Source organism: Pongo pygmaeus, chromosome 17 (genome assembly GCF_028885625.2).
Source record: "Pongo pygmaeus isolate AG05252 chromosome 17, NHGRI_mPonPyg2-v2.0_pri, whole genome shotgun sequence".
In the NCBI taxonomy this organism is placed as follows: Eukaryota; Metazoa; Chordata; class Mammalia; order Primates; family Hominidae; genus Pongo; species Pongo pygmaeus.
In genome coordinates this window covers 84,986,242-85,130,420 of record NC_072390.2, presented here as the reverse complement: position 1 = coordinate 85,130,420, position 144,179 = coordinate 84,986,242, and the positions used below count along the sequence as shown (strand labels likewise).

The following is a 144,179-nucleotide window of genomic DNA, read 5'->3' as shown; positions in this document are numbered from 1 at the left end:
TAAAACAGTCTGATATTGGGGCAGGGATAAGCAAAACATATGGAAATTTAATATATGACTAAAATGGTATGCAATCAGTGGAGAAAGGAGAGACTACTTGATTAATAGGGTGAGAAAAAATATTATTCATACGAGGAAAGATGAAATTGGATTCCTTCTTTACAACATACGCAAAAATCAAAACGATTAAGGACATATATGTCAAAAACAAAATATTAACACTCTTAGTAGAAAACGTATTTTAGACCATGGGCTGGGAAAGATTTTTTCCAACTAGATTTTAAAAAATGCATTGACTATAATAGACAAGATTGACAAATTTCAATATATAAAAATTAGGAACGTTGTTAATTGGAAAACACCCATAAAGAAATTTAAAAAGGTTGAGTTATGAACTGGATGAAAATATCTGCAATATATATTACTGACAATTAGTTAATATCAACAACATATAAAGAACTTCTACAAATCAATAAGTGGAACATAACCCAATGGAAAAAATAGGAATCATGAGCAGGCATTTTCAAGAAAAGGAAACTCATTGACCAATAAGCATATAAAAAGGTCTTCAATGTAATTTTCATTTAGGAAAATAACAATTAAGAATTAAGACCACAGTGAGTTACTTTACACTCAAATGATGACAAAAAGTTAAAAGTCTGATGGTAAAAATGTTGGAGAGCATATAAATTCATGGGAGTTTTTATACATTCCTGGTGGAAATGGAAGTAGTTGCAACCACTTTGCAAAACAGTTTGACATTATTTCTAGAGTTCAACATTAACATACACTATGATGTAACAGTTTTAGTCCTTGGTATGCATCCCCAAAATATTCAAGAGAATATGAGCATCAAGAGTCATGTAAAAAAGTGTTAATAGCAGTATTCTTTACAGTAATGACCACCTGGAAACATCCCAAAAGCCCATCAATCGGATAGTTAATGAATAAGCAGTTTACATGATTCAGTTTACTCAATGGAACATTATGCAGCAGTCAAAATGAATGAACAATAACAATATCCAACAGTATGAATGGATTGTAGTAGTAGAATCTTTTATTGTGGTAAGTCATATAAGACCTTCCTTTTTAAATAATTAATTGTGCAGTGTGGTATTGTTAACTATAAGCATAATGTTCTACAGCAGATCTCTAGAATTTTATACCCATTGAATAGCAACTCCCCACTTCTCCCTCCCCCCAGACCCTAGCATCCAGCATTCTGCTTTTTGTTTCTATGTATTTAACTACTGTAGATACCTCATAAAAGTGTAATCATTCAGTATTTGTCCTTCTGTAACTGGTTTATTTAACTTAGCATGATATCCTCAAGGTTCATTCATGTTGTTATATACAGTAGAATTTCCTTCCTTTTTGAAGCCAAATAATACTCCATTATGGTCACCCAGCCTGGAGTGCAGTAGTGTGATCTCAGCTCACTGCAACCTCGGCCTTCTGGGCTCAGGCAATCCTCCCACCTCAGCCTCCCAAGTAGCTGTGCCAACATGTGTGGCTAATTTTTGTATTTTTTGTAGAGACAGAGCTTCGTCCTGTTGCCCAGGCTGGTCTCAAAATCCTAAGCTCAAGCAATCTGCCTGCCTCCGCCTCCCAAAGTGCTGGGATTACAGGCATGAGCCACCACATCTGGTCCACATTTTCTTTATCCATTCATTTGTAGATGGACATTTAGATTGTTTTCACATCTTAGGTATTTTAAATAATGTTGCACTGAACATAAGAGTGCAAATATCTTAGAGATCCTAATTTCAATTCTTCTGGATAAACACCAGAAGTAGGATTGCTGGATCATATGATAATTCTATTTTAGTATTTTTTTGAGACATCTCTGTACTGTTTTCTATAGTAGCTGCATCATTATATATTCCCTCTAACAGTGCACAAGTGTTTCAATTTTTCCACACTTTCACCAGCACTATTTTTTTATAATGGTTATCCTAATGGAATGGTAATATTGTTTGATTAGCATTTTCGTGTTGATTAATGCTTCTTGATCACCTATTTCTGTTGGCCATTTGTATGTCTTCTTTGAAGAAATGTCTATTCCAGTTTTTTGTCCATTTTTTAATTGGGTTTTTTGGTTCTTTCCTATTGCATTGTAGGAATTCCTTCTATATTTTGGATATTAACTCCTTAAAAGATACATGGTTTGCAAATATTTTCTTCCATTCTGTAGGTTACCTTTTCACTGTTAGTTGTTTTTCCTTGCCATTCAGAAGCTTATCAGCTTGATGTAATTCCACTTATTATTATTATTATTAGTTCTTTGCTTTTGTTGTCATATCTGAGAAATCATTACCTACACCAATGTCATGGAATTTTTCTCTTATGATTTTTTTCTAGAAGCATTACATTTTCATATCTTACCTTTAAGTATTTATTCCAATTTCATTCTTTTACATACGGATATCCAGTCTTTCACCACCATTTGTTGAAGGGACTAACGTTTCCCCATTGTGTGTTCTTGGCACCATTTTGAATATTGGTTGACCAGATATGTATGGGTTTATTTCTGGTCTCTTTATTCTGCTCCACTGGTCTATATGTCTGTCTTTATGGATTCTGTGACATTATAATACATCTATTTTGAAACCAGTAAGTTTAGTGCCTCCAGCTTTGTGCTTCTTTACCAAGGTTGCTTTGAATATTCAGGACCTTTGTGGGTTCCATATGAATTTTAGGATTTCTTTTTCTGTAAAAAAAATGCCATTGGAATATTGAGGGGGATAGCATTGAATCTGTAGATTGCTTTGGATAATATGGAAATTTTCACTAATTAAGTCTTCCAATTCATGAACACTGTATATTTTCCCATTTATTTCTATCTTCTTTAGTTTCTTTCATTAATGTTTTGTAGTTTTAGTATATAGATATTTTACCTCCTTGGTTAAGTTTATTTCTAAGTGTTTTATTATTTTTGGTGCTATTGTAAATGGGGTTGTGTCCTTGATTTCTTCTTTAGATGGTTTATTGCTAGTGTATAGAAACACTACTAATTTTCATGTGTTTGTTTTGTATCCTGCAACTGTATTAAACTCATTTATTCTAACGTTTTTGTGTGTGTAGAGTCTTTAGGATTCTCTACGTATAAGATTATGTAGTCTGCAGAGACAATTTTACTTCTTCCTTTCTAATTTGAGTGTCTTTTATTTCTTTTTCATACCTAATTTCTCTAGTCAGGACTTCAAGTACTATGTTGAACAGAAGTACTGAGAGTGGGCATTCTTCTTGTTTCTCATCTTAGAAAAAAAAGCTTTCAGGCCAGGCACAGTGGCTCATGCTTGTAATCCCAGCACTTTGGGAGGCTGAAGTGGGTGGATCACCTGAGGTCAGAAGTTTGAGACCAGCCTGGCCAACATGGCAAAACCCCGTCTCTACTAAAAATACAAAAATTAGCCAGGCATGGTGGCACATACCTGTAATCCCAGCTACTCAGGAGGCTGAGGCAGAAGAACTGCTTGAACCTGGGAGGTGGAGGTTGCAGTGAACCAAGATCATGCCATTGCACTCCAGCCTAGGCAACAGAGTGAAACTCCGTCTCAAAAAATAAAGAAAAAAAAAGCTTTCAGTTTTTCACTGTTGAGTATGATGTTAGCTGTGGGTTTGTCACGCATGACCTTTATTATGTAAAGGTAAGTTCCCTCTGTGCCTAGGTTGTTGAGAATGTTTTTATCAGAAATAGTGTTGAATTTATCCAGTCTTTTTTCTATGTCTATTGAGATATTTGTGTGATTTTCTTTATTCATTCTATTAATCACATTAATTGATTTACCTGCATTAAACCATCCTTACATCCCAGGGGTAAATCCCACTTTGTTGTGGTGTATGGTCCTTTTATTATGCTGTTGAACTTGGTTTGCAAGTTTTTTTTCTTTTTTTCTTTTTTGAGGATCTTTGCATCTATGCTTATCAGGGATATTGAACTATAGTTTTCTTTTCTTGTATATATATCTTTGTCTGGCTTTGGTATCAGGGTAATGCTGGCCCTAGAAAATAGGTTTGAAAATGTTCCCTCTTCCTTGACTTTGTTTTCTGGAAGCATTTATGAAAGATGGAAATTAATTCTTTAAATGTTTGGTAGAATTCACCAGTGAAGTCTTCTGGTCCTGAGCTTTCTCTGGAGGTTTTTGGTTGCTAGTTCAATTTCCCTCTTGGCTATAGATATGTTCAGATTTTCTGTTCCTTCATGACTCTGGTTATAATGTGTCTCTGTGGAGACTTCTTTGGGTCATCCTATTTGGAGACATTTGAACTCCTTGAATCTGGCTGTTTATTTCCTTCTTCAGATTTTGGAAGTTTTCAGTCATTATTTCTTTAAGTAAGCTTTCTGCCATTTTTCTCTCTGTCCTTATGAGGTGCCATTGCAATGTACCATGTATATTATAGCATGTACCATTGGTCCCCTTAAGTTTTTACTTTTTTTATTCTTTTTGTTTTTGCTCCTCTAACTGAATAATTTCAAATGACCCATTTTCAAGTGTGCTGACTCTTTTCCTCTGCTACATCAAGTCTGCTGTTGAGGGCCTCTGGTGATTTTTTTGGTTCATTTATTGTGTTCTTCAGTTCCAAAATTTTAGGATTTTTTTCTTCAATTTTCTATCTCGTTGAAATACTTATTTTGTTCATGCACCATTTTTCTAAGCTACTTGAGTATATATATATGATGATAATTATGAATTCTTTGTCAGGTAATCATATTAAGTGATTTACCTGTGTTAAACTATCCTTGCATCGCAGAGATAAATCTCACTTGTTCATGGTGTATGGTCCTTCATTTCTGTATTCACCTTCATTTCTGGAGATTTACTTTGTGCCTTTGTTTGGGCCATGATTTCCTGTTCCTTTGTGTTTCTTAACCCTTTATATTAGGGTCTGTGTGTTGGAAAAATCAGCTGCCTCTCCCAGTCTTTACAGCCTGGCTTTGTATAGGTGATGACCTTCACCAGTCAGCCTTGCTAGTGATGCTGTGGTCCTCTTAAATCTTTTCTTTGGGTATGACTTCCTTGGACTTTTGTATATAGATCATAACTAGAAGGATTTCCCAGTTTCTTTTTTTAGAAGTTCATAATCTCTTTTCTCTCTGCTGCCTGTCTGCTGTACTGCAGTCCTCTGAAACACTAGCATACTACCCAGCTCTTTTTTTTGTTGTTTATCTCAGAAGCCCTCAGATATCTAAAGTTTGCCAAGTCTCATCACTGCTCTGAGCCAGGATAAACAGAAGCTAGTCCCTCAAACAGCCTTCCAAAAAGTCTGAACATTGGAAGTATGTTTCAGTCTTCTCTTTCCATCCTAAGGGAGAAGCCAGGGGCTGTGTATTTCCATGATCTTGCCTTGCTGACTGCTATGGTTTCAATGTACGTGGCCCTCCGAAATTCATATGTTGAAGCCTCATCACCAAGGTGATGGATTTTGAAGAGGAAGCCTTTAGGAGGTTATTAGGTGACAAGAGCTCTGCCCTCATGGATGGGATTAATGCCCATATAAAAGAGGCTTCAGAGAGCATTTGTCCCTTTTTCCCCTTCTGCCATGTTAGGACACAGCAACAGGACACCATTTTTGAAGCAGAGAGAGCAGGCCCTCACCAGACACTGAATCTGCTGGCACCCAGTCTAAGGCATTTTGTTGTAACAGCCTGAATGAACTTAGAAATTGGTACTGAGAGGTAGGGTGTGGCTATAACAGACATCCAAAAATGTGGAGGCAATTTTGAAACTGGGTAACGGGTGGAAGCTGGAGCAGACTAGAAAAAGCCCATATTGCCATGAATGTACCATAGAGGGGGATTCTGGAGGGAATTAAGAAAAGGAGAGCTGTAGGAAGATTCTCAGTCTTCTTGGAGATTAAGTGGTTGTGATCAGAATATAGGTAAAAATATGAACAATAAAGGTGTTTGTTTATTTATTTATTTATTTGAGACAGGGTCTCACTCTGTCACCCAGGTTGGAGTGCATTGGTGAGATTACAGCTGGCTAATCTTGAATTCCTGGGCTCAAGTGATCCTCCTGCCTCAGCCTTCCAAGCAGCTGGGACTATATATGCCAATTTAAAATTAGCACTTACCTAATTTAAAAAAAATTTTGTAGAGATGAGGGCTCACCTTGTTGCCCAGGCTGGTCTGGAACTCCTGGCCTCAAGCAATTCTCCCGCCTTGGCCTCCCAAAGTGCTGGGATTACAAGCATGAGCCACCATACTCAGTCAAGTACAGGTGCTTCTGATGAGGTCTTAGACAGAAACGACGGATATGTTAATGGAAACTGGAGGGAAGGCCATCCTTGTTACAAAGTGGCAAAGAACTTGCCTGAATTGTTTCTGTGTCCCAGTACTTCGTGAAAGGCAGAACTGAAAAGCAATGAACTAGGATATCTGACCAAAGGAATCGCTAAAAAAAGTATTGAGGGTGTGGCATGGCTTTTTTGACTGTAGTAAAATGTAAGAAGACAGAAATGAATTAAAGATGGAATTTCTAATTAAAAAGGAAGCAGAACTTAAGAGTTGAAAAATTCTCAGCCTGGCCAACTTGTAAAGAAGAAAAAGACATGTTCTGTAGAGAATTGAGGTTCTTTCCAGGGGGTGTGGCCCAGTGACTGTCAGGAGATTAGGTTGGATAGAAAGGAGCTGGATGCTACTCATCAGGACAATGAAAGGATGACCCCAAAAGCATTCTGGAGATCATGGCCACTCCCATCACAGGCCAGAGTGCCATGACCTTGAGAGCAGAATGGTTTCAAGGGAAGTGCCCAGGTACCTTTGGGACCTCAGGGCTCACTGCCCAGAGTCACCTCAGGTCTCTGCTCCATGCATTCCAGCACAGAGCTCCTTAGCTCCCTGCTGGGGTCAAGTGGGCCCAGGTACAGCTTGGGCCACCACTCTGGAGGGTGTAAGTGATAAACCTTGGCAACATCCACATGGCGCTGACTCTGTAGGCACACAGAGTACACAAGGTGTGGAGACATGGCTTTCTAGCTCTCAAAAGTTACCTCAGAGAACCTCAGGGCACACAAGAAGAACTGCCACAGGCATGCACAGCCACAGAGATCCCCCTATTAGGGCAATGGCCAGCAGAGCCATGGGGTTGCGGCCGCCTCTGAGACTCCAGGACTGTAGCAGCACCAGCAGACAACTCCAGCCTGGGAGAGCTGTAGGCATGCAACTGCAATGTGTGGAAGCTGCCACATGGGCTGCACCTAGCAAAGCAGTGGGAGTGGGGCTGCCCAGGCCTGGGGGCCCAACCCTTGCCCCGGTATGTCTGGAAGGCAGAACGCTGAGTCAAAATTGTTCTGAAGCCTTAAGATTTCATGTTGGTTTGGCCCTGTTGGGCTTTGGACTTAATTTGCTACCGGTTACCCCTTTCTTCCTTTTTATTTCTTGCTTTTGGAATGAGAATATCTATCCTACATCTGTCCCACCATTGTATTTTGGAAACATGTAACTTGTTTAGTTCCACAGTCTTACGACTTCAGAGGAATTTGCCTCAGAATAAATTGTATGTTGGCTGGGCACGGTGGCTTACACCTATAATCCCAGCTACTCGGGAGGCTGAGGCAGTAGAATCGCTTGAACCCGGAGGCAGAGGTTGCAGTGAGCCGAGATCACGCCACTGCACTCCAGCCTGGTCAACAGAGCGAGACTCCATCTCAAAAAAAATAAATAAATAAATAAATAAATATATAAAATAAAAAAATAAATTGTACGTAGGGTGTCAACCATTATCTGATTTAGACAATATTTAGATGAGACTTTAGACTTCAAAGTAAGTGCTAGAACAAGTTAAGACTTTGGGGGCTTTTGTGATAAAATGAATGCATTTTTTTTTTGTCCTTTGTGAGAAGGACATGAATTTTGGGGAGCCAGAGGTGGAATGCTATCGGTTCAATATATGTGGCCTTCCAAAATTCATGTGTTGGAACCTAATGCTCAATGTGACAGTGTTAAGAAGTGAGGCCTTTTGAGAAGTGATGAAGGCGTTAGGGCTCGTTCTTATGAATGGATTCCTGCTCTTATAAATGAGGTTGAAGGGAGTGCCTGGTGCATTTTGCCCTCCTGGCTTCTGCCGTGTAAGGACCCAGCAACAAGGCAGAGAGTTCTCGGAAGCAACACACGAGCCTCACCAGACGCTGGATCTGCCACTTCCTTCATCTTGGACTTTGCAGCCTCCAGAAATGTGAGAAATAAATTTCTGGGTTTGTATAAATTCCACAATTTGGAACAATACAGATGATCAGAAACACTGAGCACAGGTGAGGGGCTCTGGCAATGAGTGTGTGCTAGTCCAGATGGTGACTTTGTTCTGAGCAGCCCCAGGCATCTAGAATATGCCAAACCTGTCCCTCGTCCAGGACAGGTGATGCAGAGCCAGTCCTCCAGGCAGCCCCGGAAAGTCCAGAATATCAGACACTTGCTGCAGCTCTGTCCCACCCCAGGGAGAACTCAGGATTTGGGGGTTCCCCCTCTTGTTCTGTGCTGGGCTGCTGAAAGTATAACTGGTGAAAGCATACTAGTGTCAACTGTGTCCTTTGTTCTCAGTGGCTCCTGACCTAGGGCTATTTCTGTCAACTCTCAGATTCAGGCAAGACAGAAATCAGTCCCTTGGGAAGCCCCCCAGAATGTCAGAACATGGGACATATGGTCAAGTCCCCTCCTTCCCTCCCCTGGGAGAAGTTATGACCTGGGGTTTCCTCCCAACCATGTGGGAGGTGCCAGAGAAAGGATTATGGAGCAAGGGTATCATCAATTTTTCTACTGGCTTCAATACCGCTGGTTTCATGCTTGCTCAGGGTCCAGGAGCCCCTCAACTAGACTCTGCAGCCCAGCACAGAACAAGACGGGGAACCCCCAAATCCTGAGTTCTCCCTGGGGTGGGACAGAGCTGCAGCAAGTGTTCGATGTTCTGGACTTTCCGGGGCTGCCTGGAGGACTGGCTCTGCATCACCTGTCCTGGAGGAGGGACAGGTTTGGCATATTCTAGATGCCTGGGGCTGCTCAGAACAAAGTCACCATCTGGACTAGCACACACTCACTGCCAGAGCCCCTCACCTGTGCTCAGTGTTTCTGTTCATCGGTATTGTTTCAACAAAGTACCTTAGACTGCGGAATTTATTCAAACCCAGAAATTTATTTCTTGCATTTCTGGAATTCTCAAAAGAAATTCATCCATGCATAGTTGTTGAATCTTGTGGGGGAGTGGGTAGGAAAAGAGGTCTGGGGCTTCCTATTCTGCCATCTCACTCCCATCACTGTTAGTAGTAGAATATTCAATGAAGAAAAATGTGTCTTAAATATTTATATACTCTTTTCATAGAGGTGAAAACAATAAGAACAACAACAACAACAAACAATTTCACCACACATACGCACACAAAAACTACATAAAAAGGCAAATCAAGAGGGCGATGGTGACTTTAGCAGGGGAAGAGCAGTGGGATGTTTTGACATTGGGAGAACACAAGTAAATGTAGGTTGCACCAAGATCCTGGTTTTTGTTTAGGGTGACGGGTTCATGGTACTTATTATACTACTTTCAATAATCAATTAAGTAATTAATTAAAAAAACAGACCGTGTATGAATCAGTGATGGAAATATGTCCTCACTTAAGACTTGTGAGTAAACCATATCTGTACACCTGAGGAACAGAGGAAAAAAAATACAACTCAGTAAAATTGCTGTTAGAAAATAATACCAATTTATATTCCAAAGTTTCTTCTAATTGCTGCCTAATTATGCCGTGCAGGGAGGTATTGAAATATGCATATGAGAATTAGAGGTAAATTTTGGTGAGCCATTGTTACGATGGACAGTAGAACTGCTATGTAGGTAGGGTGAATAGGAAGCCAGGGGGCGTGCAGATTTGTAGGAAGAACTTGCAATATGAGCCTTTCGAAAATTCCAGGCCAGTAAGACTGAATAGCATTTTAACCTCCAACAAGGTGTCTGCAGAATGCCTTTTGTTTTGATTGTCTCAGCACCCTTTTGTATAAACAATTCCTTCTCTCTCCTCCCATAGTAATTCCAGTGGCTACAGGGGTGGGCCTGTGACCCAAATGTGCTGATCATGGGCCCCATCCCCTTGTCTGCAGGAGCTGCTCAGTCTCTAGGTGAGAGTTGATATGTGTGTACTAACAGTGGACGTTTCTCTTTTCCTTTTGCATTGCGAACTATAAAAGTAGTTGCTTGTACTTTTTATTTCATTGATTTTGTAGAATCCCTTCAGTTTACCTTTTCAAGCTATATAATGGTGTAGTAATGGGTTTGAAAAAGTTCACCTGTCACAAATTCACAGAACAAATCTTGATAATATATACTGAAAGGGCCTGCAAGTCCCTTCAGTATACTGCTTGATTGAACACTGCCCAGTTTGTTATTCCAGTTACATATGAATAGCACAGGAATAAAGTACTGTTTAATGCAGAACACAGAAAGAAACTGAGAAATAATTTGGTTGAATATGTACACCAAACCACCATGACACGCAATTTATCTGTAGAACAACCTGTACACGTACACCAATCTCACTTCCTGAAACAACTGAATTATAAATCATTATTCTACAGCTGGATGAAAGTTAAAGGTCTGTCTCCTACCTACTTAGAGCTAAGGGCATAGATCAAGTCAATGCAAGTATTCAATTAAAAAGAAAATGACTGCAGATCTGTTTCTATTTAGTACTTACAGAATTGTAGGTTCTAAGTGCTCTGAAACAGCCACTAATTTCATTCCCTTGGCTTACCTATTCCCTTGGATATAGGTAAGACATTTCATATATTTGAATTTTGTGTGTGTGTGTGTGTGTGTGTGTGTGTGTGTGTCTGTCTGTCTGTCTGTCTTGTGGTGCTTTAATATTATTCTGGCATTTTAGAATGGATAAATTTCTATACTTTACTCTCCAGATCTTATTTAGTACACCTGGTTGATACCCTGTCTTATAGAAGAACAATATTATTATTTCTTGTTCATTGTAGAATGATAGCTAAATTGAAACATTTCTGACAAGGTGTGATGTTTCACTTTTACTTCTATTCAGCTATGAACTAGTTCTCGTTTCTGAGAACCTGAACCCACCGTAAAGCCTGTCTTCTGAACTTTCAAGGACTCCTTAGAAATTTGAGGTTTATGATCTGGTTTGTGTTATATTTGGTTTAGTTTTATTGTAAATTTCTTCAGTTCTTTTTCCTGTATGTGCTTTCCCCAGGAAGTCGCATTACCTCTTTTGACTTTAGTTATTACTTCTATTGGGAAGATCCCAGATTTACTTGGAAACGTTTGTCTAATTCCTCACTGCTTTTTCCCACTATCCATCTGCCTCCTCCATGACTGACTTCTCAAGCCCTTTTCGATCTAAATAGTCCCCTCCCCCCAGAAGGATTTCAGTTTCCTCCACATGCCATGCAATAACTTTCAGAATTTTCCAGGTGTTAGCATTTTCTTTTATCCCTGAAAGTACAGTTTGCTCAAATTGACACAGCAGCAACCACACAACCACAGTTCCTGACAAAGAGCCACAGCAGGACGTATAGGGACGGCAACAGATCACTCAATGAGATTTGAAGGAATTTTTGGATTTATTGTCACAGATATTTTAAAAGAGGTTATGGGAATTAAGGAACAATGAAGAGATAAATGATTGAGCTGGAAAAAAGAATAAAATATACCACTAGAAGTTCATGTTTCTCCCCTCTTCTGAAATGTTTCCAAATCTTAAATGGGCAACAGTTTTGCTCTCATATCTGCTGACCTTATGAAAATTATAGCATAATTGAATATGCCTGGCAATGCGTAGCTCCTAGGATACTGTCAATAATGGTTCCTTCTTCACTTTCAACCCCACTTCCTCTTCAAAGGTCTCAGATTAATTAGACTCAGAAAATGAATTCAACCTTATCCTATGGAAGTAAAAGGAGCCTCAATGCCCAATTACGTAATCAAATATAGGATGCTGTTAATATACTTGGAGCTCTCCAAAATGAAGATAAAATCTTATCTACATAACCCACATGGAAGTGGTGTTGGCTCTTATCTTTCACCTATTGATAATACAAGAGAGAAGAGTGACATTATATCTAATACCAAATGTACTTAAATAATGAGGCCAGATCATCTAAATCCAGCTTCTCCTCAATCAATCCACCAAACATAGATGGATGGATGAGAGAGAGATTTTTACCAGACTCTAGTCCAGGGTGCCTGAGACCACTTGGCAGAGACACCATTCATTGTATGCCATGTGCATCATAGGGAAGCCCATGATCGTTTGTCATCTGCAGGGAATCACACCCTTCCAGCTATGGTACAATACTACAAATCCAAGTTGAGATATTTTCAGGAGGGATCAAGAGCGTGGTGCATTGTGTGAGGACGCCATGGCCCAAACAAGAGGATTTTTGATGTTTGAGAAGAGAAGAGGTGGTGTTTGGCTAAAGAAATTGTTCAGGAAAGAAATGATCAGCATTTATATAGACATAATGATGTCAACACTGATGATCAGTATTTTAAAAATCACAGTTAACATGTATTGGGAAGATGGGGGGAGGAGGAAGTGAATGTAGATGTGTGTAAAAGGAAACACCTCACCTATTGTGAATTACCAATCAAATATTTTTTGAACAAAGTAAAACCTTCCCCAAGAGTATAAGATGAGGGTCAAACAGGTTTAGGAAAAAATGCCTTTTTTATTTCAAAACAATCAGGAAATCAGCATTTTGTCTTACTCTCAGTTTGCATAAATTTTTATTTGGTCTGTGAAAGAGAAATAATATACTGAAGGAAGGCAAGCAATAATGTATAAAATAGATAAGTCCAGAGGTAACAGAATGCACATATTATTTAGAAACATGACATAAGAAAAAACAGCCAAAAGATTTGATAGTTGTTGTTTCTAAGGAGCAGAAATGCAAGGCAAAGAGGTGCAAAGTGGAGTAAGGTTCTGAAATGCCATTCTGGCTGCATTATTCTAGGAGGTTCTAGGAATGAGTTTCAGCACAATTGTGGACAAAAAGCCTCTCAGCTCATATACATACAGAAGGCTTTACACCCTTCGATCAAGACCACAGGCACAACAAAGTTAGGCTTTTTGCTGCTTGTAGCAGCAATGGAGTGTGCGTGTGCGTGCGCGCACACACACACACGCACACACACACACACACACACACACACACACACACACACGATGGCAAAGCGTGGGGCAGCACCTGGCCTGGTTGTGAGGATTTAACTTGTGTTAGGAGATAGTGGGGTGCTGAGGAGGTGACGAGTTTGTTCTGGATCAGGTGCTGTGTGATAGGAGGTAGGAAAATAGAGTGACGCTAAAGCCACAGCTTGAGCAGAAGCAGCTGTCACTCAGGTTATCTGGGAGAGGGCCGTGTTTGGTGATGGCTGTAGCACAAGGCAAGTTTTTGTCTATGCCCACAAAGGATTACACTGTGGTCTTGTATTTCCCCATGCCAGATTGCAATCAGCAATTTCCCCAAGGAGCCCTGACTTGTTTAGTAGGAGATGGCATCTACCAACTAAGTTATGGTAAGTAGGTAGGTGTAGATGTTGCTACTGGGCTATGTTACTTCTAGACCCTTTTAGTGGAACTAGAGCCAGAACTAGAAATACATTTTTAAAATTCATATGTTTCCACCGATAACTTCAGTTTCAGTCCAGTAACTCAGAGTTCTTCTCCCTTCCCCATTCCATATTTGTATGTCTCTTACCCATAGTGAGAACCCTGGTTCCCTGTAATACCAGAGTCAAATGTATCTACTCATTTCCTCTGTCATATGCAATTTGGACAAAGTGCTTTCAGAATTACTACGTGAGTGCTGCTACCAAGGACAAGCAGATACAACTTTAGTTCTGTGATGGTTAATACTGAGTGTCAACTTGATTGGATTGAAGGATGCAAAGTAGCCACCCTGGGTGTGTCTGTGAGGGTGTTGCCAAAGGAGATCAACATTTGAGTCAGTGGCTGGGGAAGGCAGACACACCCTTAATCTGGTGGGCACAATCTAATCAGCTGCCAGCGAATATAAAGCAAGTAGAAAAATGTGAAAAGGAGAGACAGGCCTAGCATCCTAGCCTACATCTTTCCCCCGTGTTGGATGCTTCCTGCCCTTGAACATCGGACTTGAGACTCAGACTGGCTCTCCTTGCTCCTCAAGCTTGTGGATGGCCTACTGTGGGACCTTGTGATCATGTAAGTAAATACTTAATAAACTCCCATATATATATACACACACACACACATATATGCATTATATATATACACACACAGGCATTATATATACACCTATATACATTATATATAATAGGATATATATTATATAGGAATATATATTATATATTTTATATATTATATATATAAAATGCTAAGTACTCTACTTCTAATAGTATGGAAAACACTGATAGTCCTTGGTGTGAACTGTTTAGAGAGTTACGCAAAATAAATGCATTTGACATGACACTCCTGCTTCACTGCTCGTGAGAGGCAAGGACTTTAGTGACTCTATACGTAATACCTTTGACCATATGTGGAGAACCAAGGAACATAATGAAGCTGATTGGTTGCTCCTCAGTTCAGTGGACAAAGTGATGAAAGAAAATGATGAACTCAGGGATTCTGTCCCCTGGCTTCAGAAGCAGATACCGAGCTGCAAATCTGCTAAGATTGTCCTGAGCTGAAATTATGGTAAAACAGACACAAACTTTTATCATGCGAGTGGCTGACCTGCAACGAAAGGTGCATGCACAGCCTCCCCAGGTGTCTACTGTTAAAGTGAAGGCCTTGATTGGAAAAGAATGGGACCCTGCGACTTGGAATGGGACGTGTGGGAGAACCCTGAGTTTGTAAACTCTGATGAACCATTTTTGCCAGAAGGAACAGCTTCCCCATCCCCAGTAGTGGCAACACCTTCTCCCCTACCATGCTGCCATCAGCCTTTCCACCTTTGTCTGAGGAGATAAACCCTTCACTGCCCGAGGCAACAGTGATGGCCTCCCCTGAGGCAGTTACCAGGCAAAATAATGTTGATTCTCCTCAGGTGCCACCCCCAACACCCCTGTTTGCTTCTAGACCTATAACTAAACTAAACTCCTCGCAGGCCCCTAGAGGTGAGGTTGAGAGTGTAACCCATAAGGAGGTGTGCTACACTCGAGAAGAACTCCTTGAGATTTCTAATCTGTATAAACAGAAATCTGGAGAACAGGCATGGGAATGGATATTAAGGGTATGGGATAACGGTGGGAGGAACATGGAGTTGGATCAGGCTGAATTTATTGATTTGGGCCCGCTAAGTAGGGACTCTGCATTTAATGTTGCAGCTCTGGGAGTTTAAAAAGGTTCTAATAGTTTATTTGCTTGGTTAGCTGAAATATGGATTAAAAGATGGCCCACTGTGAGTAAGCTGGAAATGCCTGATCTCCCTTAATGTAGAGGAAGGGATCCAAAGGCTTAGGGAGATTGGGATGGTGGAGTGGATTAGTCACTTTAGTTTTACTCATCCCAGCTAGGTGGGTCCAGAAGATATACCCTTGACCAATGCCTTGCAAAATAGATTTGTGAGTGCAGCACCTTCATCTTTGAAGAGCCCTGAAATTGCTTTTCTCTGTATGTCAGATCTAACAGTGGGAACCACAGTCACTCAACTAGAAAATTTAAATACAATGGGAATAATTGGATCCTGAGGTGGCAGGGGCCAAGTGGCAGCACTCAACCATCAAAGGCAAGGCAGGCGTAGATACTGTAAGAGACAGCAGAGACAAAGCAGCAATCAGAATAGTCTGACTTGTGTAGAGCTCTAGCATTGGCTAATTAATCACAATGTTCCTAGAAGTAAAATGGGTAGGAAGCCTACTGCATTTCTACTTAACTTATATAGGAAGAAAACTTCTAGGTTGAGTGGACAAAAGACTAATTCGAATTATAAAAACAGAAAATCATGGCCCCTCAATCAATTTCCAGACTTGAGCCAGTTTACACACCCAGAACCCCTTGAATGAAGGGAAGGCTGGGTGCTCTTGAGGAAGGACCCCACTATATTACCAGCAATTTATGCAGTGACTCTTGCTCCCATCCTTCTCCAAGGATACTTCCAGCCTTTTACCAGGGTAACTGTGTACTGGGGAAAGGGAAATGATCAGACGTTTTGGGGACTACTGTACGCTGGCTCTGAGCTGATGTTGATTCCAGCACAGTGACCCAAAATGTCACTGTGGTCCTCTAGTTAAAATAGGGGCTTATGGAGGTCAGGTAATTAATGGAGTTTTAGCTCAGGTCTGACTTAACAGTGGGTCCAGTGGGCCCCCAGACTCATCCTGTGGTCATTTGCATAATTGGCATAGACATACTTAGCAGCTGGCAGAATCCCCGAATTGGCTCCCTGACTGGAAGCGGGAGGGCTACTATGGTGGGAAAGGCCCAATGGAAGCCATTTGGCTCCCTACCTAGAAAAACAGTAAATAAAAAACAAGATTGCATCCCTGGAGGGATTGTGGAGATTAGTGCCACCATCAAGGACTTGAAACATGCAGGGGTGGTGATTCCCACCACACGCCCATTCAACTCTTCCATTTGGCCTGTGCAGAAGAAAGATGGATCTTGGAGAATGACAGTGAATTATCGTAAGGTTAACCAAGTGGTGACTCCAGTTGCAGCTGCTGTGCCGGATGTGGTTTCATTGCTTGAGCAAATTAACACATCTCGTGGTACCTGGTATGCAGCCATTGACTTGGCAAATGCCTTTTTCTCCATTCCTGGCCACCAGAAGCAATTTGCCCTCAGCTGGCAAGGCCAGCAATATACCTTTACTGTCCTACCTCAGGGGTATGCCAACTCTCTGGCTTTGCGTCATAATCTCATTCGGAGAGACGTTGATCACTTTTTGCTTCCACAGGATATCACATTGGTCCATTACATTGACGACATTATGCTGACTGGGTCCAGTGAGCAAGAAGTAGCAAACACACTAGACTTATTGGTGAGACATTTGTGTGCCACAGGATGGGAAATAAATCTGACTAAAATTCAGGAATCTTCTACCTCAGTAAAATTTCTAGGGGTTCAGTGGTGTGGGGCCTGTCGAGATATTCCTTCTAAGGTGAAGGGTAAGTTGCTGCCTTTGGCCCCTCCTACAACCAAGAAGAAGCCACAATGCCTAGTGGGCCTATGTGGATTTTGGGGGCAACACATTCCTCATTTGGGTGTGTTACTCATGCCCATGTATCAAGTGACCCGAAAGGCTGCCAGTTTTAAGTAGGGTCCAGAACAGGAGAAGGCTCTGCAACAAGTCCAGGTTGCTATGCAAGCTGCTGTTCCATGTGGGCCATATGACCCAGCAGATCCAGTGGTGCTTGAAGTGGCAGTGGCAGATAAGGATACTGTTTGGAGCCTTTGGCAGGCCACCATAGGTGAATCACAGTGGAGGCCTCTAGGATTTTGGAGAAAGGCCCTGCCATCTTCTGCAGATAACTACTCTCCTTTTGAGAGACAGCTCTTGGCTTGTTACTGGGCTTTGGTGGAAACTGAATATTTGACTATGGGTCATCAGGTCACCATGTGACCTGGACCCCTATCATGAACTGGGTGCCTAGCCATAAAGTAGGTCTTGCACAGCAGCATTCCATCAACAAATGGAAGCGGTATATATGTGATCAGACTCGAGCAGGTCCTGAAGGCACAAGTAAGTTACATGAGGAAGTGGCTCAAATGCCCATGGTCTCCACTTCTGTCACCCTGCCTTCTCTTCCCCATCTTGCACCGATGGCCTCATAGGGAGTTCCATATGATCAATTGACAGATGAAGAGAATACTAGGGCCTGGTTCATAGATGGTTCTGCACGATATGCAGGCACCACCCAAAAGTGCACAGCTGCAGCACTACAGCCCCTTTCTAGGACATCCCTGAAGGACAGCGGTGAAGGAATATCTCTGCAGTGGGCAGAACTTTGAGCAGTGCACCTGGTTGTGCACTTTGCATGGAGGGAGAAATGGCCAGATGTGTAATTATATACTGATTCATGGGCTGTAGCCAATGGTTTGGCTGGATGGTCAGGGACTTGGAAGAAGCATGATTGGAAAATTGGTAACAAAGAAATTTGGGGAAGAGATATGTGGAAGGACCTCTCTGAATGGTCAAATACTGTGAAGATATTTGTATCCCATGTGAGTGCTCACCAATAGGTGATGACCTCATCAGAGGAGGATTTTAATAATCAAGTGGATAGGTTGACTCATTCTGTGGACACCACTCAGCCTCTTTCTCCAGCCACCCCTGTCATCGCCCAATAGACCCATGAACAAAGTGGCCATGGTGGCAGGGATGGAGATTACACATGGGATCAGCAACATAGACTTCCACTCACCAAGGTTGACCTGGCTATGGCCACTGCTGAGTGCCCAATTTGCCAGCAGCAGAGACCAACACCGAGCCCTTGATATGGCACAATTCCTTGGGGTGATCAGCCAGCTACCTGGTGGCAGATTGATTATATTGGACCTCTTCCATCATGGAAAGGCCAGAGGTTGGTCCTCACTGGAATAGACACTTACTCCACATATGGGTTTGTCTATCCTGCACACAATGCTTCTGTCAAGACTACCATCCATGTACTGACAGAATGCCTTATCCACTGTCATGGTATTCCACACAGCATTGTCTCTTGACCAAGGCACTCACTTTATGGCTAAAGAAGTGCAGCATGGGCTCATGTTCATGGAATTCACTGATCTTACCATGTTCCCCATAATCCTGAATCAGCTGGATTGATAGAATGGCAGAATGGCGTTTTGAAGTCACAATTACAATACCAACTAGGTGACAATGCTTTGCAGGGCTGGGGCAAAATTGTCCAGAAGGCCGTGTATGCTCGGAATCAGCATCCAATATATGGTACTGTGTCTCCTATAGCCAGGATTCATGGGTCCAGGAATCAAGGGGTGGAAGTGGAAGTGGCACCACTCACCATCACCCCTAGTGATCCACTAGCAAAATTTTTGCTTCCTGTTCCCACAACATTGCATTCTGTTGGCCTGGAAGTCTTAGTTCCAGAGGGAGACACAACAACAATTCCATTAAACTGGAAGTTAAGATTGCCACCTGAACACTTTGGGCTCCTCCTACCTTTAAGTCAACAGGCTAAGAAGGGAGTTACAGTGTTGGCCGGGGTGGCTGACCCGGACTATCAAGGTGAAATCAGTCTACTTCTCCTCAATGGAGGTAAGGAAGAATATGCATGGAATACAGCAGATCCATTAGGGCATCCCTTATTATTACCATGCCCTGTGATTAAGGTCAATGGGAAACTACAACAGCCCAATCCAGGCAGAGCTACAAATGGTCCAGACTCCTCAGGAATGAAGGTTTGGGTCACTTCACCAGGAAAAAAGCCATGACCTGCTGAGGCCCTTGCTGAAGGCAAAGGGAATACAGAATGGGTAGTAGAAGAAGGTAGTCATCAACACCAGCTACAACCACGTGACCAGCTGCAGAAACAAGGACTGTAACTGTCGTATTTCCTCCTTCTTTTGTTAAAAACATCTTTGTGCATGTATACACTTGTACTAAGAAAATATCTTCATTTTATGTCCTTTTCCTTTATCATGTGACATAAGATTTATTGACTTCATATCAGCATTTAAGTATTATTAACTTTATGTAGTAGTATTTAGGTTAGGGATTGGTGCGTTTCTGGTTGTACAAAGGATAGTTGTATTATGTTGGGCATAATTATGGCCTTATTATTGTCTTTATTTGAAGATTATGTGTGATCTCAGGAGACATGTATGGGTTCAAGTTGACAAGGGGTGGACTTGTGATGGTCAATACTGAGTGTCAACTTGATTGGATTGAAGGATGCAAAGTATTGGTCCTGGGTATGTCTGTGAGGGTATTGCCAAAGAAGATTAACATTTGAGTCAGTGGGCTGGGGAAGGCAGACCTACCCTTAATCTGGTGGGCACAATCTAATCAGCTTCCAGTGAATATAAAGCAGGTAGAAAAACGTGAAAAGAAGAGACAGGCCTAGCCTCCCATCCTACATCTTTCTCCCTTGCTGTATTATGTGGATGTACCATAGTTTATTCAACCAGTTTTCCAGGGATGGGTATTAAGTCATTCATAATATTTTGATATTATAAATAATGCCACAATTATAAATAAATTTGGGAAGAGCTGCTATCTTTACCATTTGAATCTTTCTATCCATGAACGTGACATGTCTCCATTTATTCAGGTCTTTGATTTATTTCATCAAATTGTTCTAATTTTCAGCATAAAGATACCACACACATTTTGTTAAATGTACATAATTTCTTATGGTTATAAATGATATTGTGTTATTTTTGGTTTCTCTATGTTCATGTTTATATATAGAAATGCAATTGATTTTGGGTGTTGATCTTGTATACTGCAAAGTTGCTGAACTCACTTATTAGTTTTACAAGTTTTTGTAGATTTCTTGGGGGTTCTACATAGACAATCATGTCACCTGCAAATAGCAACAATTTTCTTTTTTTCCAATCTGTATGGCTTTTATCTCTTTTTCTTGCCTTATTGCAATGGCCGTAACATCCAATACTATGTTGTATAGCAGTGGTAAGAAAGGACCTTTTAACCTTGCTTCCAGTCTCAGGGGGAAACTATTTAGTCTTTCTAGCTGTAGGGTGATTATAGGTTGTCTTTACCAAGTTGAGGTAATTCTCTTTTATTAGTAACTTGCTAAGAGTTTTCATTGGGAGTGTATGCTAGATTTTGTCAAATGCTTTTTCTTTGTCCGTTGATATAATCACATGATTTTTCTTCTTTAACTTGTGGATAGTTGAATTACGTTGATTGATTTTCAAATGAGAAGTGACATTGAAGAGGTAAAAAAGGGAGTAGACTTTATAGAACTTTGACAAGGAAATGGAGATGTTCAGATTCAATCTATCACCTAGCATGTTCCAAAATCTGTCCTGTGGTGTATGCTAATAAATGATATATAAAAATATAATTGCATGGTAAAATTATAGTCATGTGCTGCATAAGGACAGACTAAAACAGCAGACTACATATATGACAGTGGTTCCATAGTATTATATGGAACAACACTATACTGATGTAAGTTCCATAAGGTTATAATACCATATTTAAACTCTACCTTTTCTATGTTCAGATATGTTTAGAAATGCAAATACTTACATTATGTTACAATTACCTACAGTATTCCATACAGTAACATGCTATACATGTTTATAGCCTAGGAGCAACAGGCTGTAACATATAGCCTAGGTGTGTGGTAGGCTCCACCTTGTAGTTTTGTGTAAGTGCACTCTAGGATCTTCACACAATAAGGAGGTTGCCTAATGACAGATTTCTCAGAATGGATTCCTATTGTTCAGCGATGTGCGATTGTTCAGTAAGTTCTCACTTAGCATCATTGATAGGTTCTTGGAAACTGTGGCTTTAAGTAGAACAACATGTAACAAAACTAATTTTACCGTAGGCTAATTGATATAAATAAAAGCTAAGTTTTGATGGCATATTTCTGGTCACAAAAACATCACCAAACTTCTAAATAAAGACCCCAAACACTTATAATATTAAACATTGAAATAAATGTGAGCTATACATACTTTGAAGAAAGATGAATAAAGACAAGCAAGATAATTATTTACCCAATATTTAAGTTCAGGGTTTTGGGAGGCCAGATTCCATCCCAGCAGCTCAGGGTGCAAGGCAGGAACCAGCCCTGGACAGGACGCCGTTCCATCACAGGGCTCACTCACACACACCGACACTCACCCAGACTGGGACCATTTAGACATGCCAGTGAACCTAACCTGCACAGCTTTGGGATGTGGGAGGAAACTGGAATACGTGAAAACCCATGCAGACGTGGAGACAGCATGCTAACTCCACAAGGACAGTGGCCCCAGCCAGGCATCAATTTTTTTTTCTCATCAATATTACAATGAAATGTCATTGAATAAAATGACATTATTTGTGGACCGGTGTAGTTTGAGAAACAGTGGGTTAAACTAAGCTCGATAAACTTCTTTGCTGCTGAACTTACCAGAGCTTTTAATGTGCTGTGTTGAGTGATTTCTGTGTCTACAAAATGGGAATAAAGTGTGTAGAATTTCCTAATCCTGTTTATCCACATAATGAACATTTTCCAAGATGTCAGTGGCAATTGGAGGATGCACTTTGGGAATCATTGCGTTAGGGAGTCAGTTTGTTCATTTACATCTCGGACTCAAGGTGTATCATAAAAGGAATCACTGACCTACAGAACTGTAGCTGGCTTCCTAACTGCTGTGATGCTCATTTTATTATGTGTTGAGTGGGGGGAAAATGACTCCCATAGGTGGGCTATGGGGTGTTGAGGTTGAAAGTGTGGGTCTACAGTCAGATATCTGGGTTGAAATCCTCGCTTTGCTACCTAGAGGGTGAGGGAGGACATTGGGAAAATTACTTAACCACTCGGTGCCTCAGTTTCCTCAAATGTAGCATGAAAATAGTAGCAATTCCTGCTCTCTAATATTTTAAAAACAGTTAAATGAGTGAAACATATAAAGCATTAGAGGGTGTCAGACACATAGCAACCATCCAACGGTCACAACCTGGCGTGTGAATCGTCAGAGCATTAAGTGAGATGGTTTGTGAGGCATCTGTCTGTCAATACTGTTACTCTGAAAGCATTCATTTGGAATGTGGACCTGAGGGAAGGCTGTTGTAGGATGAGTTAGGAGAAGGTGAATCTCTGGCTCCACAGTGGATTCTTTGAGAGCTAGGAATAGTGAGAATGGAGGTGGAGAGGCAGAGGTCACTCTTACAAATATTTTCATGGAGACTCTTCAGGAGTTGGTGGTTGAATATGAAATGTAAAAAGGACAAGCCAAAGATGGCATCAAGATGGAGCCTCTGTGCTGGGGGAGTGGCTTCCATGAATGATGTGTATCCTGGATATCAATGTGTAAGACAAGATTTTAGTGTTCTAGTTAAAAATGATAGCTATTTCAGTTTCTGGTTTTAATAAATGCAGGAAAATTAAGAGTTTCAGTCCATTTGTGCACACACCTGAAACCTGATCAATGTTGGTGAAGGAACAATCTGATTACACAGTTGTACTACAAGGAAAATTATGCCCATGATGCAACTTTGAACTTTGAGGACATCGCAGCTTTGTATTGAGGGCACTGAAGTGGAGGAATGGCTCCTCTGAGAGGAAATTAAGCAAGAGAAAGGCATGCTGGTGCTCAGAATGAAGAAGAGAAACAATACAACAAGGAAGAATTGAAAAGGTCCCTAGAGAAATCAATATGCATAAATTAAAGAATGGGAGAAGAGCAGATGTGATTGCAATAGCAGAGAAAATTTAAGTAAATAGGATCTTGGTAAAATGACTTAAAATAAGCCAAAGGTGTAAAATATAACTCACTCTGCATATATAATCATGGACTTTAACTCAACTTTGTTTTCATCTTATTTTTCATTTTCTTGGATAGTGCTTGTGGATCCTAACATTTGGAAACCCAGAATACCATTATTAGAAAGGAAAAACTCAGGGGAGGAGCCAAGATGGCCGAATAGGAACAGCTCCGGTCTACAGCTCCCAGCGCGAGCGACGCAGAAGACGGGTGATTTCTGCATTTCCATCTGAGGTACCGTGTTCATCTCACTAGGGAGTGCCAGACAGTGGGCGCAGGTCAGTGGGTGAGCGCACTGTGCACCAGCCGAAGCAGGGGCGAGGCATTGCCTCACTCGGGAAGCGCAAGGGGTCAGGGAGTTCCCCTTCCAGGCGTGACAGACGGCACCTGGAAAATCGGGCCACTCCCACCCGAATACTGTGCTTTTCCGACGGGCTTAGGAACCGGTGCCCCAGGAGAGTATAGCCCGCACCTGGCTCAGAGGGTCCTACGCCCACGGAGTCTCGCTGATTGCTAGCACAGCAGTCTGAGATCAAACAGCAAGTTGGCAGCGAGGCTGGGGGAGGGGCGCCCGCCATTGCCCAGGCTCGCTTAGGTAAACAAAGCAGCCTGGAAGCTTGAACTGGGTGGAGCCCACCACAGCTCAAGGAGGCCTGCTGTAGGCTCCACCTCTGGGGGCAGGGCACAGACAAACAAAAAGACAGCAGTAACCTCTGCAGACTTAAATGTCCCTGTCTGACAGCTGTGAGGAGAGCAGTGGTTCTCCCAGCACGCAGCTGGAGATCTGAGAACCAGCTGACTGCCTCCTCAAGTGGGTTCCTGACCCCTGACCCCCGAGCAGCCTAACTGGGAGGCATCCCCCAGCAGGGGCAGACTGACACCTCACACGGCCGGCCAGGTACTCCAACAGACCTGCAGCTGAGGGTTCTGTCTGTTAGAAGGAAAACAGAAAGGACATCCACACCAAAAACCCATCTGTACATCACCATCATCAAAGACCAAAAGTAGATAAAACCACAAAGATGGGGAAAAAACAGAGCAGAAAAACTGGAAACTCTAAAAACCAGAGTACCTCTCCTCCTCCAAAGGAACGCAGTTCCTCACCAGCAACGGAACAAAGCTGGACGGAGAATGACTTTGACGAGCTGAGAGAAGAAGGCTTCAGACGATCAAATTACTCCGAGCTACGGGAGGATATTCAAACCAAAGGCAAAGAAGTTGAAAACTTTGAAAAAAATTTAGAAGAATGTATAACTAGAATAACCAATACAGAGAAGTGCTTAAAGGAGCTGATGGAGCTGAAAACCAAGGCTCGAGAACTACGTGAAGAATGCAGAAGCCTCAGGAGCCGATGCGATCAAATGGAAGAAAGGGTATCAGCCCTGGAAGATGAAATGAATGAAATGAAGTGAGAAGGGAAGTTTAGAGAAAAAAGAATAAAAAGAAACGAGCAAAGCCTCCAAGAAATGTGGGACTATGTGAAAAGACCAAATCTACGTCTGATTGGTGTACCTGAAAGTGACGGGGAGAATGGAACCAAGTTGGAAAACACTCTGCAGGATATTATCCAGGAGAACTTCCCCAATCTAGCAAGGCAGGCCAACATTCAGATTCAGGAAATACAGAGAACGCCACAAAGATACTCCTCGAGAAGAGCAACTCCAAGACACATAATTGTCAGATTCACCAAAGTTGAAATGAAGGAAAAAATGTTAAGGGCAGCCAGAGAGAAAGGTCGGGTTACCATCAAAGGGAAGCCCATCAGACTAACAGCGGATCTCTCGGCAGAAACCCTACAAGCCAGAAGAGAGTGGGGGCCAATATTCAACATTCTTAAAGAAAAGGATTTTCAACCCAGAATTTCATATCCTGCCAAACTAAGCTTCATAAGTGAAGGAGAAATAAAATACTTTACAGACAAGCAAATGCTGAGAGATTTTGTCACCACCAGGCCTGCCCTAAAAGAGCTCCTGAAGGAAGCACTAAACATGGAAAGGCACAACCGGTACCAGCCACTGCAAAATCATACCGAAATGTAAAGACCATCGAGACTAGGAAGAGACTGCATCAACTAACGAGAAAAATATCCAGCTAACATCATAATGACAGGATCAGATTCACACATAACAATATTAACTTTAAATGTAAATGGACTAAATGCTCCAATTAAAAGACACAGACTGGCAAATTGGATAAAGACTCAAGACCCATCAGTGTGCTGTATTCAGGAAACCCATCTCACGTGCAGAGACACACATAGGCTCAAAATAAAAGGATGGAGGAAGATCTACCAAGCAAATGGAAAACAAAAAAAGGCAGGGGTTGCAATCCTAGTCTCCGATAAAACAGACTTTAAACCAACAAAGATCAAAAGAGACAAAGAAGGCCATTACATAATGGTAAAGGGATTAATTCAACAAGAAGAGCTAACTATCCTAAATATATATGCACCCAATACAGGAGCACCCAGATTCATAAAGCAAGTCCTGAGTGACCTACAAAGAGACTTAGACTCCCACACATTAATAATGGGAGACTTTAACACCCCGCTGTCAACATTAGACAGATCAACGAGACAGAAAGTCAACAAGGATACCCAGGAATTGAACTCAGCTCTGCACCAAGCAGACCTAATAGACATCTACAGAACTCTCCACCCCAAATCAACAGAATATACATTTTTTTCAGCACCACACCACACCTATTCCAAAATTGACCATATACTTGGAAGTAAAGCTCTCCTCAATAAATGTAAAAGAACAGAAATTGTAACAAACTGTCTCTCAGATCACAGTGCAATCAAGCTAGAACTCAGGATTAAGAATCTCACTCAAAACTGCTCAACTACGTGGAAACTGAACAACCTGCTCCTGAATGACTACTGGGTACATAACGAAATGAAGGCAGAAATAAAGATGTTCTTTGAAACCAACGAGAACCAAGACACAACATACCAGAATCTCTGGGATGCATTCAAAGCAGTGTGTAGAGGGAAATTTATAGCACTAAATGCCCACAAGAGAAAGCAGGAAAAATCCAAAATTGACACCCTAACATCACAATTAAAAGAACTAGAAAAGCAAGAGCAAACACATTCAAAAGCTAGCAGAAGGCAAGAAATAACTAAAATCAGAGCAGAACTGAAGGAAATAGAGACACAAAAAACCCTTCAAAAAATCAATGAATCCAGGAGCTGGTTTTTTGAAAGGATCAACAAAATTGATAGACCACTAGCAAGATTAATAAAGAAAAAAAGAGAGAAGAATCAAATAGATGCAATAAAAAATGATAAAGGGGATATCACCACCGATCCCACAGAAATACAAACTACCATCAGAGAATATTACAAACACCTCTATGCAAATAAACTAGAAAATCTAGAAGAAATGGATAAATTCCTCAACACTTACACCCTCCCAAGACTAAACCCGGAAGAAGTTGAATCTCTGAATAGACCAATAACAGGAGCTGAAATTGTGGCAATAATCAATAGCTTACCAACCAAAAAAAGTCCAGGACCAGATGGGTTCACAGCCGAATTCTACCAGAGGTACAAGGAGGAACTGGTACCATTCCTTCTGAAACTATTCCAATCAATAGAAAAAGAGGGAATCCTCCCTAACTCATTTTATGAGGCCAGCATCATCCTGATACCAAAGCCTGGCAGAGACACAACAAAAAAAGAGAATTTTAGACCAATATCCTTGATGAACATTGATGCAAAAATCCTCAATAAGATACTGGCAAACAGAATCCAGCAGCACATCAAAAAGCTTATCCACCATGATCAAGTGGGCTTCATCCCTGGGATGCAAGGCTGGTTCAATATACGCAAATCAATAAATGTAATCCAGCATATAAACAGAATGAAAGACAAAAACCACATGATTATCTCAATAGATGCAGAAAAGGCCTTTGACAAAATTCAGCAACCCTTCATGCTAAAAACTCTCAATAAATTAGGAATTGATGGGACGTATCTCAAAATAATAAGAGCTATTTATGACAAACCCACAGCCAATATCGTACTGAATGGGCAAAAACTGGAAGCATTCCCTTTGAAAACTGGCACAAGACAGGGATGCCCTCTCTCACCACTTCTATTCAACATAGTGTTGGAAGTTCTGGCCAGGGCAATTAGGCAGGAGAAGGAAATAAAGGGTATTCAATTAGGAAAAGAGGAAGTCAAATTGTCCTTGTTTGCAGATGACATGATAGTATATCTAGAAAACCCCATTGTCTCAGCCCAAAATCTCCTTAAGCTGATAAGCAACTTCAGCAAAGTCTCAGGATACAAAATCAATGTGCAAAAATCACAAGCATTCTTATACATCAATAACAGACAAACAGAGAGCCAAATCATGAGTGAACTCCCATTCACAATTGCTTCAAAGAAAATAAAATACCTAGGAATCCAACTTACAAGGGATGTGAAAGACCTCTTCAAGGAGAACTACAAACCACTGCTCAAGGAAATAAAAGAGGATACAAACAAATGGAAGAACATTCCATGCTCATGGGTAGGAAGAATCAATATCATGAAAATGGCCATCCTTCCCAAGGTAATTTACAGATTCAATGCCATCCCCATCAAGCTACCAATGACTTTCTTCACAGAATTGGAAAAAACTACTTTAAAGTTCATATGGAACCAAAAAAGAGCCCGCATCGCCAAGTCAATCCTAAGCCAAAAGAACAAAGCTGGAGGCATCACACTACCTGACTTCAAACTATACTACAAGGCTACAGTAACCAAAACAGCATGGTACTGGTACCAAAACAGAGATATAGATCAATGGAACAGAACAGAGCCGTCAGAAATAATGCCACATATCTACAAGTATCTGATCTTTGACAAACCTGACAAAAACAAGAAATGGGGAAAGGATTCCCTATTTAATAAATGGTGCTGGGAAAACTGGCTAGCCATATGTAGAAAGCTGAAACTGGATCCCTTCCTTACACCTTATACAAAAATCAATTCAAGATGGATTAAAGACTTAAATGTTAGACCTAAAACCATAAAAACCCTAGAAGAAAACCTAGGCATTACCATTCAGGACATAGGCATGGGCAAGGACTTCATGTCTAAAACACCAAAAGCAATGGCAACAAAAGCCAAAATTGACAAATGGGATCTAATTAAACTCAAGAGCTTCTGCACAGCAAAGGAAACTACCATCAGAGTGAACAGGCAACCTACAAAATGGGAGAAAATTTTCGCAACCAACTCATCTGACAAAGGGCTAATATCCAGAATCTACAATGAACTCCAACAAATTTACAAGAAAAAAACAAACAACCCCATCAAAAAGTGGGCGAAGGACATGAACAGACACTTCTCAAAAGAAGACATTTATGCAGCCAAAAAACACATGAAAAAATGCTCACCATCACTGGCCATCAGAGAAATGCAAATCAAAACCACAATGAGATACCATCTCACACCAGTTAGAATGGCAATCATTAAAAAGTCAGGAAACAACAGGTGCTGGAGAGGATGTGGAGAAATAGGAACACTTTTACACTGTTGGTGGGACTGTAAACTAGTTCAACCCTTGTGGAAGTCAGTGTGGCGATTCCTCAGGGATCTAGAATTAGAAATTCCATTCGACCCAGCCATCCCATTACTGGGTATATACCCAAAGGACTATAAATCATGCTGCTATAAAGACACATGCACACGTATGTTTATTGCCGCATTATTCACAATAGCAAAGGCTTGGAACCAACCCAAATGTCCAACAATGATAGACTGGATTAAGAAAATGTGGCACATATACACCATGGAATACTATGCAGCCATAAAAAATGATGAGTTCACGTCCTTTGTAGGGACATGGATGAAACTGGAAATCATCATTCTCAGTAAACTATCGCAAGAACAAAAAACCAAACACCGCATATTCTCACTCATAGGTGGGAATTGAACAATGAGAACACATGGACACAGGAAGGGGAACATCACACTTCGGGGACTGTTGTGGGGTGGGGAGAGGGGGGAGGGATAGCATTGGGAGATATACCTAATGCTAGATGACAAGTTGGTGGGTGCAGCGCACCAGCATGGCACATGTATACATATGTAACTTACCTGCACATTGCGCACATGTACCATAAAACCTAAAGTATAATAATGATAATAATAATAATAATAATAAAAGAAAAAAAAAAACATTAAAATGCATTAAATCAAATACCAAGTTGAAAAAAAAAAAAAAAAAAGAAAGGAAAAAGTCTAAAAGCATTTGAACAACAAATATTTTAATGAATTGGTATCTTTAGTTGAAAACGTATTAAATGTGTGTGTATTGTTTAACTTCAGTTGAATATTTTTGTTTAACTTTAGTTGAATATTTTTTCTTCTGTCTTTATTTTTCATGATCTTTTCCTTCAAAGTGTCTTCCCAGCAGTCCTCAAACCAGAGCAGTGAACACCTGAATGAGTGGATTTTCCCAGATAATTCCGCTTATTTCTGCGCCTTAATTCTGAGTCAATGCTTTTGGGAAGAAGAAAGGAAATTAATTAGTATCTGGCTGGTGTGGTAGGCAGAATAATGACCCTCCCAAGGATATCCATATCCTAATCCCTGGAACCTGTAAATATATGACTTTTCATGACAAAAAGGACTTTGCACATGTGACTAAGGTTAAGGACCTTGAGGTGGAGAGATTAGTTTAGCCTGGATTATTCAAGTTTGCCTAGTGTAATCCCAGAGTCCTTAAGGTGGACGAGGGAGGCAGAGTGGAGTCAGCAGGAGATGTGAAGAGGGAAGGTTCAGGCCAGTGCCTTACTGCGGACTTAGAGATGGAGTGGGGCCACGAGCCAAGGAAAGCAGCTGCCTGCAGAAGCTGGCAGAGGCAGGGAGCAGGTTCCCTCTTGCCTGGAGCCTTCAGAAGGGCACACAGCCCTGCTGCTACTTCCGTTTGAGCTCTGTGAGACCCACACTGGATTCCTGACCTAACATTTTTTTTTAATTTAAACTACTACATTTGTGGTAATTTACAGTGGCATGTAGAGAATGAATACAACATCTCTTAATACCTACATTATGCCAGACAGAGAGAGAGAGAGGGAGAGAGAACACACAGAAAATAGGAGAGAGAAGAGAGAGAAACCCAGGAACTGCTAGATAAGACAGAGATAGAGAAAGAGATAGAACCAGTGCAGAACTGCCCAGATAGCTGCCCTGCAGAATTATGAACTGCTTTTGTTTATGCCAGGGGTCTCCAGCCCCCAGGCAGTTGACTGATACCGGTCTGTGGCCTGTTAGGAACCAGGCCACACAGCAGGATGTGAGCAGTGGATGAGCAAGTGAAGCTGCATCTGTATTTATAGCCACTCGCCATTGCTCACATTACCACCTGAGCTCCGCCTCCTGTCAGATCAGCAGCAGCATTAGATTCTTATAGGAGCACAAACCGTATCGTGAACTGTGTGAGTGAGGGATCTAGGCTGCAACCTCATTATGAGAATCTAATGCCTGATGATCGGTCACTGTCTCCCATCACCCACAGATGGGATTATCTAGTTGCAGGAAAACAAGCTCAGGGCTCCCACTGATTCTACATTATGGTGAGTTGTATAATTACTTCATTATATATTACAATGTAATAATAATAGAAATAAAGTGCACAATAAAGGTAATGTATTTGAATCATCCTGAAACCATCCCCCCTCCCTGGTCTGTGGAAAAATTGTCTTCCACAAAATTGGTCCCTGGTGCCAAAAGGGTTGGAGACCACTAGTAGGCCACTAAACTTTGGGGTAGTTTGTGATTTCATGATAGGTAAAATAGATATAGATGAGATCGGTTCTGGCCAAGGAAGCATGAAAGCGTCTGCAGTGTAAGGTTTTTCTTGCTGGTGAAGGAGCCTCACAGGAAGGAACGGATTGCGCTTTTCTGCCTCTGGACCTTTCCCTGAGGATGCTCTGTCAGAGTCGCAGCATGTCCTGAAGGGGCAGGGAAAGAGGATATGCTGTGCTGTGTGCCTGCAGTGGGCAGAGGAGCTGTGGGTGGGAACCCCAGGCAGTGGCCACATTCACCTCGGTTTCCCTTTCAACATGGCTGACTGACATTTCCCTCTCTAGCAATGTATTAGACCTGAGGTATCAGTTAAAGGCTAGTCAGGAAGAGGGAAAAAAATCTAGACATTTATGCAGAATAGCATTTAAAACAGAGGGTGAGGGAGCTGCGAATCTGAAGGCCTGCATGCACAGGCTTGAAGGAGTCTCCTGAGTTCAGATTGACTTGAAAGTTTCAACAAGTCAGAAGTTCCAGCACAGGAAGAATCCACTGGCTCATCTACAGCTGTCTCCAGCCCGGGTGCAGGGAGTTTCTGGGAAGATCCCAGAAAGGAGGCTGCTTCAAGTCTCCTCTATGGAAAGTCCTCACATCTCACCACAGCTAAAGAAGAACAACAAGCATACATTTCCACAAGTGGAATTGTGACAATTATGACTGTCAGTTCGACAGCAATGAAATCCTACTTCTTTTCTGATTTCCAGACCTCATGCAAGTGCCTTTGGTTGACAGAATCTCATTTGGAATCCCGCTGCCAGGGTTTCTGGCAGGTGCAGCATCCAGTCTTGCAGCCCCTAGATACAGGGCTCTTAGGGTGGCCGTAGAGTTTGCCATCCAAATCAAGACACTTTTGAAAATGAAATGTAAGCTTGGTAATAAATACAACAAGGTGAATATTGGACTGGTTTCAGGGAGCCCAAGCGATGTAATGCAGAAAGCATAGACAGAGAAGATGCTGCTGCTTGGCAGGAGGCAAGCGGGTGCATCTGGTCAACCATGGCATTATATCTCCTTCTGGGATGCAGTGAAGGCCCAGCAGGAGAAAGCCTTAAGCTCTCCCTTTGAGCCAGCACTTGTATTTATTAAGATCCTATTGGACATTTTGGCACTTCCTTCCCGTTCTTTATTTATTATTATTATTATTATTTTTTTTTTTTCATATCTAATTTTTTTTTTTTTGTCTTTTATTATTATTATTATCATTATTATACTTTAGGTTTTATGGTACATGTGCACAATGTGCAGGTAAGTTACATATGTATACATGTGCCATGCTGGTGCGCTGCACCCACCAACTTGTGCATGTGTCTTTATAGCAGCATGATTTATAGTCCTTTGGGTATATACCCAGTAATGGGATGGCTGGGTCGAATGGAATTTCTAGTTCTAGATCCCTGAGGAATCGCCACACTGACTTCCACAAGGGTTGAACTAGTTTACAGTCCCACCAACAGTGTAAAAGTGTTCCTATTTCTCCACATCCTCTCCAGCACCTGTTGTTTCCTGACTTTTTAGTGATTGCCATTCTAACTGGTGTGAGATGGTATCTCATTGTGGTTTTGATTTGCATTTCTCTGATAGCCAGTGATGGTGAGCATTTTTTCATGTGTTTTTTGGCTGCATCAATGTCTTCTTTTGAGAAGTGTCTGTTCATGTCCTTTGCCCACTTTTTGATGGGGTTGTTTGTTTTTTTCTTGTAAATTTGTTGGAGTTCATTGTAGATTCTGGATATTAGCCCTTTGTCAGATGAGTAGGTTGCGAAAATTTTCTCCCATTTTGTAGGTTGCCTGTTCACTCTGATGGTAGTTTCTTTTGCTGTGCAGAAGCTCTTGAGTTTAATTAGATCCCATTTGTCAATTTTGGCTTTTGTTGCCATTGCTTTTGGTGTTTTAGACATGAAGTCCTTGCCCATGCCTATGTCCTGAATGGTAATGCCTAGGTTTTCTTCTAGGGTTTTTATGGTTTTAGGTCTAACATTTAAGTCTTTAATCCATCTTGAATTGATTTTTGTATAAGGTGTAAGGAAGGGATCCAGTTTCAGCTTTCTACGTATGGCTAGCCAGTTTTCCCAGCACCATTTATTAAATAGGGAATCCTTTCCCCATTTCTTGTTTTTGTCAGGTTTGTCAAAGATCAGATACTTGTAGATATGTGGCATTATTTCTGACGGCTCTGTTCTGTTCCATTGATCTATATCTCTGTTTTGGTACCAGTACCATGCTGTTTTGGTTACTGTAGCCTTGTAGTATAGTTTGAAGTCAGGTAGTGTGATGCCTCCAGCTTTGTTCTTTTGGCTTAGGATTGACTTGGCGATGCGGGCTCTTTTTTGGTTCCATATGAACTTTAAAGTAGTTTTTTCCAATTCTGTGAAGAAAGTCATTGGTAGTTTGATGGGGATGGCATTGAATCTGTAAATTACCTTGGGAAGGATGGCCATTTTCATGATATTGATTCTTCCTACCCATGAGCATGGAATGTTCTTCCATTTGTTTGTATCCTCTTTTATTTCCTTGAGCAGTGGTTTGTAGTTCTCCTTGAAGAGGTCTTTCACATCCCTTGTAAGTTGGATTCCTAAGTATTTTATTCTCTTTGAAGCAATTGTGAATGGGAGTTCACTCATGATTTGGCTCTCTGTTTGTCTGTTATTGATGTATAAGAATGCTTGTGATTTTTGCACATTGATTTTGTATCCTGAGACTTTGCTGAAGTTGCTTATCAGCTTAAGGAGATTTTGGGCTGAGACAATGGGGTTTTCTAGATATACTATCATGTCATCTGCAAACAGGGACAATTTGACTTCCTCTTTTCCTAATTGAATACCCTTGATTTCCTTCTCCTGCCTAATTGCCCTGGCCAGAACTTCCAACACTATGTTGAATAGAAGTGGTGAGAGAGGGCATCCCTGTCTTGTGCCAGTTTTCAAAGGGAATGCTTCCAGTTTTTGCCCATTCAGTACGATATTGGCTGTGGGTTTGTCATAAATAGCTCTTATTATTTTGAGATACGTCCCATCAATTCCTAATTTATTGAGAGTTTTTAGCATGAAGGGTTGTTGAATTTTGTCAAAGGCCTTTTCTGCATCTATTGAGATAATCATGTGGTTTTTGTCTTTGGTTCTGTTTATATGCTGGATTACATTTATTGATTTGCGTATATTGAACCAGCCTTGCATCCCAGGGATGAAGCCCACTTGATCATGGTGGATAAGCTTTTTGATGTGCTGCTGGATTCGATTTGCCAGTATTTTATTGAGGATTTTTGCATCAATGTTCATCAAGGATATTGGTCTAAAATTCTCTTTTTTTGTTGTGTCTCTGCCAGGCTTTGGTATCAGGATGATGCTGGCCTCATAAAATGAGTTAGGGAGGATTCCCTCTTTTTCTATTGATTGGAATAGTTTCAGAAGGAATGGTACCAGCTCCTCCTTGTACCTCTGGTAGAATTCGGCTGTGAATCCATCTGGACCTGGACTTTTTTTGGTCGGTAAGCTATTGATTATTGCCACAATTTCAGCTCCTGTTATTGGTCTATTCAGAGATTCAACTTCTTCCTGGTTTAGTCTTGGGAGGGTGTATGTGTTGAGGAATTTATCCATTTCTTCTAGATTTTCTAGTTTATTTGCATAGAGGTGTTTGTAATATTCTCTGATGGTAGTTTGTATTTCTGTGGGATCGGTGGTGATATCCCCTTTATCATTTTTTATTGCATCTATTTGATTCTTCTCTCTTTTTTTCTTTATTAATCTTGCTAGCGGTCTATCAATTTTGTTGATCCTTTCAAAAAACCAGCTCCTGGATTCATTGATTTTTTGAAGGGTTTTTTGTGTCTCTATTTCCTTCAGTTCTGCTCTGATTTTAGTTATTTCTTGCCTTCTGCTAGCTTTTGAATGTGTTTGCTCTTGCTTTTCTAGTTCTTTTAATTGTGATGTTAGGGTGTCAATTTTGGATCTTTCCTGCTTTCTCTTGTGGGCATTTAGTGCTATAAATTTCCCTCTACACACTGCTTTGAATGCATCCCAGAGATTCTGGTATGTTGTGTCTTGGTTCTCGTTGGTTTCAAAGAACATCTTTATTTCTGCCTTCATTTCGTTATGTACCCAGTAGTCATTCAGGAGCAGGTTGTTCAGTTTCCACGTAGTTGAGCGGTTTTGAGTGAGATTCTTAATCCTGAATTCTAGCTTGATTGCACTGTGATCTGAGAGACAGTTTGTTACAATTTCTGTTCTTTTACATTTATTGAGGAGAGCTTTACTTCCAAGTATATGGTCAATTTTGGAATAGGTGTGGTGTGGTGCTGAAAAAAATGTATATTCTGTTGATTTGGGGTGGAGAGTTCTGTAGATGTCTATTAGGTCTGCTTGGTGCAGAGCTGAGTTCAATTCCTGGGTATCCTTGTTGACTTTCTGTCTCGTTGATCTGTCTAATGTTGATAGTGGGGTGTTAAAGTCTCCCATTATTAATGTGTGGGAGTCTAAGTCTCTTTGTAGGTCACTCAGGACTTGCTTTATGAATCTGGGTGCTCCTGTATTGGGTGCATATATATTTAGGATAGTTAGCTCTTCTTGTTGAATTAATCCCTTTACCATTATGTAATGGCCTTCTTTGTCTCTTTTGATCTTTGTTGGTTTAAAGTCTGTTTTATCAGAGACTAGGATTGCAACCCCTGCCTTTTTTTGTTTTCCATTTGCTTGGTAGATCTTCCTCCATCCTTTTATTTTGAGCCTATGTGTGTCTCTGCACGTGAGATGGGTTTCCTGAATACAGCACACTGATGGGTCTTGAGTCTTTATCCAGTTTGCCAGTCTGTGTCTTTTAATTGGAGCATTTAGTCCATTTACATTTAAAGTTAATATTGTTATGTGTGAATTTGATCCTGTCATTATGATGTTAGCTGGATATTTTTCTCGTTAGTTGATGCAGTCTCTTCCTAGTCTCGATGTTCTTTACATTTCGGTATGATTTTGCAGTGGCTGGTACCGGTTGTGCCTTTCCATGTTTAGCGCTTCCTTCAGGAGCTCTTTTAGGGCAGGCCTGGTGGTGACAAAATCTCTCAGCATTTGCTTGTCTGTAAAGTATTTTATTTCTCCTTCACTTATGAAGCTTAGTTTGGCAGGATATGAAATTCTGGGTTGAAAATCCTTTTCTTTAAGAATGTTGAATATTGGCCCCCACTCTCTTCTGGCTTGTAGGGTTTCTGCCGAGAGATCCGCTGTTAGTCTGATGGGCTTCCCTTTGATGGTAACCCGACCTTTCTCTCTGGCTGCCCTTAACATTTTTTCCTTCATTTCAACTTTGGTGAATCTGACAATTATGTGTCTTGGAGTTGCTCTTCTCGAGGAGTATCTTTGTGGCGTTCTCTGTATTTCCTGAATCTGAATGTTGGCCTGCCTTGCTAGATTGGGGAAGTTCTCCTGGATAATATCCTGCAGAGTGTTTTCCAACTTGGTTCCATTCTCCCCATCACTTTCAGGTACACCAATCAGACGTAGATTTGGTCTTTTCACATAGTCCCACATTTCTTGGAGGCTTTGCTCGTTTCTTTTTATTCTTTTTTCTCTAAACTTCCCTTCTCGCTTCATTTCATTCATTTCATCTTCCAGGGCTGATACCCTTTCTTCCATTTGATCGCATCGGCTCCTGAGGCTTCTGCATTCTTCACGTAGTTCTCGAGCCTTGGTTTTCAGCTCCATCAGCTCCTTTAAGCACTTCTCTGTATTGGTTATTCTAGTTATACATTCTTCTAAATTTTTTTCAAAGTTTTCAACTTCTTTGCCTTTGGTTTGAATATCCTCCCGTAGCTCGGAGTAATTTGATCGTCTGAAGCCTTCTTCTCTCAGCTCGTCAAAGTCATTCTCCGTCCAGCTTTGTTCCGTTGCTGGTGAGGAACTGCGTTCCTTTGGAGGAGGAGAGGTACTCTGGTTTTTAGAGTTTCCAGTTTTTCTGCTCTGTTTTTTCCCCATCTTTGTGGTTTTATCTACTTTTGGTCTTTGATGTTGGTGATGTACAGATGGGTTTTTGGTGTGGATGTCCTTTCTGTTAGTTTTCCTTCTAACAGACAGAACCCTCAGCTGCAGGTCTGTTGGAGTACCTGGCCGGCCGTGTGAGGTGTCAGTCTGCCCCTGCTGGGGGGTGCCTCCCAGTTAGGCTGCTCGGGGGTCAGGGGTCAGGGACCCACTTGAGGAGGCAGTCAGCCCGTTCTCAGATCTTCAGCTGCGTGCTGGGAGAACCACTGCTCTCCTCACAGCTGTCAGACAGGGACATTTAAGTCTGCAGAAGTTACTGCTGTCTTTTTGTTTGTCTGTGCCCTGCCCCCAGAGGTGGAGCCTACAGAGGCAGGCAGGCCTCCTTGAGCTGTGGTGGGCTCCACCCAGTTCAAGCTTCCAGGCTGCTTTGTTTACCTAAGCGAGCCTGGGCAATGGCGGGCGCCCCTCCCCCAGCCTCACTGCCAACTTGCTGTTTGATCTCAGACTGCTGTGCTAGCAATCAGCGAGACTCCGTGGGCGTAGGACCCTCTGAGCCAGGTGCGGGCTATACTCTCCTGGGGCACCGTTTCCTAAGCCCGTCGGAAAAGCACAGTATTCAGGTGGGAGTGGCCCGATTTTCCAGGTGCCGTCTGTCACGCCTGGAAGGGGAACTCCCTGACCCCTTGCACTTCCCGAGTGAGGCAATGCCTCGCCCCTGCTTCGGCTGGCGCACGGTGCACTCACCCACTGACCTGCGCCCACTGTCTGGCACTCCCTAGTGAGATGAACACGGTACCTCAGATGGAAATGCAGAAATCACCCGTCTTCTGCGTCGCTCGCGCTGGGAGCTGTAGACCGGAGCTGTTCCTATTCGGCCATCTTGGCTCCTCCCCTATTTATTATTTATTTTTTATTATACTTTAAGTTCTAGGGTACATGTGCACAACATGAAGGTTTGTTACATATGTATATATGTGCCAAGTTGGTGTGCTGCACCCATTAACTCATCATTTACATTGGATATATCTCCTAATGCTTTCCCTCCCTCCTCCCCCAACCCCACAACAGGCCCCGGTGTGTAATGTTCCCCTTCCTGTGTCCAAGTGTTCTCATTGTTCAATTCCCACCTATGAGTGAGAACATGCAGTGTTTGGTTTTTTGTTCTTGCGATAGTTTGCTGAGAATGATGGTTTCCAGCTTCATCCATGTCCCTACAAAGGACATGAACTCATCCTTTTTTATGGCTGCATAGTATTCCATGGTGTATATGTGCCACATTTTCTTCATCCAGTCTATCATTGATGGACATCTGGGTTAGTTCCAAGTCTTTGCTATTGTGAATAGTGCCACAATAAACATATGTGTGCACGTGCCTTTATAGCAGCATGATTTATAATCCTTTGGGTATATACCCACTAATGGGGATTGCTGGGTCAAATGGTATTTCTAGTTCTAGATCCTTGAGGACATTGCCACACTGTCTTCCACAATGGTTGAACTAGTTTACCATCCCACCAACAGTATAAAAGTGTTCCTATTTCTCCACATCCTCTCCAGCACCTGTTGTTTCCTGACTTTTTAATGATTGCCATTCTAACTGGTGTGAGATGGTATTTCACTGTGGTTTTGATTTGCATTTCTCTGATGGCCAGTGATGATGAGCATTTTTTCATGTGTCTTTTGGCTGCATAAATGTCTTCTTTTGAGAAGTGTCTGTTCATATCCTTTGCCCACTTTTTGATGGGGTTTTTGTTTTTTTCTTGTAAATTTGTTTGAGTTCATTGTAGATTCTGGATATGAGCCCATTGTCAGATGAGTAGGTTGCAAAATTTTTCTCCCATTCTGTAGGTTGCCTGTTCAGTCTGATGGTGGTTTCTTTTGCTGTGCAGAAGCTCTTGAGTTTAATTAGATCCCATTTGTCAATTTTGGCTTTTGTTGCCATTGCTTTTGGTGTTTTAGACATGAAGTCTTTGCCCATGCCTATGTCCTGAATGGTATTACCTAGGTTTTCTTCTAGGGTTTTTCTGGTTTTAGGTCTAACATGTAAGTCTTTAATCCATCTTGAATTAATTTTTGTATAAGGTGTAAGGAAGGGATCCAGTTTCAGCTTTCTACATATGGCTAGCCAGTTTTCCCAGCACCATTTATTAAATAGGGAATCCTTTCCTCATTTCTTGTTTTTGTCAGGTTTGTCAAAGATCAGATGGTTGTAGATGTGTGTTATTATTTCTGAGGACTCTGTTCTGTTCCATTGGTCTATACCTCTGTTTTGGTACCAGTACCATGCTGTTTTGGTTACTGTAGCCTTGTAGTATAGTTTGAAGTCAGGTAGTGTGATGCCTCCAGCTTTGTTCCTTTGGCTTAGGATTGACTTGGCAATGCAAGCTCTTTTTTGGTTCCATATGAACTTTAAAGTAGTTTTTTCCAATTCTGTGAAGAACGTCATTGGTAGCTTGATGGGGATGGCATTGAATCGATAAATTACCTTGGTCAGTATGGCCATTTTCACCATATTGATTCTTCCATCCGTGAGTATGGAATGTTCTTCCATTTGTTTGTATCCTCTTTTATTTTGTTGTGCAGTGGTTTGTAGTTCTCCTTGAAGAGGTCCTTCACATCCCTTGTAATTTGGATTCCTAGGTATTTTATTCTCTTTGAAGCAATTGTGAATGGGAGTTCACTCATGATTTGGCTCTCTGTTTGTCTGTTATTGTTGTATAAGAATGCTTGTGATTTTTGCACATTGATTTTGTATCCTGAGACTTTGCTGAAGTTGCTTATCAGCTTAAGGAGATTTTGGGCTGAGACAATGGGGTTTTCTAAATATGCAATCATGTCATCTGCAAACAGGTACAATTTGACTTCCACTTTTCCTAATTGAATACCCTTTATTTCTTTCTCCTGCCTGATTGCCCTGGCCAGAACTTCCAACATTATGTTGAATAGGAGTGGTGAGAGAGGGTGTCTCTGTCTTGTGCCAGTTTTCAAAGGGAATGCTTCTAGTTTTTGCCCATTCAGTATGATATTGGCTGTGGGTTTGTCATAAATAGCTCTTATTATTTTGAGATATGTCCCATCAATACCTAATTTATTGTGAGTTTTTAGCATGAAGGGCTGTTGAATTTTGTCAAAGGCCTTTTCTGCATCTATTGAGATAATCATATGGTTTTTGTCTTTGGTTCTGTTTATATGCTGGATTACATTTATTGATTTGTGTATATTGAACCAGCCTTGCATCCCAGGGATGAAGTCCACTTGATCATGGTGGATAAGCTTTTTGATGTGCTGCTGGATTTGGTTTGCCAACGTTTTATTGAGGATTTTTGCATCGATGTTCATCAGGGATATTGGTCTAAAATTCTCTTTTTTTGTGTGTGTGTCTCTGCCAGGCTTTGGTATCAGGATGATGCTGGCCTCATCAAATGAGTTAGGGAGGATTCCCTCTTTTTCCATTGATTGGAATAGTTTCAGAAGCAATGGTACCAGCTTCCCCTTGTACCTCTGGTAGAATTCGGCTGTGAATCCGTCTGGTCCTGGACTTTTTTTTTGGTTGGTAGGCTATTAATTATTGCCTCAATTTCAGAGCCTGTTATTGGTCTATTCAGGGATTCAACTTCTTCCTGGTTTAGTCTTGGGAGAGTGTGTGTGTCCAGGAATTCATCCATTTCTTCTAGATTTTCTAGTTTATTTGCATAGAGGTGTTTATAGTATTCTCTGATGGTAGTTTGTATTTCTGTAAGATGGGTGGTGATATCCCCTTTATCATTTTTTATTGCGTCTATTTGATTCTTCTCTCTTTTCTTCTTTATTAATCTTGCTAGCGGTCTATCAATTTTGTTGATCTTTTCAAAAAACCAGCTCCTGGATTCATTGATTTTTTGAAGGGTTTTTTTGTGTCTCTATCTCCTTCAGTTCTTCTCTCCGCTCTTTAAATTCTAAGAACAAAACTGCAAAATAAGAGTTAAGATCATAGCCAGGCAGCAATTGTTTTGTGAACTCTTACTATATGCTGGGCACTGCTCTTGGCACTGGGGATACAGCTAGGGTGATCAGCTGTCTGGGTTTGCCTGGGGCTGTCCTGGAGTCAGCACTTCAAAGTCCTGAGTCCTGGGAAACTACCTGGCACCAGGAAAACACAGACAGTTGGTCGGTTTGCTACAGCAGTGAACAAGGCAGTCTTCACATCAAGGAACACATGTTCAAGTTGGAGGGTCCAGAGACGAACACAAAATACAAACATAAGACAACTTTACATGGAGTGTGCCAGCAGGTTAGAATGAATTTAAAGTATTTATTTGTATATTGGTTCATCTGTTTATTTTATAAAATGAGCTGTCTTCTTCTCTTTCCAGTGGATGAAAGAGCTGGTTCCCTCAGCACACTGTTTGGTTTTTGGAACCACTGTTGACCGCCTCAAGCAGGTGCAGGTAAGGGTGAATAAATGCCCTTGCCTGGGGTAAGGCTATGGAAGGACCTTTTCTGGCTGATGCAGCATGCCCTTCCTGAATCTGTATAGTCTTTGGGGCCAAGGAGCCAACTTTTCAAATAGGCCACATGTCCTAGGAATAGGAGGGTGAGACTCTGGCCCTGCTCCCTTTGAGAGCCAGAATTGTTAGATGCTTTCTGATGGCTGAGGGCAATCCTTACTGAGGCATGGGTAGAAGACATACCCCAGCCCTTTAAGTGAGCTAGCTATGAGGGAAGGTGGGCTGGACCCAGGGGTACCTGGTCCCTGCTATATCAAGGATGACCCACTGTCCTGGTTTTCCTGGATCTGAGGGGTTTTCTTCAAACCCACTGACCCCTTGGTGGCTCTTAGGGTGACCATAAAGTTTGTCACCCAAATTAAGACATTTTGGAAAGTGAAATGCAAGGTTGTTAATAAATACAACAAGGTGTATATTGGACTGGATTCAGGGAGCCCGAGAGATGTGATCTTAACCACGTTAGGTAACATTGTACCAGATTCAGATTCCAGGGAGGTGCAGCCAATGTATGGCTGAGGCTGGAGACCCTCCCTCATTTAGGCACGCTGCTAAGGTGGTGGGTTTTGGGGACAGTGACTGTTCTGTAGATGCTAACTAAGCAGTTCAGATATAAGCGACATTGTCTAATTGCAGATGAAAATGTTCTCAGTAAAATATTCTAGAAAGAATATATCTTAATTTAAGCAATATGAGGTTTCTGCCATTTTGGAAAATGAAATTTTCTTTAAATAATCTGAGATACAGCGGTATTGAGAGTTCAGGAGTCAAAACAACCTTTTTGACACTGAAAGTGTTAAAAGACCCTCAGTGGATCCCGACAAGAGTGGAGCCCATTGGGCCACGGGTGACATGAGGTGGGGGCTGCCTTCCTGGACGATCAGCCGTGGCCTAGCTGGGATCTGCGCTGCCATCAATGCGCTGAGGACTGGAGGTCCCACAGCTAGCCAGGCATGGAACAGGATTTGAACCCAAGTCTCTCTGCAAAGCTCACACTCTTACTTACAGGATGGCAACTCTCGCCCACTTTACTAAGTAGCCATAATGCAGTGTGCAATGTTATCAAATAGTTGCAGCAGAAAGGGATGTGGAATGCAGAGGAGAAAGGCATGAGCTTTGTCAGGGGACTGGGACTGGGGGAAAGAGATAGTGGGTATCTGCAAGTCCCTGTTTGTCCATATAGCTGTACTGCTGGCTGCTGCTTCCTGGTGTCATTTAGAAAAATTCCCAGAGAAGAACTTAGCACTTACCCGGGCCTGTTACTTGAGGTCTGGAGTCCTTAAGATGTGTGTGTAAGTACTTGTTTCCCTGAAACCTTGAGACCCTCAAGAGAGGGGGACTAAAAACAGTGGAGGAAGAAAAGAACAGTGGCCAAGGGAGTCGTGGGTGAAGTTTGCTGGGCCCTTGGCAATGCTAAAACCAGGTAAGAACCAGGGTGTGGATTTCTGCTCCAGGGAGCACTTTTCACAGCAGTTCATCCATTGCTTACTTTTATGGGGATATGTGTGTTGTAAAAGGTCTTCAATGATTGATTGTGCAAACATATAACATTTCCACAATATACTAGGTGAAGACCTTTTAGCAGAGTGCCGTCAATAAGTGCCTCATGAATAGCCATTCATAGCCTGACCTGCTTAATAATGTAAAAGAGTATAAAATTCCAGGTTACTAAAAAAAATATTTTTGATGCATTCTCAAAATTGGGTCTTGCCATAGAGGAGCATAGGACATACCTTCATTTATTCAAGACTTCTTTTATTTCCTTTGATAAATTAGCAAATTTCTTTGTTTAAATCCTACAAATTCTTGAGATACATTCATATATATTCACACGGGCACACATTTATACCTACATATACATACGCATGTGTAAATTTTGCTGTTCTTTTGGGTAGGATATACAATAAAGCTACTGAGTCTTATAAAATTATTTTGCTAGGTAGCTTATTAAATTCTTTTCTGTTTTATTTGACCATGTTCTCTAGGCGGATCACCTACAAATCCTACATTTTAAATAATTTTCAAGGTTTACAGCTCCTATTCCTTTTTAAAATCTATTACATTTAGTTAAAACCTCCAGAATATGTTAAATATTGACAGTGATTGTGGCCATCCTTGTCTTATTTCAAAATTGAATTGAGATTTTTCTATTGTCTCACTATCAAGGTTGCTGTTAGTTTCTCATAAATTTTCTTTGTCATGCTGATGAAATTGTAAAATTGCTATGAGTCTTTCCCAGGAAAGGATATTTAAAATTATCAAGTATCTGGCCAGGCACAGTGGCTCATGCCTGTAATTCCAGCGCTTTGGGAGGCCGAGGCAGGCGGATCACCTGAGGTCAGGAATTCAAGACCAGCCTGGCCAACAAGGCAAAACCCTGTTTCTACTAAAATTACAAAAATTAGCCATGCGTGTTGGTGCATGCCTGTAATCCCAACTACTTCGGAGGCTGAGGCAGGAGAATCACTTGAACCCAGGTAGTGGAGGTTGCAGTGAGCCAAGATCGTGTCACTGCACTCCAGCCTGGGCAGTAGAGCAAGACTCCATCTCAACAACAACAACGAAAATTGTCAAGTATCTTTTTGGCATTTACTGGTTGTGTTCATCATCATTGCCTTTTGTTGCTGGGGGAAATTGAGATATTTGTTCTGCAGTAGCTCCTGCTTTCTACGTTCAGTTCGTTGCTTCCTTGTGGTCTCGTAGTGTCCTTTAACTCAGTCTTTTATTGCCTGTATTTTCTTTCTTTTCTTTTTTAAGATGGAGTCTCGCTCTGTCACCCAGATTGGAGTGCAGTGGTGCAATCTTGGCTCACTACAACCACTGCCTCCCAGGTTCAAGTGATTCCCGTGCCTCAGCCTCCGAAGTAGCTGGGATTACAGACGTGCACCACCACAACCGGCTAATTTTTGTATTTTTAGTAGAGACGGGGTTTCACCATATTGGCTAGGCTGGTCTTGAACTTCAGGTGATCCGCCTGCCTCGGCTTCCCAAAGTGCTGGGATTACAGGTGTGAACCACCGTGCCCAGCCATTGCCTGTATTTTCTATGCACTGCTGGTTACTTCTAGAGGCTTGGCTGCATTCAGGCTCAGCTACTCGGGGAAGAGGACTTTCCAGGTGGCGCGGCTTTCTTCCTGCTGCATCTTGTCGGGAGCCCCCTCATGCCTGGCTGTGCCATATTTAGTGAGATTACGGCTGATCCGAGGGCTCAGGTATTGTCAATCAGCAGCACCTTTCATTATAAGGTTCCCCATTAACCTTCCACCTCATGGTTTTAGCATCTATTAACAATTGTCTCCATCTATTATTTTAATAGGGGTTGCAAAATGGTGACTTAAAAAATAACTATGATTGTTTTTTCCACTTAGTAGCTGAATTTTCCTATAAAGAGAAACTCAGGTCACCTTGAATTATAATTTGTACAGGAAAGGCAGGGTAAATGCTTGATTCTTTCTTTCCTTACCCTTTGTTAGTACCTTGGTGACCTTAGAAAAAAAGAGGAAGGAGGTAGCTGATGTGATGCTGCAACTGGGGATGTGATGACTTTTGCTGTTTCCTGCTTCTGTCAGCAACTGGTTAAAGAGTATCTTTGCTTTAAATTGTTCAAAAAGCCGTTTGTAAGGGTCATGAAAAAGTGTTGGAGAAAGGGCTCTTATTGATCTCTGAGTGGTAATCTTCATTCTCTCTCACTACTTTCCCTCTTTACATCCATTTGTTCTGCTGGTTAGAACATTTGGGACATCTGTTTTCTGGAGGGATAGGGCAATTTAATTTGTCTCAGGTTATTTTTATTGTTTGTTTTGTAATTTATTATCGATCGTGTGATATTTCAACATTTCCCCTGTTTGCTGAGTAAAATTCTGTAGTTCCATGTTGGGGGAACAATGTTGCATCCTTGGGGCCAAGATCTTGGGATGCCTGTGTTTCCTTGGAAATGATTCAAAGCTAAGTCTTGGGTTCATTGTATTTATTACAAGATTTCGAGAGCCTCCAAGAGGAAGCTAAATAAACCAGAGAGGATAGACCTCTACAGAGAAACAACAAAAGATATCTCCATTGTGCCTCCCTTAAAAATAGCAATAGCTAAATAATTAAAAAAAAAATAGCAATAGCTTTATTATGGGATGTGGGTGATAAGAAGGAGAAGGATATGTGTGTGTGTGTGTGTGTGTGTGTGTGTGTGTGTGTGTATTTGCCTGTGAACACTGAATTAGGGAGTGACCATGAAAAAGTAATTTGGGAAAACCCCCCAGCCTGTATCAATCTGGATTTTGTGAGTCAGGGAGTAAGCAAAAGATACTTTCAAGCCAGGTCCCTGTAGGTATGAGCATCAGCTACTGTCATGATAGATAGGATTTGCATTCACCCTATTGTGAACCACGTGGGTAGACGGTGACTGTTTCAGCCGATGTATGAGGTTCACTTCAGGGCCCACTGAATAATTTCGAGGAAGAGTTTTGACTCAAAAGAAAACTTGTCTTTGAGTCTGTCCTGCAAAAATCAGTGGGTGTTTTGGGTCAAGGCTGTTTTTGTCTTTTTCCTTGAGAAAATAGAAAGTTGAGGCAAAAAAGCAGCCCCAATGATGGCAGATTGGAAACAAGATGGAATTGGGATTGTGATCACAATATGGAGACCTTACAGATGGAAGTCATTGCATGGCTTCGTCCTCATTCTACAAGTGCTGACTGAGCACCTGGCATGGGCAAGGGCCCTGTGCAAGGATCTGATAGAGCAGGGATAAGAGACTTTACCTGGGCCTGGAAGTGCCTATCAGGCTCTAGTAAAAAATGCAGTGAGTGAATAGGCATAATAGGATGTGGCAAGTATTTCAGTGAGGACATATTTGGGGTTCTCAGGAAACTCACAGGACAGATGTGGGCCCCAAGGAGAGTATAAGATACATTTGAGCTGAGACCTGCTGGATGGGAGAGGGATAAGAGGTGAGGAAACTCCACGTGCAAAGGCCCTGCCCCATCAGAGCATTGTCCTCAAATTACACAATGTAAGTTGGATGAGCAATAAAGGCTAGGAGTGAGCAGAAGACTTATAAGACATAACACTGGGAAAATGGCAGTGATCAATGACACAGGCCTTGCAAGTCAGTAAGACATTTGGATATTCTCTTGAGGACAGTGAGGCATTGAAGGGAGTGACGAGAGTCAGGCAGGTGTTTGAGAAGCCTACTCTACCTCTGGCCCACAATAAGGCTCAGTAAACACTGTCATGAGAGGCAGTATTGTACTTTCTTCTCCCTTGCTTTCTTATATGCAGTGGTCCAGCAGAAGAGACCAGTCCTGTACCTGCGATGCATAATTAAATGTGCAGGGTAGGGCAGCCCCATGAGTGCCTTCTCACCTGTCAAACGTGGTCCTTCCTTCCTAGTCTTTCTATGAATTTTACACACTAAAGCCTCAGCGACAATCCTTCATGGTGGTTTAACCAGCAGGGAACCTCCATACCCTAGTAAATCAAAGGAATCAATAAAACTAACTTTGCCATGGCCTGGTGCAGCAAAAAAACCTAGTGTTTCTAAGAGACAAAAGCTGCTAAACATGCAGGGTTAGTGCTCAGGAAACACCGACTTGTGTACTTTTTCTGTCGGAGAATGGGAGGCAAAGAAAAAAAAAGAGAGTATCTAGAAAGTAAGACCGAAAGATACTTAGATATGGGCAGAGATAAGGAAGCTTCTTGACTTAAAGAGACGGCTGAATCTAATATGCTTTGATTGGCAGGAAAAAAAAAAACGGGGAAGAAAAGGCAAAGAAACAAACTGATTTCGGCAGGGAGTGTAGTTTCTGTTTAGAGCTAGAACAAAGGAGAAGTGCGTCCTTTCAAATTGTAGATTCTTTGGGGGAAAAGAGAGACAGAACTTTATCTGAGTTTGGAATGAGTCTGAGTAGCTGCAATAGTAAAGTTGCTTCCAGAAGCAGGTAAACTTGACTTCAAAAAACCCTGCTTCATGAAATATTAGTGCTTCACTTCAGTTGCTATCTGAAGAAGTTCTGGTAGAGAGAAGAGCTCAAGAGCACTGACAGAGTCAGCTCCCCTCAGCTCCTGCAGTGCTAATTAAGGGAGGGAGCAGCGGGGAGCTTGCAGTGACCAAGAGGGGGTTGAGGCTAAGAGGCCGCGATAAACAGGATACGATAAAAGCCCTTAACCAAGACACAGATGGGAAGAAGCGTTAGAGCGAGCAGCACTCACATCTCAAGGTTAGTAACCTTCTCAGAAAAAAAGACTGGATGTGTCTGAGCTCAACTTTTTAAATTAATCGTGTGCGAAAGGGTGGGGGCTGCAAACCATGGCAAGTTGATGCAGCAGGAAAAGAGAGTTGCCGGAAAAAGCTGGAGTAAGTTAAATGCTCGGTGTTCTGTGAACTGTTTAATGAGGGGTGCAGTTTGTAGTAAAAGGGTGCCAGTTAAGTACTTTTTCTCAGTCTGTCTCTAGAAATGTATTTATAATAGATCCGATCGTAAAGTTCTTGAGAATAAGAAAACTGAGCTAATTTTACTGGCATCTGGTCTGTCAAGCTAAATCTTCCTTTTCTCCAGCAAGACTGAACAAGGATGAACTTAAATAATAAATGTCCATGATCCAAAGATTTATTGTCCTACTCAAGGGTTGGGAAACTTTTTCTGTAAAGGGCCAGATAGTTAGTATTTACAGCTTTGTGGGCCATGTGGTGTCTGTCAGTTGTGACCTAACACCTCTTGTTTCCAGCATTGCAGCACAAAAACAGTGGCGGGTGGTATGTAACCAAATGAACATGGCTGTCTCCAACCAAACTGTTTATGGAAATCAGATAGTGGGCTGCATTCAGTCCTCAGGCCATAGTTTCAGAACCCTGTCTTAGAGGATCCCTGCTAAACCCCAACTGGAGTCTCTGTGTTGACTGGAAGTGGGGTTCTACTGGTCACTCAGCGGTAGCCTCACTCCTGGGGACATGTGTGACTTGCCAAGGTTCTAAGGGTATCATGGTCTAGAGGAGACCACGTGGCCCACATTGGAAAGATTCTCTTAATGAGATTATTTGAGGAAGGGAGCAGAAACCCAGACTATTGTGTTCCTGTGGAAATCTTTTTTTTTTTTTTGAGACGGAGTCTCGCTCCTTCGCCCAGGCTGGAGTGCAGTGGCGCGATCTCGGCTCACTGCAAGCTTCTGCCTCCCGGGTTCATGCCATTCTCCTGCCTCAGCCTCCCGAGTAGCTGGGACTACAGGTGCCTGCTACCACACCCGGCTAATTTTTTGTATTTTTAGTAGAGATGGGGGGTTTCACCGTGTTAGCCAGGATGGTCTCGATCTCCTGACCTCATGATCCGCCCGCCTCGGCCTCCCAAAGTGCTGGGATTACAGGCGTGAGCCACCGCGCCCAGCCTCCTGTGGAAATCTTACTGGAAGCATGAGCCTCTTAACAGCTGGGGTATCCCAGCAGAAGGCAGGCAAACCCTCACATCTGAGAAAGAGCGGAGGGAGCAAATGACCTCTCACACTATAATCTTCCCAGCCCCAGTCACTTGTTCTGAGTTTAGCTAGATTTTCTGTTCGCGGTCCTCTGCCTTCCAGCATGTGAATAGTTTTCCAAGCAGGTGTCGAAAGGTATCAGAGCAGATTCTCCATCACACACATCAGGTGTTTTTGCATAAACTGGGGAAGGTGGGGTCATTGACTAGACACTAGGAGACTCCTCCCAATGCTCAGAAACCGTAGAGACATCTGGGGAAGCAGGACATATTGTAGGTAGCAGAAACAACGAAACTGAGGTGACAGGGAAGGTTCTGGCTGCGTGGACAGCCTACAGGAAGAAGAACAGTGTGGCTGAAGAGTGTTCCCCGTCCCCACCCCCACAGGCCACCTAGGAGTCTGCATTCAGAGGCAAGCTTGTGAGATGAATTCATGCTCATGTGGTTAGCTGAGACATTTTTAATAGTAGAGAAATCCAGTAATATTTTGATTAATGACTTCCTTGAGGACAAAGCTCTTTTATACAGACAGCTCTATTAGAAAAAAAACCTCAAGCCAAAATCCCTTCATAAATCATGCAAAAAATGGCTGCTGACACAACAAAAATAGCTCAAGCACCATCTCTATTTGTCTTTGGTTAGATGTTGATAAATAGGGCTCATCTCTAGCAAAGTCGTAACAGCTGGACTTTGTCTTCAGCTGCAAGTCTTTCTGCCCCTTTCATTCGAATCCGTGACCTCTAGAACCCTTGATTCCAGGGTGCAAATACACAAGTTCTCTTCATCTCTTTACTAGTTGGCTCTGGATGCCTTGGGAATAAGGAGTTCTTACAAGTTATTACCAGTTAGTACCCCTTCTCCAATCCTCCTCACATGCACCTCATTTCTTCATCCTGGGTGAGGAAGTTCACTTTGGGCCTGATCATAGAAGCCACTGAGAGTGGATGGTGCTACCTTTGATCTCATTTCCTTTAGGATTTGAGGCAGCACAGTGTTGCAGATGCCTGCTTGGCCCTCGGCCCTTCTACCTCTCTACCTGCACCTCTACCCCACTTTACCCAACCCTGACCCCTCCCTCAGAAAATATATATGTTTTGGCATTTGTTTAATAAGCACATAATGATTTTTTAAAATATCTTAGATCATTTATCTGACAACCTCGACTATCATGATCTTTTGCATTACTGATTTCCAGCTGTTATCACAAAGTTGTGACACAGTGTGTGTCCGTGGACTCTATGCTTAGACTTCACTATGCTAATGTACTGTATTCTTAGAATGTACTTGGCATCTTTGGACCGGGGCGGTTGGGGGATCAACTGAAATCAATTAATACCTGGCCAACAGCAAGATGGGGTGGCCTCATTCATTGGTAAGACCTGGGGTGAATGTGGACTCATACTATTCACTAGTAATAGTTTTTAAAAATTGAGGTGAAATTCACATAACATTGTTCACCTAAGATTTACTCAACATAATATTAAACTTTTTTTTTTTTTTTGAAATGGAATCTTGCTCTGTTGACCTGGCTGGAGTGCAGTGGCACAATCTCAGCTCACTGCAACCTCCACCTCCTGGGTTGAAGCGATTCTCCTGTCTTAGCCTCCCAAGTAGCTGGGATTACAGTTGCGCACCACCATGCACAGCTAATTTTTGTATTTTTAGTAGAGTCGGGGTTTCACCATGTTGGCCAGGCTGGTTTTGAACTCCTGACCTCAAGCAATCCACCTGCCTTGGCCTCCCAAAGTACTGGGATTACAGGTGTGAGCCACCACACCGGGTCAAGATTAAACATTTTAAAGTATACAGTTCAGTGGTATTTAGTACATCCACAGTGTTCTGTGATGACTGCTTTTATCAGATTCCAAAACATTTTCATCATTTTAAAGAAAACCCCATACCTTAAACAGTCACTCCCTATTCCCTCCTTCCAACAGTCAATCAATTGGCAAATCACCAATCTGCTTTCCATCTCCATGGATTTAACTATCTGGATATTTCATATAAATGGATTCTTACAAAATGTGGCCTTTTGTTTCTGCATTCTTTGACTTAGCATAATGTTGTCAAGGCTTATTCATGTTGTAGCATGCATTAGTCCTTCATTCCTTTTTATGGCTGAGTAATATTCCATTGTATGGATTTGATCACAATTTGTTCATTCATTCATTCACCTACCTGTTGGCAGACGTTGGGATCATTACCACCTTCTGGCTTTTGTGAATAATGCTGCTATAAACATTGGTCTACAAGTATTGGTTTGAGTATATTCTTTTGAGTATATACCTAGGAGTAAAACTTCTGGGTCATATAGTAATCCTGTTGAACGTTTTGAAGAATCTCTAAACTGTTTTTCACAGCAGCTGCATCATTTTACAATTCTTTACAACACTTGTGCAACAGTACACAAGGGTTCCAATTTCTCCACATTTTCCCTAACATATTTATTTTTCTCTTTTTGGTTATAGCCATCCTAGTAGATATAAAGTGAGTTCTCATTGTGGTTCTTATTTGTGTTTCCTTATTGACTGATAATGTTGAGCATCTTTTGGAGAAAAATGTCTATTCAAGTACTTTGCCCATTTGAAAATTGGGTTGTTTCTTTTATGTTAAAGTGTGAGAGTTCCTTATATATTATGGATATTAGACCATAATCAGATAGATTATTTGCAAATATTTGCTTGCATTCTGTAGGGTGACTTTTCACTTTCTTGAAAATGTTCGTTGATGCACAAAAGTTTTTAATTTTAGTAAGTCCAATTTATTTTTTTCTTCTGTTTCCCATAGGTTTGGTGTCATATCTAAGAATCCGTTGCCAGCTTCGAGGTCTTAAAAATTTACCCCTGTGCTTATTCTAAGATTTCTACAGTCTGAGGTCTTATATTTAGGTCAACCCATTTTGAGTTAGTTTTTATGTTTCATGGGTGGTAGGGATCCAATTTCATGCTTTTTGCATGTGGCTATCCAGTTGTCCCAGGACCATGTATTGAAGAAGCTATTCTTTCCCCATTCAGTGGGGTTGGCACCTTGTTGAATATCAATTGTTCATAGATGTATGGGCTTATTATTGTTTTTATTTGTGTAAATTCAAGGGGGTACAAGGGCAGTTTTATTATGTAGTGGTGAAGTCTGGACTTTTAATATAACCATCACCTGAATAATATATGTTGTACACATTAAGTAATTTCTATCCCTCACCCCTTTCTACTCTCCCATTCTTCCAAGTCTCCAATGTCCATTATTGCATACTATATGTCCATGGGTACACATTATTTTGCTCCCATTTATAAGTGAGAACATGTGGTATTTGAGTTTCTGTGTCTGAGTTGTTTCATTTAATATAATGGCTTCCCGGTCTATCTATGTTGCTGCAAAAGACATGATTTCATTCTTTTTATGGCTGTGTAGTATTCCATTGTGTATATGTACCACAGTTTCTTTATCTAATCCTTCATTGATGGGCACTTAGGTTGATTCCATATCTTGGTTACTGTGAATAGTGCTGCAATAAACATATAAGGGCAGGTATATTTGTAATATAATGATTTCTTTTCCTTTGGGTAGATACCCTGTAGTGAGACTGCTGGATCTAATGGTAATTCTATTTTTAGTTCTTTGAGGAATCGCCGTACTATTTTCCATAGACGTTGTACTAATTTACATTCCCATGAACAGTGTATAAATGTTCTCTTTTTGCCACATCCTACCTAACATCTGTTTTGATCATCATTTCAATTTCCTTGGTCTATTTGTCTATGTATATGCCAATACCCACACTGTTTTGATTACTGTAGCTGTGTGCTACGGTTTTGAAATGGGAAATGTTAGTCTTTCAGCTTTTTCTTCTTTTTCAATACCATTTTGGCTATTCAGGACCCCTTGCAATTCTATGTAATATGTTCAGACTTCAGAGTTGGTGGATTCAGTAGCTCAGTAATGCCATCTGAGCCCCACATTTCTGTCTCTCTCTACCACCCTGTTTGTCCTCAGGCTGATTTCCTTCAATATGGCTGCCTGTGGTAACCAGGACAGCATTCTTGTTCATGCATAATGAGAGGAGATAAAGATAGAAACAGGGATGGAGAGAAGAGAAATTGTTCACATTCCATGCTGTTTTTCTGGCATGGAATGTGAATAACTTCCTTCACTCTGATGGGCCAACTCAGGCCATAGTTGGCTTCTCTGACCCCTCAAATCAATCATAGTTTTCAGGCTGGGCATGGTGGATCACGCCTGTACTCCCAACACTTTAGGAGGCCAACATGTACAAGTGCAGAATTACATGAGTCCAGAAGCTCCAAGCAAGCCTTGGCAATGTAGCAAGACCCTGTCTCCGCAAAAAATAATTTTTAAAAATTAGCTGAGCGTGGTGACTCACGCCTATAGTCCCAGCTACCCAGGAGGCTGAAGTGGGAGGGTCACTTGAGACCAGGAGTTTGAGATCAGCCTGGGCAACATAGCAAGTCCCCACCTCTATACACACACACACACACACACACACACACAAAATCATAGTTTTCAGTAGAATATAGCTTTGATTTGTCATAATATCTCTGTGGCAAGTGGAAAGGGGTGGATACTCAAACTCAGGCACGATACTGCTAGGAGTGAGGAAAGTGAAATGGGTGATGGTCAGTTATCTTTCTAATAATTTAAATCTGATCATATTATTCTGGTGCTTAACAATCTCCAATTGCTCTTAGAATTGTACCAGGAAGTATATAAGGCAAATGTACTCCCACCCCACTCATTTCTACGTCTTTCTGTTTCCATCTCCCCTCAATGGGTCCAGCTACAATGATTGAAAAACTTCCACAAAGTCTCTGACTTTGTGCACCTGCTCTCCTATCCACCTGGACTGCTCGTCCTCACACCTGGCCACACCCTGCATGTGGCCACAGCCTTCTGCTTCTGCAGATTCCAGAACACACTTCACTGCCCAAGAGCCTTTCCCGACCACCAACCTGACACAGCCTCTGCTTGGCTGCAGCCCCAGCCATTCTCTCCCATGCCTGTGTGTGTTGCTTCCTTTTCATAATGTGACATGCACCTCATAACTGTGCATTTATTTGTATGTTCATCTGATGTCTGTCTTTCCAACTAGACTGGGAGCATGAAAAAGTTTTTCTGTAAAAGAGTAGGTGGTATGTTAGACTTTGGCCATACACTCTCTGTTTTGAGATCACGCCAGATGGAGTATGTGTGTGTGAGAGAGAGGGAGAGACACAGAGTGTGTGAGAGTGTGCAAATGTGTGTGTGAGCATGTGTAAATGCATGCATGTGTGCGTGAGTGTATGCATGTACGAGTGTGTTCGAGAGTATATGTGCAGATGCATGTGATTGTGTGAGATTGTGCATATGTGAGCATGTGTGAGAACATGTATAAGTGCATGTGTGTGTGTGTGCATGTGTGTGAGTGCATGTATATGTGAGTGTGTTTGAGAGTATGTGTGCACCTGCATGTGATTGTGTGAGATTGTGAGTGTGTGAGAAAGTGTGAATGTGTGCATATGTGAGTGTGAGAGCATGTGTAAGTGCATGCGTGTGTGTGTGGATGTGTGAGAGTATGTGTGTACATGCATGGGATTGTGTGAGATTATGAGCGTGTGAGACTGCATATGTGAGTGTGATAACATGTAAGTGCATGAGTGTGAGTGTGCATGGATGTGAGAGTATGTGTGCACATGCATGTGATTGTGTGTCTGAGACAGTGTGAGCGTGTATGTGGGTGCATGTGTATGTGCGTGCATGTTGTGTGTGTGAATGTGTGTTAGAGCATGTGTGAGTGCATGTGTGAGTGAGACTGCAAGTGTGTGTGAGTGCATCCATGTTTGGGAGACAGCATGTGTGGGTTCATGCATTTGAGTGTGTGAGTGTGTGTGTCAGTGTGTGCATGTATCCATGTGTGTGTTTGTGTGTGAAGGGACACAGGTCTGAGGCAGAAGATAGGAGTGAAGGAGGGGTACTTAGGGGGATCCTGTCCTCAGGACCTTAGGAATTCTCTGGGCTTGGTTTAGCCCGGGATTTGTAGTTTCATTTTTGCTGGTGCCTGTCAGGAGAAAATCTTGTCATTAGGACATAATAGATGAAATTAATTTTTCCAATTCTGATGGAAGTCTTCCATGTCCTTGCCACTCCAGTTTGTTCTGTACAGTGACCAAGATTATCTTTCCAAAATGCGAAGCTCTGTGCACCGCTTCCTCCATCAGCTCCTCGGCGGCTCCATGTTCCTCTCAGGGATGTGTTAACGTCACAGGTGTTACTGAGAGCCTGCTTTGCCTGAGGAATTGTGCTGGGTGCTGGAGTTACAGAAGTTAGCATGACGCCACGGTTTCTGATTGCTATGTTTCAGTTCCTTTATGTGTGTCACTCAGGTCACTTTTCAATCCAGACTCGTTTTCGGTCACTTCCCCACCCACTAGACTGTAGTCATACCATTTCCTGAAACACCCGCATTGTCACGCCTCTGTCTTTCCCCTACTTTTTCTATAAAACCTTTTCCACAGTCTATTAGGATGATTTGTTCTCTCTCTGGCTTTCATAAAACTTAGCAAATGACTTGTATAGAGATGATCATGTTTTGCTATAATAAATTGCTTGTAAAATTGATATGACCCGCTATATTATGCATAACCTGAGAGCAGAGATGTGTCCTCTTTATGATTGTATTTCCAAGGGACTAAGCAGAGGACCCGGCATAACTCAGTAAAATTTGGAGGAATTGTTGGATTGACTTATTTACAAAACAGAGATAACAGATACCTCTTTTGACTACATCACAAAACAACTAGAGGCACAAATAATATAGATGTGAAAGCTTTTAGAAAACATAATGCCATATAAACACAAGGTGACACCATGCTTGATCATATGTACACATTACAATTTTGTTCTGATTATCATTACATTGTTGATTTTATGTTCCCTGAGAAAGTTCCCACATTAGATACTCATGCTGAGTAGTCAACACTTGCTGATACACTTTGAGACTGAGTCACAAACAAAGTTCAGGGTCGGCATTAGATAAAATTGCCTTCAGTGGTTTCTGCTCCTATTTTTCCCAATTTTTACTCATCTTCTGTTTTGACAGTCTTACCAGGGTCAAATGCATTTATACAATTCCTCTTTTTGTAGGGGTATACTTTTTATACTGACATGCTGATACGTTCCTAACAAGTTCTTAAGAATTGGAACTTGTATTTTATAAGAGAAAGAAGAGAGCAATGGTGAACCTGAAAAATGAATCCTGTTTTGATATTGTACTATAATTATGTAAGATATGACCCCTGGCAGAACCTGGGGGCAGGGACCTCTCTGTACTCTCTTTGTGACTTCTTGTGACTCTATAATTATTTCAAAATCAAAAGTTAAATCTCTCATAATGGTAGATTTGCATATGCCTTGGGCCACCATACTTTTGTATCTGATGGGCTTTTGATCTGTTTTTTGGTCTTCATCAAAGCAAATGCCTGAGATCAGCAAGGAGGAAGAGGTGAGAGGAAGGCTACAGGATGGGCTGTCAGCACTGGGCGTAGGCTCCCTCCACCCACTTCAGCCTCTGCCTCATCTTATGCTCTCAGTGAGGACTTCTCTGCTCCATGCGTGTACCACCTTTCACTTATTATTTATATTTTTACATCTTTATTTTAGTTTCTGCCTCCTCCGCATAGAATGTAAGTTCTATCATGGCAATATATATATATATATATATATTTTTGTGTTATTGTATCCTCATTGCCTACAGCAGAGTTAGGCACAGAGAATGCGTGCAGCACATGTTTGTTGAATGAATGACTCCCTGTAGAAAATGAAAGCCCGAAAATAAGCCGACTGGTTCTCCGAGAGAGAAGTAACTCAAATCTGCCCATCCTTATAAAGGAGCAAACCTGACTTTTCAGCTAAGGCCTTTTCCTGTGTTCATACTTTAGAAAAAGAAGACACGACTGATAACATCTGAGAGGAAGGAAACTGCATTGTGCCGGGGATCTGCATGTCACATTATAAAAAGCAATTTTTTTTTTAATAGACCAGCCTTTCAAACAGTTTCCAGAGATGGATTATCCTACTTTACTTTTGGCTCTTCTTCATGTATACAGAGGTAAAGATGATCTTTATATCTTCATTTAACATTTTTGCTCCTGTTTTTGTTCATATAGTGTGGCATATTCAGAATTTACAATGCTCTTTAGTTGGCTAGGATAATTTCTCACTTGTTCAGAAAAACTAAAAGTTACATTTTCCAATTATCAGCAGGACACCTTTTTAGACGAAGGCAGAAACTGTCAGCTTTTACCGTGATCTCAGTGCACTAGGTCTTCAAAAGCTTAAGATACTGATTTGGTGTTTCCATCATCAAGGCTAACAGAATTAATGTGATGTTGTGTGTTTCAGCTCTATGTGAAGAGGTGCTTTGGCATACATCAGTTCCCTTTGCCGAGAACATGTCTCTAGAATGTGTGTATCCATCAATGGGCATCTTAACACAGGTGGAGTGGTTCAAGATCGGGACCGAGAAGGATTCCATAGCCATTTTCAGCCCTACTCATGGCATGGTCATAAGGAAGCCCTATGCTGAGAAGGTTTACTTTTTGAATTCAACGATGGCTTCCAATAACATGACTCTTTTCTTTCGAAATGCCTCTGAAGATGATGTTGGCTACTATTCCTGCTCTCTTTACACTTACCCACAGGGAACTTGGCAGAAGGTGATACAGGTGGTTCAGTCAGGTAAGGGCAAGTTTGTTTTTTTTTTAATCCCTTTTTATCCACCTACAACATTTGTTTCTATAAAGCCCAAATAGAAGCTATAGAATGTCTTCTCGTATTTCTGTGGCATTCTCCAATTCCATTTCTAGATGTTTTGATGTTACTGCTTTGAAGGAGTAATCTTGGGAGTCTGTTTCATTTTTCTGACTGTGCTGTTTTGTCCGAGTAGAAGTGCCTTTCAAATTTGAATGTAGCTGAAGAAAGCACAGGTTTTATGTTGTCTTAATGATAACCTGAGCCTTGATTAAACTGATGTTGGCAACACATGGGTTCAGGATCCTTTCAGGGCTTTATCACAGTGACATAGCACCATTCCCTTCTGCTGGACACTCAGCAACCACATCAACCCCTGGGTGTTCAAGGTTCTTCCTACAGTACCAAATCTAAGTTTGTTTTCTTTCTTTCTTTTCTTTCCTTTCTTTCCTTTCCTCTTTCTTTCTTTTCTTTTTTCTCCTTCCTTCTTTTTTTTTTTTTTTTTTTTTGACATAGTCTCACTTTGTCACCCAGGCTGGAGTACAGTAGCATGATCTGGATTCACTGCAACCTCCAGCTCCTGGGCTCAAGTGATTCTGCTACCTCAGCCCTGCAAGTAGCTGGGACTACAGGTGTGCACCACCACTTGATATGGTTTGGCTGTGTCCCCACCCAAATCTCATCTTGAATTCCCATGTGTTGTGGGAGGGACCTGGTGGGAGGTAATTGAATCGTGGGGGCAAGTCTTTCCCATGCTGTCCTCATGATAGTGCCTAAGTCTCATGAGATCTGATGGTTTAAAAAAGAGGAGTTCCCCTGCACAAGCTCTCTCTGTTTGCCTGCTGCCATCCGTGTAAGACATGACTTGCTCCTCCTTGCCTTCCACCTTGATTGTGAGGCTTCCCTAGACATGTGGTACTGTAAGTCCAATTAAACCTCTTTCTTTTGTAAATTGCCCAGTCTTGGTTATATCTTCATCACCAGCGTGAAAACAGACTAATACACCATGCCAGGTTAATTGTTGTATTTTTTTGTAGATATGAGGTTTCAACATGTTGCCCAGGCTGGTCTTGGACTCCTGAGCTCAAGTGATCCAACTGCCTCGGCCTCCCAAAATGCCAGGATTACTGGCATGAACCACCAAGCTTGGCCCTGGCTCTATCTTTCACCTCATCCAGGTTTAGCTAGAGAGGACACTTTCTTCATAAATTGTGAGCTGTGGTGTCAGAAAGAACCCAATGATCCCTTGGAGTGTTTTTTGCTTTATCTACCAGAGATTGTGGTTTTGTCTTTCTAGTGATGACTACATGAACTGGTTTGTAGTATATTGGAAACACTTGGGTTTATAGTCATCACTTTCCATCAACCTTGTGTTAGTTGCTTGATCCCTCTGAATCTCAGGTTCCTGAAGAAGAAATGGGGTTGGTAGTACCATTCTACTTGTTGAATGGCTGACAGACAATATATTTAAAGAACTTGGCCCATGGTAGTCAGAGAATGATACATCTTATTATTATTTCCTATGCTTGTGATCCAAAAGGGCTAATAATGAAATTTTCAGATATTAGTGACAATCTAAAGAAGGGAATATTTTTGGAGCTGTGTGTTTCTTGTGCGGTGTCCCTCAAATTATACTCATGGCTGTACAGAGAGAACATTTTGTGACATCTGACATAATAGTGCTTTATTTTTAAGGGATCTATGCTCTAAAAGAACAATTACAGAATTATATGAGGGATATCAAATGGTTAGGAGATAAGAAACATCTTCATATATTTAGTTTTCCCTTTCTCTTTAGGTGTAGCTAGGGTGAAGACTAATTTTGTGTATATAGCTGAGGCTTATAGAGTGTGAATTTGCAATGTTTCCTTAGTTAAATGTTTATTTATTAAAGACTCCATTTCACCATACAAGTCCTCATTTGCTGTTGTATGTAGACACCTGTTAAATCCTGCTTGGAAGTTTTTACTGTGTAGTTCACTATAAATCAGTCAGGCCAGCGAAGTAGAAGATTGGCAAAGCTTTTAACATAGAGTGAGCCATTGGAAACAAGGCCTGAGCCACCAAAGCTAGAACAGGATGCACTCCCCACTGCTGCCTTGTGTGGTGTGCCTTTAAAGTTTGGGTTCCAAATTAGCTGTTTTGGTTTCTGTCACAGGACAACCAATTGAAAACAGCTCGACCTTTCAAGATAGAGGATGGAGCTAACCTGTAGAGAACTAAATGATTGTTGTTACGCAAAGGTAGGATTTTTAACATCACATATGAATAGTCTTAGGAATATTTCCTGTTGTTTTCATCCAGATTTGTTGTTACTGCTAGTTTTTGAGGTTAGGAAAAGAGAGCTCTCCCCTTCATGGGGCTTAAAAAAATACAATGTGGAGATTTTCAGTCAGTTATCAGTCAGAGGAAGGAATACCAGCTGTCCATCTAGTTTGAATTCTTCATGATGGTATCCTTAGCCATGATCCATTGCTCTTGTTTTGATCATTTATATTTTAAAGAGCAGATTGATGCAATGGGCTAGTGAGGGCATTCTACCCTATTTTGAGAGTTTGAGAGCTTCACTTTTTAAAACTAAGAATGATAGTGAGTTTAAAAAATATTAGTTGTATTTCAAAATTAACCTTAGGTGTGCTTAAAATTTTCTTATGTACTTTAGTAACAACATACTGGGATTGTAAATATTGTACTTTTGTATACTGTAAAGGGGGAGTTGAAAATACATTAAATAGTAAAAAAAAAAAAAAAATCAGAGGGTTGAATCTAGAAATCCTAGTTTGTATAATAGATTGTCAGAACTTCAGAAGGATGAAGGAGTTGGGCCCTATGCTCTGTAAATATGTTGATTTTTGCTATTTATTGATAGCTTACTATGTGTGGAATTTTACGTAGTCTGGATCCTCATAGACTTCCTCCTTGAATCTCCTGTGTGCACTTGAACGTTTGTATTGCCTGATTTTACAGGTGATGACATCGAAGTGCAGTGAGGGCTAGTGGTCTTTCCAAGGCCCTAAGTTTCACATATGTTGCAGCAGATAAAGTTGCAAATTGGTGTAACTGTCAGCCTGGGGGACATGGGAACCCACAACGGCCCTCAAAGAAGTAGACCTGGGCCGTTGTACCTCCTATCAAAGCTACCCTCCTCCAGCTTTCAGCCTAGAGTTTAAGAGCAAACAGGACATCTTATTCTAAATAAATGGTACTACTAATACAAAGTTATTTGAAAATATGTGTTCTTTCCAGAACAGGCATTTCTTCATTAGCAATTGATTTAGAGACTCTGATGGTAAGAATAAATGGATTTGTTTTTACCTAGTTTGTGAGAAAATAAGCAGAGATGACTTGGGGGACAACATTTTCAAGGTAGCCCTTTCTAGCAGAGTTTGTGAGGTCATGGAGAAAATTACTGTCACCTATGTGTCTCTGGCTTTATTAGTCAGTTAAAGCAAATATAGTTGCATTTACAGAAATACCCCCAAAATGAGTGACCCACTCAGAATGCTCTGCCACCTAGTGTTTACAGGGTGCCTGCTCTGTAGGCTGCAACTGAGTGTCATTTCATTTAATCCTTATGAAGCACCATGGGGAGGCAATGTGTTCCCATGATACAACAGAAGACACTGAGGTTCAGGGTGGTAGACTCACTTGTCCAAGGTTATCAAGCTGCCAAGTGACAGCACCAGAGTGACCCCAGTTGATTTTTCTGAAGAGCCAGAGACCTTAACTCCAGCAGAATGAACCAGGGAGGGCCATGGTAGAGAAAAGTCGTGCTGGACCCTGAAGAATTGGAAGGAATATTTTAATTAGAGAAGCCGGGGTCTGGGGAAGAGAGAAAACAGAGGGAAGGGTGCCCTGGGGGTACTGATGGCTTAAAGAAGGGCACAGTGGAGGTGTAAAGTTCATGCAGGAGGCAGATCCTGGCCCTCTCTGACTAGGGCACTGGGTTTGGATAAGATGTGGTTCTCACCCTGGACTCTGAGTCCCTCTACACCCACAGAGGTGGCCTGAGAGGCAGCCTCCCAGGAAAGGAAGACACTGTGAGAGTGAGACTCTCTCCCTGCCTGCACCAGCAAAAGGGCTCAGCTTATGATACTTTAGAGTCTCAGGAAAAGCTTTAGTACAGTAGATTCTGTGCTTGAAAAAGGAGTTGCAGCTCACCAGGGCAGCAGAATGTCAGAAATAAACCTGAAAAGTTATTGATGTTGCCTAATGGAATTTTGACTTCCATCTGTAATGCAGACCAGGGGACATCTCTGAATAGTTCTTAGAGAGAGACACAAAATAAAACCAGATTTTTCTTTCACCACCTGAAAGATTACACTAGCTGCAGCCTTCTAGGAGAGTAAGAGTTTGCAGGCAAGGTAAGCAAATAGGCATCTACAGATTGGAACCCTTACATACTGCTAGCAGGAGGATTAATTGGTATCGCTATTATTTTAGTCAGACTTCTCCAGAGAAAGAGAACCAATGTATATATACATGGAGGTTTATTATAAGAAATTGGCTCACATGATGTTTTAGTCTGTTCTCACACTGCTATGAAGAAATACTTAAGACTGGATAATTTCTAAGGGAAAGAGGTTTAATTGACTCACAGTTCAATGTGGCTGGGGAGGCCTCAGGAAACATACAATCATGGTGAAAAGGGAAGCAAACATGTCCTTCTTCCCATGGCAGCAGGAAGGAGAAGTGCAGAGTGAGGTGGGGGAAAAGCCCCTTATAAAACCATCAGATTTTGTGAGAATTCACTCACTGTCACCAGAACAGCATGAGGGTAACTGGCCCCATGATTCAACTACCTCCCACCAGTTCCCTCCCACAATACATGGGGATTATGGAAACTACAATTCAAGATGAGATTTGGGTGGGGAAACAGCCAAACTGTATCATTTTGCCCCTGGCCCCTCCAAAATCTCATGTCCTCACATTTCAAAATACAACCATACCCTTCCAACAGTCCCCCAAAGTCTTAACTCGTTCCAGCATTAACTGAAAGTCCACAGTCCAAAGTCTCATCTGAGACAAGGCAAGTACCTTCCGCCTATGAGCCTGTAAAATCAAAAGCAAGTTAGTTACTTCCTAGATACAAGGGGGGTACAGGCATTGGATAAATACACCCATTCCAAATGAGAGAAATTGACCAAAACAAAGGGGCTACTAGCCCCATGCAAGTCTGAAATCCTGTAGGGCAGTCATTAAAACTTCAAGTTCCAAAATGATCTCTTTTGACTCCATGTCCCACATCCTGGGCATGCTGATGCAAGAGGTGGGCACCCATGGTCTTGGGCAGCTCCACCCCTCTGGCTATGCAGGGTACAGCCTCCCCTCTTGGCTGCTTTCACAGCCTGGTGTTGAGTGTCTGTGGCTTCTCCAGGTGCATGGTGCAAGCCGTCTGTGGATCAGATTCAGATTGTGGGGTCTGAAGGATGGTGGCCCTCTTCTCACAGCTCTACTAGGCAGTGCCCCAATGGAGATTCTGTGTGGGGGCTCCAACCCCACATTTCCCTGCTGCAGTGCCCTAGCAGAGGTTTTCCATGAGGGCTCTGCCCTTGCAGCAACTTCTGAATGGACACCCAGGTGTTTCTGTACATTTTCTGAAATCTAGGCAGAGGTTCCCAAACCACAGTTCTTGACTTGTGTGCACCTGCAGGCCCAACACCACGTGTAAGCTGTCAAGCCTTGGGGCTTGCACCCTCTGAAGCAACAGCCTGAGCTGTGTGTTGGCCCCTTTTAGCCATGGCTGGGACATAGGGCACCATATGCAGTCCCGAGGCTGCATAGAGCAGGGGGTCTTAGGCTTGGCCCAGGAAATCACTTTTCCTTCCTAGGCCTATGATGGAAGGGGCTGCCATGAAGGTCTCTGATATGCCTTGGAGACATTTTCCCCATTGTCTTGGTGATTTACATTTGGCTCCTCATTAGTTATGCAAAGTTCTGCAGCTGGCTGGAATTTCTTCCCAGAAAATGTTTTTCTTTTCTGTCGCATCATCAGGCTGCAAATTTTCCAAATTTTTTATGCTCTGCTTCCTCTTGAATGCTTTGCCCCTTAGAAGTTTCTTCTGCCAGATACCCTAAATTATCTCTCTCAAGTTCAAAGTTCCACAGATCTCTGGGGCAGGGGCAAAATGCCACCAAACTCTTTGCATAGCAAGAGTGACCTTTACTCCAGTTCCCAACAAGTTCCTCATCTCCATCTGAGACCACCTCAGCCTGGACTTCATTGTTTATATCACTATCAGCATTTTGGTCAATGTCATTCAAATTTCTAGGAAGTTCTCAAATTTCCCACATTTTCCTGTCTTCTTCTGAGCCCTCAAAACTGTTCCAACCTCTACCTGTTACCCAGTTGCAAAGTTGCTTTCACACTTGTGGATATCTTTGCAGCAACCCTCCACTCTCTGCTGTACTCATTTACTGTATTACTCAATTTTCATGCTGCTAATAAAGACATACCTGAGACAGGGTAATTTATGAAAGGGAAGAGGTTTAATTGATTCTCAGTTCAGTATGGGTGGGGAGGCCTCAGAAAACTTACTATCATGGTAGAAGGGGAAGCAAATATGTCCTTCACATGGCAGCAGGGAGAAGAAGAATGAGTGCCCAGAGCAGGGGAAGCCCCTTATAAAACCATCAGCTCTCATGAGAACTAACTATCATGAGAACAGGATGGGGGAAACCACCCCCATGATTCAATTATCTCCACCTGGTTTCTCCCACGACACGTGAGGGTTATGGGAACTACAACTCAAGATGAGATTTGGGTGGGCACACGGCCAAATTATATCATATGATTATGGAGACTGATAAGCTCAAATTTGCAGTGTGGGCTTGCAAGCTGCAGACCCAGGAGAGCCGATGGTACAGATGAAGCCCAGGTCATCTGCTGCAGAATCCCTCTCGCTTGGGGAGGCCGGTCTTTTTGTTGAATTAGGCTCACCTACATTATGGAGGCAAACTGCTTATTCAAAATTCACCAATTTAAATGTTAATCTCATCCCAAAACACCCTTCAAATTGACACGTAAAATTAACCATCATACCTGTTTTGGAAAAATGGTATGGCATTAGCTAGTTAAACCCCCAAATCCTATGATCCAATAATTCTACTCTGTTTGGTATCCAAGAGTTCTCTCACTATAGGGAAAATTCCTGACAGTATTTATAGCAACAGTGATTGCAATAGCAAAAAATTGGTAACAACCCAAATACCCATCAACAGTAGAACAGAAAAGCACACTGAGGTCTATTCACACATTAGGATACTCTACATCACTAAAATGAGTGAATTATCACTTGCTCACCGACATGGATGAAGCTCATGAACTTTGTGTTGAAAGAAAAGAGCAAGTTACAAAAAAAGAAAATAGGTAAACTAGGGTTCCTTTTCTTTAAAGGTTTTAGAAATATGCATAATTAAACAATATGTTATTTAGATACAAACGTGGTAAAACTATAAAGAAAAGCAAAGTTCAGAAACATGGTAGGTGGGGGATAGAATAGAATCAGGAAGGGCTGAAAGCGTCTTTAGGGCTCGTAGTCAGGGTGTTTTCCTTATATAGGTGTTTTATTTCCCATTTGTCTCAAAATGTTTTAGAAGATTTCTTTCAAATCTACTGATTTCTTTTTCTTTTTTCTTTTTTGAGATGGAGTCTCACTCTGTTGCCCAGGCTGGAGTGCAGTGGCATGATCTTGGCTCATTGTAACCTCTGCCTCCTGGGTTCAAGTGGTTCTCCTGTCTCAGCCTCCTGAGTAGCTGGGATTACAGGCCTGCACCACCATACCCAGCTAATTTTTGTATTTTTGTAGAGACGGGGGTTTTGCCATGTTGGCCAGCTGATCTCAAACTCCTGACCTCAGGTGATCCATCCCACCTCGGCCTCCCAAAGTGCTAGGATTACAGGCATAGGCCACCTCGCCTGGCCAAATCTACTGATTTCTAATGGTGAAAAGAGATGCAATTGCAATTTTGAGCAGTTCAAAGGTCTAAGGTAAGGATGAAATCTTCATTCTGATATGGCCTGGGGGCCAGGTAGAGGTAAGTTTCAGCAATGGTTTCAAATTTTTGTGATCCAAGGACTAAAAAATGATGATTTTAGTAAAAAGGATGTGAAATTAAGATACCAACTTGGCTAGCAAGAGTGGAAATAAGTCTGTTTCAGGTGTATTAAATTGTAAAGTAGCCTTTGACCAGCTGACAATTGAAATTATGGAACAACAAACCAGGACTGAAAATATCCAATTTGAAGTCATCTGAATGATCATCCAGCACATGTGAACAAGAGGGTTAACTAAGAAAGTACCAATGGATGGGGCAGAAGTCTAAGGTCATAGCTTGTGGCTTGGAGGATGGTCACATTGTAGTGTGTTAAAGAAGGTGTTCATGTTAAAGAATGTAGAGGGCATAGAGAAAAGAGGGGGAGAGTCAGGGGAGGGAGAGGAAAGTGAACAGGCAAATTATTGTTGTGAGAGCAGAAGACACATAGAACTCACATTTATAGTAGAGGGTTAGATTTTCTTGCTCCACACATGCAGGTGCTTTGTGTTGGCTGTATCGTATGTTTGCTTACTCTGTGATCTCCCATATTCCAGTCCATTTATCTCAAACTGGGCACAGAGATGTTCCTCACTGTTTCCCTTTAAGAGTCTCATTCTCTCCCAGGTTGGATGAGGCTCCTTATATGCCATCCATGCTCATTCTTAGAATGCTCTTATCTCTACACCCTTCAAGGACAAGTGTTCTCTGTCCAGGTTCCCAGCAGCTGACATAGCAGCCAAAGTTTTCATTCATTCTTGTGTATATCTGCTGGTTAGTGGCACTAAAGAGATTCCTTTAATATTAAGGGCTCCAGAATTGATGGCAGTTCTGAGGAATCCTATGATGAAAGGCATTCTAAAGATCATGCTGGTCTATATATTAGTTGAGGCCAGCATGGCCAATGTTTTTCTAATGCTGGGGTATAATCTCAGCCTTTAAATTTGATTTAAAGCTAGGGAGAGGGAAGTGTCTCTAATCTGGCTTTTATAAATGGGTGTGCTGATTTGCAGGAGCTGAACCCACTTATCCATTAATTCACTCATCAAGTCTTTCCTGAGAATCTACAATGTGCAATGTAATGTTCAGTGGTTTGGAAGATAGAAAGACATGGATCTTAGCTCTAAATAGGATGCAGAAGATTGGGAGAGAGAAAAGTTGTATATCACAAATTATTATTTGAGGCAAAAAAATAAGTCGCATCGTAGTCTAGAGGATATAATTTCATTTTACCTAGGAAATTCAGGGCAGAGTCCCTGAAAAAGTGGAATTTGAACTTCACCTTGAAGGAGGCAACTCAGAAAATTCGGATGTTGAGATTAGTAGGCACTATTCCAGGAGAATTGCTTTAGAAAATTATCTAGAAAATAGACAGCTCTGGCTCCAGTGTAACCTACTTTGGAAGATAATTTTCATTGTTCAAAAAAACCCCAACAACAAAACAACAAAAACCTCTAAAATTGAACCAACACATAGAATTGATTAACAAATTAATGCAATTTATTCCGGTTTACAATTCATGGCTTGGTTGACATGTTGAATTACTGCTTCAAAAGGCAAGGGAAGCCAGATGCACTATGTAATTGTATTTTACAACCTATCTTAAGGTACTTGCACACTTTCATTTTGGCTTTTGTTTTGCCTATCCCAAATTCAGAAGGAAGGAAGAAAACATATGAAAATGACACTATCATATCTGTTAATGACAGATGAAAGTGATGGAGGAGGAGACTTGATCTGAAAGGCTATTGCCTGTCAAAGGAAATTTCAAACAAGGTTAAGAACGCCACAGAGAAAGAGTCTTTCTTATTCTCCTGTTATAAGGGTCACCAGTTCCTGCTAGCTTCTTTAGTCCTTGTGTAGACTTTTTTCAGTTTTGTCTATCATATGTATCTCTATCACTTTTAATTTTCTTAAATCGGATGGAGAAATAAGAAAAAATCATTTCAAATCAACTGATTAGAGAATGAAGCCATGAGCTCTCTCTTCAGGCCCATTCTGGCGAGCTTTAGAAATAAGTCATAAAGGTTTTATATATCCCTGTGTGTGTGTATGCATGCACACATACAAGACTAAAAAAGTTACATTTTAGCAGTTTTTCATTTAAAGAAAAAAATACTAAATGGTACCTATAAGGAATCCACAAGGGATGAAGCAGAAACATTTTAAAGTCTTAAAAATCTCACTCCATAGTGAAATGAAATAGTATATAAAGAAGGCAGATGATAAAAATAATTTTAAGACTCACAGAAAGCAAGGTTATGGTCACTGCACTTCTCAAGGATGAAGTAAATGGGAAACTGAAAGTGGATGGTTACTAGAACGTGTGCCAAAGTTGTTTTTATCGACGTGCTTTCCCTGCGCTAAGCCTAGGAAGGAGCAGGCACAAGAGCACATGTCACTGTGGGAATCAACCCTCAGGCTTTCGGGTAAAGCTCTGTAATCAAAAATCAAAAAAAGAAAGTTTAAAAACTCTCTAAAGCAAGATAATACTAAATTTATATACACAATTGGATTCAATAATCGAATGGCTGATACAGTGGAATTCACGTACAGGCACAGGTACCGGCTTGGGTTTTTGGGGAGTGAGATTGTCTGTCTGTCTCGATGCCTGGGTTTCTCTCTACCTCCTTCACCTCCTTTATGCCCCGTGAGACACCCCAGTCTTTGACACTTCTAAGCTGTAGCAAAATCCAGAGGAAACTTTTACTTTGGGCTTGTTGTCAAATGCACTCAGGCAAGCCAGAGCAGGGAGTAGAATTGGCTGCCATCTTCGTGTGTAGCCATTTTGTTTATTTATACTACCTATGTAAACTTGAAACTGTACCCTTCTTATTGCAGATATTTATATTTTCAAGATGATCGTAGAGTAGGGGTATGCTTGGCTGAATTGTTAGAGAATGGGCTATAGCTGAAGCTTCGGACAGTGATTCTCCTGTGACCCCAGAACATTCTGTGAGTATAGCTGGAAACTACACCGTTCTTGGTTTTTCCTCCTTCAACTCTCAGTGATCAAGACAACTCACACCTTTACCACAACAGCTCTTTACCCAGCACTGAAAGCAGCTGTCAACCACAACATGAGGAATACATTTCCTCTTCAGAATGGGTGTTGGTGGTGTGTGGGTGCCAGTGCAGCGTGGGGACTGTGGCCTCACACATGAGTAAGAGCTGGTGTCCTATAGCCTTCAATGCCTGTCAAATAACTGTGGAACATGTTCAGCCCACACACGTTGAGACTCCTCCTCAGACCATCTCGGCTTCTGTGATCTTTTAAAAAATTCCTCACTTCAAAGGTTGAGAGCTGCAGATAGTGGGCACTGTTCTCCAGCACTTGCTCTGGGAAACTTCCTTATAGGATTAGCGAGTAGGTGTGAGTGACCTTCAGAAAGGCCTTATAGGAATTTACCCATTAACAGATCACATTATTAACTGAAAGTAAGATTATCAATTGCATTTTATAAAATAAAAAATGTGAGATTTGAGATATTCAAAAGCAAACAAAAAGAAAATAAGTAACTGAAGAAAGTCCGAAAGCTCTTGGCTGGTAAAGCTCTCAGTTTTTACTGATGCTTGGAGCTCCTCTGTGGCTTTCTCTTTGAGTTAATGCTGTCCTGTGATGGTTTAGGTAGCGTCGATAAAAAGATCTGGTTTCTAAGTTATGGTTTTTGTTGCTGGTTTTTGTTTTTGTTTGGTTTTATAGGGAGAGGAGGTTGCAGGCAGAATGGCTTTTTCTTTCCTTGGAGAAAATGGTAGGAGACTATTTCTGAAGACATTTAAGATTTTGAAACTGTTAAGAATTTCAAGACCATCAAGTCAATCTTTCAGGGATCAGTGTGAAATTATTCCCTCAGGCAACATCTCTTCTACTTACTCCTGAGCAGTTTTAATTAAATAACTCAGTTGATGGGGCTTTTGGCACTTCCCTTGAGAGATTATTCACAATCCAATAACTCTCAATGTGAGAAAATTTTTCCTGACTTCAGCTATTTAACCAACTTACACTTTAAAAAAATTCTTCTTTGTAATCTGCCTCGAGAGAAAGAGCCATGTTTCGTAGAATACTGATATAAGAAGACTTCCAAGGATGGAGGTGTAATACACAATATTCATACTTACTAGTGTTGTAAATAGCTGTGTGCATCATGTCTGCACACAGTGATGACCGTGGCCAAACGGAGTAAAATCTGGGCATTAATTCTGGGAGCATTTAGGTGTACCATTTAATGAGCAGAATCCTAAGAAACTTAACATTCTCATTTTAGCAGATAGGCTCTTAAGAACATATTTGTTCCAATTCTTGGCCAGCTACATAAAATTCTATATGCTACCAACACTGATATTTCCAGAATTGGTTAGTGAAAGTGTGAGAGAGTGTGTGTGTGTGTGTGTGTGTGTATCCTCTGTGTGGACAGGATCATTTCCTTCATGATATATAAAGAACCCGAGACTATAGCAAATTTTAGGTCATTTACCTAATTCATTTCACTAATAGGATACATTTATTTCTCTTTGCAAACTGGAAGCTCTAGTTGAATGGATACTATTTTCATCTGAAACAGCCAAAGAATTCAATTGTTGTATTGGTAATGTTAGTATATGTCCCCAAAAGAGACCCTTTGTAAAGTCCCATTAACTCCTGACATCAGATTTCTCAAAATATCTCTTTATTATCTTATAAGAAAGATAGTTGCTCATTTAAGTGAAATAAAGAATACTTAACTTAGGGCTTGTAACTTCTCCTTTTATTCTCTTTAAATCCTATAAATGTTTCTGGAAAGAACAAACATTTAATAAGATGAAAATATTTTCGACTACTCGCATTGTGTTTCTTTGTGCTGACACAGTGTTTGAATTTTCATTCTTAACATGGTCTGATTATTCTGTTGTCAGTGAAAACAGCAGAATTGAACCAAAGGGAAAATGACTAAACCTTGTTGCTCAAATGACACAGAGGTATTTGAATCTGCTTTATTGGATGAAGGATGGTAACAGTAATTTAAAAATCCATGTAAATCATATCTAAATCTGTTGAATAGATATTATTGTTTGCTGTGAGGAAAAGAAAGAATGTGTGCCCATATGCCATGTAAACATATGGGCCAAGTGACTGGAATGCAAGGCGGAATTTGGAAAGTAGCTTAAAGCAAGGTTTGGGGAATTGGGAGGTGACAGAGGTTACTTCCAGTTTGGGGAAACCATGGCCTGGAAATCTAGGTGTAATTTGGATGAATGGAGACAAGGGCTGGCAGCAAGAGGGAGGAAGTTCAAACAGGAAAGTGCCTCACAAGAAACATCACATACCAGGGAGATGCTCTTTGTGTTTGAGGCACATGAAAAACAAATTTGGCCAGAGGCTTAGGGGAAGGTTGGAGGGTGGAAGGTCCAGATTTGGGACTTCATTTGGTTGTTAGTAAAGTTTTCAAATAGTGAAAGTCTCATGTTGGCCATGATTGGGAGCCATGACCCTACCAACAGCATGGAGGATGATGTAGAGGTAGGAAGGCAGAAAGATAGGAGGCACGAAAGCAGACAAGAAAGTGGGAGGCCTGTGGCCCTGCAGCGAGGGAGGACACTGCCCCTGGTGCAGCCCACCAGAGCAGTCTTTCCAAATTACACACCAGGAAAGCTCCCCTGCTGCAAGTTTCTCCTTCCCATTTCCCCCCTCTTTAATTCTATAATTGTTTATTGAATGTCTGTCATATGCTGGGCCTGTGTGAGGTTAGAGGCACATAGGAGAAATGGCCCAGTCCCTCATCTCAAGCTCAAGGCTCTGTGTGGCTTGATGCTTGCATTGTTTGCATGCAGAGGATGGGAATTGGTGGAGCTAGGAGTGGGTCGTGACAGTGTATGTGTGTGCATGTGGGAAGGAGGGTTGTGGAGTGAGGGAAGGGGTCATTCAAGGAGCTTCAGAGATCAGAAGACACTAGAGCTTACTCATGAGGGAAGATGAGAACGGATTGAAGGGTGGTCATGCTGTTAGCTGGATGGCATTCCTGCTGGAGGGAAATCATGCCAGTGTCGCAAAAGCAAAATGAGGCTGGTGTGCTTGGGAATTGCAGGATGGATCATAAAGCCTGAGTAAAAGCTAATTTAAGTGGGTAGTGGTGCCAGGTGGTGAACTTGGAGGGGTGGATAGTGGTGATAAAGAAATTTGATGTGTGATCAGCAGGAGCTCCAGATTTTTGCTTAGAAGAGGGGGCATTCAGAACACTTGATTTGGAACTGCATGTTCACAGCAAACCCACATGCTTACTTAGATGCATTTTCTTTGCAGTGGGCTGGGAGTAGGAACTTTACTTCCCTCTAGTTACATTGTTGTGTCATGTCAGAAATGTACACTATTCTAAGGTATTTTGACTTCAGGTTTTAGGCAAGGGATTTCGATTAGTCTGCAGTTAGAAAGAGCACTCAGACAGGGTTTAGAAGAGAGATTGGAAGTAAGAGAGAATAGAGGAAAGACAAGTCAGGAGAATTGTGTCCCCAAGTTTATTTGGTGAAGTCGCAACTCCTAATATCTCAGAAGGTGACTATTTGGAAATGAGGTTTTTAAAGAGGTAATTAAGTTAAAATGAGGTCATTAGGGTGGGATCTAATCCAATGTGACTGGTTTCCAAGTAAGAAGAGGAGATTAGGACACAGAGGGTCATCTGGAAACCAAGGAGAGAGGCCTCAAAAGGAATCAACCCTGCTGGCAACTGAATTTTGGGTTTCTAGCCTGCAGAATTGCGAAAAAATAAGTTTATGTTGTTTAAGCCATCCAGTCTGTGGTACTTTATTATGGCAGCCCTAGCAAACTAATGCAGAGATGATGGGAATAAGTCAGACAAGAGATGAAAAAGTATTAAACTAAGGCAGCTTAAGTGGGGATAAAGCAGATGGGGCATATTCAGGATGAATTTTCTTCCGAGTGTATTCTTCATTATTCTGATTTCTTCCCCTCTTGAAGATTCAGGACTTACATTTTAAAAAACTATTACAACTGCCAGAGCTTTGACTCAGAAATTGCTGGAACACTGCTCCCCACCTACTTGCTTTGTCAAAGTTTCACTCATGGTTCTTCTGTCTGTCTCTCTACCTTAATTTGTGTTTTGCAGTGCACACACCTCCATCTTTCCCAGAATTAGTACACTTAGTTATTTTGTAATCTATGTCTGATGCTGTAATATTAAAGTAGTTCTATCTCTATTGTCTGTCTTTTTTTCTTTACTCAGTTTTTTTTTTCTTCCTGTCATTGCTTTATTTTCTTATGTTCGTGGTTATTTTTCACTGTGTGCTGCTCATAGTCCTTGATAAAGCCTTCTGGGGATTCTCTGAAGTCTAAAATGAAGGGACCTTCGTTCTCAGAGGAGTTGAAACTTGGATTACTTTCAGCCTGAGCTTTACAGAGCACCTGTGCTCTGGGAATTTAGGCTATAAATCCACATGAGGACTGATTTGTGCTTAGAACTACTCAAGGATTTTCTTTCTTTCCCTTATTCACCTGGGGGTGCAGGTGAGCGCATGCTTATTTCCAGGTCATTGTTACCATGAAGGAATATCCCTTAGAGGTCTCGACAAGAGGAAGATCTTCTTTTTAATTCTCACTTCAGGTAGGTCCTGGGTTTTGACACCTATTTCTTTGGTGTTGTATGAGGTTCAAAAATCAGAGTTCACGTTTGCTTAGACTGGCAGGTGTGCTCAGGGCAGAAGTGGCTTCCACGTCCGTATGTCTCTAGTTTTTCACTTCTACCTGGATTTTTCCGGTGGTCCCTGTGTTCTCAGAGATTTGATGCTTTAATATTTAAAAACAAAATTAAACCTGCATATTTAGTTGTTTTTAATAGGAAGTTTGGTGATAATCATGGAGCCTGATATTTCACGGGAAATAGAAATATTCCTATTTCTAAAACATACATTTGCTCCTTTCACAAATCTGTCCTGCTCCCAGTCTTTCTCATTTGAGTCAATATTCTCACATCTTAAAAACATAGAAGTCATCTTTTATGCTTTGTTTTGCCTCATTTTTCACATCTAAGTGTCTAGACTTGCAAAATAGATGCCTTATATCCATTTATCTCAAACTATATTGCAACAGCCTTCATTCAAAGCACTCATCTTTTACCTCTTTGTATTTTTAAAAAAGTATTTGTCATCTAGATGCTTTTACCTGAAAGTCTGATCTGAATAATGTAGCCCATCATCTTCCCAGAAATGATGTATCAAGTACCCCAGTTTTTGGATTCTTCTCCAGTCCCAGTAGGATTTTGTTTCTAGTTGCCTGTGCTCATGGTGCAGAGGAGAGATGCCAGACCTCCTTCATTCTCGATCACCTCCAGAGATGGCATGCAGCCTGTGGAATTTCCGTATTTCTGGGAATGAGCTCGGGCAACAGGCTAGAGAGAGACACAGAGAGAGAGAGGGAAATTGAGAAATGACAGATTTCATAATATATTCGATGTTGGGTGTGAAATAGAAAAGGGATTCAAGAGTGGCACCAGGTTTTACCTAGGATCCTGAGTAGATGGTGCTGCCATTGACTGCATCAGGGAGAATGAGATGAGAAGCTCCGGAGTGGGGTTGAATGGTTTGGGTTTAGACATCCAAGTGAAGCTCTCTAGTAGGCAGGAGGATTTTTTAATCAGAACCCAAGAGAGAACTTGGGTTGGAGATGCAAATGTGGTAAAGTCACGGGTGTGTACGAGTGTGTACAGAGAGCTTTGGCTAGTCTTCCTTCACATTCATAACCATTGAATGTTTATTATGTGGCAGCCCTGGGCAGGGCTCTAAAGGCTTTACATTGATTATTTCATTTAATCCTCACACTGTCCCTATGAGGGAGATAGTATTATTAATACATAATTTAAAAAGCAAAATTAAAAAAGTGAGGATAGACTATGGAGCATATAGGGAGGAAAAGGACCTAGCACATGAGAGTGACTTGATAAAATGATGTTACAAGTACATGAAGAAATCAAGATGGAAGGGATGTTACTAGATCCAGGGTGTCCTCACGATCCGCACCACAGTTTGCAAACAAGTGGCCTGTAACACCTATTTCATTTGACCAACACATTTTTGGAAGATCAGAAACACTCATATACACATCTGGATGGACTATTAATACTGCCATAAGTTTTCTGCTTGGCAGCATTTTCTAGGCTGAGTAGCAGCAACCTTTTTGTAAATAATATATTCCTCAGTCACCCACAATCCCTACTCTTCCCTATTGTAATACCTTTGGCTCTGGTCATTTCCATGATCTTCCTGGACCCTCTGGGAATTTGTCTTTGCAGCCCTCACCTACATAGTTAATCTTGATTCTTAAAAGTGCTGTTCAAGGTCTTCTAAGGCTTGGTCCCTGCATACCTTCCAAAGTCACCTTTGCGTGCCTTTTTTTCCAGCCAAACATGGTTAAGTGCAAATTCCCTAGGCATCCTCTGCATTTCTGAATTGTAGATGTTTTTGCTTGTGCCTTTTCTTTCCCTTAAATACTCTTTCACTTTGTATACTACAGACTGAATATCCCAAATCAAAAAATCTGAAATCTGAAATGCTCCAAAATCCAAAACTCTTTGAATGCCAACATGATGTACAAAGGAAATGCTCATTGGAGCATTTTAGATTTCAGATTTTTGGATTTGGGATGTTCAGCTGGTATGATGTAAATATTCCAAAATCCAAAATAATCCCAAATCTGAAACACTTGTGGTCCCAATTATTTTGGATAAGGGATACTCAACATGTACTCATCCTTCAGCTAAGGAAACCTTGTCCCACCCCTAAAACAGGAATCCATGTTTCCTGCATTCCCCCGGATGTTGTTTGTGGCCACCTTTTCATTGAACGTATTTTATTTTCCTTGCATTCCATCTAGTGATTACCATTCCCATCTCCCTCACTGCCTCCTGTCCTGAATGAGGGCAGGCCACATCCCATTTCCCTCTTTATGAGCCCAATAATGTTGGGAACAGAGCTTTGCCCTTAGGAGACATGCTCAATAAAACAGCAAAAGAATTGGGGTGAAGTGAGGGGAGTGATAGAAAATGATCAGCACCAATTGCTGATCTGTACATAGGAAAGGTATCAATTCCATATGTAATTAAGTAGAATAGAACAGCTGCCTATGAGTACTTTCCAGGAAGTGAAAAGTATTCCCCTGGGTGGTAACAAAGGTTTATGACTCATCATATGTGAAACATGGTTTGAAGTGTATCTGGATGTGAATTTGTCTTCCTAAATGGTTTGAAACTTATCTACCGCTTTTCTGCATATTTCATAGCTTAATGAAATTCTTCAGTATTTCACCTACTAGTTTGTTATTTTACCACTCAGAATGGTTTAGTGTCATTTGCAAGTTTTTGATAGGGATATTTATTAGCACATTATTTGTAAACATATTATGTGAACTTAGTACACTCATGTTCATAACAGCATTATTCACAACAGCTAAAAAGAAGAAGCAACCTAAATGTCTATGGAGAAATAAATGGACAAACAAAATGCAGAATATCTACAGTGTACATCTATTATGTATATATGTATATAAAATGTATGTAACATGAAGAATATATACAATGGAATATTCTTCATTCTTAGAAATGAAGAATATTTGAACACATGCTGCAACATGGGTGAATCCTGGGGACATTACTCCAAATGAACAAAGCCAGTCACAAGACAACAAATACTTTATGATTCCACTTATATGAGGTACACAGAGTAGTCAAATTCATCGATTCAGAAAGTGGAATGGTAGTTGTCGGGGGTAGGGGATGGGAGAACAGGAAGTTGTTTAATGGGTAGTGTTTAGATTCTGCGAGATAAAAAGAGTTCTGAAAATTGGGTATACAACAATGTGAATATACTTAATACTACTGAACTGTACATTTTAAAAGGGCTAAGATGGTAAATGTGTGTGTGTATGTGTGTATATAGTGTCTTAGTCTCTTCAGGCTGCTATAACAAAATACCTTAGATGGGTAATTTATAAATAATTGAGTTGTATTTCTCACCGTTCTAGAGGCTAGGAAGTCCAAGACCAAAGCACGAGCAAATTTACTGTCTAGTGAGGGGTTGCTGTTTGCTTCCAAGACGGTGCCTTCTTGCTGCATCCTCATATGGTGGAAGGGGCAAAGCAGCTCCCTTCAACATCTTTCTGAAGGGCACTAATCACATACATGAAAGCAGAGTTCTCAAGACTTAATGATGTCCCCAAAAGCACCATCTCTTAATACCACCACAATGGGGATTAGGTTTCAATATGAATTTGAGAAACACATTCAGATCATAGCAGTGAGCTTAGTTCCAGGATTATTTCATGGGAAATTTCATTGTTAACAATTCTTTATTTAGAGAAATTCCTGCTATCTATTGTTTTGGTTCTTGTCTTCATTACACCGAAACAAAAAAGGGTTTGTGGACACAGAGCTTTGAGTTCTGTCCTTCTCCTAGCTCATCTGGTGACATTTGAAAAGTCTCTTCATTTTTCTGAGCTTCAGTTTACTCATGTATAGAAAGTACTCATGTATAATATGTACCTTAGGGGAGGCAATGAGAGCTAATGAGATAATATACAAAGATCCTATGTAGTACTTGGCACATGGAAGTTGCTCAGCTCATGGTGGTTCCATTGAATTCCCTTTCCATGTTCCCTGAAGAATTAGATATCTTGATGAGTCTGAAACTTCAACTAATTTCAACTAACTCGTATTTAGCTGTTACCACTTGCCAGGCATTCCATCAGGAACTGGAAATATTAGGATGAATGAGATATTATAGCTCCTGCCCTCCTCCCTATCATATGTGAGTAGATACTACATATTGGTATGAAATAATGCTCTCATGGAGATAATGCCATAAAGGGGACTCTCAGAGTCCTTAAGATGACTGTTGTCATTCCTCATTGTTCAACTTGGATGGAAAGCACATCTGACAACTAAAGAAGTAGGAGTTAGCCAAAGAAAGGGCAGGGTGTCCTCTGCAGTAGGAATAGCGAGTGCAAAGGTCCAGAGAATAAATACAAAGCGGGAGATGTAAGAGGATGGAAAAGCAGCCCATCATCCTGAAACATAATGTATGAGGTGGGAATGGGATAGATACAAGCAGAGAGGTAGGCAAAGACCTGATGCTAAGTGGTTCTTTGTTGTTGTTTTGAGATGGAGTCTCACTCTGTCACCCAGTCTGGAGTGCAGTGGCACAATCTTGGCACACTGCGACCTCCACATCCTGGGTTCCAGTGATTCTCCTTCTTCAGCCTCCCGAGTAGCTGGGATTGCAGTTGTGCGCCCCCACACCTGACTATTTTTTGTATTTTTGGTAGAGATGGGGTATCACCACATTGGCCAGGCTGGTCTCGAACTCCTGACCTCAGGTGGTCTGCCCGCCTCGGCCTCCCAAAGTGCTGGGACTACAGGTAGGATCCACTGTTTCCAGCCTGCTAAGTGATTCTATGTGCTGTGGTGAGAAATGCATACTCACCACAAGGGGACTGAGAGTTTATTGAAGGGTTTTAATGTCTTGAGAGAGAGATCAGATTGATGGTCTCGTGGACAGTCATTCATATGGGAGCAAGACTGGAGTGAAGGAGGCTGGGCAGGAGTCTATTTTAGTAATATAGTAGGGATGGAGCAGAATAGGGCAATTTGGATAGAGAGTGTAGGGTCCATGTTTGAGAGATGTTAAAAAGGTAGAGTTGACGGGATCCAGCAACTGATTGAATGAGTGAGAAAGGGAAGAGGTGTTAAGAAGGATACCCAGTTTCCGAACAGTGGGGAGAGTAAAAAGGAGCCAGTTTGGAGAGGGGAATATGGTTTTGGAATATCCGTGAATAGAAAGTGGAAAAAAAAAAAAAGCTAGAAAATCTAAATGAGTTGTTTCTTTTGTTTCTCCTTTGACATGTGATTTATCTACTCAGGAAATTCTAGCAGGTGAATTTGCATTCTTTTTCTTTGCAGAGATCATTCTGCATTTCTGATCCTAGTTTGTATTTGGTTATGTACCAAGTACTTGTCCCAGCACATTCTCCCAGTTTTCTAGACATAGCAGTGAGACTCTCTGGCTTTAATTTCATGACCTACCTAGAGTTCCCCTTTTGGATAGCACCCATTGAAAACTCACTCATTCTGAAGCATGGTGGCCATTTGCAAATATCGGAAGTGCATTTTGTCCAACAGGTTGTCTTGTAGCACCTGCAAAGCAAGCTGAGTGTAGGATTTTTATTCCTGGTGAGAACATTTTGTTCAGTTCATGAGTTAGGTCAAAGGCTTATTTATTTAAAGTAATATATGTTGCCTATCTGTTCTAATGGAAATTCAGGAATTCTCTAATCACTTTTGCCAAAAAGATGAAACTGAATAATCCCTTTAGTGTCCTTGTTACTCTGTTTTTATTCACTGAAAAACTTTTGTTGTGTATGTTGTTTTCAAATGCCATGCAGTTTCTCTCACTCTCTTTCTCTTTTTGATGTGCTCAAAAACTTTTCAACATTTACTTTGGAGTCTTATGTGAGATAGTTTTCAAACACTTTTCCGGCCTCACTACTTATTTGTACCTCTGGGCTTTGCAATTCTCCCCAGTTTGAATGATTTTTTTTTTTTTTTTTGGTAATACCTTCATCCTACTGTTACCCTTTGGCTTTGTCAGTTCAGCCATAAGGGGTTTCATTTGAAGCACTTGGCCCTTTAGATCTATTGGCATATATTTTCCCTGGACTTTCAAAAACATGTTTTTTTTTTTTTTTTTTTTTTTGTAAATCTAGGGGTTTCTTTGGGATTTTTACCTTTTCAACTATACTTTTATTTTTTAGACCAGGATATTTGCATTTTACTGCAGTTTTCATTTTTAATTATGCAAAAATTTCCAATGAACTTTTGACTTTGCCTTTCTAGTCAGAATTGCCTTTTGTCGTTTGATCATGACAGATGCTTGAAAGTGCATATTGTATGTATCTATTTCATTCCACAATGCAATATACATTTCCATACATTTTTATTCCTATAAATTCAGGAGCCAGTTATGTGCAATACAAATGTAGTGTGTCTATAGCTTTTTCAGAGGTGGAATTCAAGATACGATGCAGATAATGGAAGCAGTCCATCAGTCCTTCCTAATTTAATTTTTCCATCTGTCTCATTTTGCATAATATTTTCTTCTATGATGTTGGCTTGGTGGTCTATGGTATAATTCAAGAAGCTCGTTTCTCCCTTATAAAGTTTTGAGGTTTCTGTTGGCAGTTGCTATTTAGATATGAGTTTCGTGGAAGGCATCCTCGATAAATAATGCTGCATCTGTTTTTACTTTGAAGTCTGAGGGCACAATACTCCATTGATTTTTATTGATTAAACTTTTTCCATCCTAAATCAGATGTGTCACTTCTATCAAGGTTGTCACTTTCTTGCAAGTTTCCCATTAATCCTCTTAATTTTTTGAGGCCTCTGGGATTTCTGGAGATAAAGTTATGAATTTCTATTGGTCAGTTCTCAGATAAAGAAGGTGATAGAGGCTTCACTGGAGAACAACTAATGTTTTTAAGAAGGCCAGAGCTGATGGGGTAAGGCAGGGATAAAAAGAGAACATTTTTGCAGTTGGTGTTGAGGAGGGGGCAGGATTCTAATCAGTGACAACTTCAGCCCTGCATTGATCCCACTCCTGGCTCCCAATTCTTGTCTTCCTGCAACATGACACTTGCCCTCCAACATTATGATGCCATGTTTTGCTATTTTGTTATCAGATTTTCTTTGTTTCCTTCCTTCCCTCCTTCCTTCCTTCCTTTTCTTTTCCTTCCTTCTTTCCCCCTGCCCTGCCCTGCCCTGCCCTGCCCTGCCCTGCCCTCCCCTGCCCTTGCCCTGCCCTGCTCTGCCCCTGCCCCTGCCCTGCCCTGCCCTGCCCTGCCCCTGCCCCTGCCCTGCCCCTGCCCCTGCCCTGCCCTCTTTTTTTTCTTTGACTTTTTTTTGAGACAAAGTCTCACAGTTACCCAGCCTTGAGTACAGTGGCACAATCTCAGATCTCTGCCTCTTGGGTTCCAGCCATTCTTCTGCCTCAGCCTCCTGAGTAGCTGGGATTACAGGTGCCTGCCACCATGCCTGGCTAATTTTTGTAATTTTAGTAGAGATGGGTGTTTCACCATGTTGGCCAGGCTGGTCTCGAACTCCTGACCTTAGGTGATCTGCCTGCCTTGGCCTCCCAAAGTGCTGGGAGTACAAGGCATGAGCTACCAGGCCTGGCCAGTTATGAGATTTTCTTTTCAAAACTGCTCTCATGCCAGTGTTTATCAGCTCTCACTACTTGAAAGCTGTATGAGGGTGGAATTGGGTAAACTGCGAAGGGCTCCATTCCCAGGGGTTCGTTTTCAGCACTGTGCATCCTCACAATGGCCTGGTCTGTTTCTTGACTAGATAAGATTTGTGGAGAGATGAGTCCTCATTTCTCAAGTCCAGCATTTCCATAATTGTTCCATTTGCAGAAGACTGTTTTTAGTGTAAAACATTATACAAAGCCGGGCACAGTGGTTCACGCCTGTAATCACAGAATTTTGGGAAGCTGAGGCAGGAGGATTGCTTGAGCCTAGGAGTTTGAAATCAGCCTGGGTAACATAGTGAGACTTTGTCTCGATTGAAAATAAAAAATTATCCAGTTGTGGTGGTATGCCCCTGTGGTCCCAGCTACTTGGGAGGCTGAGGCGGGAGGACTGCCTGTGCCCAGGTGGTTGAAGCTGCAGTGAGCTATGATCTCACAACTGGATTCCAGGCTGGGTGCCAGAGTGAGACCCTATCTCAAAAAATAAACAAACAACAATTATAGACATTCAACTAATAAATACTCAAGGCCTTACTTCTTGACAATGAAATCATTTGCCATTCCTTGTATTAGGCCTATATTAATATTTTTAAAATAATATTTATGCTTTTTAGATAGAACAAATAAAAACATTTGCAATACATTTGCCACATTTCTGATGCTGTTAGAAAAACCTCCTGCATGTTTATTTTTCCAGCCCTTTGTACACCTTAGTGCTCCGTTTAGTAAGTGTAAGTAATCTTTTATCATGGGGATTTCTTATGCTTGATTGATGTGACTGGTAATAACAAGGTCCCTAAAACAGTGAAGATTCTTGGTACTTCCTCAAGTGCAGTTTTCCAAAGACAAAAATGGGAGCTTGTTTTTAATTTCTACCAAAAGAAGCAAAGAAACAAAAATTCAAATTAAAAAAACCCTAAAATCCCCAAACAAAGCCCAAACTAAATCAAAACAAAAAGCCCGGAGGAAAGAAGTCAGTAGAGCAATAAGACTAAGAATAAAGAATATCATGGAGGCAAATTATGCCAAAGAGCATGGGATAAAACTTGGAGTGTGTAGATTTGCGTCCTTCCTTTTGACTTACAGTTACTTAAATTGACTAACAAGGAGACAAGTGATTTAAGGTAATATTCAAAAGATAAGGCCAGTCCACGAAGGGCCTCATGAGTCTTCCCACAAGGCGGGTGTGATGTTCTGCCTTGTGGCTCGGCCTAGGGGGAGGACAGCCACCTTATTAAAGAGATTGGGTAGGGAGGTTAAAAGATGTGGTGCCCTCTTACATGACTAAGAAGTCATTCTTTCTGTGGAGATGCTTACAATCCAATGGCCCAATAAGATGTGTTAACTTCTCACAGAGTTGGCCAGAGTGCAGATAGGATAGGATGAAAACTGCACCCTCAAAGCTGGCGAAGCTTCCCAGATGATCCCATGTGAGGAGGCCTTCAGGGTTTGAGGATCTCAGCAGACAGAACAGCCTGCACAGGGCGTGGAGGCATGGACAAGAGAGGTGAACACATCAGGGCCTGGAGTGGTGATTAATGGTGGTGATTGTGGGGCATGGACAGATGTGATGAGAGGTGAGGGCAGAGAGAAAGAGGCTTAGAGAGAGATTATAACTGCATGAGTCTAAGACGCTCCAAGTATTGAAACTGGTTTGCAAGCACAGAGGTCCATGATCAGATTTACATTTGGGAAGAATTGCCCTCCCAGAGGAAAGATTGGGTATAAGTTTTCATTGCCTCGGCATGAAGAACTGAGCAATTGCATCCTATGATGGCAGTGAGCTGCAGGTGGGAAAAAGACAAATACACAGGGCTGAGTTGCGCTGCATAAGCGAGATGACTTTTTTGCATAAAGGACTCCAGAATTAATAGTTCGTAGTTATCAGTTTAGGGATCATGTTGTGCTAGATGATATACATCTACTATTTGGGTACATAATGAGTCTTTAGTTTTGTTCTATTAAAATACTCAGTCAAATTTCTATGTTCAAATACTGACTCTTCCTTCGCTAGCCATAACCCTTGTTACAATATCTTTAAAATGAGAGTCATAATAACAGTGCCTCAAATGTAAGGTGAGATTCAATAAACATCCCCTGCAAAGTGTTTATCACACATCGTGCCTCATTATAAATACTTAGTATATATTAAATTTTTTATTATGATTAATTGGCCCAAATAACAACATAAAGAAGAATTGAAGCAAAGTGGTTTTTCTTTTGAGGAGTAATTGTAAGTACTACCGGGTATAAAGAAAAATACAGAGGAATGAATTTTCATGTAAGTAAAAAGGAGAAGTGTCAAGTTTTCTTATATAAAAATGAAGAAATGAATGCATTGGTGAGGCAATAAGTGATTCTATATTATAAACTCCATGGAGCATTGTTTTTATCTTGTATATAAATGGACATTTCAAGGCAGTAGGGGATGGATTTTCTATGGAAAATTCCTGTTTCATAATGTGAAGAACAAAGAGACCTCTAGTCTTCTTTTTATCAAAGCAAATGGAAGTAGAGAAGTAAGTTCATTTGTAATATCTTCCCCAGGAAAGCAAAACAGTTTTAAAAATATCTTCAGTTTTTCCTGTTTCTATTTTGGGTTTGAGCCTGTGTAGAGAGTGACAACAAGGCCAGGCGTGGTGGCTCACGCCTGTAATCCCAGCACTTTGGGAGGCTGAGGCAGGCAGATCACTTGATCCTAGAGTTCGAGACCAGCCTGGGCAGCTTGGCAAAACCCTGTTGCTACAAAAAAATATAAAAATTAGCTGAGTGTGGTGGCACATGTCTGTTGTCCCAGCTACTTAGGAGGCTGAGGTGGGACGTTGGTTTGATCCTGAAAGATCGGAGCTTCAGTGACCTGTGATTGCTCATGGGCAATAGAGCGAGACCTTGTCTTTGGGGGAAAAAAAAAAAAAAAAGAGTAACGACAAAAATAGATGAAAGTAAGAGGATAACTCATGCTTCCTATAGTAACTGACTCTCTTTTTTGAAAGAACTTCATTTAAAAAATCCTCATTCAGTGTTTGGTACTGTTCAGTAAATCACATCTCTTGGTACTAGTATTTATGACTCAGTCATGATAAACAATTTGCCTTGTCAGACTTAATAACCCTGTCCTGCATTGTTCAGCGAAATAAGATGAAAATGTGCTTTGCCTGGTGCCATTTACTTCACAGACAGATATTATGTTTTGTCTCTTCAGCACTTATTTACTCTTAAAATTTAGGTAATCTCCTTGCCTTCAGTTCTTTCAGAAAGTAGAGTTATTCACTTTCTTTTGATACTAGATATTGTTTGAAGAGTTTTATCTACTTCCTGGATGATCCTTTAAATATTATGGTGAAAATGAAATGGTTTGTCTTCTGTGATAAATTTCCTTGGTTCAAGACTTCTTTTGACAATATTTTAGATATTTTTTTGTAGCTATGTAAACGGTCAGTTTTTTCCTTCCTATGTTTGAAAAAAGCTCCCTGACAGCATTTCTGGAATGTTTAAATTGCCTGGATTTCTCAGTTATTTTTCTTCAGTTTGAGCATAATGGAAACAGAGAGGCCATAACCAGTTCTTGCTTATCCTTGAGAAACGAAGTGGCAAATTAGCTGAGATCATATCCAATACTCATTGGACGCAGTGCTTGAAGCCTCAACTGTCCGAACATTTTCTGTTTAAAGTGTTAACCTTTTTCTCAGTTTGACATTTCTTTCCTTTTGGCTCTTTTTTTCTTCATTTGGCTGCCAGGTCCTCTGGTAGTGACATTATTTCCTAAATACTTCATCTTTCCATTTCTAGGCCTTGGGAGGGCCCATGACCCCCTGCCTCCTCTAATTGCATCCCACGTCCATATCAGTGCAGCAACAATCTCAGCCCTTCCTGAAGTATCACTAGCCTGCCCCACACATTCAATCCACGAAATTATACAGATGTGTATTGGGCAACAGTCCAGGACTTCCACTTTCCATCTGTATTTTCCATGACTCCCCTGTTTGCACAGGGGTTCTATAAGTGCCCTGGATGCCTGCTGATGATTGTGGCTCTGCTCCAAGTCAAGACATTGCTATCTTGCTCTGGATCCGGCTCCTTTCCTACTGTGCCCTGCACAGAGCTCACAGTGCAATTTACATTGTAATCATCTGTTTAGTTTTATGGCTTCCTTATTAGTTCCTTATTAGTTCCTAAGCCCTGGGAGGACTGAGACCATGCTGTCCTTAATAGCTGCTTTTTAATTAATTAATTTATTTTTTGAGACAGAGTTCCCCTCTGTTACCCAAGCTGGAGGGCAATGGCACAATCTCGGCTCACTGCAACCTCCACCTGCCAAGTTCAAGCGATTCTTCCGCCTCAGCCTCCCAAGTAGCTGGGATTACAGGTGCCTGCCACCACACCTGGCTAATTTTATTTTTGTATTTTTAGTAGAGATGGGGTTTCACGATGTTGGCCAGGCTGGTCTCAAACTCCTGACCTCAGGTGATCCACCTGCCTCGGCCTCCCAAAGTGCTGGGATTATAGGCATGAGCCACCGTGCCTGGCCCTAATAGCTTCTCTAGTCCTTCTCATGTACTAGGCCCTTACCAAATATTTTTGAACTGAATTTGTAATTGAAGTAGGTGACTCTTTTTGTAAGCTCTTTCAGGGACGTGATAGGTCTTGTCCCATCAACACTGCCTCACACATATTTTGCAATAGACCCTTAAGAGTAGATTTGTTTAATTGAGATGAACTCACCTCCATGTTGAAGACTAAATTGGCTGTGCCCTTCTCCTTGCTTGGTGTGGCTGGTGAGGCACAAATTTCATCTAATATGGCCTTAGGTAGGCAGGTTCAGTGGGCAGCTGACTTGTTTTCAAGGTTTTCAAGGTTTCAAGGTTTGTATATAATTACCAAGAGCCAGGGGCTCTTGGTAATTATAAAGCTCTTTTGCTCCTCTGTGGAGTGAATTCAAACCACTCATTTTCCTTCACTATAACTTCCCTCTGTGATCTCAAAGCATAATCAACAATGGATTAAGTATTAGACAGGAGACTCAATCATTGATCCTTTTCAATGACTCCCTCCTTGTCCAAGAAGCTGTATGAAGAGTTAAAGATATATTTATACATATAACTCAGGTCATACCTGAAGTTCTCAATGATAGACGAAAGCACTCATTTGGAAAAGTAAACTCAAACTAACAACTAAACTAAACTAACAGTGCTAACACACTAAAATCAGGTAGGAGAACATACAAATTCCTGTGCTTTATTTTTAAAACAGTCAACAGCTGCACAAGAGGCATATCTTAGGAGCGGTACTGTAAATGAAGTGGTGCATATAGGCTAAAATATGAGCATAAAATGCATGTGTTGTGGGGGGCATGTAAACCTAGCTTGAGGAGGAGGAGTAACCCAGGAAAGCTCAATGGAAGAGGCAGAAAGTAGGAGAAGGAGGGAAGGAAAGATGGTGCTGGGGGAGGGAGTGGCCCAGTCCAAAGTTCAGACGTGAGATGGAGTGTATGTGGTGAGTTGGAGGATCTGAGAACGAGCCCAGGGGCAAGGTGAGTGGTGGACCAGAGCTGACACTTGGAGAAACCATGACTACTTCTGTTAGGCCTTAGAATATGTGCTGAGAAGTTTGAATTTTATCCTGGAGGCTTTGGGGATACATAGAATTTTAAGCTAGGGACTAACAGGGCCAGATCTGTTTTACAAAGATTACTCTGGCTGTACTATGTAATGTATACAGAGAATTATGACAAGGCCTTTGTCATCACCGCCTGGGGAGAGGTGATGGTGAGAACCTTTTCAAGTGGGAAAGCAGAGAAGTAGGCAGATGTAAGGCTATTAAGGAGGAGGAAGTGACAGGATTTGGGTGTGAGTGAAATGGGAGGGGTGCACAAAGGAAGGAGTGAAGCTTGGCTGCAAATCTTGATAGCAGGTCATGTGGGGAGATGGTATTATCCAAGATAGAGATTGTCGGAAGGATACCATGTCACAAAGGTTCGGAATTTGTATGCAGAAAGTTATACTGCTCTCTCAACATCCCTTAAAGCAAACTTGATGAGCATATAATGAGTGCCCATTGGGTGCTCATATTGAGTATAAGAATCTTGTATGTTCCCTTATGTGCAAAATGTATAAAAAGGACAGTTCATGCCCCTAGTAGGTTGATACTCTAGTGGATGAACCATATATTCAGTATGAAAGATAAAGCTAAGATTTCTAGTCCAATGACTCTTTGAAAAATATTGTGTGGTTTGATGCTTGTCTAAACATCAGGAAAACAAATATACTTTTTGTATTACTTTATGAATCAAATACATCATTGTTTCTTGTTGAGATGATAAATGTTTTGAGTCATGGCTTTCTGGAGGATATTTTATTCGGTACAGATTAGTCTGACAGCCTATATTTTACCTTTTATATTTTAAGATGTATTTCACTTTCAGCATTCAAACTATATTTTGGGAGAGGAAATAGAGGGATGGTTAGATGGTCAATGTCATACTAAATTATTCCTTAGGGCTAGAGCATTCTTAAATTCTATTATTTAAAATTGGTTTTGTCTTGTTACTCTTACATGATTTTATAAGTAACCACATACAAAATTAATCTTTTCCTGAAATATACATTGAAGTTTTTAGTTTTGTTTGTGGTATATTACAAATAAATCACAAATTAGTATCTGTGTGGTTATCTCTGGTTGCTGAAATCATCAGTGATTTATTTATTTGCATCACTTAGATGTCTAAATTAAACCTGTGAGTAAATTATTTTTGCCGTAAAATGCAATTGAATCTAAAATATGGTTTATTCTCTTAACTGTTATTCTACAGTAATATACCTCTGAAATGAAATAGCATAACTGCAATAAACCTCACATTAGGGTATATCTGTAATCACTACCATTGGCTCTGGCACATCCTGTGATTTGATTCTGATCCCCAAATTTTATGGCTTTTTTGTTTTGTTTTGCTTTTAAAAGACAAACCTATAAATGTGAAAAATGTAATTCCAAGATAAGAGAGTTGGGAAGCCATTACTGAAGGCAATTCTAGAGGAAAATTGAGAGTTTAAAATGATAACTTTAAAATATTTAAAATTATGGAGGTGGAAATTAAATTGCAGACTTTGGGGGAAAGTGTGTACTATGCAGGGGAAATGGAAGTCATCCCTAACTTAGAGTGTGTAGTGAGATAAAAGAGCCAAGGAGAATGGCAAACACTGAGCTTAAATATTTCAAAGTAACTATTTCAATTAGTTTCTGCATTTAAAAAATGGCACGTAGCAATAGGACATATACCAATTCATAGGAGGCATATTTATCTAAGTTCTTTCTGACCTAGCTTCCAACGGTATATTTGAGAACTAACTGTAATCTGGAAAAGAATTGTTTGTTTTCTCCATTTCATCTTTGCTTCCAGTGTTTACAATTTTAGTGGGGCTGTTAGATGAATTCTGGCAAATGGAGAACCATGGCATGATAAAAAGTACCTGGGGACCTTTGGTTAGTTACATTAACATTGAATTCATTTATTAGATTAAAAATACATCATATGGATTCTTTGATCATTTGCTAAACTGTATATGCATTTCTGTATATTTTTACTTATTCTTTTACTAATAAAGCAAATAGCAATGATTATCAACTCTATCAGATCCAATATTCTCTTTTGTAATAAATACTTTATAAGTCTCCTTAACCATTTTGAAATCATATTCTTAGATCATGAAAACTACACACATAATTTCACAAGAATAAACATATGCTCTAAATGTAATATAAGGAAGAAATTACATGAAACTAAGTTATAATAAGATAGTATGTATTTAATATATAAATGTCTAGGTGCTATTATGTGAGAGGGATAAAATGAAATGGTGAAATATGTTCACCTCCATTTAGAATCAGCGTGAACTATGACTAGAAGATGTGATTACCCTGAATGGCATCGTCAATCATTAACGATACTGTTTCCAAAATGAACAACTCTGGTAAAGCTCTAATACTTCAAAGTAAAATCTTCCCTCACTTTAAACTGAACAAGAGTAGAATTTCTAGAAAATCAGAGTATGCTAAGATAGTAAAAAAATATTTTTTTGGATGTTTTCTTGTGCCAATTTACTTTCAGGCGAGTCAGGACCTATTGCATTATTAATTTTAATTCCTTTGTCTTTCCTTTGCAATTTTTTGAGATTTGGCTCAGAATTTGGGACATTGTCTTAAATATAGTAGGTCCTCAATTGATGGTTATTTGTGTGTTAGTTACTTTAGAGCATGAACATTTCTATTTTATTGGGAGTAACAGAATGACAGCTGAATGCAACTGAAATGGTTGTGGTTGTCATTCTCAATTAGAAGGAGGGCCAAAAGTCTAGTCTATCTTGCCTTTTCTTTTATTCCAATTTACTTCAGTAGAAATGCTTTTCTAAAGAAGCAATATATAGGACCTGGCACAAATACTGAACTCTGTAGCCCTTCAGTGAGAAAATTGGAAACTGGCAGAACTATCACAAGGAATTGCTAACCACAAAACTTGAAAATAAATATTCTCCTCTTGGTCCATGAACACAATGGAATAATTGACATATGGTGTTCACTGTGAGTTTCTTTTCTGGTAGTGCTAATAAACTTGAACTAAGCTCCTCTTTGTCTTCCTTGAATTGCCAATGGCACTGATATGAGGTGATTGACTTGAAGCAGTCAAAGAAGATCTCATCAAACTCATCAAAAATGTCAAGGTCATAGAGCAGTTTTGCAGGTGTCATATGAAATATTATATAGAAAGGTGGAATTTCAGAGCCAGAGATTTTTCACATTCTGACATAATACATACAAACCAAATTCATAGATGGTATTATAAATACTGGACATTTTAGATTATTGCTCCAAAATCATGCTATGAAAATATGATCACAATGAGACAGCTTTCCATATTTTGGAAATCTCTCTAATAGAAGTAGTGCATTTCCCCCAACTCATTTTGTTTCTAGAAACCTCATTAAGATCAATAGAATGATAGAGAAGTCGTGGGATGCCATTTCTTCCCTTCATGCTTTAATAAGAAATATCTTCTTTCTTTTTCTCCCTTTCCAGTGAGGGTTGCCTATAATTCTCCAATTCTTTTAGCCCATCTGAAGCCCATCTTTCAGAGGGCTGGTCCCTTGCTCCGTAACATGCAGGCTTAGCATTTCACTAGGACACTTGAGCCCTGCAAAAAGAATTCTCTACCCACAGTGAACTCCTTCCTGCTCATGAGGTCCATCCTGCAGAGACTTCTCCTGCCTCCTTCCCAACTACTCTAAGCACCAACTTACCCCACACTTGTAATTTAAATGGTAATTTACAAAGGTTGTTACTCTAAGAGTATGGCATATGTTTACTGAGTTTGCTCTAAGATGATCTATTTTTTAAAAATAATATTCACACATAATGCATAAACATTAATAAAATTCTAGAGTTGCTTTAGGCAGTTTTTCATTTAGAAAAAAGCACGTTTAGAAAATAAAAAGATTATTTTGTTTTCCAATTATGACCAGACCTGTCCTCTTCTCACTCTGAGAAATAAAAAGCTTAAATAATTCCATCTTTGATCTGTGGTCTGTGACAATAACAAATCCTTTAGGGACACTTATCTCTTCAATAAGGACTTTTTTGGTTTTCAGAGCTCTGGCGATCTATTTTCTAAAATGTTTCCATGTTCATTTTTCTTTCTGTGATATCCTTGGTATTCTTGTGATGTCTCTCTCTCTTCTCCACTGCTATTGGGAAAGGTGAGGGGGTGGAGACAGGGAAGAGGGCTGTGGTTGCTGGGCTTGCAGGTATGATGGCGCATCCCAGAGCCCGTTTATCCCACCATCTGGTGCTGGTGCTAGAGGAATCTGCCCATCAGAAGTGATCTTCTCTATTTTCCCTATTCATGATAAGCAGAGTGTCATTTAGATCTGGGAGTACCTTATTCTAGTTATAAGAAACCAGTGAGACAAACTGTTTGTCGCAATGAGTTCCCTAAGTGCTCTTTATCTGCTAGCTCCTGGTTGTGCTGTGTTGTTCCTCTCCTAAAGCTGAGGAGAGAGAGAGAAACAGATCCCATTTGTTACAAGTGATTAGATCCAAAGACTGATTCTTCTCTTTACTTCTCTACCCTGAATTTCATCATCTATAAAATGATACAATAATCCATACTTCACTGAATTGTAAATGTGAAAATGAAATAGTACTGCATATGCAAAGCATTGAGTATAGTCACAAGCAGATAATAAGTCCTCAAACTATAGCTATTATTATTATTAGTCAGACCTAAAGACTAGATTATTATCATCTTTCTTAATAAAGATCATGAAATATAGCCAAATCCCTGAGCAAATCAGAGGTGACATTTGTTCTAGCCCTCAGTAGAGAGGAATTTTGTGTCCAAAAATTTAAACAATTTTGTAGTCTAGACATCTCAATCTCAAAATTTACAGAGCTTTGTATACCCTTTCTCAGAACTCAGGAAGGAAAAGATATGTGGATATAAACGAACAAACAAAAACATAGAACGGGCATCATTTTAAAAATAGCCACTCACTTTATGACAACATTGCTGATTTTGATGTCTCCTGGGTTTTCATGGATTTCTTCCCATAAGAAGGCTCAACCATTTTATGTTTAAATGAAGAAATGAAAGAAACACTTTGACTTTTGTTGCCATTGCTTTTGGTGTTTTAGACATGAAGTCCTTGCCCATGCCTATGTCCTGAATGGTATTGCCTAGGTTTTCTTCTAGGGTTTTTATGGTTTTAGGTTTAACATTTAAGTCTTTAATCCATCTTTAATTAATTTTTGTATAAGGTGTAAAGAAGGGATCCAGTTTCAGCTTTCTACATATGGCTAGCCAGTTTTCCCAGCACCATACATATGTAACAAACCTGCACGTTGTGCACATGTACCCTAGAACTTAAAGTACAATTAAAAAAAAGAAATACTTTGAATAGATATAAGAAAATGAATTTACTGTATTCAGTTGAACAACAAGTTAACTCCACAGCCAAGAAATATGATTAAGAGATGTATTTTTGTGGGCAAAGACTCTTAGTTCCATATACTCATTAGTAATACACACACGTGCACACACATACACATACACACACGTGCACACACATACACATACACACACGTGCACACACGTGCACACACATACACATGCACACATGTAAAGTGAGATATTCTATTTTATTTTGAGAAAAGAATAAAAATCACAGTTAAAAATGTACACCAAAGTATTTACCTCTTTATTTTAATCAAGTGATTAGAAAATACATGAAAAAGTAATACATGGGGCAGATAAGTGTGGTGAAGAGAGAGTTGCTTTGGATTAGAGTTGAGAACTCTGGCCTCATTTTGAGTGAATTGGGTAATTTTCCAAACTTATATGACTGTTAGTGTTCCCGTGTGTGTGAGGATTGCCGCCCTGCAGGGATGGGTGAAGTCGAGTGCCTGGCCATATCAGTTGTGCCCAGTCTGTGAACAAGGACTTTGAGGTCACTCTTCACTTGTGGTTTGTAGCAATATCTATTTAGGGTTTATTTTCAATTTGTTTTGGTCCCAACTTCCAAAAAATGAAGAAGGTAGTTCCCAGGGCTTGCTAGGCTAATAGACTTTTAATGGCTCAATATTCTAGTTGGATAAATGTCAGCATTTGGAGAAAGGATGCCGGTGTTCAGTTGCTTTTTGCTAATCCACTCTATTACCCTTCCTCAAGGGAAAGATGGGGCTCTGTGGCAATCTCCAGCACCCCAAACCTGTTCCACTGAAGCCTTCTCTGAATTTTTTGACATTACTCACTTTAAAAAATAAGATTAACTCACATGTGCCAACATGGACCTATCTCAAGGAAGACAGAGAAATTTATACTTTTTAGCTAGCAAAATGTTGGACCATTTCAATTAACATTGTTTCTTGTGCACCAGTATGTTGAGCTAACTCACTTCACCAACATCCAGTTTGCTATTTATGGCCTCGGTTCCACCCATGAGAACTCATTATTATTCCTCTTTCCTAACCGACTGCAGTGTAGTCCCAACGCCTCATGGTGTTTACTCCATTGCCTTGTACCGCTCAAGATGGTGTTGCAAAAACATTCCTTCTGCTCTACCATCTGTCTTGTCTTTCTTTTATAGACTCCCAAATCTGGCCTTCTTACCCTTCTAATAATCTTTAAATTTTAGAATATTTTTAGATTTACAGAAAAGTGGGAAAATGAGTACATATAGTTTCCATATACCCCTTATCCAGTCTCCCCCATTGTTAACATCTCACATTATTGTGGTATATTTGTTAAACCAAAGAAACTGAAACTGGTATACTACTGTTAACTCAGCTCTAGACTTTATTTGGATCCAAAGTGTTTATGTTTTGTCCTCTTTCCTTTTCAGGGTCTCCTCCACCAGCCCACCACATTGCATTGAGTTGCCACTTCTCCCCAGTTTCCTCTCATCTGTGACACTTTCTGTCTCTCCTTGCTTTTCATGACCCTGGGAGTCCTGAGGAATACTAGCCCAGTATCCTGCAGAGCATCTCCCAATTAGGGTTTGTCTGATGTCTCACTCATGATTAGACTGGGAATATGGAATTTTGGAAAAAATATCATAGTCACAAACCCCTTCTCATCACATCATATCAAGGGGTACTTCATACATGCAGCATCACTGAGATGTTGGTCTCCATCATGTGGTTAAGGTGTGTTTGCCACGTTTTTCCACTGTGAAGTGAAGTTCCTATTTTTCCTTTTTGTGTTCTAGTCTTTGGACTCAGGTCTTCAAGGTGTGCCCATCCTTACAGGGCACAGGGTAGAAAACTACTAACACAATGCACCGAGAGTATCAAAACAACATTTACAGGAATTTTAAAATGCATAAAAGAAATAAATGAAAAAAGTTCAGGCTGCCGTTCTTGTGTTTCCTCTTCCCGTTTCCTGTTCAACTCTCATTCAGAGTACACACATGTTTTAACTGTTAGCAAAGTGTACATACATGTCATTGATAATTTTTTTCTGTACATTATGTCATAAGCATTTCCAATACTGATAGACTGATCTTTACTTTTCATAATTTGCTTCACCTTGTTAAGTTTCTGGACATTTAGATTCTTTCCAATATTCTCTATTTCAACTAATGGTTGGTAGTCATCTTCACATATGTAATGCTTTAAAGAATCATTGTTGCCTAAGATTAATTTGCAGACATTCCTCTGACGTATAAAGAACACAAATTAAATGCTGAATACATGTATTATTATCTCCTTTAACTCCCAAATTTCATTGCAAATCCAAAATAAATACCATGGACACTCTTGTTTCCCTCTTGCTGTTAGTTTTTTTCTGGGCTACTTTTCTGAATTGATCCGTTGATTACAGCTATCTCTGCTAATAGCTGTACTCACACGGGTTTTTCAATATTGTTATATTTTTCATTTTAACTTCATTATGGTTTGAACTAAATAATTTCAGCCTCTTCTACCTTAGGGAGTTGTGAGAAATACTGTTGATCTTTCTGTGGTTTGAAAAGCACCTGGAGCTCTTTGGAGAGAAGGTATTAAAACCATAAATTTGCAGTGCTGGCTGATGCTCAGGGGTGTGTGGCGCCAGGAGGGAAAGCTCCCGTGTGGGTTTCCATTTGGCCAACATGGGAATGGAGACCCAAACTCATATAGGGCCTGGACTGGAAAATATTGCTCTGAGTTCCTAGTATCATTCACTAAATTTACAACACATCATCTTTGGAGATGTTTTCTCGTCCATTTAGTCCCCCCAAAATTACTGGGCAACTTAATGTGCCTGGCATTTTGCTAAGATAAGACATATTGAAGCTACAATGTCTTTAAGGAGTGGATAGTTTCTTAGGGTAGGAAGTAAATGACAACAAATAAAAAACAACACAATAGAACATAGAGGTGAAACAGAGGAGGGAGTGGTTAGCCTATTTTGAAATGAGTAAGAAAATATATCCTTGAAGCAGGTGATGTCACAGAATAAGTGATATCACAGGATAAGTGGCATCACAGGATAAGGTGGCATCACAGGATAAATTGTGTAGGATAAATAGCAGTTTTCTTGGAATGAAGTGGAAGGATTATATGAAGGCATTCCAGGAGAAAAGACAGCTGATGCAAGATCATAAAGGTGAATAATGTTCTTGGGGAAACTGGAGTATATGGCAGATTCTAGTAGGAGATGAGACTGGAGACAAAGGCAAGAATAAAATCATATAGGATTTTGCTAAAGAACATGTGCTTTGTACTGTAGTAGGAACAGGAAACATCCGAACTTTTTAAAGTACAGCTGTAGCCTGATAAGATTTATGTGTTAGTTATATAGTCTTTGATGCAATATGGATTGGACGGAAAAGGGGCTACAATTAGAGTTCATTTTGACATCTATTTTAATAGTCCAGTTGAAAAAATGTAGGGAAGCCTCTGATAACCATATCTCAAATTTTCATTGTTTGGTTAAGAACCCTGTTCATCACCTTTAGGTTAGTAGTCATTCTTGCTGCTGTGCAGATTTCTTTGAGATTGTGCTTAACTCCTACAGATGTAGTAAATGAATTCTCAAGTATTTATTAATCATCCAGTATGTACAAGCTATTATGTAAGGTTTTTCCTGAGATTAGGAGTGCAATTCACCCTACAATTAATTACCTGGCAAGCTTTTGAAACATGGTGGAGTAACAAGAAACAAACAAATATTTTAGAAATGATTTTTGCCTCCAAGGAGCTTGGCATAATTGAGAAAAGCAAGACATAGCCACAGAAATAGAAAACACGACAGTTTATATTTTGCAAGTGCAGTACTTTGTTATATCCAATTACACAAAAGTGTGGAAAGAGAGAGCCGTAGGATTCAGTGGCTGAGAGATTACTGTGGGTAAATCCTGGGAGAGAGATAGGTCAAGCTGGGACTTGAGAGAGTGATAGAGCCAAACAGAGAGTCAAAGACAGAGTCGGCTTTGTTTTGTTATTAATTTTTAGATTGTAAATTGACAATGTATAATTCTATAAATTTATAGGGTACAAACGGAGGTTATAACTTATACATATAATGTGTAATAATTAAATCAAGCTAGTTCACATATCCATCCTCTCAAATATTTAACTTTTTTGTGGTAAGAATATTTGAAATTCACTCTCTAGAAATTTTGAAATGGGCAATACTCTATTATTATATGCATCAAGCTGTGTGGCGGAGCTCAAAAAAGGAAGAATCCTATGTCTTCTGTCTGACTGAGGTTTTGTACCCTCTCAACCATTATCTCCTCATTCTCCCAATCCTCAGCCACTGTAATCACCATCCTACCCTCTGCTTCTATGAGAGAGATTTCATTGACTCAGGTCATGTTATCAAGAAGACATTCAAGGGCCAGGCGTGGTGGCTCACACCTGTAATCCCAACACGTTGGGAGGCCGAGGCGGGCGGACCACTTGAGATCAGGAGTTCGAGACCAGCCTGGCCAACATGGAAAACCCCATCTCTACTAAAAATACAAAAAAATTTAGCTGGGCGTGGTGGTGTGTGCCTATAATCCCAGCTACTCGGGAGGCTGAGGCAAGAGAATTGCTTGAACCCAGGAGGTGCCGAGTCGAGATACCATCACTGTACTCCAGCCTGGGCAACAGAGTGGGATTCCATTTGAAAAAAAAAAAAGACATTTAGGAATCTGGTTCCAGGCACACTGATGGAAATTTAGATTCTAGGCTCCAAATACAATTTAGTAAAGTTCTACAATTGTGCTTGCCTTAGATTACATTCACCAGAAGCAGTCCCTGAGAAGAGGATAAATGTGAAAAGGACCCATTAGGAAGTGTTCGCAGGGAAACCCATCAGGGGATCTGGATTGGAAAGGGAAGGAGAGATCCAGCAAGGGCACAGGATCCAGTGAAGTCTAGGGAAGCTGCCTGGTCAGGAAAAGCAAACTCTACCAGGGTCAGGCACTGGATCAGGGTCCCTTGATCAGTGTGTGCATTCTCAGGCAGGCTCCAGCCGCCCTGGACAGTGTTCCAACCTAGAGGGGCAGGTGCTGGCTGTTAGGGGAGAAGAGAGCACAGAAGTTGGGGTGCTTCAAGAAGGCAGAAAGGTCCCGGGGGGTGTCTGTGGAACTTGAAAGCATCTGCTCACTGTCCGAGTCAAGCCAGGCTCCTGCTCCACTTTTGTGGAGTTCCCTGCATTGCAGGGTGTTTGGAACTTATTGCTTAGCGAAACCCAGCAAGGATCTCATCTTTCAGTTCTTCCCATTTGTCATTTGCCATTTTCCCTTACAACGAACGTGAATATTGTCTGAAACTCGAAGTCCTCCAAGAAATCCTTACCTTTCTTGCCTGCGGCCAGTTACAGCATGAAATATTTTGCTAGGCAAAATAGGGCTCATAGTCACATTTTCAGGAGAGAGTTGTAAGGGTGAATTTTTAGCTTGCTTTTCTTTAAGTCCTGTTGCTATTCCTGACTGGAGATTTTTGCAGTGCTGAGCAAGACCAGAGGACCTTGTGTTCTCCTTTCCCTACAGAAAATGTCTTCTATTTCATAGGTCATGTCTTTTGCCTGCAGAAATTTGCAGAAATTATCTTCCAATTTTCAGAGCAATTTTAATTGGATAGGAATCACACTGTTAGCAATGGTGAACCTCTGATTTTCTGAGCAGTGTGTTTTAAAACTTAGTTTTATAATTAACTTGATTTTATTACATCTTTTTTTTTCAATGGAAGTCAAAATATGTAAGTTCACATCTAGGCTTATATAGTATGTGTAGAGTACGTTGTGAGGGTGTGCACGTACTGTTTCTTGGTTTCCCATTTCTAACATTATATCAATTGGTTCTTAGTCATTTTTCATATGTCATGCATCACAAATGCTACTTATTTGTTCTCCACAAAGCCATCTGGAAATACCAAAGAAATGTAATGAAGTAGATACTAAAATAGTGACATGGTCAGAAAATATGAGAAGAGGAAGGAAATTGAACCTGGAGTAGATGCTCTAAAGGCATCAAACTTAAGCTGTTCGATTGCTTAAGTTTGGAGTCCTAAATAGATTTTCTTCTGGCAAATACCCTTGTGTTTGGTGAGAGAATCTTTGACAGACCTTGGTGAGCACCGTCAGGCAATAGCTGCTTCTGAAACTCACAGCTCCATTTCTTTGGGTCTCTGCAGATGCCATCAGGGCCTCAATAGGGAATTTCTAAAGGCTCTGTTTGTGCTTTCATCACTTTGTTATTTGGAAGACTTATCGTCTTTTTACGGCAATTATCTGCTTGTGTGTCTCTCCACTAACCCAGTCTGTTTTATTTACACCCAGTAATCCTTGTGGATGAAGGAATGAATGTTGAATGAATAAAGGAAGGAAAAATAAAGGAGGTAAAATTTCACCGCCTCTGGTTTGCAGTCCATCTTTCTGCATGAGTCTCCCACCAATCCCGCACTTCCACTCACTCTCCTTCTCTGCCCTCTGCCCCACGGTGTACTCACCTTGGCAGGGACAAGGCTAGTTCTGGGCTCTCCTCTGTCTCCTTTGCCACAGCAGGTCTATTGCTGGCCACTCTCCTATGGGAAATGTCTTCCTTGCTTTCTACTTGGAAAACAATCTAATGGACAATTTCACACTAATGTGTTGGTGCCTGCCAGGAATTGAAAATTTTATATGCATTTTAACAAGCACAAGTACAGAAATTGATTTCTAATTATAAGAGTTAAGGCATCAGAAAATAAGCTATCTAGGAACAGAGGCATCCTTGGAGCTGATGTTGCTTGCCTCTGACATCCTGCCCTGCTGTGGGGTAGAAAAGAACACTCTGGCTGTCACTGGAGTCCCTTCTCAGGGCTGGTTTGAGACTGGCTCCCTAGACACCCTGCCTAGGTGAGAATGTCCTGCCATTCACAGCTGGGTGACTTATCTGTGGGGACTGAATGCGCTAGCTTAGGTAATGCATTTAATGCTGGCACTTAGTAAGGACTCATTCAAGGCTTATTATTTTACTTTTAAAATATACTGAAAATATTTTTAAGTATATGGGACAAAATGCTTAATGTAGTCTCCAGGGACCATCACTAACAATCTATCCTCTAGTAGGGAATCATTAGAGATGGTATTAATCTCTTAATATCTTTTTGTGTTAAAAACCTGCCGTGCAGAAAGTCTACATTAAATTGTCTAACCTGGGGGGCCAATTGGTAACATTTTAGTAGAAAACAGACCAATGCTCTTGGGCATTTTTTTTTTTTTTTTTGGTTTTATGAGACCTCAGAGATGTACTACCTATATTTAAAATTCTTATATCCCATTAGTCAGTAATTTTTCTGGTTGAGAGAAACTGCAGAATGGCTCAAAAGTTTGACTTTTCCATGTGATTCAGCAAACCTTATGATACTGACTATAATAAAAAGCATCATTCTCATTGTACCATGGTGGAGAGATTGAAAGTTTTTTTTTTTTTTTAATTAGAACCTGAACAAACATTACACCAAGGGGACCCACGGTTACCTTTCAGGTAGCCAATCTCAAGTTTCTGGAGCTCCATGAAGCTGCCCTTGGAGGCAGCCTGGGCTCTGAAGCTGGGGAGGTGGGTGGCCTCAGCAGTTGCGTTGACTCCTGGGTAATTTGAATCACAAATCTGCCGGGGCCTGCATTGCAAGTCCTTTGCTGTTCAGTGCTTAGACAGGGGAATCGTTCTTTGGACATACTGCAAATCATCTCTTAATATGGATTTTCTGGGCTGAATCCTGATTTGCCATGCAGGACATGCAGCCTAAATCTAGTCCCTTCATTTTTTTATTTCCACAAATGGCCTCGCCTGGCTTCCCTTCACGATGGCTTTGTCGGGTTGTGTTTTTATCTCTTTATTGTGACTCGTTCTTCCCACTTTATCTGTGCCTTTCAGTTAAGCAGTCTTTTAGCTTATTTTTTATCTTGTTTGGTCCTTTACCTTTTATCTGCACTTTAGATGAAAGACAGAAAATGGCAATGCGTGGGAAGCCGTGTTGCGAAGACGGCTGATTTCCTCAACGGAGTGGACTTGCTGCTTCTGATGGGTGCTGGCGAGGCCCAGACTGTGCCCAAGATGTCGTCCTGATGGTCCTTACTCCCTATTAGTGTCCTAGAGCTGCTGGCACACGATACCAAAAGCTGGGTGACTTAACAGAAATGTGTTGTCTTGCAGTTTGAAGTCCGAAGTGAAGGTGTCAGCAGGGTTGGTTCCCTCTGGGGGTTGCAAGGAGAGGTCTCGCCTAGCTTCTGGCAGTTTCTGGCAATCTTTGGCCTTCCTTGGCCCGTGGAAGCATCAACCCAATGTCTGCATTCATCTTCACATGACGTTCTGCTTGTATTCATGCCTGTGTCAGAATTTCCCCTTTTTATAAGGACACGGTCATATTGGATTAGGGGCCACCCTATTCCAGGACGACTTCATGTTAACTAATTGTATCTGCAACAGCCCTATTTCCAAATCAGATCAGGTTGTGAAGTACTGGAGGCTAGGACTTCACAATAGGAATTTTGGGGGACACAATTCCACCTGTAACATCCCCAAACTTGGCCATCTGGGAACATTGCAGCTTTTTAGAGAAATGCCATCCAATACTGTCATTGCTGTCTGTGTTTGAAATGAATGCACACAGGGAGTCTAAGGTGTAGGCAGGAGCTTGCATTCTCTTTCTGGGAATGCTGATGCATTCTAGGTAAGAGGCTTCTGTTTCTATTCTGCTTGAAGCTACCTGACAGCTCAGTTCAGTGTCCACCATGACTGTCTTTTTCACTTTTTGGCTGTCACAGCCAGAACTATGAGGGAGGCAAAGGCATCCTTGGGAAATTCTGCCTTTTGTGTCTGTGTTTCTCCTTCTGTCCTCAGTACATCCTGCCACACTGCATGCCCTATGAGCTTCAAAAGTGCCATTTTTCCACGTTCTGGACTTTATTGCTTGCTTGTAACTGGGAATTTGTGTTTCTATTTCTTTTGCTTGCTTATTTTTGAGAGCTTTATCTCAGGCACTTTAGGAGACCTCCTTAGTCATCATGCAGTCAACATTTCATTTTGCATTTATTTGGGTGACTAGTAAGAGTTTGTAGAAAAGTTCTTAATTGAGCATATTCATAGTCTAGGCACAGTTGGGAATACATGAAGCTACTGGAGCTCCTACTAGCATCATTTCTAATTAGCTAGTGTAATAATAGTGCTCCTGCAGACGGCTTAGGGCAATGCTGGGCTGTTTAAGTTTTAGTCTATTTGAAGCATCGTAAGAACAAGTTATTGTCTTGTGCTTTAGAAACCTTGGGGAGAGGTCTGACTGAGCAGGCGCTATTGATTTGCACTTGATCTGCACCTAAGAGATGGTTGAACAAGGAGAGTAGATAGGCGCACTCAGCAATGGTGAGTAGACAGGGAAGGGCAGTGGACCCCTGGGGGCACAACACACATTTTTTTAAGGACAAGCAGAAGAAGAGAAAGCATGAAGGAGATAGCAGAGGGAGGTCAGAAAGGAGAGAGGAGAAGCAGGCAAGTGCAGTGTCACAGAAGCCAAGGGGTAGAGTATTTCCAGGAGGGCTGGACATCCGGGATTCAGGTCAAGAACACTGATGACATTTGCAGTCTTGGTGGAAGGGTGGAAATGGATGCTTGATTGTGTCGAAGCACACATGGGAAAGGATGAGGCTGAGCAGGATGGGAACCCACTCCTGGAATTTTGAATGAATAGAGAAGAAGAAACAAGGACTGGATGGTGCCAAAAGGTCAAAAGTTGGTTTTCAGGAGTGGGAGAAATATCCTGTTTAGAGGTGACAGAGAGAAGAGTCCATTTAGAATTGGAGGTTAAAGATACAGGAGAGAGTTTAGCGTTTGTGGTGTTCTGGCATGAAAAATGTATGAGCTTTAAAACCAAATTAGTTTGTTGCATTTCTGATGCTGCTTTTTGCCAGCTCAGCTCTTTGGGAAAGCTACTTCAGTATATATATTTTTTCAACTGTGAAACAGGCACATTAATACTGATTGGATGTTATTGTTAGGATTAGAGATTGGGTGTGTGAAGTATCTTTCACAAGCAGGGACTTCAGTTTAGGTTCGTTCTCTTGCTTCTCAAATCTTGTACAAACAAATACTTTTTTTTTTTTTTTGAGATGGAGTCTCGCTCTGTCGCCCAGGCTGGAGTACGGTGGTGCGATCTCAGCTCACTGCAAGCTCCGCCTCCCAGGTTCACGCCATTCTCCTGCCTCAGCCTCCTGAGTAGCTGGGACTACAGGCGCCCGCCACCATGCCCGGCTAATTTTTTGTATTTTTAGTAGAGACGGGGTTTCACCATGTTAGCCAGGATGGTCTCGATCTCCTGACCTCGTGATCTGCCTGCCTTGTCCTCCCAAAGTGCTGGATTACAGGTGTGAGCCACTGCGCCCGGCCACAAACAAATACTTTTAAAGCTTTTTTAATGGAAGTTTCAAACATATACAAAAATAGAAAGAATAGCATAATCAGCTCCCATATGACCACTATATAGCTTCGCCAACTATCAAGTTTGGGTCAGTGTTATTGTTCTCTATTTCTCACACACTCTCTTTCCCGTGATTAATTTGAAGCAAATTCCAGCCGTTAAGTCATCTCATCTATAAATATTTTAGCCTGAATCTCAAAAGATGAGTTTTCTTTTTAACATAAACATGATACCATCATTACCTTCACCCCTCACAAAACAGCAATAATTTCTTAAAATTATTAAATGTCTACTTTGCATTTCTCCAGTTCTATGCATTTTTCCTTTTCAAGTTCCACACATTGTTACTGTGTAATACCTCCCTTTAACCTGTAGGTTTATTCCTCTCCACCTTTCATTTTTTTGTTGTTGTTGTCACCTTGAGTTTTTCATATTTCCATGGGCTGCTTTCCCATGGTGGCATTTGATACGTTTCTCTGCTCTTTGCTGTTCTGTAAGTTGGTGGTTAGATTTGGAGGCTTGATTAGCATCAGGTTTGATTATTTTGACAAGGCTATGACTTCCAAGGTGGGCACTGTGGAAACATAAATGGCATTTGTGAATTTGCAGGCACTGAGGATTGTTGCCTAGAACTATCAATTTGTGTAGGCATGACTAATACTATTTTAAGTATATTTCTTAATATTAGGGTTATTATAGATGTAAATCTCCCCCCAAATCAATAAAAATACGTGCACATTGAGTGCAAAGTGAATTGCAAATCAATTTTTGCAAGTGTTTAAAGTCAAAAATACAGTTCTATTTTATTAGAAAAATTTTTTTAAAAACTTTTATTTTAGGTTTGTGGGTACATATGAAGGTTTGTTGCACAGGTAAATATGTGTCACAGGGGTTCATTGTACATATTATTTCATCACCCAGATATTAAGCTCAGTACCTAATAGTTACCTTTTCTGCTTCTCTCCCTCCTCCCACCCTCCGCTCTCAAGTAGACCCCAGTGTCTGTTGTTTCCTTGTTTATGTTCATAAGTTCTTATCATTTAGCTCCCATTTGAAAGTGAGAACATGTGGTATTTGGTTTTCAATTCCTGCATTAGTTTGCTGAGGATAATAGCCTCCAGCTGCATCCATGTTCCCACAAAAGATATTGTCTCATTCTTTTTTATGGCTGCATAGTATTCCATGATGAATATGTCACACATTTTCTTTATCCCATCTGTCATTGATGGATGTTTAGGTTGATTTCATGTCTTTGCTATTGTGATTAGTGCTGCAGTGAACATTCGTGTACATTTGTGTCTTTATAGTGGGATGATTTATATTCCTCTGGGTGTATGCCCAGGAATGGGATTGCTCAAATGGTAGTTCTGCTTTTATCTCTTTGAGGAATTGCCATACTGCTTTCCACAATGGTTGAACTAATTTACACTCCCACCAAGGGGTATGTGTAAATTATAAGTGTTCCCTTTTCTCTGCAACCTCACCAGCATCTGTAATGTTTTGCCTTTTTAGTAATAGCCATTCTGACTGGTATGAGGTGGTGTCTCATTTTGGTTTTGGTTTGCCTTTCTCTAATGATGAGTGATATTGAGCTTTTTGTCGTATGCTTGTTGGCCACGTATATGTCTTCTTTTGAGAAGTGTCTGTTCATGTCCTTTACCCACTTTTTAAAGGGGTTGTTTTCCTCTAGTAAATTTGTTTAAATTCCTTATAGATGTTGGATATTAGACCTTTGTCAGATGCATAGTTTGCAAATATTTCCTCCTATTCTTTAGGTTGGCAAATTTTTTATGCAAAAAATATTGATTGACTTCTCTACTTTATGCCAAGCATGGTTCTAGGTGCTAAGTACAGAGTAGTGTAAAATGGTCTAGCTATACAAAGGCTTGGGTTTACGAAGCTGACAGTAAAAAGACTCAGGGTTTTGTGAAGTTGGTGACGGATTTTGCAGAGCTGCTCAAACTGCATGCAGAGCTGTTGACCAGTGAGGATGGTGAGGAGGACAGGTCAGTAGCCAGGGAGGTGCTGGTGGGCAGGGGCAGTGGCATGATGTAAAGATGCCCCCAGCAATGTTTGGGGTACCCAGGGCATGAGCGGTGGTTGGAAAAGTGATGAAGCACTGAAATAATTTCCAAGGATGATTTGTGGTCAAGCCAGAGAAGCCACATACAAAATAGAGAATATTTCATCATGATATCCTGCAATAAAAATCATGGGAAAACAACACAGTCTATTCAATGTTTATTCTAAGTATTAATACATAGCTACATATAAGTATAAACTGGTTTTCATTATTTGTATTTGTTTTATTGAAATCAAACTTTTTTCTTCCCAATTAACTACGACATTTTGGTCTCTGTTTCACGTGAATCCACTTTCCAATTCCAAGTTCATCAGGATCCCAGGGCTCTCTTGTTTGTGTAGGCTCTTTCTGGCAGTTCTTTTCAAGGTCATTTTGAGCTGCCTTCTACTGAGCTGTGCAGGAGGAGCCTGTGGTCTGAGAAGCCACAAGCAATATCTGAGGCAGGGCAGGTTTGGCCGACCTCGTAATAGGTCTTGATTTTCATCTAACACCAACCAATTACTTTGTTTGTCAGGAAAGGTTACTCAGGGGCTACTCTGAGCTTCTGAACCACCTGGCTCTAGGGTTGGGAACAGCTGCTTTCAGCTCCAGGCTGAGTCTATTGAGAGGCAGGTCTAGGTCCTCACATGGAGCCTCTGCTGTAACCTCCCTGCACTTTGCTCTCCAAAGACAGCTGCATCCCCTCTAGGATTTTCCCCATTGCTTCCTGCATTGTCCTTTGTGAAAATGCAGACACGGCTATGAGAAGACCCCTGTTTCTACCCGAGTCGGCAGGTTCACGGGGGCCTGAGAGCATGGTTTTGGTTAGATAGGCAGACAAAGTAAGCTCCTGAGATTGGACGGGGCGGCATCCAGAGAGAAGAAGAAGAAAAACACAAAACAGTTGTGCATGTGAGCACTGAGGACAAGCATCCACACTGCCTCTTACTTCCCAGGGACCAGAAGGGCTCACATGAAAGTCGATTTCTCCTTTTTTTCATTTCTTTTATGTTCCTTCATTTCTCCACATAGTGTGCTAGCATCTGATTTTATGTTGTCACGCATTTCCTTCTTTTCTCACGTCTTCCTTTCCCTGTTTTAATTTTTAGTTTAATTTTCCTTTTGTTTATTTTAAGCTTTTATTTCCTTTTTTCCCTTTTTTAAGGAATTTTCTTCCTTTCCTTTTCTTTCTTCCCCTTTTCTTGTGTTGCTTTATTACTTAGACACGAAATGTTTTCCGGGGTGTGTTATGTGGGTAAAGTGCTACCTTTGGTAAACAGTTGTACAGAGGAGAAAACTAGAGTGCTGTGGTTTTCTTTTTACAACATTTTGACACATGGAACCGCATGCTGAAGATGAGAAGCTAGTTTTTGGTGCGGCTGAAACTATCGTAGACATGATATTCTAGTTCAATAGATGGCAAATCTTACTGCACTTTAGACTTGCTTTCATTCTCTCTTTCGAAATGTGCCATCTCTTTTTTGTTTCTCTGTCTCCTTTCCTTCCTTTTTTCTTCCTCCCTGCTTTTTTCTTTTTCTCTCTTCTCTTTTTCTCCTTCCTTCCTCTCTTTCTCTATTTCTTTTTTCTTTTGTTTGTATGCCAAGACAATGGCTCTTGGGCCAGCCCTGAGTGCAACTGTCACATAAGTTGAAGTGACAGATGACTTCCCACTTTTTGCATTTCTCCCTTAGTGCCAGAGAGTGCTGTGACATCATTACTGCCCAGGCCTCACTCTACTGAAACAGCAGGTCAGGATTTGTTGGCATTAGTGATGCTATCAGATGAAAGAAGGTGTTCATCACTAATAAATAGATCCACTTGTTACCTTGCTGGGTTATCTTAATTTTGAGAAATAATTACCACAGTTTATTCTTCAGATGAGTTTCCCAAACTTTTTGGTCTCAAGACCCCTTTATGCTCTTTTAAAAATCACTGAAGGCCCTCAGGGAGTGTCTGTAGGCTATATCTGTCATGTTTACTGTATTAGAAATTCATATTGAGCAAAATTTAAAACACAAGAATTTTCAAGCACGCATACCGCTAGCTGGCAGAGCCTCTGGAAATATCTACTGTATACCTGTGAGAGAACTGGAGTGAAGAGGGGGAGTTTCATCTCCATATCACTAGGAAAATAGATTTGACCTTGCATATCCCCTAAAGGGACACAGAGATGCCCAGGGCCCCCAGACACACTCTAAGGAGCACGGACTTAGATATTTGGTGACAATTACTGAGTACTTTATGCTAGGAATTCCAGAAATGGTGTCGGGAAGGCGGGAGAATACTGGTGGACTTTCATGGTATCAAGAATTGATACCACATGTGGGGCCCTACTCTACCCGTGTGTAAGACAACCCTGTATATCTGAAGAATGAGATCATGTGTATATTCAGTGAGAATGATTTGGTATCTTTTTCATAACTGTCAGAATCTTAGCCAGAATGATTATAACCTGAACATTTGATACTGTAGGTCAGTGTCAGAGACACCAGCCTAGCATTATTGCCTAACAGTCTCTTTGTAAAATTCAGCCTCTTGATATGATACCAAGAAAAGCACCAGGGGTTTTGGCTATGTTTCTCACTACATGGTTAACCAAGTAACACTTATGGAACTACGTGTGAACAGTCATATCCTCTTTTCTATTTATCTCCTGGACTTAAAAACAAACAAACAAAAAAAAACCCTTTCTCTTACAAGAATGTGTCATTCATGACTGGGCGTGGTGGCTCATGCCTGTAATCCCAGCACTTTGGGAGGCCAAGGTGGGTGGATCACAAGGTCAGGAGATCGAGACCATCCTGGCTAACATGGTGAAAGCCCGTCTACTAAAAATACAAAAAATTAGCCGGGCGTGGTGGCGGGCGCCTGTAGTCCCAGCTACTCGGGAGGCTGAGGCAGGAGAATGGCGTGAACCTGGGAGGTGGAGGTTGCAGTGAGCCGAGATCGCGCCACTGCACTCCAGCCTGGGCGACAGAGCAAGACTCCATCTCAAAAAAAAAAAAAAAAAAAAATGTAGTGTAAAGAGGTCATTCACAATGGAAGAACTGTGTTAGATAGCATCACCAATTATTTTTATGATTAGGTATCTTCCAGTTGGGTGTCCCAAAATTTGACAACCTGGATCTAATCATTTACTTCTTCTTTTCAGATAGTTTTGAGGCAGCTGTGCCATCAAATAGCCACATCATCTCAGAACCTGGAAAGAATATCACACTCACCTGTCAGCCTCAGATGACATGGCCTGTGCAGGAAGTGAGGTGGGAAAAGATCCAGCCTCATCAGATTGACCTCTTAACTTACTGCAACTTGGTCCATGGCAGAAATTTCACCTCCAAGTTCCCAAGACAAATAGTGAGCAACTGCAGCCACGGAAGGTGGAGCATCATCATCATCCCCAATGTCACGGCCTCAGACTCGGGGCTTTACCGCTGCCACTTGCAGGCCAGCGCAGGAGAAAATGAAACCTTCGTGATGAGATTGACCGTAGCCGAGGGTGAGTGAGCACCAGACATCTTCCGGTGTCAAACATGGAAAAAGCCAACCCCGTGGGCTGGTCTCTGTTTTTATTTATGGTAAACATGTTCATTTAATGTGCATATTCAGCATTTTTTTAAATGGCTGAATTTAGGTGTGTTGGCCATTATCCTAATATTTAGTGTTTCTTTATCTTGTGAATCCATCAATCACAGATTCAGTGATAAAAATCTTTCCAATTTTCTTATCTGCCACCATCCTGAAACTTAAATCGGTAAAGGGCTGAAAAACATATGGTATTACCAGCCTTCAGGTTTCAGCTGTAGAACTCCTATCTTCCCAATTACATGAATATTTTTGATGGTGGTGATAAAGTGTTAGAATCCCCATGTACCCCAGCAATACAAGACAATGCTAGGTTGATATGGCGGAATCAGGGCTGCGCTGAGTGCAATTCAGCAGGTATTTGAGAATGTGGTTGCCAGTTTGCCAGACAGGAGCCTTTTTTTCTCTCAGTCTTTTTCAGATATGGATGCAGAAACAGACTGATGTTGCGTCTTAATATTACTAGGAAAATAGGTTTGACCTTGCAGATCCCCAAAAGGGACACAGGGATCCTCAGGGTCCCCCAGACACACTATAAGAACCACTGACTTAGATATTTGGTGACCATTACTGAGTATAATCTTTGTGCTGGTGAAATTGGCCTTTGGGGCTTCCACCTCCTCCAAGGCCTCCTCCAAGGCACCACACTGTTTGTGTATTAGGCATTTGTCTTTTTTTGTCACAATGAAGCCTTTCATTGTGTTTCAGGACCTGCAAAACCTAGATCCACTTTGCATGAGTATGAGAAAAAGTAATTTCTTTCACTTACAGAAGTGCTAATATAGAGAGGCCCATATAGAGGTCTGTGTAGAGGCCTGTATTATAGTTGAGAGGGAGAAAGGCCATCCCAGGCTCTCCCAGCTCTGCCTCTGGGCCAGCTTCCTCACTGTAAGGACATGGAAGAGAAAATAATTTATTTTTACCTTTCACTTTGTTCTCCCTTCTTCCTTTCCTTCCTCCCTCCCCTCTCCTCTTCCCCTCCCCTACCTTCTCCCCCCACCTTCCCCCTTCCCCTACCTTCCCCCTTCCCCTACCTTCCCCCTTCCCCTACCTTCCCCCTTCCCCTACCTTCCCCCTTCCCCTACTCCTACTCCCCTCCCCTCCTTCCTTCCTTCCTTCCTTCCTTCCTTCCTTCCTTCCTTCCTTCCTTCCTTCCACCTGAGCAGGCCCCTTCCAAAGCACTGCACTATTTGTGTATTAGGCATTTGTCTCTTTTGTCACAATGAATCCTTAAATTGTGTAAGATTCCAGCCCCCACAAAACCTAGATCCACTTTATATGATTGTGAGAAAAAGTGATTTTTTTTTTTTTCATTTACGGAAGTACAAATATAGAGGTCCATATAGAGTTCTGTGTAGAGGCCTGTATTACAGTTCCCTCCCTCCCTCCCTTTCTGCCTCACTCTCTTCCATCTTTCCTTCCCTTCCTTCCTTCTTTCACTCCGTTCCCTTCCCTTTTCTTTTCTTCCTTCCCTCCTCCCTTTCACATGTTTTCAGCCAGCTAATTTACCTTTGACTTATGCTAGACTTGTAGAGCCAGCACTTGCTAGGCTTTGGCTGTCCCTTTATAGACTCTGCTCATATTGCAAACTGATATTTCTTCCTGTGTTGAAAATGAAGAAGAAAAGGTTTTGTATAAACAGAAGCCTCCACTATAGCTCTGTGTATAATAAGGAGAGCATTTTCAGGGGATAGGATCTTTTCATACACAATCACCTCGGACCACATCAAGCCTCCCTTGTTCCTCTGGGAACTGTGGTGAGACATACATTGGACTTAGAATTTAATGAAAATAATGAGTGGTTGGTGAAATATTTGGGGGAGGAAAAACTAGCAGAGACTTCTCATTTTAAATGTTGACTCTGTTCCTTCAGACACAGACAAAAAGTATTTCTTACCTAAAAATCCCTTGCGTTATGGAAGTATTTTTTGAAACTGGTTAGGAAAAAGAAACAGTGAAAAAAGATTAGAGACCAAGACAAGAAAAAAATGTTCTATTCAGAAAAGTATCATAAAGAATCATTTTCAAACACATATAAGATTTTGCCCATTATATGCTGAAAAAGTAATTGTAAACATCTTAAATTATAGAGAAAATGAAGGTAACAGATTTTTAGGAGATATGGTTATTTAACTCTTACTAATTAATAAAAATGTCATTCATCTGTCCAAAGATGACTAAGTTTCTTGCACCAAACTATTTCTTTGTATGTAAATTATAAACAGTGTCAAAATCTGCCAATGAAATGAAGATGACTAAATGTAATGATCAGTATTGTTAGTGTCCATATGTTTTGAACAGTTGCAAATGGCTTTGTGACATTCAGTTGACAGATTGAAAGAATGTCAACTGGACTTTGTATCCATTAGTAAAAAGTTATCATTGACAGAAGATGACAGCCATTGACTGTATATTTCTGTTTAATTCCTTTTTTCAATTTTTATAAGTGAAAGATTGAATATAAAAACTTAGATGCAAAGCAAAACAGATCATTTGCGTTTTCTCTGGTGCAATTTGATTATTTCACGTCTTGAGGCTCTTTGGTCAAAAATCAATGTGGAGATTAAAGCAGAGAGACAGATATAAGATGTGGGACAGATTTAATTTATTTCAACTGCCAAGGGAAAGGTGATTGTGGCAGATTTTATAAATTGCTGTACATACTTTTGTTAGTTCTCGACGACTTCTTTTATAGCACATAGTATTGGATCTAAAAGAGATTTTTAGGACTCTCATATTCATACACACACACACACACACACGCACATGCAGACACTCACGGACACACACACAGAGAGGGGCTCTTCCCCTGACTCCTACCTGCCTACATTCATCTTCAGACAAGTACCAGGTCACTCAACAGAGGACCCCTGCCAACCAGCAGGTCAAGTATCCTGGCCTTGATTGGTTTTGAACAGAGGAGAAAATGGCAGAAGCAAGAACTAAACTCAAATTTACCATTGACTTTCTTTGCTGAATGAAAAGAAATATGTTTCTCTTGTCCTTTGCACTTATGACCTGAAATGTAGAATGAAATAATTCCAGACTGACTTTTCTGAATTTGAAACTTGCCCGGACCGAAGGGCAAGGAAAGTGGGGACGGGGGGAGCACAGGGGAATGTGTGTTTATTGACAGTGACTACAGTTATTTTTGGCCCTTAACATCCTCTGGATTTTCATTTGTCGTAAGAGAAGTATTTTAGGTGCCACTAAAATAATTTGTCAAATATTTTGATATTAGCTAAATGATGTGCAGACTACTATTGTTTAAACTGACCTTATTGGCTATAAAAAGAATGAAGGCAACAGAAATAAAATCAGCTCTTGCAGAAAGTTTCTGGAGGAGGCTAATATTGAAAAAACTTGTGTTTGCCATTGATAAGTATAATTACTCATGTCCTTGTATAATCGTCTTCCACCAGTGAGACCACTCAGGCGGGACCATCAAGGTTCAAATGAGGCATTGATGATTAGAGCTGAGGAATGACGTGAAACAGGTTATGAAGAGTAACCCCAAATATGCAGGAGGAATGGGGAGATGGTGCATTGGGGACTGTAGTCAAATGACTAGGTTGGTATGGAGAGTCTAAGTTATGTATTAATATGGGACGAGGTAGGTTAAATTAAGTGATGACAGTGAAAACCTGCATCTCATATAATTGTCAAGCAAAGCCACCATTAGTTCTTGAGCAAAGATGGCAAAACAATAATCAAGAAAGAATAAGTTGCTTTATGATTTTCAGTGTGCAAGTCTTTAACATTTTTGGTTAAGTTTATTCTTAAGTACTTTATTCTTTTTATTGGTATTGGGGATGGGATTTTGTTTTAATTCCTTTTTTGGATAGTTTGCTGTTTGTGTACAGAAACCTGACTGATATTTTATATGTTGATTTTTGTATCCTGCCTCTTAACTGAATTCATTTATTAGTTTGAACAGGTTTTTTGTGGCACTTTTAGGGTTTTATACATATATGATTATGTCATCTGCAAACAGAGATAATATTACTTCTTCCTTTCTGATTTGAATGCCTTTTGTTTTCTTTTTCTTGTTTAATGGCTCTGATTAAGACTTCTTGTACTATGTTGAGCAGAGGTGTTGAAAGTGGCCACCTGTGTCTTTTTCCTGATCTTAGAGCAAAAGTTCTCAGTTTTATATGACTCAGTATGATGTTAGCTGTGGGCTTTTCATAGATGGCCTTTATTGTGTTGGGGTAAATTCCTTCTGTACCTAATTTGTTGAGAGTTTTTTTTTTTTAATCACACAAGGATGTTGAATTTGTCAAATGCTTTTTATGCTCTATTGTGATGATCATGTGGCCTTTTTATATCACTTTGTTAATGTGGTGTATTACATTGATTGATTTACGTATGTTGAACCATCTTTGCATGCCAGGGATAAATCAGAATTGATTAGAATATACAATCCGTTTAATGTGATGGTGAATTTAATTCGCTAGTATTTTGTTGAGGATTTTTTCATCTGTGTTCGTTAGGGATGTCAGCCTGTAGTTTGTTGTTTTTTTTGTGTGTGTGTTGTCTTTGATTTTGGTATCGGGGATGCTGGTCTCATAAACTGAGTTTAGAACTGTTCCTTTTTTTTTTTTTAAAGAATCATTTATTGATTATACATGATAATGTAGAATTGTTTCTAAACTCAGGATTGGCATTAATTCCTAGAATGTTTGATAGAATTCATCTGTGAAGCCACCTGGTCCTGGGATCACTGATGGGTCATAGGCCCCTGATCCACCTAGGTTGGGCACAAAGGTGTCCTACACAGGGGAGAGAGATTCTGTCAGCATGATTTGAATCTCAGTTTGTGCTTTCCACTGCCTCAAAACACTCACACTTTCCTACTTTCTCCTTTTTCTAACTGACTAAGTTTCCACCACATTTGCTTTTTTTCCTATAGAGTTTCAGCCAGGTCTCAATGTCTATGTTTTTTCCACATCAGACCAAACTGCTTCCCCATCATTGAAATATTAAGCATCTTGGATTTCTCAAACTTTTATAGTCTGAAAATTGCTACCCTCAAGTGACTTAATAACTTCCATCTATTTGTATTTATTTATCTATTTTTCGAGACCGGGTTATGAGACTGGCTAATTTTTGTATTTTTGGTAGAGATGGGGTTTCAAGGATGGTCCTGGGCTCAAGCAATCCCCCTGCCTCAGCCTCCTAAAGTGCTGGGATTGGTAGTGTGAACCACCACACCTGGCCTGCATCTATTTGTAATGTTCCAAACTCTTGTTATCAGAAATTAATTGAGATTAAGGATTATGGCATCTGCTTAAAGTTGTCAAAGCATCTTTTCAGAATATGCCCAGTAAGTGTTCTTGACTGATTATGTTAATGTTTCTATTCATTCTAGTAGGGGCTGTGTCCATTTTAACTTTAAGTTTTGTACCTCTTTTCTTTCCAGATTTTTTTCTTCAACATTTAACCTTTGAGGTTTACTGATTGTTGATCAAAGAAACTGAAATTTCAAAAGATCAACTGCAATGTTTGGAGAAAAAACTTTCATGAACTCTTGTTTACATATAGAACTTTCAGATAGGGCTATTTACTTTTTTAACTTTCATTTTCTTATTTTGAATTTTTAATATAAGTGGCACATAATTGCTGGTCATCTGAATAGAAGGATGGGATTAGTAAATTAAGATTACAAAAGCATTCACTAGGAAATCATAGTGCCACAGCTAAGAGAATCTTCCCAGATATTTCTTCTGGGACGATGTGAGGTATAGATTGACAAGGAGGAAGGACAGGGGAATAGAGTGCTGTAAGTTATAAATACATCCCTATATAGATGATACATATTATTTACACAGATTATAATTCTTGCCTGTAGATGGCTTGGGGGAGGTTACTGACTTTGAGACTCTGTGCTCCTGAGTTGGATTATAAAATTATTGAAGAAAGAAAATAAATTTTGCTTATTTCCTTGGCCTTTTATTTCTGTCAAAAACCAACCAGTTTGCTCCCAGTCCATTTGGATTCCAGAAGAGTTTCAGGTTGTAGACAAGACAGTTTTTTTTTTTAAGGGTTCCATTAATCCAGAACCTTCTGTCCCACTCCTATGAATTTAGAATAGATATAAAGCTTGTAGACATGAGGACTGTCTGAGCTGGTGTGCACTGGGCTGACAGATATGTCCCTTTCCATGACATTGTGTGGTGAATCTCAGCCTTTTATTATCTTTACCTACATGGAAAGTAAAATGTCCATGACAGTTAATTTATATGATGGAGCAACACGACCAGAATCCCAGAGCACCGTGTCACTGCTCACAAGCTAAAATAGCCTCTACTCAAACAGATCAACCACAATTTTCAGCCCAATTTAGTTTTCTCGGTGAAACTGGGTATCTAGATGAAACATAGTTTCCAGCATCACAAGTGAGTTGATTACTCAATCATGGCTATTATGTCGTTGCTTTTTTACTTTACTGTTGCCTCTGCCCAGATCATTTTTTTAATGATCTATTGCATTCAAAAAAATGCAACCGGTCAGTTAATTTGTTTTGTAAGCCCTACTATTGATCTGTTCATTTTTTGAACACACAAAAACCTAGAATGTTTGCCTGCAGTCATTTTTTATACATACTATTATTGTATAGATAAGTAAGATATTGAATAATAGTGATAAGTTATTGTCAGAGGGAATGAAACTCTAAAAGGTTACATGCTGAATTTATCTGATGACACTATTATATTAAAGAACATTGTTGACTGTATATTGCTACCTCGTGCATAAAGCAAGTTCTAACAGAACACCACTATAAACAATGCAAGTGTGTAGAATTAGAAAGCAGTTGATCCTAGGAACTGCTGTTCTACAGGTGGACCTTTATCCTCTGATTGAATTTTCAACTCTTTTCATAAAGTTTTTCTCTCCCTGGGAACTTAGACTGCAAGTCGGGATTCAAATTCAGACAAATGTACTGATTTTCTTCCTACTTAAAATTCACACGTGGTGCTTTGGGAGGCTGAGGCAGTAGGATTCCTTGAGCCCAAGAATTAGTGGCTGCAGTGAGCTGTGACTGCACCATTGCACTGCAGCCTGGGCAACAGAGCCAGACCTGTCTCAAAAAAAAAAAAAAAAAAAAAAAAGGAAAAAATAGTCAATGCATGGGTACATTTATTTGAGACCTTTCAAATGACTCTGACTGTGAAATAACCATTTATACTTTATTGTCACATATGGAATTTACAATCTAAAAGCACCTGGGAATTGTTAACAGCTTGAGGTTGTCTCTTAGAGCCTTATTAAAAACTGAACATAAATGATTGTGCAAAGATTTCTCCAAAGGCAAGTAGAAAATTACTTAAAATGTAAAAAAAAGTTATTCTTATAAGATTAATAGCATTTCATTCTTAATAGAAATTCTAATTTAAGTATTACAACTCAATCAGTTGATTACTTTGAACTTCATCTGAAGTATTTCAAACATTATTGACATGGCTCCTGATAAATATTCAAAGGCGATGTACTAGGTTTGTGGAGGAGTATGTTGTTTAAGAGGACAGAAAATGAAGAATAAACATAGATCTGTCATAAGTAGAGGTATATCTTTGAACCCCAATTTGTATCTTTAAGCTATTATTTATACTAAAATGATTCAGGGATTTTAAAAATACATTTATTCAACAGAGGAATAAAAGTTTTTTTGGTACAATTTTTATAAAATAAATACTTTGCAATCTTCATTGAGCACTCTAAAATTCATTTCCAGGATTAATTCAATGTTTTTAACTTTGGTAGAACTCAAAGGTAGGCCATGGTGTTCACAATCCTTTAGATATGAGTGGCATTTTAATTAATTAACTCACAGGGAGAGATTCTTTCACAAGTATCAAGTTGAAATGTTAATACTCTCAGCTGGATTGGTGGAAAGTGAAAATGGCTTTAGCTATGTTGGACAGTGAGTTAAACAGTAAAAAAAAACACCTTATTGTGATGATGATGGACATGGGTAAAATAAAAAGTAGATGTTGAGAAGATTTCATTAACAAAGGGTGGGGTATTTTCTGTGGGATGCAATGTGTAAATGAACCCATGGGAGGGAAGTTTATACATAAAAATACAGGCTCACCAAGTATAGTTATCCTGATGTCACTGTGTCTTCAGTTTTTCACATCTTATGTGGAGGATTAGGATTGATTATTCACTCTTTTAATTTGTGTGTGTGTGTATGTGTAGGTGTATGAACTGAGATATCTGTAAGTATTTGTTAGGAGGAGTAACAAGTTTATTTTTCAACCTGCCATATGGTAAACACTCAACAAATACACATGATTGTGTGGGCAATTTTATAACCACACTTACCATATGCACGCAAGCCAAATCCCCAATATTTTAATCCAAACAGGTCGTTTTGCTTTTATATGGACTATTTTCTCTTCCTGTTCCAGCAAATAAAGGTATCAGTTTTGAAATCTAATCATATAATTCCTTTTTAAATTATTGGCTCTTTTTAAAAAGGAGAGATGAGATGGGGAATTAAACTCTAGAGCATAAAGCGGCATATTCTGAAATTATTCCTAGTTATTACTTCTTATAGCCAGGCACAGGCTTTCATGTTTTGTAGAGCACTTAGGGAATTTTTTTCATAAAATGGTTTAAAATTGGATAGACTATTTGGAGGTAAATATTCAGCCTAAGGCTTGCTGAATTTCATATTCTAAAGATCTGTACAGTATTTATAACACCTTTAGATATAGGTCTTTGTAAATGCTATATAGTTTGCATTTTCAAGTTTCCTTTTTTAAAAAAAATTATTTTTACTTTTATTTTTATTTTTATTTTTTGAGACAGGGTTTCACTCTGCTGCCCAGGCTGGAGTGCAATGGCACGATCTTGGCTCACTGCAACCTCCTCCTCCTGGGTTCAAGCGATTCTTCTGCCTCAGCCTCCCAAGCAGCTGCGATTACAGGCACCTGCCACCATGCCCAGCTAATTTTTATATTTTTAGTAGAGACGGGGTTTCACCACGTTGGTCAGGCTGGTCTCAAAGTCCTGACCTCAGGTGATCCGCCCACCTCGGCCTCCCAAAGTGCTGGGATTGCAGACGTGAGCCACCGCACCCGGTCACATTTTGAAGTTTTCTAAGGACCCAAGGAAAAAGTTGTAAGTAGCTGTTCTAAGAATTACGTGTCACAGGGCTTTGTCTTGGTCGCTATATGATAAACACACATACCATGTTTCTATGTGTGCCAGTGGCTGTTCTGAGAATTTACTTGTAGTTACTGATTTACTTGTCACAGCAGCCAGACTGCCCACGTTTGACGTCTGTGGAGAGTGAGGTATGGACAGTTGACGGGATTTATCTCAGGCTTGGTAGATAATAAATAGAGGGGCAGGGATTCAGATCCAGGCTGACTGGCTTCAGAGTTCCTATTCTTGGCCCCAGCACTACTTTTCTGCTCAAAGTGGAAAAGAAAAACTATTCTCATCAGGAGACTCATCACAACAGAAGCTGATGACGGTGGAGCTACAGAGCGTCCTTCTTCAAGAGGTTTATACAAGTGATAGGTTTCAGCCTGAACCAATGTCTAGAGCAAGTTTAGGCAAAGGAGTGGGGGGAGCGGGGGTGGTGCGTGGTCTCCCGCTATTTTATTTCAGCTCGGGGTCCTTCGCTGACCCCAGTGCTATGGGGGGACCTTCTCCTCTTCCTTCCTGCCTGCCTTCTAGGGGCTTGTGCACATCATGGAGTCACGTGAGGCAGGCTGTCCACACAGTGCCATGAGGGACAGGCACAATCAGGTAGCAGGTGTGAAGGCCTGGAGGGGAGGTGCTGGTTGCTGGTGAAGTCAAATCCACACCAGGAACAGATTAGGGGAACTTTAGGAGTAGCCTCTGGGCAAAGGAGTCCTGGTGATGGCTCAGGTCTCATAGGCACAGCTTCTGGCCACTACAAAGCACCTGTTCTCATAGCCTCGCCAGATCCACCCACTGGACGCTTCCTGTGTGGGAAAGCCCACTCCCTTGAACAACTTTCCAGGAAACTGCTGAAAGTTCCCAAGCACGCCCTTCCTTCCTCCTTCTGAGGCTTCTCCCTTCTTCTCTTCCTATCAAATCCTGCTCTCTTGCTCTTGTACCCAGACCGTAATGCCTTCTTGAAACCAGAGCTGGAGTAATCAGAATACTAGTCCCTCCTTCCTTAGGGACAGTGAGGGCTTCACCTCTAAAATCTTACCTCCAAAACCAAAAGTTTATTTTCCATATTAAAACATTCTGAACACATATGTTCTCTCATGTTTATGTAGTTTATATTGTACAGCTTAATACATAATATATTTAAATGGTGTGGTATGCCTATTGTGTGTCTTGTTGCAACCTGCAGACACCAGGCTGTTTATCTTGATTTCACTACAGCATTTGGAAAATTTCCTGTTTCTTGAGGATAAGCATAATGGTAACACTGTAATGTAGAGTTATACCTGATTAAACAACAGTAATAATAAAAATGTGCTGGAGAAATAGAATTAGAAACAAAATCTCCTCCCTACCCAGAAAACTGCTCCACAAAGGTAGAAAACAAAACAATTTTGTTATTGAATAAGCACTAAATCAGAATGTAATGCATGTCACAGGCAACCTCCTAAGAGACTGCAAAGACAAAGAAATCTCACTCTCTCATACAGCCAGGTAGATACAACCCATTACATACATGCTCTAAAGATGAATGATAACTAGTCTTCGAGTAAGAGGGCTTGTCAGACATTTGTCACACATGCTTCATCCTAGATTCAACTGGTAATTGGGGGTGACTGTGTGTGTTAGCTAATAATTGGCTTTATCCAAAGGTAAAACAGACTTCTCACATCTTTACGACAGGAGGTACTTTTGCACCTTGAGTGAGGTGCTGATGTAGTTTTCTACCCTCTCAGAGATTGGGAGTAAGGGTGCTGTCTTCCTTGATGGTTACATTTCAAAGGGATGGCTCCCAGGTCCTTGAGAAAGACATTTCTCCATCAAAAGCTGACAAGAGACTTATCTCGCTATTAAAAAGATGTGCCTGTCTTTCAAAGAGACAGAGACAGAACTGCCAATTACAAGTTTTCTAAAGTCAATACCCTAAGAAAGGAGGGAGGAGAAATCCACGGGCAGGCTGGGCCTCAGCAGCTGGAGCTCCCCTGGAAGGTGCTTTCTAGAGTAGAGCAGTGTTTCTCAACACCATTCTGTGGAACACCAACATCAGGATCATCTGATGTGCTTGCTGAAAGACACGGACTCCTGGGACTTGTTCCCAGGCCTAGGAATCAGGGTGATATTCCACAAGGCTCCATGTGGTCATTTGTATTGTTTTCTTTTAGAGACAGGGTCTTGCTCTGTCATCCAGGCCTGGGACTACAGTCCTTAGGACGGCCTGCCTGCTAGGTTGGCTCTCTGTGAGCATGTGGGAACTTGGATTTTCGGAGGCTTTCAACCATTCTCTAACTGATGGGGTGGCTCATTCTGTCTAAACTGTTTATACAACCTATGTGGTTTATGCTAAACACCTGCTTTTCTTCGGGGATATCAGCCAGTCCTTCTGACTTTGCCCAGGCAGCTTATCCGTTTGCTGATTTGCTTTGGATCCTTCTGCTGTCATAAACCTGAGCTGTGACGTGGCTACAGGCTGAAAGCTGTGTGTCCTTCCAGCAAGTTCCAGATCCTGGGGAGGGGGCACCCTGAACACAACTGTGAAATAGTGTGTTGGTTGCCTTTTAATGGTGATGACTCGTTTTGAGATGATGTTTCTATTATATTGTTAGAAGAACATATACATTCTCATACTTGTTTTATTTGAAACACAGTTTACATATACAATAGGCCTTATTTCTGTAGGCAATAAGTAATGAGATGTCTTATATACATGCATCTTCTAAGTTTAGTAAAGCTTATTCCTTTTATGTACCAAGTTTTTAAATTATCATTTTTAGATGGAAAGACTTTGAAGCTGGATGGCATGTTTCTTTGCCTTACTAAACAGAGGATAATAGATATAACCATCTTGTGGCTGTCCTGGTGTCCTCTGAGCACCAAGTCTTGCACTTTGCTCTATGTGGTTGGCTATAATGAGAAGCAAGATGGTTAATCCCCGCATTAAATTACCTTGTACCATTATACTCTTGTATGTTTGTTTGTTTGAATGTAGTCTCCTCACTCACTACAAAGCATCACCTACCTCATTTGTTTCCCTCAATATTCCATAGTCTATTTTTTGCCATTTTTCTAGTTTTTTTGTTATAAAAAAATAACTTTTAAAGTTAAAGTTAAAAAATAACTTCTGTTATAACAGGAAGCCAGATTCCCAAGAGACACGTTATGAATCAAAGGTGACAGTGTCTACATGACAGTCTCACTGCTATGCTTATCCAAGCAGAGAACTTGTTGCATCTACTTCATTTTCTTTTTTATGGACTTGGCATTTAATTTCTAATTCCTGATTTCAATCAAGACATGTTCACAAACATGAACACAAGAGCACTAGAAATAAAGCTAAACAGAAACAGTCTTGGCTAGGCTTTGGCTCAGAGTCAGGTGTCCATAATAATCCCTCAGAGCCAGGCATAGTGGCTCCTGCCTGTAATCCCATTGCTTTCGGAGGCCAAGGCAGGAGGATTGCTTGAGGTCTAAAGTTCAACACCAGCCTGAGCAACATAGTGAGATCTTGTCTCTACAAAAAATTTTAAAAAATATTAGCTGGGCATGGTGGCATGTGCCTGTGGTCCCAGCTACTTGGGAGGCTGAGGCAGGAGGATCACTCAGAATCCAAGCCTGCTACATGAACTCTTTTCTGCACACTAATTCACTAAGACAGTGAGAAAGGTATGTGCAGCTCTTGACATTCTGACTTTTGAAGCATCTATATAGTCTCTTTAAATAATATGTTCATAAAAATTGAGGTAAATGTGCAAGAAGTATAAGACTCAGAAATATTTGGGTAAAAATATGAGATACCTAATACAAAGGAGTCAGCCGTAACATTTTTCTCAATAAATGTGTCAATTTGAAGATGTTCCCATCTCTTCGCCCTCATGTGCTGACTTAACTATCCTTGCCATACACCAATCACTGTAGAGAACTTATGACCCACAGTACTGAATGATGCTACATTATTGCACCAGAAAAAGTAGCTAATGCAGTCATTCTATATTGTGTAGTTAAAACGTACATACAAGCTATCTTAGGGTATATGTTTCTCAACTGACAGAAACCTTTAAAGTGTTTAAACTATTTGGGACAAGTATTTTCAACATAAAGTTTCCCACCTGATATACAAATTTTGCTATAATTTGCCATCAAGAGAGGCAAATTGTAGCAAAATTTGTACATCAGGTAGGAAGCTTGCTTCCCTCACTGGTTTGCTCTATAATGACAGGAAAATTATTTAGATTCTCTGGGCCTTATGTTTCTTAGTTAAAACCTGATAATACTTTTATTTTGAGGAGAAGTAGTTGCTATTTACTCAGAAGAAGGATTAGAGGTTGAAGCCATGGCCCTTTAATTCTCTGAAAATAATTTACTCTCTAGGACCTTCTAGCTATAAAACACGGAAAGGTTTCTGAAATACAGAGTATAAAACTGATTTATCTGGACAAAGAAAGTTGACCTTTGAAAACTTGGAATAATATTACCATACCAATATCCACGTGATGCGTATTTCAGGCATACAGGAAAGTTCAGCACACGTCGTGCTACTATTATTTCCGGTGGTCTGCCAAGGCAACAGTTATTGTATAGATGTTTACCAACAGTACCTGTGCCTTTCCCCAGGAAGGTAAGTCTAGCTGCAGGAGCAAGCATGCTCTGCTGTACACGACTACTTCAATGTGACATCTCAACATGAAAAAAATAGAAACAAGTTATCTGATTAACCCTCATTTGGACTGTGTCTACGTAAAATATAAATGCATATTAAATATGCATGATTAATAACTTAAATCGTTTGGTGCTTAAACTGTTGAAAGCACCTCTACATGCTTGATTTAAATCTCATAGCTACCCTTGTGGTTAATTTTATCATCATTATGCAGTTGCCAAAAAAAACTGTTGAAAACATTAAGTGTCCTATGTGAAGTCTTCCAGGGGAAAGAATTAGAAGACAGGACTAGGCCCCAAGGCTTTCTCCTCAATCTCTGTTTTCAATAAACCAATGTCTGAAGTGGGACAAAGATTGAATACTTGTCTATATTATATAGAAAGTCAAAACTTGGAATGACCTGATAATGCAGAATCTGTCAGCTCACCCACATCTCCTCTGTCTGAACTCACTCACTATGGTCCATCTGTACACAAAACAAGGTCTAATATTTGTTTATTTTTTTTAAATCTAAAAAAAGTTAAATCAATTTTATTTTTAGTTGACAAATAATATTTGTGTATATTTTGGGGGTACACTATGATATTTTGATATATGTATACAATGTAGAGTGATTAAATCAAGCTGATTAACATATCCATCACCTCATTTACCTATGATTTCTACAGTGAGACATTTGAAATTTACTCAGTTATTTTGAAGTATACATTATTATTAAGTATAGAGACTCTGCTGTACGATAAATCTTAAAACTTGGCCGGATGCTGTGGCTCACGCCTGTAATTCCAGCACTTTAGGAGACCGAGGCAGGTGGATCCCTTGAGGTCAGGAGTTCGAGACCAGCCTGGCCAACATGGTGAAACCCCATCTCTACTAAAATACAAAAATTAGCTGGGCATTGTGGCGGGTACCTGTAGTCCCAGCTACTCAGGGGGCTGAGGCAGGAGAATCGCTTGAACCCAGGAGGCAAAGATTGCAGTGAGATCAGGCCACTGCACTCCAGCCTGGGTGACAGAACGAGACTCTGTCTCAAAAAAAAAAAAAAAAAAAAAAAATCTTAAGACTTATTCCCCTTGTGTGTCTGAAATTTTGTACTCTTTGACCAACAACTCCCATTATCTCCATCCCCATTCTCTTGTACAGCCTCTGGTAACCATCCTACTTTCTACTTCTAAGACATTAATTTTTTTAGGTTCCATATTTAAGTGAGATTATGTGGTATTTGTCTTTCAACAGTGTGCGAGGGTTCTCTCTTCTCCATACCCTTGCCAACTCTTTCTTCTTTCTTCCCTTCTCTTCTCTTCCCTCTTTCTTTCTTTATTTGCCTTCCCTTCCCTTCCTTTCCTTTCCTTCTTTCCGCCTTCCTTACTTCCTTTCTCTTTCTTTCTCCTCCCTCCCTCCCTTCCTCCCTTCCTCCCTTCCTCCCTTCCTCCCTTGCTTCCTTCCTTCCTTCCTCCTCCGCTTCCCTTCCCTTCCCTTCCTTCCTTTCCTCTTTCTCTCTTTTTCCTTTCTTTCTTTCTTCTTTTTCTGAAACAAAAGTTCTCACATATTTATTACTGAACCTACCTACTGGTGCAGAGCATATAAACAAAGAGAAAAAACATATTCCCAATAAAACATGTTCAACTGTCCAGATAGTGGTGACATCCACAGATTGACATGGCAGCATGATCGTGACCTTGACACAGCGTAAACCTGTGTGCCATCTCCCATGCAATTCCGTATAAACCCAGCTTGGTGGTTCTTCAGTGGCTCCGTTTTGGAGCTGTACCTGGTTTTATTACCAGCTTTCATCTGAATCCACTGGGAAATGGTGCTGTGGGAAGTCAGGGAACCTGAACGGAGGGACTGGCTGAAGCCATGGCAGAAGAACATAAGTTGTGAAGATTTCATGGACATTTATCAGTTCCCCAATCAATACTCTTGTGATTTCCTGTAGCTGTCTTTAGTTTAATCTCTTAATCCCATCATCTTTGTAAGCTGAGGATGTATGTCACCTCATGGCCCTGTGATGATTGCATTAACTGCACAAATTGTTTGTAAAGCATGTGTGTTTGAACAATATGAAATCTGGGCACCTTAAGAACCGGATAACTGTGATTTTCAGGGAACAAGGGAGATAACCTTAAAGTCTGGCTGCCTGTAGGCCGGGCAGGACAGAGCCATGTTTCTCTTATTACCGAAAACGGGTAAGAGAAATATCGCTGAATTCCTTCCCCAGTAAGGAATATTAATAATTCGCAGCCCTGGGAAAAGAATGCATTCCCGGGGCGGGGGGGAGCCTCTATAATGGCCGCTCAGGGGGGTGTCTGCCTTATGCAGTTGCAGGTAAGGGATGAAACACGCCCTGGACTCCTGCAGCACCCCTAGGCTTGCTAGGATTAGGAAATTCCAGCCTGGCGAATTCTAGTCAGACTGGTTCTCTGCTCTTGAACCCTGTTAAGATGTTTATCAGTGACAATGTGTGCCTGAAACTTCATTAGCAATTTTAATTTCACCCGGTCCTGTGATCTCGCTCTGCCTCCATTTGCCTCGTGATCTTTTGTTGCCCTTGAAGCACGTGATCTCTGTGAGCCACACCCTATTCGTACACTCCCTCCCCTTTGAAAATTGCTAATAAAAACTTGCTGGGTTTATGGCTCAGGAGGCATCACGGAACCTGCCGACATGTGATGTCTCCCCTAGACACCCAGCTTTAAAATTTCTGTCTTTTGTACTCTTTCACTTTATTTCTCAGACCGGCCAACACTTAGGGAAAATAGAAAAGAACCTACATTGAATTATCAGGGGCAGGTTCCCCTGATAAAATGGGATGATTTTGCTTTTGTTTCTTGGCCAGGAATTGCTTGACCCTGAAAGTCTTGGGAGAAGACATGGTGAGGAATGGAGTCAACCACACACACCATGATGGCGGAGAAAACCACGTGTTTTCTTTCATCTTTTTGAGAAAAGCCATTCAAACAGGTGTGAGGTGGTCTCTCATTGTGGTTTTAATTTGCAGTTTCCAGCCTAATGCTTGATGTTAGAGAGTCAGGATCTGTGGGTTTTCCCTGGCATGTTCTTTGGCCCAGTTATTCAGGTTCTAAGTGACTTGGTTTCTTCACTCCCTAACTCCACCCATACCCTAGTAGAGGATAAACTATAGACATTAAATGGCCGCTCTTGCCTGCCGAACTCTGAGGGAAGGGACTGGCAATATTTCTATCATGAGCCTTTTCTAAGAGTTTATAACTCAGCCATAAATACTTGTTATTGCCAGAAACTTAGCCTAGAGGGTCACAATCCTGGAGTAAATTATTCATTTATGTATTTCACTGACTTGCTTTAAATTGTTTTAACTGTATTTATCTTCTGTGATGGAAGGAAAAGTAATGCTTTTACGGTTCAAGACACTTGTTCTCCTGTGAATCAACACAGCATTGGGATATAAGTGAAAAAAGTTAGCAAAAAAATGGCTTCTGGGAACAATTCTTCTTTTTTAAAGAAAAGGGCTTCAGGGCTGACATTACTCAATCTGAGATCTATTAGCAAAACTTAAAAAACTAAATGTTATGAACTATTGATTAACTCCCAAAGCATCCATACCCATTTGCTTTTCCTTTTTATTTTCCCCAGCCATACAGGGCCCAGCAAGGCGCAAGTTTACCCCAGCCTTGTTCTAAGCCAGTGGTCATTCATGTGGAAGCTGCAGGCAAAGCAGGGAATGGACTGAGAAGCCATGTTGGCTACAGGCTGGGCCACTCTAGATTGAAATGTCTCTGGACTGAATCTCTACCTGACTCCATGCTTTATTTCACCTTTATTTCTTAAGAAAAAATCCTTTTTCCCTAACTATTTTTAAATTGTCTAGGACTTTTCAAAACAATATATGTTCCACTAAATCAGGTATTGTGGTATTAGGATATGCAGATCTATAGGTTTCTTCCACGGGTCCTGGCTCAAAATTCACATGGTCCTTGTTATAATGTTGGGGCACTTTAGGCCTCAGGAAACAGAAGTTCTCTCTGGCCTCCTGTCCTTTCTCCTGACCAAGGTAAGACTCTAATCTGAATATGGGTCAAAAGACCCTCATTCCAGAGAGGATCCCACCCCATACCTAAAGTCTGGACAGGCCTTGCTGGGTTTAGATGATATGCTTTTTGCCCAATCCCATTTCTACAGGGTTGTCAGTCATACCTACGTAATGAAGCCTCCATAAAAACCCAAGAGGATGGGGTTTGGAGAGTTTCTGGACAACTGAACATGTGGAGCCTCCTGGAGGGTGGTGTGGACAGGGAGGGCATGGGAGCTCTGTGCCCCTTCGTGCATGCCTCACCCTACCAATCTCTTCATCTGTATCCCTTGCAATATCCTTGATACTAAACGGACAAATGTGTTTTCTTGAGCTCTATAACTGGCTCCACCAGATTAACCAAACCTGAAAAAAGGGTCTTGGGAACCCTAGCTTGAGACCCATTGGTCAGAAGTTCTAGAGGTCTGGGGCTGGGCATGGTGGCTCATGCCTGCAATCCCAGCACTTTGGGAGGCCGAGGAGGGTGGATCACCTTAGGTGAGGAGTTCGAGACTAGCCTGACTAACATGGTGAAACCCTGTCTCTGCTAAAAATACAAAAATTAGCTGGACGTAGTGGCAGGTTCAGCTACTCGGGAGGCTGAGGCAGGAGAATCACTTGAACCTGGGAGGCAGAGATTGCAGTGAGCCAAGATCCTGCCATTGTACTCCAGCCTGGGTGACAGAGCGAGACTCCGTCTCAAAAAAAAAAAAAAAAAAAAAGTTCTAGAGGCCTGGACTTGCAATTGGTGTCTGAAGGGCAGGGTTGGCAATGGAGGAGAGGGCGCGATGTCTTTGGGACTGAGCCCCCAACCTGTGGGATCTGGTACTATCCTAGGGTAGATCGTCTCAGAATAGAGTTGGCAGACACTCAGCTGGTGCCCATTACTTGGTGTGTGGGGAAAACCACCCACATCTTTGGTCACACAAGTCTGTTGACGATTGCTGTGGTAGTGTGAGAACAGAGGAAAAACACAATTTGACAGAGTTTTTTTTTCTACACAGGTGTCAAATTTGTTTTTACCTACCACTTTGTCTATAGTACCAGGCATACAGTACACCTTGAAATACTTTGTGTTTAAAGACTGAGTGAATAAATGGATCTGATCCAAGAGGCCAAACATTACTAAAAACAGGTTACAAATAAGTAACATATTTCCTATGAAACAATGCATCTGAAATTTGGATTTATAATTGAACAGTGTGTCACAAGTGGTCGTACTTTCAAGCGGATTATACTGTTAAATTCATATAAATTAGACTTTCATAAAGAAAGCCATCTTAATTGTTAAGTATTCTGAGTCTATTTCTAAAGAAAAGATTTCTACATCCTATACTTTAACCACTAAGATTTGATAAAATATTCTTTTTTAAGCCTGCAGATCTTTATTTTTTTGGTACTGTATTTATTTGCCTGATCACAAAATGAACACATCATCTAGAAAATTTGGAAAATATAAAAAAGCCCAAAGAAAACAATTGCTTTAAATTTTGTTTTAAAATAATTAACTGTCAAATAAAGATTGAATATATTCAGGGCATACAATGTGATTATTTAATGTATATAAACATGGTGCAATAATCACCACGATTAATTAACTCATGTATCACCATCCATACTGTATAGTAGGTCCCCCTTATAACCAAAAGTTGGTACCCTTTAGCCAACGTCTGCCTATTTTCTGCACCCTTACCTCCTGGCAATCACTGTTCTATTCCCTGCTTCTATAAGTTTGACTTTTTTAGATTCCACATACAGGTGAGATTATACAGTATTTGTCTTTCTGTGTCTGGCTTGTTTCACTTAGGATAATGTCCTCCAAATTCCTCCATGCTGTCGCAAATGGCAGGATTTCATAGCAAAAGAACAACCCAATTAAAAAGTGGGAAAAATAGACGTTTTTCCAAAGAAGACATAACACTGGCCAATAGGTATATGGAAAGCTGCTCAACATTAATAGTCATCGGGGAAATGCAAATCAAAACCACAGTGAGCCCTCACCTCACACTTATTAGAATGGCTGTTATCAAAAAGACAAGAGATAGCAAGTGATGGTGAGGATGTGGAGAAAAGGCAACCCTTGTACACTGTTGGTGGAATGTAAATGGGTGCACTCATTATTGGTACAGGTTGGAGGTTCCTCAAGAAATTAAAAATAGGCCAGGTGTGGTGGCTCATGCCTGTAATCCCAGCACTTTGGGAGGCCAAGTCAGGTGGATCACCTGAGGTCAGGAGTTCGAGACCAGCCTGGCCAACAGGGCGGAACCCCATCTCTACTAAAAATACAAAAATTAGCTCGGTGTGGTGGCAGGTGCCTGTAATCCCAGCTACTTGGAGGCTGAGGAAGGAGAATTGCTTGAACCTGGGAGGTGGAGCTTGCAGTGAGCTGAGATTGTGCCACTGCACTCCAGCCTGGGTGACAAGAGCGAAACTCCGTCTCAAAAATAAAATAAAGTAAAACTATCATATGAACCAGCAATCTGATGGGTATTATATACAAAGGAAATGAGGTCGGTATCTTGAAGAAATACCTGCACCATGTATGTATTGCATCATTATCTACAGTAGTCAAGATGTGGATGCAACCTAGGTGTCCATCAACAGATGAATAGATAAAGAAAATGTGGTCCATAGACACAATGTAGTACTATTAACCCTTTAAAAAAGAAGGAAATCCTATCATGTGTGACAAGGTGGGTAAACCTTGAGGACATTATGCAAAGTGAAATAAGCCAGACACAAAAAGAAAAAATTTTGTATGACTTATTTGTGGAATCTAGGTCTAAAACGTTTAAAAATAAAATGTTTGCTTATTTGTCTTAGTTTCTCTTTGCAGTAAAGTTTGTAAAAGAATAAGTGGGTCCATACTTTGAGTTCTTACGAAAAAAATGCAGCTACAATAGTGGATAAAATGAGAAGAAATTATCTGAGGAAAAGATAGGGAAGAATTGGTTCAAAGGCATGGTTTTCGGGCTGCAATAGGATTCCAGACAGCCGGGGTGTCACAGTACAAACATTCAAGCTTGGATTTCAGGTGGAAGGGAAATTGTGCTACCCTCTCAGAGCCTGGCCCCATCCTAATGGTGGGGTGATTGACAGGTTCGCTTTCCCGAAGAGAGACAGCAACGAAGACCATTGGGTTTCAATTCAGTCCCATTCCCAGCAGCAGATGTTGATGGGATTCTTCTCTGTGGGAGGCACTCACAACACGCTCTGTGGGTTGGGGGTTGAGAGGTGTGTTGTGGGCAGGAGGATGTAACAAAAAGATAAAATGTTCCCTGACCTCACTGGGCTCACACTCCAGAGGGGACATTTCTCTAATCACAGTTGATTGTTCTTGTGAATATTGACTCACGAGAGTCTCATCACAATTCTGTGACGTAATTAGGGCTGCTGCCATTGCCATCAGTTGACAAATGAAGAGACACATACACAGTAAGGAATTTGCTGGAGCTGGTCGTTGAATTGTGAAAGATTTAGGATGAGAATTTCAGATTACTGGACCATGGTAAATTTTCAGACATTGAGTTGGAGTAACATTTTTTTTTTCGATTTTTTTTGTATCATTACCAAATTGAATAGAAAATATCTATTTTTCTTAAATTATACTTATAAACATCAAAGTTATATTCTGTTATATGTTGAATGTACTTAATATATCAGGCATAAAAGATAATCTTTGTTTATTTACTATTTTATTTATTTTTACATAGAGTCTCTCTCTGTTGCTCAGGCTGGAGTGCAGTGGCAAGATCTGGGCTCACTGCAAGCTCCACCTCTGGGGTTCAAATGAGTCTTGTGCCTCAGCCTACTGAGTAGCTGGGATTATAGGCGTGCACCACCACACTGGGATAACTTTTTGTGTTTTTAGTAGAGACGGGGTTTCACCATGTTGCCCATGCTGGTCTCGAACTCCTGGCCTCAAGTGATCCACTCTCCCAAACCTCCGCGATTACAGGCCTGAGCCACTACACCTGGCCTATTTACTATTTTAATAGTTTTTTTTTTCTACAAAAGATTTTGTGTATATGATTGGCAGCTTATTTGAATGAGGTATTTGGCAAACGCATGCTCTTTATATTTTTGTTCTTAAGGTGTTAAACTCAGCTTAATCAAAAAACATAAAAATCTATTAAGAGTTAGAAATATTTAGGAGACTCTAAAAGAAAAATTCTCTTTTTCCTGCAGCTCATTCTATTTTTCTTTTTTGTTGTTGGATTCTTTGTTTTTGTTACTCAATAATTAATGTATCTTTTCTTTATTTTCCTGCCTTACTTTTTACTGCCTTTGGCTGAATTCCTAATTCCTACAATATTTTTTTTTCTCCTAGGTAAAACCGATAACCAATATACCCTCTTTGTGGCTGGAGGGACAGTTTTATTGTTGTTGTTTCTTATCTCGATTACCACCATCATTGTCATTTTCCTTAACAGGTGAGTAGTGCAACTTATTCTGACTCTTATTCAGCATGTTAGAGGTTCTCTATTAATAACCCAGTAATTTGTCAAGCTGTCTCAGCATTCAAATATATATTTTCGTGAGTACCGTTCTAACACAAAGGAGGAGAAGTAGCTGTAGTAATATTACAGGAAGAGCTGCAATAGTTCATTTAAGAATTGGTAGAAGCTGGTGGTCTGCCCCTTTTATATTCTGCCTGATGCTTCTGCTCTTTATCCTGCCCTGTCTTCCTCCTCCTCCAGGAAAAAGCTGTCAGTGAGGGGGTGGTGTGTGTGTGCATGTATGACACAGCGTGAGATGGATACAGATTCTGAGAAGGGGAAGAACAAGGTTTAACAGTGATAAAGTCTTCATTTATTCATTCATCAAATATTGATTGTGCACAGCAGTGAACAAGACATAATGAAGCTCACATCCCAATAAGCAAACAGCATAATTTCAAATAGTTGTATGTTCTCAGAACCAAGAAATCTAGGTGCTTAAAATTACTGAGAAGAAGGAATTGGAGGGTGCTGCATTACAGCAGGGAGCCATTTGGCCTATACTAAATGTTTTAAATCTTTTATTTGCTGGTCATAGTGATATGTGCCTGAAGTTCCAGCTACTCAGGAGGCTGAGGCTGGAGGATTGCTTGAGCCCAAGAGTTCAAGTCCAGCCTGGGCAACATAGCAAGACCCTGTCAATAACAAAAATTAAAAATTAAAAAAAACCTTTTACTGTATTGTAGCACAGTTGGGAATTTTCTAGGATATTCTTGGCTGAGTTTTTCTTCCCCTTCTAGCTCTCCTGTGCTTTTCAACTCACTTGTGTAGGTATTTGTTGCATATCTTTGCTGTAATCATAGCAGGTTGAAATTATTCCTTATAATGTATTACAGCTAAAGTGTTATGTTCTTAAGGGAGGAAGGGACCACACTTTTGATGTCTATATTTTGCATGTTTGGCATATCATAGACACTTAATATATGTTTGCTGAGTAAGTGAATATATCCTTCTGCACTCCTCTCCTTCAGTAATGTTACCAAATGCACCACACACACACACACACACACACACACACAAACACACCTTGTTAATAGGATTTCCAGTAGGTCTCTCATCTAGTCTCTTCATCCTTGACCTCTGGCTATTTAGCAACTGTCATCACTGCTCCCTGATTTTGGTAACGTCTCCAGCCTGCTCTCAGCTATAGCCTCTTTCTCTAACCCATCCCGTTTCCCTGGGTCTTCTTCTGAAAGCTGGGTTGGCATGTCATCTTCCTGTTCAATATCTTTGATTATCTTCCCACTCCTACCAGAATAATGTTAAAACTCATTAACCCTGTCGTTGAAGTTGGCCTATATTCTGACTGAAGCCTAATTTTTATCCATACTTTCTACTTTATTTAATCTCCCAGATGTTGATAAATTTTGTGGAAACTGAAGCACACCCATCGCTCTCCCCATCTGGTTTGCTACCAAAGTGCTGTTCCCCACATTTGGCTGCATTCCTATGTATCATTCAAGTTGTGAAACACCTGTCCCCTCTGTGAGGTCTGCACTGTTCTCCATCCCTGCAAATAGACATGATGTCATCATCTGGAATCATCGTGTACGTCTCTGCTACTCCTCACATCCTGCTTTTTATTTTAATCACTTTCATGCTTGCCATCCCTTCTATTCATAATGGCAGAGTTTGTGTTTTATTCATTTTTTAGCATTTGATAGCATTTAGCACTAATCTGTCTAAATAATGAATGCTCAATAAACATTTGTCTAATTAAACTGAAACAGGAGGTCAGGTCATTTTACCTTTTTCCCCATCACGGACTACCCTTAAGTCTTTCCCTGAACAGCAATTAGCAAATTGAAGTAAGGAACCGAGGTGTTAGTAGCACCATGGACTCTTCCACTGTTTCACCTTGGCAATGGGAAACATCCTGGGGGCAGAGATGACAGAGGGAGCACACGGGAACCAGGCAATGTGACTAAGAGACAGCGAGTGGTGACAAACCTCCACAGGGTCACAGATGTTGGACATGATAGATTTTGCTTCATGAAAAATTTTGCTTCATGAAAATGCATTATGCATTACTTTTACATGAATAGCTAAATTGAACGGTAGAATATATTGTCCCACTTAGTTAAATGTGATAAAAGGAGATTAGTGGACTTGAATTTGTAATCATGGATGCACACCACAAGGGAAAAGCACTTGTTCCTTCTACCTTGTCACTAGTATCAGTTTGCGGTTGTTACTTCCAATAGAAATGCTTTGAAAGATGACCCAAGGGCTCCAACAATGACCTTCTGAACTCTGTTTTACTGACTGTTTAAAATAATCCTGCAGCTTCAGATGTATTGACTTGGATAGAAGCCAACATAAATCAGACAGTGTCCCTGAACAAAACTGAATACTTCACACTCAACGCCTAGTAGCTTATGTGTTGGAGGGATTGGCAGCAGCTCCTCTGCTCCTGGTTTGTGCTGTTTTCATGCAGAGATAGCAATAGTAACACGACTAAGTGACCATGGCTAGGGAAAGGGCCTCGCATTGGCAAGTGTGAAAGGAGCCAAAATATGGCCAGGCGCGGTGGCTCATGCCTGTAATCCCAGCACTTTGGGAGGATGAGGTGGGTGGATCATTTGAGGTCAGGAGTTCGAGACCAGCCTGGCCAACATGGTGAAACTCCATCTCCACTAAAACTACAAAAATTAGCTGGGTGTGGTGGTGGGCACCTGTAGTCTCAGCTACTCAGGAGGCTGAGACAGGAGAATCACTTGAACCCGGGAGGCGGAGGTTGCAGTGAGCTGAAATTGCGCCACTGTACTCCAGCCTGAGTAACAGAGTAAGACTGTCTCACAAAAAAAAAAAAAAAAAGCCAAAATATGTTCTATAGATGTGCAACTGAGTGTAGGAAGAAATTTAATATTTAGGGAGAAAAATGTTAGATATTTATTTTTACATTCCTTGTGAACACTGGCATTAACAGATAGGGAGCCTTGGTTTTCGGGGCTCTCCAGGTTTTGGCATTGAAAATCTCTCGGCTGGGTGTGGTGGTTCACGCCTGTAATCCCAGCACTTTGGGAGGCCGAGGCGGGCAGATCATGAGGTCAGGAGTTCAACACCAGCCTGACCAACATGGTGAAACCCCGTCTCTACTAAAAATAAAAAAAAAAATTAGCCGGGCATGGTGGCGGGCACCTGTAATCCCAGCTACTCAGGGCGCCTGTAATCCCAGCTACTCAGGAGGCTGAGGCAGGAGAATCGCTTGAACCCGGGAGGCGGAGGTTGCAGTGAGCTGAGATTGCGCTATTGCATGCCAGCCTGGGTGACAGAGCGAGACTCCATCTCAAAAAAAAAAAAAAAAAAAAAAAGAAAATCTCTCATCCTGGGAAACTCCTTAGTCCCAGGCAAACCAGAATGGCTGATCAACATAAATCCAATAGTGATATGTTTACTCTTTTTATTTTTTTATTTTCATTTTTATTTTCTTAACATTTTAAGTTCAGGGATACATGTGCAGGATGTGCAGGTTTGTTACATAGGCAAACGTGTGTCATGGGGTTTGTTGTATAGATTATTGCGTCACCCAGTATTAAGCCTCATACCCTATAGTTATTTTTCCTGATCATCTCCCTCCTCCCACCCTCCACCCTCCAGTAAGCTCCAGTGTGTGTTGTTCCCCTTTATGTGTCCATGTGTTCTCATCATTTAGCTCCCACTTATAGGTGAGAACATGTGGTACTTGGTTTTCTGTTCCTGCATTAGTTTGCTAAGGATAATGGCCTCCAGCTCTATCCATGTCCCTGCAAAGGACATGATCTCATTTCTTTTTATGGCTGTATAGTGTTCTATGGTGTATGTGTACCACATTTTCTTTCTCCAGTCTATCATTGATGGGTTTTGAGGTTGATTCCATGTCTTTGCTATCGTGAATAGTGCTGCAATGAACACATGCATGCATGTGTCTTATAGTAGAATGATTTATATTCCTTTGGGCATATACCCAGTAATGGCACTGCTGGGTCGAATGGTATCTCTGTCTGTAAGTTTTTGAGGAATCACCACACTGTCTTCCACAATGACTGAACTAATTTACATTCCCACCAACAGTGTAAAAGTGTTCTTTTTCCTCCACAACCTTGCCAGCATCTAATATTTTTTGACTTTTTAATAATACAGATGAGAGGACTGAACTTTAAAGACATAAATAACTCAGCTAGTAAATTGCAGAGTGCAAGTTAAACACAGATCATTTGACTCTAAGTTCCATGTTCTCTTTTGTTTCATCACATTGTATACTCCAGGCTTATTTAAATTGTGTGTGTGAGTGTGTGTGTGCATGTGCGTGTGTGTGTGTGCATATGCGTGTGTGCGCAAATGCATGCATTTGGACCTGGTTGGGAACGTTAACTGCATGTTGTGAGATAGCAAGCCTTGTGAACCACAATTTAACAAAAGGTCAAAGATCATAGATCTTTTCCTCATCTTTAAAATGAGGAGAATAATAGCATCTATATCATAGATTTATTTTGAGGAGTAAATGATCTAATTTATATAAAACATCTAGCCATATGCCTTGTGTATAGTAAATTTACACATAGAATAAATAAATTAATGAATAATTGGTCAAAATAATGATAAATAAGAAATAAATGCACATGGAATAAGGTAAGATTATATAGACATGATAGGAGGATTTCAAAGCAACTAGAAGAGACAATTAGAGTCAATATCCATTTCCTGCATAACATTTCCCTGGAGAAAGACCATCTTGTTTTCAAGATATTCACAAAGGAATTACAACCTCACCTTAAAGAGAACTCCCAAAACATTACATTTCTGTATCTAACCTATCTCCTCTGTTGTTCAATAAGAATCTTTTATTTAGGGAGATAAAAAAGAGTCACCATCTCCCTATAATAACTATTTTATATAGTTGGATACAGTTATATCAGCTCTTGCATTCAGTTACAGTAGCCTCTTCTTCTCTGGTATTTTCTCTTCTATGATTCCTCTGGTTAGGTTTTTATGGGTTTCATTGGAACTGTGGAGCGTTTATTGAATACTGTGGTTGCAGATGGTCCTTTCAGCCACAGCGAAGTGATTCCAGAAGTTGTAGAGCTTAATAGTCAAGAGGGAGGGCGATGGATTTAAATTCCAGTACTACCACTAACCGATCATGTGATTTGGGGCAAGTTACTCTTCCTCTTCACACCTTAGTTTCTAAACCTGTTTATGTAAAATCTTAATAAAATAATCTATGTACGTGATTTAATAAAATAATCCATACAAGTGGTTTAGAATAACACCCAAAAGATTTTATAAAGCTTCATTACATTGTCATTTAAGAAGTTACACTGCTGGCATTTAAAATAAATTTTAATTGTGGAAAATGTCTTAAATATGAGGTTGTAGAAGGCTATAAGCCATTTATGTAACAAGTCACTATAAATCATTCTTTAGTAAAATCACTGAGATTAATTACTAATGCACAGTGGTTAGGTATCCATTTAGTTGCCCTCACCATCTGGGAGCAATTTGGAGAAGACAGGGAAAATGAAAAAAAGTGTAGGGTAACAGAATTTTGGATAAATGTGCATAAAGCTACTTCAACATATTAGAAAGTGCATGTGAGCTAGGGGTACAGTGAGGTATAGAGTATATGAAATAATATTAGTGCTGGAATATCATATCTTTATATTCCTTATTGAATATGCATTCCAGAAGGAGAAGGAGAGAGAGAAGAGATCTATTTACAGAGTCCTGGGATACACAGAAGGTAAGTTTATACGGAACTGTCATTTTTTTCTTTTGTAATTTACAAATGCAAAGTCAGTCTCTTTTGCAGTTAGCAATCTTATATTTTATTGTCCTTTCAGTAACCTGATCATGCAGTTGCCTGTAATTTAAATATCAGCTATTTGAAGAAAGTTATTTTCTGAACTATTCTATTTTTAATACCCTTTGAAACTAAGTTTTTTATATGAATATAAATAAAGGAGCAATTACCCTGGCGTAATAACAATCAACACTATGCCTTCCCTAAATCTTTGTTCCTTTTCTAAGGCTGCTGTGACAAATTACCAAAACTGGGTGGCTTAAAACCAACAGAAATCTATTCTTCCATAATTCTGGAGGGTTGAAGCACAAAAAACAGTGTCAGAAGGACTGGTTTCTTCATGGGATGAGAATCCATCCCATGCTTCTGTCCAGCTTCTAGCGAAGCTGTCGATCCTTGGCTGGTAGACACATCGCTCCAGTCTCTGCCCCTCTGATCACTGTTCTCAGCTGTGTGTATGTGTCTGCCTTCCTTCTTTTCTTATGAAGACCCCAGTCATCTTGGACTTAAAGGCCCACCCTTCTCCAGCACAGCGTTGCATGAGCTTAGCTAATTACAAGGATCTTATTTTCAATTGAGGTCACATTAAGAGGTTCTGAGGAGGACGTGAATTTGCGGGGGACAGTATCCAATCCAGGAGAGGACATAATATTTTTATGTCATAAGGTTATTGTGATGGTTAAATTGCATAAAAGAACCAGAAACGTAGCAAGCACATAGAAGAACGTAATGATATTCATTATTATTATCATCTTTGCAGTTAAGTTATTAATTAGTGTATACTCATGTTATACAGTCAAAGAACTTTTTTATTTCCTTATGGGCTGCAGGAGTTTGATGAGCTGTAAAAGTTTCTTCCTTATTCTGCCTTGCTTCTGCCCCTTAGTGTTTAACTAAAAGACTAGAAACTTCCTTCTGGGTTTGCAGATAAGAGGGATATATATGTATTTTCATGCTCATTATCCCCACTATACTTCAAATCTCTTTCTTTAATGCATAGCATCCTGTTTATGAAATTTCACAAAAAAAGTTGCTATGGATTGAACATTTGTGTCTTCCCAAAATTCATATGTTGAATTCCTAACGCCTAATGCGATGATATTAGGAGGTGGAGACTTTGGGATGTAATTAGATCATGAGGGTGGAATCTTCGTGAATGGGATTAGTGCCTTTTTAAGGACAAGAGCTTCCTTCCTCTTTCTGTTCTTTGCATTGTGAGGATACTGAGAAGACAGTTGTCTGCAAACCAAGAAACAGGCCCTCAGGCCCTCACCAGACTCTTTTTTTTTTTCTCAAGTTAGGAAGATACTTTCTTAATCTTGGACTTTCCAGCCTCCAGAACTGTGAGGAATAAGTGTTTGTGGTTTAAGCAACCCAGTCTACGGTATTTTGTTACAGCAGCCCAAACTAAGACAAAAAATTCCCCAATTCCTATCCAAAAGTATATAAATTTCTTTTCATTTTAATTATTTGCAATTGAATTCTACATGGCCAAAAGCCAAGTACTAAAAGGGTTCTGGCAATCCAACATGTGTTCATCAGATGCCTTCATAATTTATCAGTTTAACTTTTTGTTTATTAAGTAGTTACTTTTGCAAAAATATTTTTTTGTTTGTTGGCAAAAAACATGGATTGCTTCTTGATGCCAACTGTAGAATCAAGAAACCTTACTTTGTTTCATCAGCCACTTCAGCAAGCAATAAATTGGTCCTCTGTCATATACAATTTTGGGATTCCCTTCTTCATCCTTAGCCTTTGTCTACTCATGCCAATCCAGTCACATTTATTGTTGTGAATTTCGGGAATGAAAAGGAGTTTTGCAACTGTCTATATTAGGTATCCAACTTTTTCAGGCTTTTGTAGAATAATATTTTGAAGGATTATTAAAGAGTTAATAGGTTGGACTGTCAAAAAAAGACATTAGAACTACTTCATTCTCTTTTTTAAAATATAACTTGTATAAGTAATCATGGCACTTGAATTTTCATTTTACTTTCTTCTTAAAAACACTAAGGTCTGTCTGGGCATGGTGGCTCACGCTTGTAATCCCAACACTTTGGGAGGCTGAGGTGGGTGGATCGTCTGAGGTCAGGAGTTTGAGACCAGACTGGCCAACATGGCAAAACTGCATCTCTATTAAAAATACAAAAATTAGCCGGGTGTGATGGTGCATGCCTGTAATCCCAGCTATTCATGAGGCTGAGGCAGGAGAATTGCTTGAACCTCGGAGGTGGGGGTTGCAGTGAGCCGAGATTGCGCCACTGCACTCCAGCTTGGGCAACAGAGCGAGACTCTGACTCAAAAAAACCAACAACACTAAGGTCAATCTAAATTTTTAAATTACTCATCAAAAGACCTTTCTCTAGTTTCTTTTGTCTGTCAATTTGTCTTTCTTTTTTTACACCTGCATATTTTCTGTTACATACATACATATGTGGTCAAAGTGACTTGATTATGGTAGAGAAGATTAATGATTATACAATACCATCTTGATGTCAGTTTAGTTTTGTTAACTTTTTATATGTTGCTTATTTTTTAAAGTTCAGACACTGTGTTAGAATTTCCATATAAAAATGATAATAATTGTTCTTATTAAAATAGCTTAACATTGGGAGAGGGAGTTCTACATTGAAACAGGTAATTCATAGCACAATACAGCAAGTATTAATCTAGACTAGGTTTCTGTTGCATCTCAGTCAAGAATGTGATTTCTAAGAGAAGTTCAATACAATGAGAAAAATGTTTTATCAAATTAATTATAATGGAAACTTGTCCCATATCATGCCTGCATTTATGAGAGGTATGTTTTGAATGTCTTCATTAGTTGTTGAAATGCAGTGAATTATTGACACTCTCTGCTGTTTGTCTTTCTAGGCACCCAACAACTATAGAAGTCCCATCTCTACCAGTCAACCTACCAATCAATCCATGGATGATGCAAGAGAGGATGTTTATGTCAACTATCCAACCTTCTCTCGTAGACCAAAGACTAGAGTTTAAGCTTATTCTTGACATGAGTGCATTAGTGATGACTCTTATGTACTCATGCATGGATCTTTATGCAATTTTTTTCCACTACCCAAGGTCTACCTTAGATACTAGTTGTCTGAATTGAGTTCCTTTGGTAGGAAAAATACTTCATTACCTAAAATCATTTTTCATAGAACTGTTTCAAAAAACCTGACTCTAACTTGTTTATATACAAAAGAAAACTTACTGAATCATATAACAGAATGATCCAGGGGAGATTAAGCTTTGGGCAAGGGCTATTTATCAGGGCTTAAATGTTGTGTCTAGAATTAAGTATGGGCATAAACTGGCTTCTGAATCCCTTTCCACAGTGTTGGATTCGTTTCCCTGGTCTTGGCCTCACTGTCATGCAGGCTTTCCTCTTGTGTTGGCAAGATGGCTACCAACTCTTGACAATTCATACATCCTTGTTTCTGTCTGGTAGAGAGTTTGCTTCTCAAATGGAGCAAACAAATTTGGTTATTTTTTCACTGTTAAATAGGCATCATGACCAGAAAGGATGGAATATCTTAAGTAAACTAAGGGTTCACTTCTAGAGCTGAGAGCAGGTTCAAAGCACAATACTGGGCAATTCAGAGCATGGTTAGAAGAGGGAAGGGGAGTCGCAAAACTGGAGAGTTTACCAGCAAATATTGACTGCAGTGATTAACCAAGACATTCTTGGTTAACTAAAAAGTGAAATATGGGATGGATTCTAGAAATGGGGTATCTCTGTCCATACTTCTAGAATCCACTCTATCAGGATAGTCCAGAAGAGTACCTGGCAATAGAAGAAATGAATAATCAAGAGGAAGATAAATGCAAGAGGGCAATCCCTTACTATTCTCATATATATTTATCTCTCATTCTGTATAGAATTCTTGCCGCCATCCCAGGTCTAGCCTTAGGAGCAAATGTAGTAGATAGTCCAGTAATAAATAACTTAATATTTTGGACTTTTTTTTTTACTTTTTAGAATTATTTTTAATATGTAAATTCTCTCAAAAGGGTCAGGCACCTAGTTATTATTTTTTAATGATTATGTGAAACTTGAATATAATATACCACTAAAAGTGACAGTTGGAAGTGGTGGCATAGGATGGTAGGGTAGAAATTTGGGAAGGAAAAAAGAAATTGGGAGGGTACAGGCAACAGGAGAAAGGAATCAAACCACAGAAAAATACAAGGGAAACTTCTGCTTCACTATTTGGACAAAGACAGCCCTAATGACATCACCAACAGTCAAAGCAATTAGAGACCATACCTGATATTGTTTAAATTCTAGATGTAGGCAAACAATGAAAAGCATTTGCCAAACTGAATAAAACTGTCATGGTTACCTTGAAAGGACAATGGCTATTATTAAATATAGTGATCATTCATGTCTAAAAGATTCATTATTTGTCTCTAAAGATTTCTAAAGACCACCGTCTAGAAAAGATTCAGTATGAAGGCTGTATTTAAATATCAAAGTTGTGGACTTCATGATAATCTTAAATGAAGCAAATCTAAATTCTCCTGTTGCCTAGACAGATTCTAAGATGTAATTTACACTTTTAAGCTAATTAGTGAGTATTTTATGGTTTTAGCCTTAAACACCATGTGTGCCAAATAATGCACTTGTTTTGTGAATTACAGAAATGGTAAGTGCCCACATTTCTGTGAATTATAAAATTTGTGAGTTTTTTAAACCCTTTTCAGGAGTGAAAAAATAAAAACAACCATTTCCTAGTTGTACTTAAGTATATGCAAGAAGAGTAAACTCTCATTTTTATTATGTTTGCTTAAAGATCTTTTTATACCTGGATTCATGTAATGTTTCCACAAATATATTAGTGTAACAAACTTGAAAGGCAATTTACAAGAAAACACTCTCCTATCAGATCAATCAAAGATTCCATGAGTGAATTTATTGGTTTGCATGGTGAAGCAAGCATAGCATCCATTAAAAGGTAAATAATTTCTTTTCTGAATGGTAAATACAGTCAAAATATCACTTTCTGGAAAACTCCAATAACCAAATTCTCAGTGATTAGTGTATGTGAGCAGGAAAACATTTTTACAATTGTAGTATGGGGAAATATAAATCCAATTTTAAGAGAAAAAAATAATGACTGGGTGTGGAAGGAACAGTACAGTCAGATACCATTGTCATGGTGGTTTTTACTGGGAACTTCATGAAAGACTTTTGTAGCAAACCACTGAGGTATTGCAAAGCCTCCAGAACATTTGGAACTTGTCTCTTTTTTCCTTGCGTATGTTTGTGTTTTTGATCTCATTCAAAATTTTGATGAGAACTATTTACTCTGTCCTTTCTTCTCTATATATTCTTCCTCTACAGAGTGTAGGATTTTTTCAGGAATTTGGAGCCATCCTAAGTCCTCCCGAAAATTCTCTGACCTCTTCTGATACTCCTGTTATACCCTCAGGGGTAATGCTTGTGAAATTCCATTCATTCATTTTCTTTCTCTGGACATCTTTACTTACCAAAGCACTTTCATTGTAATCTTTTTAACATCATCCCTAATTCGTGATAGTTTTGGAACTCTCCCTAGTGTATGTTTCTCCCCCTCTACTCTTTTGCACCTATGATTCTGATTGTTACTAAGAAAGCAGATTAAAAACAGATCCACAGAATAAAAGATCAGAATTCCAGTAAATTATATTTTAAATATAGATATTTTTTACAAGTTGCTGCTTTGGAAGCAAAATGCTTTTTAAGTTATATATATATATATATGTACACACACATATAATTTATATTGATGGATAATACATTAAGAATCTATGCTTCCTTTGAATGCCATAAATATTTACGTTAAAGTAACCAATTAAAGGAAATTACTTTGTGATAATATGATAGGTAGATTTGTTAAACATCATCGTGGAGTACACAGTTTTGTCAGGGAAAGAACACATCTTATTGAACTATGATGACTATGCATTGACTATATTATTATAAGAGGTAACTTCAAACTTTATTTAAAGAACTTTAGGTATGTTGAGAAAATAAAATAGAAATTTCATTTACTTGTAATCATGCTTAAAATGGGAGGTAGGTGATATAATTTTTAGTAAAAACTCCAATTTAAGTTTTAAGTAATTCAGTTTATTACTAGAATACTATATATATAAACTTAAAATACATGGGTTATCAATTTAAAAGACAGAGTAAGTAAAAATACTTTTAGTAGGCATTCTTCTATCATGAACATCCAAGTTATATTGGTTTCTATAGAACAGCATTAAGTAAAAATTAGAGCTGTATAACAGTAATTTTCTAAACTGAGAGAATCCACATTGTAATTAGAGATCGCTGTGACCAAAATGCTTCTCCTTGATTTATAATGATGTACTGTATTTCGTACTGCTTGTATGAAATTTCAGCAAGATTGACGATATTATAAAGATGCTTATAAACTGTAAGTGGAGATGCTAAATTGTGAGTACAAAGTTTCTTTTTCACAACAGTGATAAGAAAATATCTTTAAAAAATATAAGACAATATAAACATGTCATCATTAGTTTAGCTACTATTAAAATGTAACATCTAGAAAGTATTGACCTCCACCTTCAGACTACTGTATAAGTATATTTTTTCACTGATCTGTTCATTAGAATTCTTCCAGCCAAGACTCTGGGCTCTTAAAACATGTATCTGAAAACTAAAAACAAGTTTTTTTTTTTTTTTTTAAAGCTTCTCTATTTCTAGTGATTCAATACGTAGAAAAATAGCTTCTAGAATTAACTGCAATGCTTTCTAAGGAAATTTTATAAATCCTCAAGGTCGGTTTACATATGTTTTTCTAGATTCAAAGCACTAACTATGTTATAAGATGTAAGAAAAGGTCTATTTGGAAGTATGGGTAATAAATGTCTGGGATAATTCTGGTTTATTTCCTGTTATCTTTGTTAGAATAAGTTATATGGTCAACCTGTCCAGAACACTTTTTCTAGTGTTAGTGTGTACTTTTGGATTTTTGGTTCTTGTAGGGTATAGAAATATTTTCCTTGATGTCTTGTATTCTGTTGTTTTGAATGAATAAAACACAATGTTTCACCATCACTAGTTTCCTTTGCCGTGGAGAAATAGCAGGAAAAAATTTCTACAGAATAAAATTAACTGATTAATTACATGCAGAAAAAATTCAAATCAATGATACATTGTAACTTTTCTCTCAATGCAATGTTCTTTGTATTTTATTTTATGATTATTTTTTTGAGATGGAGTTTCGCTTTTGTTGCCCGGGCTGGAGTGCAATGGCACAATCTCGGCTCACCACAACCTCTGCCTCCCGGATTCAAGGGATTCTCCTGCCTCAGCTTCCTGAATAGCTGGGATTACAGGCATGCGCCAACATGCCTGGCTAATTTTGTATTTTTAGTAGAGACGGGGTTTCTCCATGTTGGTCAGGCTTATCTCGAACTCCGGACCTCAGGTGATCCACCTGCCTCGGCCTTCCAAATTGCTGGGATTACAGGCATGAGCCACCACTCCCAGCCTTGTCCTCTGTATTTTATAAGTGCATGTAGTGCAAAGGGTCAAAGGGCTTTAATTTTTTCTTTCCAAAACATAGTAGTCCCTTGCCCTTCCTCATTTTCGTTACCTTGAGACAACAAATTTTACTACTTCTAACTCATTGTTTATGTTCACTTTTCTGAATAGCATGCTTATGACACTAATACATTTTTTTCAATTTTAGACATTCATTATTCATTTAGATGTCTTTCTCTCCCCAAACTCACCACGTAAAACACTCTTCTCATGTCTCTCAGAAATATTTGTATTAAAATATGATTATATCAATATTT

General features: G+C 40.4%; 1 protein-coding gene across 3 annotated transcripts; it reads left to right on the top strand.

Moving 5' to 3' along the window:
- The first annotated feature begins 40,855 nt into the window (after positions 1-40,855).
- CD226 (CD226 molecule) lies at positions 40,856-143,354 on the top strand. 3 transcript variants are annotated; one of them, XM_054461224.2, is made up of 8 exons: positions 40,856-41,439; positions 41,522-41,596; positions 57,038-57,207; positions 57,501-57,836; positions 107,786-108,130; positions 130,408-130,510; positions 136,244-136,298; positions 139,233-143,354. In XM_054461224.2, the coding sequence occupies exons 3-8, from the start codon at positions 57,162-57,164 to the stop codon at positions 139,356-139,358; spliced, it is 1,011 nt and encodes a 336-aa protein (XP_054317199.2). In that variant the 5' UTR covers positions 40,856-41,439; positions 41,522-41,596; positions 57,038-57,161; the 3' UTR covers positions 139,359-143,354. The 3 variants fall into 3 exon arrangements, with proteins under 3 accessions (XP_054317199.2, XP_063509890.1, XP_063509889.1); XM_063653820.1 differs by lacking the exons at positions 40,856-41,439; positions 41,522-41,596; positions 136,244-136,298; positions 139,233-143,354 and adding exons at positions 47,616-47,861; positions 131,931-132,300; XM_063653819.1 differs by lacking the exons at positions 40,856-41,439; positions 41,522-41,596; positions 130,408-130,510 and adding an exon at positions 47,622-47,861.
- Positions 143,355-144,179: the final 825 nt, after the last annotated feature.

What these genes read in the sequence shown, in the direction of transcription:
- CD226 (XM_063653819.1), top strand. Translation starts at nt 57,162, where the DNA reads ATGGATTATCCTACTTTACTTTTGGCTCTTCTTCATGTATACAGAG. An exon ending in GATACAGGTGGTTCAGTCAG is followed by an intron (nt 57,837 to 107,785) that starts GTAAGGGCAAGT and finishes TCTTCTTTTCAG; the next exon opens with ATAGTTTTGAGGCAGCTGTG. An exon ending in GAGATTGACCGTAGCCGAGG is followed by an intron (nt 108,131 to 136,243) that starts GTGAGTGAGCAC and finishes TATGCATTCCAG; the next exon opens with AAGGAGAAGGAGAGAGAGAA.